This window comes from Saimiri boliviensis, chromosome 18 (assembly GCF_048565385.1).
Source record: "Saimiri boliviensis isolate mSaiBol1 chromosome 18, mSaiBol1.pri, whole genome shotgun sequence".
NCBI classification, from domain to species: Eukaryota; Metazoa; Chordata; class Mammalia; order Primates; family Cebidae; genus Saimiri; species Saimiri boliviensis.
Window position 1 is genome coordinate 7,778,417 of NC_133466.1, and position 144,179 is coordinate 7,922,595.

The following is a 144,179-nucleotide window of genomic DNA, read 5'->3' on the forward strand; positions in this document are numbered from 1 at the left end:
CCCTATGTTTCCATTCCAGCCCTACTTCAACACAGACACACGCACAGGCACATGCACACACACACAAACACAACCTTATTTCACCCATTTTTCCAAAAAGGCACTGTAAACAAGAAGAAGAACACTTATTTCTGTCACCATTCAGAGTATCATTCCCCAGCCCCCTGTGGACCACAGTTTGTCTGTGTATGTGATGTCGCCAAAAGCCTTTCTGGGCACATGTGGCTTGATCTGTCCTGTTGAGATCTGGCATTTCCCAACATGTATCCCATAAAGAACGTCAGAGACACTCCTGAGACACGCAGACACACTCCCGGCATCACACCTGGCCTTTGTTTCCTGCAAGGAACGCCAAGGTCATGCCTGCAGCCCAACCATCTGGTGAATCTGACAAGGTAAACTTGCTGGCACCCCAGGTGCCTGGAAATTGGGCCAGAGGAGTCCCACGTTTCCTCTTCCTGTCATGTCCCTAAGCCAAAGGAGCAGTGCCCCAGCCCAACAGAACTCAAGGAACCTGACATTTGCTGGTTCAAATCCCTCCTGTCAGAGAAGAGACAGAGGCCGGGAAGTTTAAGACATGCATTCCATATCCTAGACTTAACGAATCCAGAACAGATGACTGAGAACTAAGGCATCTGACTTCACTTTGCCTCTTTGTGTGTGTGTGTGTGTGTGCACGCGCGTGTGCAAGAAACTGTTCTGAGACTCACTAGGTATACAAAGACGTCTAAATTGTGACCTCTGCCCAAAGAGCTTACAACAGTCTGAAAAAAATAACTCAGAACAAAAGATGCAAAGGCCAAGTCAATAATTGAAGAGATAACTCAGGATGTGTTCAATTGTGCAAATTAAATTATATGCATGTCAGCTAGTCTTGTTCAGTGGAACTGATTCATGTCTCTTCAGGCTAAGGTGCTCAGGAACATTTATACAGAGACAATTACATTTCAACTGGACTTTGAAGGATGAGCAGCTTTTGACCAGGAGCAGAGGGAAAGGGAAGGAAATCCAGAGAGGTAAATCGCAAGGTAGGGCCAAAACAAACAAATAACCCAGTTTGTTGATTTAGAGATATAAGGGTGTTAAGGAAGAGTACTCACTACAGAGAAGAATATCTTGGGTTGAGATTCTATGGCTGAGAGTTCAGTCTGTCATTCTTAAGCAAGAGACAACCCCGCAGTGCCTCAGCTTCCTCACTGTGCATGCAGGGAGTAGTTCCAGTCCATGCAGTGGCAGAGAGGATTCAGTGAAGTTGCTTATACACCATCCAGAAGGCAATAGGAGCCTCTCTGTCCTTTGAAGTCCCTCATTTCGTGCTCTGGGGGAAGTTCAGAGACCACATCAAGATTTCTGCAAATATCCAGTGGCTTATACGATTACTTTCCAGTCTTAAAACCACTCTCGCTAATGTCTTCTTCTCTCTTGTGTCTCTCCTTTCCTGAGTTCTCTTGACTCACATTGACCCAGCTTTGAGTGCAATATGCAGGATGCCGCAGGGATCAAGGATGGGAGAAGATGGAGTGTGAACACTGGAGGCAAGCAGAACGATTTGGAAGTTATTGCACTGACTGAGTGTACCAGTTTCCTAGGGTTGCCTTAACAAATCCCCACTAACAGGGTGGCTTGAAACAGGAGAAAGTCAGTCCCTCGTAGTTCTGGAGGGGCCGTCTATATAAAAGCATCTACTCAGACCCTCAATCAATTAGATAGATGATGCCTCTCCCCACTGGTGATGGGAGATCTTCTGATTTAAATACAAATCTTTTTAACCATTACAACTTCTAAATTCTCACCTTTCTTCCATCCTAGCCCATCTCTTCTAACCTCACCTTGTCCTCCCTTACCTCCCTTCCTTCTTCTCTTTCCTGCACACATTTTGTGGAAAGCCTATGTGTTGAGGGTAGACACAAGCCAAAATTGTTTGTCTGTTCATGGAACATAGATACTACGGCAGCAGCTACTGCAGAAACTATTAAGCACTTGCCAAGTAATACACAGGATTTTTGCCACTTATAAACACAATGAAGCTCAAAATCTACCATCATCATTCTCTCCTTCCTGTTACTCAAAGTCACATCAAGAGGATCAATTGATTTTGTCCTCAGAACATCTTGCCATGTCTCCCAACTTTCCTGTATAACTGATGGCCATTACTCCAGACTTTTATTAGATTATCTTCAGTGTCGTGGGTTGAAATGCATTCTCCAAAAGATATGTTCAAGCTCTAAACCTGAGAATGCGACCTTATTTGGAAACAGGGTCTTTCTAGATGTCATCAAGTAAAGGTGAGGGCTTCCTGGAGTAGGGTGAGCCCTAATGCAATGACTGGTATCTTCAAAAGAAGAGGAAGATTTAGACACAGAGACATAGAGGGAAGGTCATGTGATGACTGAAGCAGAGTTGGAGTGTCTACAAGTCAAGAAATGTCAGCAATCCACAGCAACCACTAGGAGCTAGGCGGGAGGCACAGAGCAGACTCTCCCTCACACCCCACAGAGGGAACCAAGCCTGCAGATACTGCTTCCCCTAAGCTGAGAAATAGAAGTAATAAAGTCACGGTGAGTTATTTATTTTTCATTGCCTCTGATGAAATTGCACTGCGACTATACTTAGAGATTTCAGATTTTAATTGTGACTAATTACATGCAGACTCATAAAATAGCAAAACCACCCCCGAGGCCAAATTAGAGGACAGTGGAGCTGCGTTTCACAAGGCAAATGTGCTGATCGAATTCATGCTCTGTGTCTGCGGCCGCGTCTGCTTGTTACCTGGCAAAGACAGGTGTGTGGGGGCAGGGGGGGACTACCGGAGAGTGAGTGGGCTTCTATTCTAGCTTCTGAGGCATTCCAAAACAGAGGTCAGGTTGCTAATTTTTTTCCTGTGAAAAATACAAACTGCAGCAATGAGATCAGAATGGTCTATGCTGTGTTCTCACCCAGAGGGCGTCAACGTGCAGACCAACAACGCCCACCCACTGAGGGAGCTGCCCATCAGGAGCTGGTGTGGAGGTGACTGGGACTACCTATTTCACCATCATTCAGGAGTTCTGGAGGTCTAGAATCGCCATTCTCCCTAGCATGGAGTTGCCACGTGTGTGTGTGTGTGTGTGTGTGTGTGTACACAAACACAATACATATGTAGATTATTTTGTATATATGTGTGTTTGATATTGTATACATATACATATTTTTAAATGTTCTGTATATTATGATGTTTTGTCATCTTAAAGACCTTTCTGGCTGGACAGAGACTGGCCCCTCCTGGAGCTACTCAATTCTTAGAACTTCTGGCTGAGCCCGAGTCCTCCCCTACCTGACCCCCAGGAGCCGGTATTTCTCTGCCATAACCTTCCCAGAGCTGGGTTCTAAACAGTTAGGGACTACCCTTAGAGCTTAGAGCCCACCAGGATGATTCAAACTAGCCCACCCTAAGCTGCTCACCTGACTTCCCCCAAGGAAACTCCAGTACAGGCTTTGGCTGAATGCTTTCCAGAGCCCCTGCCTCCTGCCTCTTGATCACTCTGGTGTTTTTTCCCATGTGGTCCTGCGTGGCGTGGCGTGTCTCCTCTTTGTAGGACCTGTGAGTATAATACACTGTTTTCCTGAGCCTCTCCTGTATCCCCTCTGTGGCTACACGTGACTGTGACTGATCATCTCATAAATAGAATACAAAACAGCCAGGTTCATTATTATTCAGCAAATGAAATAAGCATCTTTTGAATGCTTCTATACAAAAATTCTGCAGATAAGTGCAGAAAATCACATATGGATGAAATCTCTCAAGAAGCTCAAAGTCTTGTAAGAAAATAAAACAAGCACATGAATGACAAGGTCGAAAGTGGTGAGTGCCACAGACCAGCACAAAGTAAGGGCAGTCGAAGGAGTGCCTCTCACCCTCGTCTCTTCTGAGCCATGAACTAATCGCTTGAGACATAATAGTGAGTTTGGAAGGAAGCACACTTCCTACATAGCATGTAGGAAAACAGTATCATCCCTAAAGAAGTCACTGTGATAGTGGATTTCCAAACGACTTGTAATTATTTTAAGGCTTTGTTCACTGATGGGTCCATTCAATTGTAACAGAACCTGGTACATAGTGGTCCTCAGAAAATATTGGTTGGGATGAATTAAGTTGTTCTTTAAAATGTTCCATAGGAAAGAAGTGTGTCATCTTTAAGTGTAATAAGCACTTATAAAATCCAGTAGGTACTCCCTCCCACACACAAAGTTTAAGACCTTTAGCAGTGTTAACTGAATTTGATATTTTACAAATGCCCTTATCCCTGGAAGAATGAATGATACGGATGCTTTGCAGCCTCTAACTTGATAAAGACCATCACAGTGGATCTGTAACCATGTATAAGAATGTTCCATGTCAAAAGATAAATCAGAGCAAAATGGAAAACAGAAAATAACAAGTGCTATTGAGGATGTGGAAAAACTGGAACTTTTGTGTACTGCTATTGGGAATATAAAATGGTGCAGCCACCACAGAAAAGAATATGGAGGTTCCACAAAAATTAAACATATAATTACTGTATAATCCAGGATCCCATTTTTTGCACATATAGCCCAAAGAACTCAAGCAAAGGTTGAACAAATACTTGTACACCTATATTCACAGCAGTATTATTCACAACAGCCAAAAGGTAGAAGCAACTCAAGTTTTCATCAACAGATAAATAGAAAAACAATATGTGGTCTGTTCACACAATAGAATATTATTCAGCCTTAGGAAGGAAGGGAATTCCAAAACATGCTATTAATACAACATGGATGAACCTTCAAGACATTATGGCAAGTGGAATAAGCCAGTCACAAAAGGACAAATAGCACATGATTCTACCTATATGAGGTGCTTAGAGTAGCCAAATTTTTAGAAGCAAAGGAGAATGGTGGATGCCAGGGGCTTACAGGAAAAGAGAATGGGGCACTCTTGTGTAATGGGTGCAGAGTTCCAATTCTGGAAGATAAGTTCTGGAGGTGGATGGTAGGGATAGTTCCACAACAATGCAGATGTACTTAATGCCATTAGATTGTACACTTAAAAATGGTTAAATTGATACACTTTGTTATGTATATTTTACTATAATTTTTTTTGAAAGGGAGTCTTACTCTGTCACCCAAGCTGGAGTATGATGGCGTGGTCTTGGCTCACTGCAACCTCCAACTCCTGGGTTCAAGTGATTCTCTCATCTCAGCCTCCTGAGTAGCTGGGACTACAGTTGTGTGTCACCACGTCCGGCTAATTTTTTGTATTGTTAGCAGAGTTGAGGTTTCACTGTTGGCCAGGCTGGTCTCAAACTTCTGACCTCATGATTATAATTTTTTTAAACTAAAATTTTTAAGTTCCAGGTACACAAGAAGTGTGATATTCCAATGTGTATTAACAATGGAAGTAAAATAATCCGTAACTTGGTACACGTTTCCCTTTTCCCATGCAGTAAAATGGAAGATAAAAGCAGAACTAAGGTTCATACTTGGAAATATAAGTAACCCTAGATTTTGAGGATTAAAAACAGTAGATACAAGTAGCAAATCCTGGGGGGCTCTGAGACAAAAATCTCTAAATCTTATATTAAATGAAAAACTTCAATTTAAACAAAGGCAAAAGGAAACCCGAGTTGATGCAGAGATGTTAACAGCTCGTGTTCAGTTTACTGAAAGTGCTGAGCTGGAAGTCATTGCTCTGACCAGCACCTACTAGGAACCAGAAACAACCTGGGGTTACAATGGTTTTCAAAATGTACATATGTATGTTTATTAGCTTGGCGGGGGGAACACATATGTGAATATTTGTATTTAATAGTTCCTAACCTTCTGTATAATGTTTCCTTTAAGAAATTGAGACTAGCACCGATTTTGCCCTGACTTTTAGGGTCAATAAGCTTTATTAAGGGCAATTTAGTGTCACAGGAAGAGAAGATTGACAACCCTGATCAATGAGGAATACAGAAGACACGAAGGTAAATACATGTGATGGAGACCTATACCAAAAATGCTGTATCAGCCGGAGTGCTGTCAGGAAACAGATGGTACACTCAAACGAGGCAACCGCACTGAGGTTAATGAAGGGCTATTTACACAGGTGTGGGTGGGGCGATGGGGACCAACAAGAGACACTGAAACACCCATGGGCAGCAGCCGCTGGAGAGCCATTACCTCCTCTAGGACTGATGGAACTGTAAGGAGAGAGGTCACCAGACCCCTCAGAGAGCTAGAGGAAAGGACTGTGGGGCAGTGAGCTTCACACAGGAATGTAGCCCCTGCCGACCTGCCCTCGGTACCCCAGCCATTCTGTCCTGCTACCTCCTTCCCTCTGTGCCTCCACGAGCCAATGGGAAGCCAAAGGGTAATGGAGCCCAGTTAGGGCTGTTCAGAGAGGTCAGCGTTCTGGGGTTCAGAACATGGTGGGGAGGGAGGCAGGGGATCTGGAGAGTCAGACACAGAATGCTCAAAAACATCTTTATCTGTGGTTTTCATCTAGTGCTCTTAAACCAGACTCACTAACCTACTACGTTTTAAAATACAGCTTGCCAAAGTCTGTATTATTATTATTTAACTTCGATGTGTATCCATGATGGTCAATTTTGTGTGTCAACTTGACTGAGCCACAGGAAGTTCCTAGCCCATTGAGTGTTATTTCTGGGTGTGTCTCTGAAGGTGTTTCTGGAAGAGATCAGGATTTGAGTTGGTGGACTGACTAAAGCAGATGGCTCTCCCCAGTGTGGCTGGGCCTCATCCAATCCATCCAGGGTCTGAATAGAAGAAAAATGGTCAGGAAGGGAGGATTTTTTCTCTTTGCCTGATTGAGCTGGATTATTGATCTTTCGTCTGTGCTTCTGGTTCTCGGACCTTTAGACCTGAGCTGAAATCTATACCATTGGCTCTCCAGCTCTCAGACCTTTGATCTTCACCAGCTTTCCTGGGTCTCCAGCTTGCAGAGAACAGATCATAGGGCTTCTCAACCTCCACAATCACATGAACCAGTATCTGATAAGAAATTGGTTCCAGTTTTCTAGAGAACCCTGATTAATATACTATCTGTGCACTCAGGGGAAACAAAGTCATTAAATGTGGAAAAAATAAGACTATTGAGTCACTCAAAAGCATCATAGTATAGTTGCCCATCATATGTCATAAGTAACAAAGTATTCTAAATTACCTAAAAATAAGAATTCTACAAATAAAATGACTGGTTACCTGGGCTTACACAAAATATTTCATGGAAATTTTATTACCATGTTCTTTTTTTTTTTTTTAATTTAACCATCATTATGTTGTGCATTCATCATCTGGAGTTTTCAGTTGTTCAGAATTCCCTGTTGGCAGCCAAATTCCTGTCTGGGAAAATGTATGAGCCAGCCTTCATCTTCCACGATGACTTTCCAAGAAAGCCTTACAATTAAGAGAATGTGAGTTACTCATTACCAATAACTGTACATGAAGCAATATTCTGAGGATTTGTTAACTGTTGACAGGAAATCATCTACTCATAAGAGGTGCTTAACAAATGCCATCTTGAGTGAATGAAGACTCTTTCTCACAGTAACAAAAATGGGTCTAGGTTCCTTCATTTTTGTTCAGCAAGATGGAGCTAAGGAAACAGAGAAAATAAGTCATTAACCAAATCATTGTAACCAACTTTTCTATTCCCATTCTCCATAAGTCACCCTTCAGTTTAAGGGAACACTAACAATTTCCCCTCCAGATACAGAGAGATTGCCTCCTCTGAAGACAGCTGCCTTGCACAAGGCCACACCTCCTTCCAGGTTGCCCCATCTCCAATGAGTCACTAATTTGCACTCCATAAAAGTCAACCCTCTTGCCCCAGTTCATCGTAGCTCTGACAGATCGTCCCATCTTCAGCCTTCCTTGAGGTTTGGCTGGGGTTGCTGCTGACCCAATGATACAGGAGTTAAGATGAAAGTACTTAGGCAGACAGTGAGGGTACAGAAGTCCTCAGTAAGGTTTTCCTTTTAATGAAAAGCAGCTCCCAAATCATTTTCTTTTCTAACGAAGAGCGGCCTGTAAAATCGAGCTGCAGACATAGACAAGCAACCTGGAAGCCTGCACAGGCACATGACGGCAGTTATGCCAATAAAAATACCTACCTGGGATTAGGCATGTTCAGAATGGTGGCTCCATCTTCTCTTTTTGTCAGTCACGTGTATAGTAAGGAATGGACAAGATGGGCCTGGCCAAGTGGAAAGCCTATTTGCATAACAAGATGAAGGTGGGGTGACCAGCCTTCCCTGAGCGATATGTAAACTCACCCCTAGTGGAAGCAATCTGTGGGCCCTAACTAAATCAGATACTGCCTCCTCAAGCTGGCCCATAAAACCTGCTGCGATCAGCTATGGGCCAGCCTTTCCCTTAAGGATGCCGATTTCTCACGAGAGAGCTGCTCTCCTCTCTTCTCTCTTCTGTCTGTTAAACTTTCTGCTCCTTAACTTACCCGTATGTATCCATGCCGTTAATCTTCTCAACGTGAGATGATGAGCCCAGGCTTTTTACCCCAGACGGTGATGCTGCTTCGCCAGCACTGCGGTCTACTTCCTTCCTGATCGTGCCTCAGCTGCTCCTCTCCTCAGGTGTTGATCCCAAGAACAACCCATAAGAAATGTCCTGCATGCCCATCTTCATCTCACAGTCAGCTTCCCAGGGAATCCAGCAATTACCAAGGATTCAACTTAATTTTTTTTATTGCTTTATGATTGTGTGTTTTTTAAAATATTGAAATGTAACATATATTCAAAAGTGTGGATAAAGTCTCCATGATGATTAGTTTCCTGCACCATCGTGGGGGGCCAGGCTTTAGTGCCTTTTTTGTTTGTTTGGTTGTTTGGTTGGTTTTTGGTGACATGGAGTTAATGTGGTGGCACAATGTCCGTTCCCTGTAACCTCCACCTTCCGGATTCAAGTGATTCTCCTGCCTCAACCTCCCAAGTATGTGAGATTACAGGCATCCACCACCATGACAGGCTAATTTTTGTATTTGCAGTAGAGACAGGGTTTCACCATGTTGGCCAGGCTGGTCTTGAACTCCTGACCTCAGGTGATCCACCTGCCTCAACCTCCCAAAGTACTGGGATTATAGGTGTGAGCCACTGCACCCAGCCTTTAGTGCCCATTTATTTAATCAACCACTAATCTAGGTACTGCTATAAAGGTATTTTGTAGATGTGATTAACAGCTACAATCAACTGACTTTACATAAAGATTACTCTTCATACTGTAAGTCAGCCTCATACAATCAGTTGAAAGCCTTAAGAGCAAGAACTGAATTTTCCTAGAGCAGAAAAAATTCTTCCTAAAGACAGCAACATCATTTCCTGCCTGAGTTCCAGCCTGCCAGCTTCTCCTACGGATTTTGGACTTGCCAGCCCCACAATCATGTAAGCCAATATGCTAAAATAAACTTCTTAATATATTTGTTAATGTATACATCTTTTTGATTCTGTTTTTCTGAAGAAATCTGACTTACAGTCTCTTAACATGATTGTACATTTGTCCATTTTTATTTTATGTATTTTGAGGCTATATTATTAGGTGTAAACAAATCTCAGTTTGCTTCATATTAAACCTGAAACTTTTATTATTCTGAAATAAATCACCCTTAGCTTTCATTTTGTAACTTTCGCTTTGCATAGTAGTTTTACCATCCCTTACTTTCAACCTGTCAATATCTTTATATTTAAACTGTGTCTCTTGTAACCAGCTTGTTTAGCTTTGCTTGATATTTTTACCTTCTCTGATGAGCTTTGTATTTCAGTTTGAATACTTAGTCTGTTTATATTTACTGTAATTTGGGTTTAACTACCATCTTACTTTTTGTTTCCTATTTTCTCTGTCTGTTCTATGACTTTTTATGTCCTTCCTAAAGGTTTTTGAATTTATTTAATATTTTATAATTACATTTCTTCTTCTATTAGCTTGTTATTTATGTTTTTTAAAAACTGGTGTTTTCTGTAATAGATACAACATGCATTCTTGACTTAATAAAGTGCTATTGATGCGTGTTTTGAAAGCACTACTGTAATTATTTATACAAGTATTATTTATCTAGATTTGCCACATACGTTCTTATGATTGCTCTTTGTTACTTCCTGAATTTCCATGCTTTGCTCTACTATATGTTATTTCTTATGATCAATGCATAACATTTATTGCCAATGGCTCTAAAGGCAAACTGGCAGTGCAATTCCAATTTTATAGATGAGGAAACCAAAGCTCAGGGAAATATAGTGAGAAAGAGTATAGCTTGATAGCTAAAAGCATAAACTCTGGAATCCAATAGATTATTCCGCTTACTTATCTTATCATTTTGAGAAAGTTATTTTCTGCCGTAAGCTTCTCATTCTTTATCTATAAAATATCAAATAACAATAGCAACACTTAACCTCATTCTGGCTGTGAGAGTAAATTAAGAAACGTTGAATGTTTCATGAGACATCTGGCACATTGAAAGAATGATCCACATGTTCACGTTGGTTATGATGATGTCCAGCACTGCTGTAATACGCATGTCATCCACTGTTGCTGCCCAGCCTACTATGTCCCTCTAAGGGAAACGCTGCCATCTAAAGCTTGTTGAAGGAGGGAGAATTAAGCAATCATTGAGAAAGAGCTGGCACCACTTTGACAAGGCATGAGATCTGACCCAAGGGCAGCCAGAATATCAGGCAGCCTGTGTCCTTCAAAGTGGCTTGGCTTCTACAACAAATCTCTGCTCATAAGGGATTATGGTGACTATCTAAGACCATCACCTCTCTCCCATTAGGATCTGAACAGGGAGGGACTGGAAAAATGGGCTGGTTGGTAGCTGTGGGAGAAATATTAGGACATATAAAGAAAAAGAGAACACTGCCCTGAGAGCAGTAGCCAGGGCACACCTGACACTGTATTCTTGCAGCAAATCCTGACTAGTGGGTAAACCTGCAAAATCAAAAGGGCTTGGCCAGCACATCTGCCCAGAGTTGTACAGCTGTTAAGTGGTAGAGACCAATACTTATTCTCAATAGTTCAGACCATGAAGACATGGTTTTTCTGCTCTGTCATTCAGCCTTCCCATCATTATCTAGGATGTCTAGATAATTATCTAGACAATTATGTAGACTGAAATATGGGACTGAGTTATGCATAATGTGTGTTTATGTTGCCTAAACTTTGTAAATGGCATGAAACAAAAGCTAAATGGACTATTAGGAAGTCAGGTTTTTGTTGTTGCTCTTTAGGAAAAACATTCGAATGGAAAGCATGACAGGATTAACATATCAATTTTAATTTTTTGAGATAAGTCACTAATATCCTTATTGAAATATGGATTCATCGAGACTGAATTTAATTGAACTGCTTTGCATATAATTACACAGTCCTGGAAACTGTGGGGGAACATGTGCCCAGTCAATCTCTGCTTTCTATAAATAAGAAACCAGTAACATTTAATTCAGAGAAAGTAAATGTTGGCTCATAAAAGAAGCAGAATATTCCTCCTCTGTAAAATAGGGATAATAATAGTGACTGTTACCATTCATTGGACCATCTCACTCCTATTCCCATTTGGAACTCAGGCCTCCCTGAATCCAAAAGCAACGTCCTGGAGATAGAGAAACTTCTCTGGATTGGAATTTTGGGAAATGTTATAAATTATTTAATGCCTCAATGCACAATGGAAATAGAACTATGGTATCTTAAGTCTCATTCCAAGGCGAAATCATCCTAGAGGTTGTTTACACAGTAATCCAATGGGTAGTATAATTCCATTTCTAATCCTCTTCCAATACAAGCCTAGAAACATAGACTCCATGTTTAGCAGCAATGGCTAATACTGGGAAAAAACTGAAAGCTGACTTTTTAAATAGAAAAGGTTTTCTTTCATGTTGTCGCATCCATTTCCTGTTCTGTCTATTTTGTATTGCCTTTATACTTGTAAACCCCTTTTCTCCCTCTGAGATACACAAATATTCTGCTGCATATTCTAAGATTTTTTTGGTGGCTTATTTTTGGCATTTAAATCTTTAACCCACCTGGTATTTCTTTCAGGGTAATGTGTCAGAATACATGTCTAGGTTTACCTCATTATATTAATGTATTTATTCTTTTCCTAGAGTTTCTATTTCACTTCATTGTTCCAAAAATCTATTCTTGTGCCAAAACCACATATTTCATCTATATTAATGTTATGTTTCTATATATAACAGGGCAAATCTCACTAGCTAATCTTTTCTATTTTGCATTTAAATTTTTTTTTCTCAGCTCTGCTTATGAATTCATTCTTCTAGATGAATCTTACCTTTACTTGAACACATTTAATAATAAATCCCACTGGAGGTTTAAGTGCAATTGTGTTAACCCTATAAATGAATTTGGAAAGAACTGATGTTTTTCCAATGTCATTACTGCTACTACTACCATTACTACTACAAGTACTACTATTACCATTACTACTACAATTACTATTACTACCATTACTACTACAATTACTACTACTACCATTACTGTAGTCTAGCTCCCTGTAGCCTCCCAAGTAGACAGACTACAGGCACATGCCACCATGCCCGCCTAATTTTTCTATTTCTTCTATTTTTGCATTTTTCTGTTTTTTGTAAAAATGAGATCTAGCAATGATGGCCCGGCTAGTCTCAAACTCCTGGCCTCAAACAATCCTTCTGCCTCAGGTTCCCAAAATTCTGAGATTACCAGCATGAGCACTGTGCCCAGCTTATACATTTTTTTAACGTAGCTATAAGTCTTTTGTTTTTATTTTTTACTAGCCTTTATATTGTTGCAAAATTCTGTGTAAAGCTATTTAGGCACTTAATAGTTCGTGTTGCCATTATGAATGGAAAATTGTCTTCATTAAATATTGTAAATAGTTTTATCCTGGTTTTTAGAACAACCATCAAATTTTATATATTCATTTTGTGTTTAGCCACTTAATTTTTAAATAAGGGGAGTAATTTTCTGGGCAGAGAACCATCATATTGTGTAAGTGTTAACCAATAAAAAGTTAGATTTGTTCTTTCTCCTAATGTTGCATATCTTATCATGGTTGCTAGCATTATCCCTTATATATTTCCTTAACCTTGCCACACTCATTATAAATTGTCCCTTCGTTATAGTCTCCATTAAAAATCTCTGTGGGGTTCATGACTGATTCAGAGTGTCTATTTGTTTTTAATTCAAAATATATCCTGTAAAATGCTGAGAAGATAAAATAGAAGAATATGATGATATTCAGTGACCTTGAATTTGGCAATGACTTCTTAGATTCAAAAGCACAATCCATAAAAAATTTGACAAGTTGGACTTTGTTAAAATTTCAAACTTCTGTTCTTCAAAAGATGCTGTTCAGAGAATGAAAAAAATAAGCCATAGGCTGGGAGGATTTTGTGGAACACATGTCAGATAAAGGCTGGCATTTAAGATATATAAAGAACTCTTAAAATTCAACAATGAGAACAAACAGCACAATTTTAAAAAGGCAAAAGATCTTAACAGATACCTTACCAAAGAAGATATATAGATGGAAAAGAGGCATATGGAAAGATGCTCAACATCATTAGAGGCTTTCAAATTAAAACCAGATATTACTCCGCATCCATTAGAATGATCAAAATCCCAAACATCAACACCACCAAATGCCGATGAGAATGTAGTGCAACAGATCCACTTACTCTTCGCTAGTGGGGATGCAGAATGGTATGGCCACTTGGAAAGTGATTTTGGCAGTTTCTTACAAAATTAGACATTCTCCAACTCAGTAGCAACACTCCCTTGTATTTACCCATATGCATTTGTAACTTTTATCCAGACAAAAGCCTGCACATGAATGTTTACAGCAGCTTTACTCTTAACTACCCAAATTTCGAAGCAACCCAGATGCCTTTCAGTAGGTGAATGGACAAATAAACTCTGGTGCGTCCACATCCATACAGTGGAATACTATTTAGCAATAAAAAGAAATGAATTATCAAGCCACAAAAAGACATGGAGGAGACCTTAAACACATGTCGTTAAGTGAAGGAAGGCAATCTGAAAAGGCTACATATTGTATGATTCTTACTCCGTGACAGTTTGGAAAAGGGAAAACTATGGAGACAGTAAAAAGATGAGTGGTTCCTGGGGACTGGAGGCAGGGAGCAATGAATAGGTAGATCCAAGGGAATTTCAGGACAGTGACACTATTATTATATAAGATACTTTAATGGTGAGTACGCATTGCTATACATTTGTCAAAACCCCTAGAATGTACAATACCAAGACTGAAACTCAAAGTAAACTATTGATTTTAGTTAATAATAGTGTATCAATAGTGGCTCATCAATTATAACAAATGTGCCACATCAATGCAAACTATTGATAACACAGGAAACTGTGGTAGGGAGAAGTAGTATATGGAAACTCTGTATTTTCTACTCGATATATCTGTAAACCTAAAACTACTCTAAAATAGAAGTCTTACTGATATTAAATGTATCTTAATTATTAATGCATTTTCAGCATGGGTAGAAATAATTGTGTTTTCCCTTTAAATTGTAACTATATCAATTAAACTGACAGATTTCCTAGTGTGAAGTGAGTCCTGATACCTAGAATAATTCTACTTTAACATGGTATGGTCTAATTTTTATTTAGCATTGAAATTGATCTGCTAGAATTTCCTTTAGAATTTGTGCACCTATATCCATAAGTAAGAATGTAGCACGTGCTATTGTTTTTAGTTGCATGGCTGCAGTGCTTTCTCAAGTATTGGTAACAAGTTAATCTAATATCAAGAACAAATTGAGATTCAAACATAACCAATTATCATGCATATGCACTCTATTATATATAGCATAAAGTAATTTTATATGATACAACTGAACTTGTAAAGTCTTATCTTAGAGTAAATTTTTAAATTTCTGAATAATCCTTTCAGTAATATGCACAGTAATAGGCCTATTCAGATATTCTGCTTCAAGTAAAATTTTATAATTTATACTTGGCCAGAAATTATGCTTTCCATTAAAACTCTCAAATTTATTTATGAAAGGCATATTTTTACACTTTTCTTTATTTCTGTAATTTCCTTTGAATCTGTAGTCATGTCATTTTATCACTCTCACATTTGTGCTTTTTAATTGGAATCAAATTTATTTAATTAAAATAATAAACATTGAAAGTAAATGCATGTCTTTTGTTGGGTTTTATTATTAAAATAACCACCTTTCAGATTTATTAATCTGTCAATTTATCTATTTTCTCTTCTTCCGATGATTAAATTTCAGCATTTAATTTTAGTAACCCAATCTCCTATGAATCTTAGGTTTTGTTATTTTCTAAATTTCTTATTGTGAATAAGTAGTTCGAAATTTTAAATATTTATTATTTAATAATGCCATTTAGGAGTATGAATTTGCTTCAGAAAAAAATTTTGACTTCATCTGCTAAGTTTTAGCAGTTTATAATGTACCTTAGTATGATCTTTTATCTTATACACTACTTGGGATTTGCTGATCTACTTAGGGTTTCTTGAATTTTTGAATTGATATATTAATGTTTCATCCATTTTGGCAAATTCTTGGCCATTATGTCTTCAATTGTTGCTTTTGCCCGATTGCCTCTCTCCCACCTTGCTATCTTCCCCTCTTAGTTCTATTACACATATGTAGTTTTACTAAGACTCATTCATCTCTGGTCCTTCCCTGTTTCTCAAGGAATACCCTTCAAGGTTTTGGACTGAGAGACTAGTGGGTCACTTTCCCTCAAACATGGAAGACTATGGCAAACCTACCTCTTAGATTTGAGCTTTGATCTTTAGCTCCCATATCTTGCAGCTTTAAAATGTGGCAAAATTCTTGAAGGACCAAATGGCAGGCCCTCTCTCTCTAGGGAAACACAGTCTCTCAAGCACTTGGAGATTAAAGTAGATTTTCCTCTGTTTTTTAGGAACCCTTAGCCTAACTCTTGAGTCCTCCATGTTCTTCTCCAGCACACAGAAAATTTCTTGGGGAAAAGACTAATTAAGTCTGTGCTTCTCAAGATGTATAATCTTTTGTGCCAGTACTTGCTCTGTGTGACCAACAAAAATGTCTCTGGTTTCTCTCACTGGTGTGGGCCAAATCTGATCATGAGGGCTTACTAAGCATTAGCAAAATTCCTACTACCCTAGAAGTCTCCTCCTGTGAAATTCCAATTCATCTAATTATTGTTTCTACAACTCTATGGTGCCTCGAAACAAGATTTTTGTCATTTGTCTGGCTTTTTGTCCAGTAATTGTGTTGGGAACGTTGGGTGACTGCGACATCCACATTCCACTTGGAAGTTGAAATCATAGCACAAGTTTGTTTTGTAACAGCTCTGTTAAGGAATAATTCATATGTGACACAGTCCACCCATTTAAAGTATATGATTCAATGACTTTCAGTATATTCACAGAGTTGTGCAATCATTTCAACAATCAATTTTAGAACATTTTCATCATACTACAAATAAACCTGGCATCCCTTAAAACATAATCCTCAATCACTCCAGCCCCTCTAGCCCAAGGCAACCACTAATCTACTTCATTTTATATAAAGTCCTTTATTTTGGAAATCTAATATAATCAAAATCATACAATACGGGGTCTTTTGTGACTAGCTTCTTTCACTTAGCATCCTGTCTTCAAGTTCTGTCTCAGTTGCAGCACATGTCAATGCTTCATTTCTTTTTATCATGGAAGCATGTTCCACTATAGGAATATATCACATTTTTTAATTCACTCATCAGTTCATGGACATATGAGTCATTGCCACTTTTTGGCTATTATGAACAATGTTACTATGAACATTTGTATCCAAGGTTTCATGTGGACGTATGTTTTCATTTCTCTTGGGTATACCTGGGAGTGGAATTGCCAGCCTGTTTTCCAAAGTGGCTGCACCATTGTAAATTCATAGCAGCAGTGTATGAGGATTCCAGTTTCTCCATCCATATCTTTGCCAACACCTGTTTTTATCCATCTTTTTTGTTATAGGCATTGTCACAAGTGTGGAGTGGTATCTCATAGTGATTTCATTTTAATTTTGCAAATGGCTAATGATGTCAAGCATCTTTTAATGTACTTACTGACCATTTGTATATCTTCTTTTTTTATTTTTATTTTTTTAATTGCATTTTAGGTTTTGGGGTACATGTGAAGAACATGCAAGATTGTTGCATAGGTACACACATGGCAGTGTGGTTTGCTGCCTTCCGTCCCCTCACCTGTATCTGTCATTTCTTCTTAAAAGAATGGTCTATACAAATCCTTTCCTAATTTTTAAAAATGAATTATTTATCCTTCTGTTATTGAGTTGTAATAACTCTTTATATGTGCTAGGTACAAGTCCCTTATAACAGTGGTCTCCAACATTTTTGACACCAGGGACCAGTTTCATGAAAGAGAATTTTCACAAAATTGGAACTGGGGGTAAGAAGCAGGGGGTGGGGAGATGGTTTGGGGATAAAAATGTTGCACCTCAGATTATCAAGCATTAGAGTCTCATAAAGAGTGTGCAACCTAGATTCTTCATGATACAGTTTGGCTATGTCCCCGCCCAAAATCTCATCTTGAATTATAATCCCCATAATCCCTGTAATCCCCATGTGTCAAGGGCAGGACTCAATGAAGGTAATTGGATCATGGGGGAGGTTTCCCCATGCTGTCCTTGTGATGGTGAGTGAGTTCTCACAAGACCTGATAGCTTTATAAGTGTCTAGCATTTCCAGAGCTTGCACTCGCTCCATCCTGCCGCCCTGTGAAGAAGGTGCCTGCTTCTCCTTTGCCTTCCGCCATGATTGTAAGTTTCCTGAGGCCTCCCAGGCATGCCGAACTGTGAGTCAATTAACCTCTTTATAAATTATCCAGTCTCAGGTATTTCCTCATAGCAGTGTAAGAATGGACCAATATACCTTGCATGCACAGTTCATAATGAAGTTTCACAATGGGGATTCACATAAGAATCGAATGCCCCTACTGATCTGACAGGAGGCAGAACCCCAGCAGTAATGCTTACTTCCCCCAACTCACCTCCAGCTGTGTAGACTGCTTCCTAACAGGCCACAGATGGCTACAGTCTGTGGTCCTGGGCTTGAAGACCCCTGCTTTATAAGATGCATAAAAATGTTCTTGTTCTCCCATTCTGTGGATTTTCCTTTTCCTTTTTTTTTTTTTTTGAGACGGAGTTTCACTCTGGGTTGGATGGTCTCGATCTCTTGACCTCATGATCCACCTGCCTCGGCCTCCCAAAGTGCTGGGATTAAAGGCGTGAGCCACCGCACCCGGCACTTCCTTTTCCTTTCTTTATAGCATTTTTTTGAAACACAAAAATTTTTAATTTTGATGATGTCTAATTTATGTACTTTTTTTTTTCTTTTGCTGCTTATGCTTTCAATGTCTTATCTAGGAAACCATTGTCCAGGCTAAGATCATGAAGATTTATACTTCTTTTCTTCTCAGAGTTTTAGCGTTTTAACTTCTCCATTCTAATGTTTGTATGTGAAATAGGACTTCAACTCATTCTTTCTTGTGTGGTTATCCAGTTCTTCCAGCTCCACTTGCCAAAAGGCCTTTTCTTTCCCATTGAATTGTCTTGGTACAGAAATTTTGACATACAGTTTCACGTGGTCATTACTTTCTAAATGGCTCATAGTAGTAACTTTCATTTGCTTTTTCTTTTTAGCTAATATTTTCAAAGTTTTCTTTTTATTCTCAAATTACTGGATTTTTGAAATGTTTTATTCTCGTTAGTTTTTATTTTTATTATGTAAGGATGATAGATTATGTCATGTACACATAAAATTTTTTAAAATCCTGTGGACTGTGTAAGATGTAGCTTTTGTTAAGGTTTTCCCAAACCTTGGAAAGGTATCTTGTTTAATATACACTAGTTAAATCTAATTAATTACATTATTAACATCCTTTACCATCTTAGGTATATTTTTGGTCTTCTTGATTTATTTTATTTATTATTATTATTTTTTGACGTTGGAGGAAGAGTTTATTGAGCAAAAGAAGAAAGCTCTCCACCATGGACACATTCCCAAAAGAGGGTTTTCTTATTTTTGTTTCTTGATTTATAAATACTGAGAGTAAAGCATTAAAAATTCTTTCTTATCCCTTGTATTTTAAAATACTTGTATTTATTTTAAAGTTAACCTTTAATGAATTAAATTTCATGACAATCTTACAGTCACTGTGATTTTCTAAAACGTGTCCATATAAAATGATAATCTTTGCATTATCCAATGCTTTTTTATTTAGAATTTTACACTGTTACTTTCTTTTGGTTTGTGTTATTTTATCACATGCCTAAATTTTTAATTGTCTTGGTTATTTTATTTATTGTATTAGTTTTTCTTTTAATAAGAAAGGTTAAATATTTTATTTAAATGTTAACTAAGTTTACTTTTATAACTGATAATTGTCATATTTTATTATAAATAGCAATAATAAAAATTATTTGAGCTTTGATTGTGAGCCAGACACTGACAAATACTTTTTGAACATTATCGTTAATCTTCAAAATTAACCTATGGTTAGGTTTATTATAACCCACATTTTACAGATGAGAAAAAAATAGACTTTAGGTAGTTGGCATTTCATATCTTTATTTTCCTGCTTGTGTGGTTTTTTCTTCTTGTTTTCTCTTTTTGTACGTTGACTATTTTTAATGTCTTTGTACCTCTAATAACTAGAAAGGTGTATATTTTGTTTTTAATTATCTGATAAGTTTCTTCAAATCTTAAAACATGCATTTGAACCAATATTTATCTAATTACTATTGCCAACATAAGACAGTTTCTATTGATGCTTCTTTATATAAAATTAGGAAGCTGGCTGCTTTTTAATCCTTGGGCTTCTCTAATTTTTAACTTTGGTTGCAATAATCTAACATTTTAAAAGTGCATAAATATGTTTGCGGTTTGCAGCTGTGTGTTCGTGAGAGAGAAGGAAAGACTAGAAACTCCTTTCTTTTTCAGGAGCATTTTCAAAGTATTTACCCTATGGTTTCAAGAGTATTTCCAATAATTGCAACTTTTTAAAATGTACCTGAATGTTCTTAAGTTTTTTACTTTGCTTTGATGCAATACATATTCAATTTTGGGTTTCTTTTTCTTTTTTCCTTTAAAAATAGCATGGAAGTGAACCAATTCCCAAAGCCTTGACTATTTACTTTTACCTTTATGGATGAGTGAAAATTTGTTTAGTCTAGATTCCTGGTTACAACCTTTCTTTTTTAAATCTTTGTAAATGTTACTTTTGTTTATATCTGATGTTCATTGCTATGGAAAAGTCTGAGACAAATATTATTTTTATTAAATTGTAGGTAGATTGACTTTTCTGCTAAAATACTTGAAGAGTGAGCTTTTGTCCTGAGATTTATAAATTTTACCAAAGCGAGTCCAGGTACTGATCTATGGTTTGAGTCGATTGAAAATAGATGAAGTATTTTAATTCACTGATTCAAATTCTTCAGGTGAAAACGTGTTCTTTTCTTTTAGCCTTGATTATTTATCCTGTTCTATTTGTTATATTAAAACATACAGACACACATAGAGAGACAGAGAAAATAGAATTTATTAGTTCTTTCTTTTATTTTTATTATCTCTGTGTTTTGAGTATTTTCGTCCCCTCAAAGTTTTGTTTTATCTGACTACGATGTGGTTTCAGTTTTACATTTATATTTTAGATATTTTAGAATTTCCTCTTAAGTATAATTTGAAGTATGGGGCCACATTTTTCTTTTACAAATGAAATTAGTTTTTCAACATCATTTATAAGAAAGTTCATAATATCCCCAATAAATAATGAAAGTTCATAATTTCTCCAGTAATTTATGAAAGCTCATAATTTCCCCAAATTTATAAATTCCCAAGTGGAAGTTTGTATATAACGAAGGATGCATGCACCCTTTATCAAACACAAATTTTTTATATACTTGGATATACTTTCTATTCTGTTTCATTGGTCTGTCTATTCATGGAACATTTCCAGAATGGTTTAAATGCAGCAGCTCAGTGCTATATTTTAATACTTGATAGGGTTAGGGCTGCCCCCTCACCCACATTATCTTCCTTTTCAGGGTTGTCTTAGCTATTATTCCATCTTAAAGTGCTAGGATTACAGGTGTAAGCCACCGCACCTGGCTGCAACATTTATTTTAAGAATGTTATCTTTTTCTGTTGCCCTCTCAAGCAGGGTTTACTTTTTCACTGCCTTCTACTGTGTGGAGGTGGCCACAATGCTTTCTGACGTGTAACACTTCTTTCTATGAATTCTGGCTTTTGCTATCTTTTCCAATTTACCATCAAGCCTCCACATTGCCCGCTTCTTTCCTAGAAGACTTACACTTCTGGTTCTATGAAACATCCAGCCTCTTTTTTTTCAATTCCACAGTAGCCAGTGGATACCCAAGGCCTCAGCCTGCTCTCTGTATCTCCCATCTCAGGACACTCCTATTCTCTTGAGGGGGTGCTTTCTCTTTTCCTCCCTGCTACATCCCCAAATGCGGTTGCACCTCTTCCATCCTTGTCCGTCTCTCTCTTCAGTTTGGAGTCTGAAACTGGCTCTGCTAGTTTGAGAAGTTCTTCCCATTAAACTTAAAGTCTATCTTATTCTTTGTCTTCTAGTTCTGTTGTGTATGAGGGTTGGGGTGATATTTCTTAATATCCTCACTGATCAGTTTGCTTTCAAAGGATATATGGAGAGATACAGATTCAGGTAGCTACTGTCGAAGATGTGGAGTGCTACCTGCCGCTTTTCAATTTGAAGAGCATGCTGTAATTGTTTGTTTTTGTTTATGTTGATAGCAAAGTTAAGTGAGTACTATATCAACACTAAGCAAGAAAAAAACCAATAAGCCTCAAATAATTTGGTCAACTAGCTTAGAAATTAGGTATTAATCTAATGCATTTTTTTCCTTTGTAGTTTAAGTTCTCATTGCAAAGCCCATCCTGAAAGAATCAAGAGCGGTTCCTTCCCCTTGTCCCCGCTTCCACCCCAAAACTGTTTAACTAATTGATATTTTGCTTGGCATTACCATTGAAATTTCACCAAGAAGTTTCATACATAGTTTATTAGAGAATATGAACATATTTATGAGATAAATAACTCATTTGGACAACCTTCATTCAAATTAGTGTGGTACATCAAATGATCAGCAGTCAATAATTCTGGCTATGAGGTTGACAAAGAAACCAAGTGATAGATGTATGTATACACAATAAGATAAAATATGCAGAAAACTCTTTTCCTTGCATATTTGAAATCAAGAAATTTTCCTTCAATGTACAGCATCGAAAAGTTTCCTTTTTTGTCAGCCTATGCAGGAGAGAAATTGCTTTTGAAAATTCGAAGATAGAGAAATCTTATTTTCAAAACAGTTCAGTGGAATTCAGTCAGCTTTTGATATATTATTGCCTCTGATGTTTCTAGATACCTATTTATTAAAGCAAATGTATAGAGAAAGAAAGATTATTTTTACTTTGTTCAATCAAATGTGAGCTTAAGGGAGTAAAATAGGGTTACCTCAAAGAAGTTTCTACAAATATAAAGGATTTTACAAGTGGGTGGATCATTTTTTCCTGAGAAATTAATTACTATTTTTAGTCATATAATCATTATTTTCTTTGAACACTACCTTTTTCAGCATTCTTTTTTGACAAGTAAAAAAAGAATTTGATTTTGAATCATCATTAAGATATTATTATTTGAATCACATTTAATATTTTAAACAAATGAACTAAACATTCTAGTTTTAAAAATTAATAAACTCAAAGAGTCTGGGATCTGCTACAGTAAGATTCCTCTTGCCCCTCCCTAGTTCTTTTAATTACTCACGTCACATTGTAAATTCACCTTTTTCTCTTATTCCTTGTGCGTATAGATGTGTAATTTCTTGGTGTTCAAATTGTATTTGCATATTCTTGTATGTACACAGAGCTCAGGTACTAAGACTTTTCCCTCATGGCTCCCTGCTCATGCCTGGAGCTCACTTTTTCTTACTGGGGCTATCTCTTCTCATACTTGGCCCCAATCAAAATGGGAACTTCTGCCTTGTTTCCTCTTTGGTCTATTTGCTGCGAGCCTTCCTCTCTTCCACATTCCTTTTGCTATCAGCGTGCTGCCTCCCTGATGGGGTTGGAGTTTGGCTGTGGTTAGAACAAACAGCCTGCCTGAAATCATGTTCAACATCAATAATGTCTCCATACCTTGTAACTTTTCCCAAGTTTTTCTAATGCAAGATCCATTATCTTTCTGAAAAAGAGAATGTTCCAATTTCAATCTCATCTAACACCATTTAGTGTGACACTCGGTTCTCTAACGTTTAGTGCAACATGATGTCTCTAAATATACTCACAACTGCCCATTTCCATGTGTATCTTAAGGATTGTAACCGGAAATGCCTCCTTTATTATAATTCAGCACTTTCTTGAGTTAATATAATTTACCACTCTAGATGAGAAAGTGATCCTTTATCTTCACAAATTGGGGGTATATTCCCGCCCTGAGTGCCCCACAGGGATATGTGGTCATTCACTATTTCGGGAGAAATAAAGACATTTCTATGTTCTATATTTCAAACTACTTCAGCCTCAGCCTTATTTATAGGTCAATTTGCTGAACTCCTTAAATCACTCAGGCTAGCCATTTTGGTTTATATTGTTTTGAGATCCATGAAAATGAAAAAATAGATTGTCAAGTTTTGTCCAAGATTTCTTTTCAGAAAGACTCCATCCAATTAATACAAAATTTATACTTTGCTTAATAGCTGAATTGTCAAGCATCTGTATTTTATGACATAATTAAGACCAATTCATGGATTTACAAGAAAATCATATTCAGTTCAACAAGAGAATGGATTTTCTAACACCCAAAGCCCTGGAACATAAGGTAAGTGGATTTGGGATTAATGAGTGTCCCACTGGAGGTGGGTGTGGGTGAAAGTGGGTTCAACAGAGGTCAGCTGGTCCTTGGTGATTCAGTGGATTCCAGTGCAGCACGAGGAACTTTAAACAAGGCAGGCTCCCAGGTACCTTCCTTCTCTGACAGCTAAGACTCCAAGCACAGGACAAAAGCTTCATAACGTTTCAGACAAACCAAATAAAAATAGTACTTTTCAAAGGTATCCTCGGATGACTCACATTGAAGGATTTAGATTTAGTCTTAAATATTTTCCTACTGTGCACTTGGTTTTATCATTGCACTTGGGTTTATTATTCCTTGCTTTGCCTCATTATTCTTTCAGTCTGTCTCATCAAAGCCTTTCTCATCATTTGAAGCAATGAGCAAGAAGAACATAAATGTCTTCCCCATTTCTTTTCCTAGCATGATCTCAGGTGGAATGGAAGGGTGGTGGAGGTGATAGCAGACATATCAGATACATTCTGTTGTGATATGCTTACAAAATGCCTTGATGACAAGGTGGAAGGGAAATAAATAAGTGTTGCCTACTTGTTTTTCCCCATCTTCAGCACTGCTATATTTTTCTCTCTTTTTTGGGACATTTCTCACCTTTATAAGTGCCTAGAGGAGTTTAGTGATAACATAAAGGACCAGTTTCTACCCTCTTTAGGGAGCCAAGATACTAAGGAGAAAAGTATATATACAAGTTTATAGAAATCTTATGTTCCAAAGGGTAGAATAAAATAAAAATAAAAGTAATTTAGAGTAGGAGCAAAAGGCATTGATAAAAGTGGAGACCGCCCCCGGCCTCCGGCCCCACAATCTGTCAAGAGCTAACTGTGTGGCTTTGAAGCAGATTCTCTGGGACTTAATTTCTTCATTTGTTAAAAAAAAAAAAAAGCCCTGAGAATCTTCCAGTTTCAACACGCAATAGTTTTGTGATTTTATGAGTTGCCATGATTTCGTGGACAGCAGATCAATTACTAGTCAGAAGTGGGAAATATCAGGAGGTTGTTTTAATCTCTGGAGGCCTGGATCCCTCCTAAGACACCCCTGATGGCCACAGTCAGACTGAGCCTTCTGCTGGAATTATTGCTGTCCCTCTGCGGCATGTTATGCCTCTGCTTTTTATGCCTCAGAGCTATTTCAGCACTCCTCTGCTGGCTTTCCTCCTCCATAGAGAATGGGCAGATAAAGAAGTCAATACATCAGCGTTTCCTTCCTCTTCACTAATTAGACAAATATAGTTTTACTAATAACAGCAAATAAATTATTGCTCATTTATAGATTTTTCTTATTCTGGCTTAGAACCTGGTGAAGGCTCTCAGGTGAAGGAAATGACTTGGGACTTCTGGTTCCTGTTCTGACATGTAAATACTTTGGAAATCATCATTTCCTTCTTACAACAACAACAAAAAAAGCTGAACTTTTTCTTGGATAATCAATGATGTTTCTTGGAACCACGAGAGAACTGTGGCTTTAGGGCAAACTGCCCCCTGCAAAACTGGGGAAATATAGCCAAGATCCGCTTACCTGAAGCAGAAGCCACAGGAGGCATAAACTCATAGGAACACTCAATGGTAATTTTGATCAGCCAGGAGTGTAGACTAACATGAGAGTCAGAAACTCCCAGGGGTCCCTAGTCCTCAAGGACACCCATACCCTCGTTGGCTTTACTGCCAGGAAATTCACAGTTTCTCAAGATAAAGATGTGAGAGATCCCTTAAGGCTCTGGCAAGTGGGGAGAGCAATCTTTGTGAAATGTGTCTGCAACAAAGGCCTATGATCCAAGAGAAAAGACTTTGCCAGAGCCATATCCAGTGGAAAGCACCCTCCCTGCAAACTTTCTGTCTACTTTCATAGGGGGGCAAAAAATCCCCACAGTCAACAAGGACCATAGCTTCAAGGAAATATGTTGGGAAGGCCACAGACAGGAAAGGGAATAGGAGGCAGCAGGGAGGGAGGGTTCCACCTGAGAAAACCTGTGCAGTTTATAGCCCCAAGTCACAGCCTCATTAAAAGACTGAGATTTATTAATACAATTATAGAATGCTCCTCCTCCCCTGCACCTTACCATCACATCAACAGGAATACAGTATAAACAGCAGAGCACAGCTGAAGGAGCTGACACAGACTCTCTCTAAGGAGTACTTAGGGAAGCCCAAAGACGAGAGGTGAGACAAAGACAAAGACACTAGAGAAATCTGAAACTTCTGGCTATATTTACATTTGTAACATACAACTATAGCAAACGCTAAACACAAACGAACTTCTGGCCAGACGACCATTAATTCTTACACTAAATGCCTATTTACTTCAGTTCCTGTTACTTGATAGATCTTATCTAGCTTTCAACAAAAAATTATATGGCATGTCAAATGACAAAAAAAAAAATACTCTGAAGAGACAAAACAAGTTTAAGAACTAGACTCAGATAAGAGATACATGTTGAAATGATTATGGAACTTAAAGTAACTGTGATTAATTATTAATGGAAAAAGTAGACATGAAAGAACAGGTGGATAATGAAGTAGAGGATGAAAACTCTAGAAAAGTATCAAAAGGAAACACTAGAAATCAAAAACACTAACAGAAATGAAGAATTCCTCTGATAGACTCATTAGTAGATTAGACACAGCCAAAGAAAGAATCACTGAGTTTGAAGATAGGTCAATGAAAACTTTCCAAACTGAAATACAAAAAGAAAAGAGTGATAAAAGCAGAACAGAACAATTAAGAACTGTGGGACAGTTTCAAAAGATGCAATATATGTGTGATTAGAACACTAGTAGGAGAAGAAAGATAGAATGGAGCAGAAGAAATAGGTAAAGAAACAATGACTGAGAACTTTCCAAAAGTAATGAAAAACACCAAGCCACAGAGTACACCAAACTAGGTAAGTAACAAACAAAATACACATGTAGCCATGTCATATTCAAACTTCAGAAAGCCAAAAACAAAGAGAAAATCCTGAAAGAAAAAACTTAGATATAGACAGAAAGGAAGCAACTTCACTGTTTTCTTATCATCCGAGAGATTTTAGACTTTGTGTTAAACATTGTTGGTTTTCTCACTTTACACAATGGATGGGATAATGTAAAATACTTCATTATAGATACTATGTTTTCTTTATATAAGTGAAGATCAAACAAGGTCACATGTATATGAGGAAGCACTTTTTAATTGCCTCAGCTCTAAATATGAAGAGTTACAATGATTAATGAATTGCATTCTTGTCACCCCTCCAAGCACCTGGAAATAAGCTTTCTCAACAAGCAGAATCTTGAGATGTAGTTTAAATCACAAGGCATTACCTAATGGATATAAAATTGGATAGTGTTTTTGGCTTAGATGGGAACAGATCCGATGTTTCCAAGGTAAAGGTTAATGCAGAAGGTGAGAAGAGAGTGAGATGCAAGCTCATGAAATAAATAGCATAGGAGCAACCCAGTTGAGTTGGGTTGGAATCAGGCAGGCAATGCAGGTCTATAAAGCAAAAAAAAAAAAAAAACTCTCAGAATTCCCACACAGGTATCTGAAGCCAAGAATTATGAATTTTTAATTTTTTTGAACTTACTAGGGCAAAAATATACCAGCAGCAAAAAGATCAGAAAAATAGACTTTAGTAAGAGAGAAACTGAAATAAAGAAATGACATTTGCACTGAGTATTAAAGTTTACAAAACACTTTTACATGTATTGTTATTATTTGGGTTTCATAACCAAGGGTGCTTAGACTCTGATAAGTTATTTTACCACATTGCTTGATATCAATTATGGTTGAATAATTATTCTCCCTGCTTCTATCTTTTCAACTCTGAACCAAATGGCTCATGAAGATACGTTTCTATAAGAACAGGAGGTAGTGGTGACAAGTAGAGAAAATTTTCATATAGACATTTTAAATGTCAACATGGTGCCAAAATAAATTATTTATATAGCAGTTTATAAAACACTTTTGTGCAATGAACTCAGGTAGGCAGTAGTGGCTGTGCTCATTCTTGTTTAAAGTAAAAGTCAGGAAGCAAATCTGTGAAGTGCCATGCCCACCATCACACCCACAGCTATGCCAGAGCTGGGATTCAGAGAATTTGAGAGTTCTGACTCCCAACTTACCTTAGTCAGGTTAGGCTGACATAACCAAGGGTCATAGAGATGGTGGCTTATAAACAACAGGCATTGTAGTGTTTCTCATGGTCCTGGAAGTCCAAGATCAGGGATCCAGCAGGGCTGGGCTCTGCTGAGGACTTCCTTCCAAGTTTGCCTTCTAGTTGTGTCCTCACAGCAGGGAAACAGAGTGAGAGAGCTCTCAGGGTTTCCTTTTATAAAGGCACTAATCTCATTTATGAAGGCCCCCTCTCATGACCTAATCGTTTCTGAAGGCTCCAATCCTAATCCCACCACATTGGTGTTAACCTTCCAAAATATGAATTTTAAGGGAACACATTCAGTCAAATGCACAACCCAGTGCTGGTTTTCATTCGCTTTCCTTACTGTTATCTTTTTCCTTGGTCAGAAGCACACTCCTCATCTGACCTTCACAAGAAAAAAGTGATGCTTTACTTTGAATGGTTCTAACATTTTAACTTCATGAGCTCATTTTTAATCAAATCTATTTCTTTAATAACTCATTTAAGAAAGGAATTCTTTTTAATTTTCCCTCCTAGCATGTGCCTAAACCTGCCTTTGGGAAAAAAAAAAAATTTGTTAAGGAATCTTTGGCGGACAATTTGCTTAAATGACCCCTTGCTATTTTAGATACCTGGATCAGAGGGTTCTTCATTACCCTTCATCTCTGAAATCTGAATGCAAAGAATCCATTCCCATCAACAATTCTTTATATGTGGCTCCATCAGTTCTATGATGAGCTCTACGGTTCAAAACCCTGTTCTTGCAATATGACTGCATTTTACTTCAAATGGGAATCTCAGCTATAATTGACATGCCAAACTTTTTCACATCACCTACAATGGCGACAGGCATTTTCTTTAAACTTGTAGAATATGTTGGCTCTTTTCTGTTCTGAAACACATCTTAATGCTACCATCACTCTGCACACAGGGCTTCCTTCTGGGTTAGATTTAGCACAGTGATGTTGAGACATAATCGTGCAGCCACATGGTGGCTAATTCAACATCGTTTAAGCCGCACTGAAAAGTTAGATGTTTCTGACTGACTGCATTGCTGCGTAGTACTGCTGGGTTGCATCCCACATTCCTCCTCTGAGTGATTGGCCATTCATCTGTGTTGTCTCAGGCCCATCCTACCCAGCTCTGAATTAGGAGGAAGGCATTGGTGTGTACTGATAGCATGCCTTAGTGTCTGAGGCTTGTTAACTTTACATGCTCACTTATTAATAAGACAATTAGTGAACGTAGCATCAACAGGCATTTTGAATGTCACAGATAATATCCATGGAGATGGACAGAACTAGAAAAAGCTTAAATGGCATTAAATGATGTTGCCATATTTCATCTCTTAAATGATAACTAAATACTTGCAGAGCATTTTGGAGTTTACAAGTTCTCTATGTTATTTCCTTTGATTGATATGAAGTAGATGCGGGGAAAGATTAGAGAGGGGGCAGCCAGATGAAGCTGACAAAAGTAACACTGAGTGCTCAGCCTTAGGGGAAGGGGCATCAAGTCTTTCCAGACCTTCGTCTTCTCTCCGTTGCTCACTGGGTTACTCTCACTTCAGTTTAACACCCTGCAGATCCTCGTTTAAGAATAGTGCTTTTTGGTGATGTTCTATATTCCATTTTCCAACCTCTTGGGTTGTGTTCATTATTAGTCTCTTATGGGTGAAGGACATATTTGAGAAACTGATGAAAGCTATCAGCCCATTCCCTAGGAAATGTACACATGCACCTTCCATTTTACATAAAATTTCAGGAAATTCAAGACCTCCAGAAGCTCAGTCATCACTCCCAGAGGTAAGAGAGGTAAGACCCTCGGGCGGAGTCAGACCCCAGACCCTAAGCTGTATCCCTCTCCATGATCTGTCTTCTGAGCTCCAGACCCCACTTTCAACCAAAATGTATAATATCTTTCCCCTGCCAAGGTAACCTCCCTCTTCTTTTCTGATGGCTTCCTTTCATCTCTATCCCCATACCCGCTACCTTTGTTCAAGTATGTATATCTCCCTTGAGCCGTCCCTTAATCTCTGAGCCTGTCTCCACCTTAAAGTCTCGTTCCAATCCACCCTTTCTCTTTCCATCCACCGGAGTCTCTTCAAAGCATGAACTAGATCAGGGTAGTCCTCTGCTTAAAACTTTTCAGAGGCCCTGTAACCCAGGAGCTAGATGCCAAGCTCTTCTGCACGGCATATCAGAAGCTTCTCAGGGAGACAGCGAGCCCTTCCAGCCTTAAAAGCCTTTCTTAAGTCCCTTCCTTTCCACCTGTGCAAGTGGCCTGGGCCCCCCCCCACCCCCGCCTTGTGAAAAAACTCTCCACTGCTCGGATGCATTGAGCTCTTTCAGCTACAAGAGCATTGTTGGGAATGTCCTGTCGTCTGTCAGCCTCACATCCCATTTCTCTGCTTATTGAACTCCTATCTAGCCTTCAAGATGCAGCTCCAAAGCTACCTCTTTGGTGGAACCTTATCGACTCCTTCAGGCAGAGATAGCAGCTCTCTACTCTGCGTTCCTGTGGAACCTATATACATGTGGATCGGGGCCCTGGGTACAATCCGATTTGCACATTCAGACCAAGTCTGCATTTGATTAGAATCTGAGGTTTTTGAGAGCTGGACCTGGCATCCCTTTGATTTTTATTCTCCTACTTTCTACCCTACTCAAAGAAAATTTTGCAACACCTGGAATGTAGTAGGAACTCTGTATGCAAGGATGCCTGGTGCTGTTGAAATGCTCCCAGAAAGCTGGCTATGGAGAAACAGATTTCAGTCACTTCATTTCACTTCAGTTTCTTATTTTGGTCCATTTTTTCATTTCACAGCCTCCCACTACCTCTAAACCAGAGCTAGAAATGAAGTTTTAAAAAAGAAACGTTAAGTCAAGAGTTAATTATACTCAGTCCTTTAGAAAGCTCTAGACTTAATATACCAAACATCTACATTTAGAACCTGTTTCAACACATGTGGAAATGCTATAAAGAGAAACAAAGTCACACAGAGCTGTAGAGTCAATGAACCTGGTTCCCTGCTGTCGGTTATCCAAACAAGACTGGCTGACCTGTTTGGTTGCTGGATAATTACCTTCCCCATCCCTTTACCTATATCGAATATGCCTAGTGTTTAAAATACAATCCTAGGAACATTTCAGTCTAAAGGGAGGGATGTTGTTTGAATACCTATGAGTAAATACGATGCACATGAAACATTAAAACATAATTAGTTTCCATAGCATTTTATTCTTTTAGGAGATCAACCTCATGAGCCTTCTGTACCTGAGAGAGGACTACAAATACTGTTTTATTCCATGACCAATCAGCCGAGTGTAGAAAGAAATATATTACCTCTTCTTCAGGTAAATCATATTTCCTCTTCTGAAGGATGGTTCAGTTTTCCTTTCTTTAGGGGGAGATCCTGAGGAAAGATAACCAATCTTGTCAACCTCCATCTAAGTTTACTTTGTTTTCAATGAGTGGAGGATCACCCAAAAAGAAAAAAAGTGGATGCTTAACATGGATTATTTAACAACTGTATTCACTCAGTCTTCATTCACTGTAAGACTGGCCACCAGGCTTTGAATCAACCATTCATATAAAGTTAGATTTTAAAACATTCTGTTTTCAAAAGAATAACCTTTTTAAGAAGGTGGATTATCACACCAGTGTTTTCACCCTGACATTTTCAATCCCTAACTACCACGTCTTTTATTAACTTAATATATGGCATTTGTTTGGGGTTTTTTGAGAAGCAAGTATGTGGGAAGAGAATAGCAGGCAAAAATAAATCAATCAATAGATGAGGAGGAGATATGATAGCAGCTAACATATGAAATTAACCCTCAGATTCTGATATGGTAGTCTCACCTGCTGCGTGTAATATATAACTCTTAATACAGACCAACAGAGATGTTATTTAAAGACTTCCCTAGCTTCCCACAAAAATCTAAATATGGACGGTGCACTTTCTACCTTGTTTTGAACACTTAAGACAGCAAAATAGATAATAAGACTCAAATAAGTGAGAGTTAGAAGGCTCCTGTGCTCGTGCGTGCACACACACACACACACACACACACACGCTCAGCTATTCTATTCCAGCTATAAAGAATGATAAAAATAAGCAATCGATCCTTTGGGCACACTGAGTTTAGGTCCCTCCACTCTGAAAACTGCCTTGATTTTTCACAACACATTTAGCAGGCAATCATCCATCCCCGAGTCTAATAACATAGGGTGTATTTTATAATTAGTCATAAAAGATTTCTTTTTGCCAAGCCCCAAAATTAAGTTTGAGCCTCAACAGTATAAAGACTCTTAGCAGGCAGAAACGGCCTTTTCTTGGTAGTTCACAGTGTGCGTTTTCTGTTGCCTTGACAACCATCTGGCTGGGGCTTCCTTGCTCGGAGAACGAGGACGCCTTTGCCTGATACAACCCTTTGAAAATGATAGTGAACAAAATGATACCGGCAACAACAAGCCTGAAACACACACGTCAGAATTCTGCCTGAATTACATTTGCAAGAAGGATAGAATGGAAGGAGGGACAGAAGACAGAAGGGGCAGAAAAGGGTCGTAATACTGACCAATTTTAACTTTTAAAAAGTTGGCGCTAAGTTCAGCAGTTAGCCGTGCACAAAGAAGGGCTGGCTGTGAAGCATATGAGATACCCAAAACTTGTAAGACTCACGTTGGCCTCTGATAGTTTTGTCAACATACAATCAGTATAGATGCTCTGATGTTCCCTGCGGTAAAGACCAGGAAAGCACAAGAGAATGTGAAAAATCCCTCTTCTGTTGGGTCACAAACATCTCTGGCTCAACTCATCATTCCTGTTTAGGTTTTTCCCCCTACTTTTGTCCTTAGGGCTGTGAGTCTTTGGCATTTGGGGTTGAGACAACCTTACCTTGCTGCCGTTTGCCATCCCATGACTGTTTCTGATAGACAGGGATGATCGCAATTTCACTTTCCAATTTAAAGTGCAGACAGTGGAATTTTGCTTTGAGGAGTTTCTGACAGCATTTGGAATCATGGAGAGGCTTTGGGGTTTCCTGACGTCTTACTTATAAATTACTTGTTTTTAGTAGCAAGTGCAAATTCTAGCTTTCAACGTTTGCCAACTTTCCTTGAATTTTAATGTAAAGTACATAATGCCAACTTCACATACGCACTTAACAGTTAACAAAATCATTTTCCCCTCATAATCCTTTTATAAGCTACACACAAAAAAACCCTATGGATATTGCATTTTAGGTTTGGTGCTACATGTGAAGAACATGCAAGATTGTTGCATAGGTACACACATGGCAGTGTGGTTTGCTGCCTTCCTTCCCCTCACCTGTATCTGTCATTTCTCCCCATGCTATCTCTTCCCAACTCCCAACCCCCCTCCCTCCCGCATTTCCCCCCAACGGACCCCAGTGTGTGATGTTCCCCTCCCTGTGTCCATGTGTTCTCATTGTTCAGCACCCGCCTATGAGTGAGAACATGCGGTGTTTGATTTTCTGCTCTTGTGTCAGTTTACTGAGAATGATGGTTTCCAGGTTCATCCATGTCCCTACAAAGGACGCGAACTCATCATTTTTGATGGCTGTGTAATATTCCACGGTGTATATGTACCACATTTTCCCTATCCAGTCTATCATCGATGGGCATTTGGGTTGGTTCCAGGCCTTTGCTATTGTAAACAGTGCTGCAATGAACATTCGTGTGCATGTGTCCTTATAGTAGAATGATTTATAATCCTTTGGATATATACCCAGTAATGCAATAAAAAATAAATAAATAAATAAAATAAAATAAATTTAAAAAAATAAAAAGTAAAAATATGAAAAAAATTTCCATGCAAACTGTAACCAATAGAGAACTAAAGCAGCTCTATGTTCTAAGTTCTAACTGACTGGAGCTTCAGATAAAGGTCATGGCTATAAATATCCATAATGACAGAGACCATGTTTTATTAAACTTTAATCCTCATACTTAGTTTGGATCTCAGGGTATAATAGATATTTAATAAATATTGATTGAGTGAATAAATTTTAAAAAAATCCTATGGATATTGCCATCCTCATTTTAGGGGTAACTGAAGTGTGGCTGGCAGCTAGACAGTCTTGGGAACACCTGTTTGACTAACTTTAAAAGGCTTCTTTCTGGGCATGAGGCTCTGACCCACAGAGTTGGACCCCATGGGTTATGTGTACCACAAGATGTGATGCTCAGTTTTATAGGTCAACTTGGCTAGTCCACAGTACCCAGAAATTTGATCAAACACCAGGCCAGATGTTGCTGTGAAGATTTTTTTTTTAATGGACTTTAAGCAAAGCAGGTTACCCTTGCCACAGTTTGGATATTTGTCCCCTACAAACCTCATTTGAAATTTGATTCATAGTCTTTAAGGGGAGGCCTAATGGGAGGTGTCTGAGCTGGGGAGGGGTGGGTCCTTCACGAACAGATTGATGCCATTCTTGAAGAGGACCAAGCTAAACTTTGTCTTTTCCCCCCTTATCATGTGAAATTTGGAAAGGTTAAATGAAAATCAAGAATTGTGGGATCAGAGCTATAGTAACAGCAGAAAGTCTACAAACGTCTATGTCCTGGGAATATACTGGTTCTCCCTTCCCTATATCTGACATGTTTAAAGTTTCCTTCATTTACTAGAATCTCCCAGTATCTTTGCTCTCAAAATTAAAAGCACATAGTCTCTCTCTTTTTTCTTTTTTTATTTAAAATTAGCCAGAATTGCTTTTTATTCTTTGCAATCAAGATAAGCTTTGCTTTTACAGCGCATATACAGAATACCTCTATGTTTTGTTCGGCTGGATTCTCCCTCTGGTTGGTGTGCTCCTTAGAGAAAGAGGTCATCTTTCTGGTCTCCACATCTTCAGCCCCCTGCAGCCCCTGACACATAAGACGTCTTAAGTAGATGTTTGCTAAGCAAAAGCATTCATTTTTTATTGCTACCTTAAGAACTTGCCACAAATTTTGCTCTCAAAAGAGCGCCCATCTATTATCTCACAGTTTTGTAGGTCAGAAGTCCACACAAAGTGGGGTTAAGCTTATTCTCTGCTCTGGGTCTCACAGGCTGAAATCAGGGTGTCACGGGAGTGCTGTGTTCCTTTCTGGAGATTTGTGGAATCAATCTGCTTCCAGACTCGTTCCAGGTGCTGGCAGAGTGAAGTTCCATGTGGTCGTAAAGCTGAGGTCCCATTCCCTTGGTACCCATGCTTGCTTCCTTGTGGGTACCATTCTCAGCTTCTAGAGGCCACTCACATTCCTCGGTGGCCCCTTCCTCCATCTTCATCTTCAAAACCAGCAGTGGTAGACAAAGTTCTTCTCATGTTTCCAGTCTCGCCAGCCTCCCCTTCTGCTGCATCTCTCTGGCTTCTTCTGCTTTTAAGGGCTCATGTGATTACACTGGGCCTACCCAGTAACCCAGGATAATCACCGTATTTTCAGGTCAGCTGAGTAGCCTCCTTAATTCAAGTTGCAAAGTTCCTTCACAGCAATACCAGGATTAGTGCTTGATTCCATAACCGGGGGATGACATCTTAGAAAGACAGCTTTAGAATCCCGTCCACCACAGTGAAAGCATGAAGGTCAGCTCCAGATATGTCCAAGCCAGGCAGGAACTGGATGCAGCAGCAGCACCCTGCCTTTCTCTCCTCCCGAGCCCTTGGCTTCCAGCTACCCTGCTCTGTGTGGCTCCCAGGGAGGGGAAGATTAACTTCCAGCAGGACTCTGGCCCTAGTCTTTGGATTTTAGAGAATACAAGGGTTTTTACTGCCAAGAGTAAATTCATTCTATCAATAGTTTTCTCCAGCAAACAGTATATTAAAAATATAATACATCATGTCCAGGTGGAGTTTATTCCAAGAACTACCAGACTGATTTAATGTTCAAAAAGCAGCCAATGCAATTAACATACTAACAGACGGAAAAGGAAATGTGTGTGTGTTTGTGTTTTTGTGTGTGTGTGTGTGTGTGTGTGTGTGTGTGTGTTCTATTCAATAGGTACAGAAAAAGCATTTGACAAAAGTCAAGATCTATAAATGAAAAAATCTTGTTATCACCTAGGAACCTACCTTTAACCAATAAAGGATATTGAAAGAATTAATTATGATAATACTTAATAGTGAAAAACTTCCTGTCTTTCCCCCTGAGATCTTCAACAAGTCAAGAAGGTTCTCTTACTCTCTGTCTCCAGCATCATTCTGGATTCCTAGTCTGTGCAATATGGCAGGGACAAAAAGCATACAAACTAGAAAAGAAGACATAAAACTGTCTCTAGTTATAGATATTATTCTCTACATAGAAAAATCCAAGAAAGAATCTAGGGAAAAAAAGAAAGCTCCTAGATTTAGCAAGAAAGTTCATACAAGTCACAGGATACAAGATCAACATACAAGTATTAATTTATATACACTAGAAATGAACCACTGGAAATCAAATTTGAAACATAATTTACAGTGATACCCAAAGTGAAATACTTAGATGTAAATCTTTTTTTAATGTACAGAATCTGCATGCTGACAACTATAAAAATTCTGATAAATTAAACAATGTCTAACTAAATGGAGAGATATACCATGGTCAAAATTAGAACACTTCATATTATTAAGATGTCAATCTTCCTTAATTTGATCTATTGGTTCAATGCAGTTCCAATCAAAATCCAAGAGAGCTTTTTTGGTAGCTACTGAAAAACTCATTCTAAATATATACGGAAAAGCACACAATCTAGAATAGCCAAAACAATTTTGAAGAAGAAGAGCAAAGTTGGAAGACCCATAGCACCCAATTTCAAGATTTATTATGACTCCACAATAATTAAGATAACATAATACTTTTAAAAGACCAGACATACATATCAATGAAACAGAAACGAGAATACAGAAATAGATCCACATAAGAATAACCAATTAATTTTGGACAAAGTTACAAAATTAATTCAATGTAGAGAGAATAGTCTTTTCAACAAATGGTGCTGGAATTATGAAAAAAATATATTCATAGGAATATTTTATTCACATCTAAAAAAAGAATATTGAACTATGCCTCATATTTTACACAAAAAAGTAACTCAAACTTGATAATAGACTTATTTAAATTATAGAACTATAAAACTTATAGAAGAGAACATAGAAGCAAATTGTAATGACCTTTGGTTAGGCAAAAAGTATTTCAATATAATACCAAAGCACAATTTATAAAAGAAAAAATAATGGCTGGGTACAGTGGCTTACACCTGTAATCCTAGCACTGTGGGAGGCTGAGGAGGATGGATCACTTGAGGTCAGGAGTTCGAGACCAGCCTAGCCAACATGGTGAAACCCCGTCTCTACTAAAAGTACAAAAACTACCAAGGCTTGGTGGCAGACTCTTGTAATCCCAGCTCCTCGGGAGGCTGAGGTAAGAGAATCTCTTGAACCGAGGAGGCAGAGGCTGCAGTAAGCCGAGATTGTGCCATTGCACTCCAGCCTGGGCAACAGAGCAAGATTCTGTCTAAAAAAAAAAAAAAAAAAAAAAGAAAGAAAGAAAAGAAAGAAAAAAAATAGTAAGTTGGATTTTATAAAAGTTAAAAATGTTTGCTCTGAAAAGGACACACTTAAAAAATTAAAAAGACAATCCACAAACTGGGAGAAAATATTTGCAAATCACTTTTCTAACAAAGGACATGTGTCTGGAATACTTAAAGAACTCTCAAAAGTCAAGAATAAGAAAATGAACAACCCAATATTTTTTAAATAGGCAAGAAATCTAAACAGACATGTCAATAAAGGTGGTGTATAAGCATATGAAAAATGATTAATATCATCAGTCATTTGGGAAATGTAAATAACACCACAAGGTGATACCACTGCCTGCCAATTAGAATGGCTAAACCCAATAAATCTTGACAATACCATATGCTAGCAAGGATGCAGACCAAATAGAACTCTGATATGTTGCTATTTGCTCAAAGCAAGAATGGCCAACCACTTTGATAATCGGTTATGCATTTTCTTATAGTGTTCAATGTGCACCTACCATATGACTCAGCAATCCAAATCCTAGTTGCTTACCCAAGAAAAAGAAAATATATGTTCACCTAAAGACCTGTATGTGGATCTATATAGAATCATTCTTCAGAGTGGCCAAAAGCTGGACACAACCCATGTGACCATCAAACAAAAATGGATAAACTATGGTACACTCCTATCATGGAATACTACTCAGGAATAAATAAAAACAAATTGTTAATTTAACCAACAACATGGATTAATCTTAAATTCATTTCAATATATGAAATAAGTTCATCCCAAAGGCTACATATTGTATGATTCTATTTATATGACATTCTCGAAGAGGGTAAGCTTACAGCTTCCATCTCTATAAGATGGAAAGCAGATCAGTGGTTGCCATGAGTTGAGTGATGGTGGGGAGAACTGACCACAAGAAGGTATCATGAGGAAATTAGGGGAGTGGAATGGAATTGTGCTCTAAGAAACTGTGGCAGTAAATAGAAGACTATCAATTCGTCAAAATGCATAAAACTGTACGTCACAAAGAGTGACATACAAATTTGACATACAGAATTACAATTTTGCTATACGTAAGTTAAATTTTAAAAATCAACCAGCATGTTGGCTGGATGGAAGTGGGGGTCCTTGAGAAGAAACACAGACAATAAGAGAGGAACTCCATTGTATCCAAAATTAATCAATCACCCAGGCTCACTAAGGAGGGTGGGGGACAAAAGAGCTGCCTTAGTAACTTTGGAAACCCTGTTTTGACTCGATACTGAAAGGGTAAAAACAACAAGAACTATACTCCATGCTGTACTTTATTTGGTAAATTTGTTTGTCTCTGGGTCATGAGTCAGCAAAACAAGAAATGTATGATAGAGGCTATGAGTCAGGGTCTCACAGTCAGGGAAAGACATTACAAATAAGGAAGAAGGCTAGAGTACATCGTGTGGTGCTGAATTTGAGTCAGAAGTATCAATTCAAATGTGTATTTATTTAAAACATATACACAGTAAGTATTTGCAGAAATAAACGTAGATGTGTGTGTTCATATGGGTTGGTACACCTTACATGCATTTCCTAGTTCTGTCTGCTGAAAGGACCTAGAAGCAATGACATTCCAGTAGCAATGAGCACATCTATTGCCCAGCTCTCCAGATCTTGGCTCTAAATTTGATTCTGCAATAAAAGAAAACAGGGCTTATGGAGTAATGGTTGATTCCAAGACTGGGGCAAAGAATACATAAGATGAATGTAGAGGATTTGTGGTGCCAGAAAGTAAAGAAGTGTTCAAACAAAAGGAATGTAGGTGTGCAACAAGAGCACAAGCCAGCCTGTAAGAGCTCCCAGAGGGCAAAGCTGAAACAATGTGATCAGGAATATAAATTGTTACAGTATTGCATTATTGCATTCTTATCCAAGGAATTCAATAAATAATGCTGAGTCCATACTAATGTAAATAAATAAACGAATAAATAAATAGATGGGAGAGAAGGAAAACACTTCCTTCTAGAGAAATTGTGATTAATAAATCTGGAGAGAATGCAGAAAATATAACCAGTAATAAAAATTTCTCCAGTCAAAATCTACATATGGATTCCAAAATTGGTGGGCAAAATTTAAAAAAAAAAAAACAGTCATTTTTATAGCCTCAAAGGACCCCCTTTAACATAAATGTCTTTTAATCACAAAAATAAAAATAGTAACTTTCCAGCGGAGAATTTTGACAAACTGCCTTAGCCTAGTAATTGAAGTTAACACCATCAATAGTCAAACAGATAGACATCATGTACTGTCTGTCCTGATGCCCTGAGAAGGCCCTCTGTTATTCAACCCCAAAATGTACAAGCTCAATCTCATTGTGAGAAACATCAGACACACCTAAATTGAATGATGTTCTATGAAATAACCAACCAACGCTCTTCAAAAGTGTGAAGGTCATGAAAGACAAGGAAACACCAAGGAGCTGTCACAGATCCAACCCAGGATATCACCCTGTATTTAATTGTCACGTCTCCTTGGAAGAAACCAATAAATACCTGGGGAGAAGGAATAACGCTCCCTTCTAGAGAAATAGCAGTTAATAAATGTAGAAAGAATGCAGAAAACAGCCAGGTGCCATGGCTCACACCTGTAATCACAGCACTTTGAGAGGCTGAGGCATGTGAATGACCTGAGGTCAGGAGTTCAGGAATACCCTGGTTCATATGGTGAAAACCCATCTCTATCAAAAATACAGAATTAGCCAGGCATGGTGGTGCGAGCCTATAGTCCCAGCTATGCAGAAGACTGAGGCAAGAGAATCACTGGACCCCAGGAGGCAGAGGTTGCAGTGAGCTGAGATTGCACCATTGTACCCCAGCCTGAGCAAAAAGAGAGGAACTCTGTCTCAAAAAAAAAAAAAGTGCAGAAAAACAACCAGTAATAAAAACATGGATGAAACCAAGCAGATGTGGCAATTAAATACAGGGTGATATCCTGGATTGGCTCTGAATTAGAAAAAAGACCTTCGTGGGAACACTGGAGAAATCTGCATAAAGTCTGCAGTTTCGTTAGTAGGATTGTACCAATGTTAATTTCTTAGTTGTGATCTTGATTCTATGGTTTTGTTAGATGCTAACGTTAGTATATGCTGAATCAGGGGGATACGGAACTCTGTACTAACTTTGCAACTTTACTGCAAGTCTAAAAGTATCTTAAGAGCTTTCGTTGTTGTTGTTAAAGGAAATGGGTTAATTTTCACTGTAAATGTTCTAATACGTGAAAGCTATTGATCTCTGGGTGAGATGTCTTCTCTCCACAGAAGCCACTTTGATTGTCTCCTGCCAGCCTGATACTGATTAACGTAACAGGCAAATGCGTTCTTCCCTTTTTGAGGTTCTGTTCTTCACCAGCTCAATGGCCACACCATTCGTGTCCATCACCACACGAGCAAACACACTGAACTTGCTGCCAGTCCCTGCTTCCTATTTGTAGCCCTTATGTTTCACACAATGGAACTGTTGATCCAATGGAACTTGCTACTGTGCCTTATGAAATCAGACAGTTTGTGCAGGAGTCATTTAATTAAAACTTTCAGACAGAGTACAATTGTCTGTTGGGAAGGGGTGCCTGAAGGAGGTTCAAGGCCTAATCTTAGAGGGGTCAACACAAAACCCAGTGGCTTTTGTGGTTGCTGAGTGTTAGGTGCTTACGGCCTTGGCCCTGACAAACTCAGTCTCCTTCCCCAGTCAGGTTGGGCAGGCATCAGTGGGAACAGACTGCTTGGCTGGTAGCGGGTGTCTGCAGGGAGGTGGGGAAGGAGGGCAGCGAAACTATTCCCTGAGCCTAGACCACGGCTCGGCAACTTCTCCTGAGCTCGTGCAGCCCAAGGCATTTTGCGTTAAGAGGAACTCGCAGGGATTTCCTCAAAGTCTTAGAAACTGCCCAAGTTGGGGGATGTAGGGGTGTCTGTGTGTGTGTGCTGGGGGTGGAGTGAGGGTCATTGCTGACACTGTAGGAATGTTGACTAGAAGGAAAAGAGCAGGAACAAGCCATATTGATCTTCTGAGTCCTTTTGCTCTACTCCAAAAATAGAAATAGGAAATGACTCTGAGGTTGGGCAACAGATTTCAGATTTCCCAGGATCTGTGATCCGAGTCAAGGAGCAGTGCCAGCATGGAGGGAGGTTTGGAGGAAGGGCTTCGTTTCTTCTCAAGACATGCTGCTGGGTCAGAACCTGCTCAACACCTCCTCCTTTGTTGATTCAGTTTGTCCTCATCTCTCACTGGGTTTGCCAAAGTCTAAACATGACAGGGTGGATTCTTGAACAGAGCAGAGTCACTTGAACATTAGAAGATGAGTTATAAGTTAGAAGACAGAAAGGTTCAAGGCCTATTCTTAAAGGGCCTATCTATCAGTAGTAAAGTTTACAAATCTGGGATGAAGGAGCCAGTGTTTGATTTTTTCATTAGCATCCGGCTCAGAATTTGCAGCAAACAATCAATGAGCTGAATATTTGGTGAGGGAACCCCTTTCTCATTTGAGCACATTCAGAGACACACAATCCAACTCTTTCCCTTCCTGTCCCGAAAGCAGGTGCCCTGGAGGCATGTGTACATCGGCATATTCTTCCAAGTGTAGGTACCTGCATCTATACTCATACATGAAGTTCTGCTTGTTTTCATTTGGGACACGTGGGAAGTGCTCCCTCCCATTGCAGGCCATGGAAGCATCGCTAAAATCTACTGTGTCCACTGCGCAGGTGTTAGCAATACATTCAGTCTAGCAGCACAGCCAGAAAAAGCAGCGTGAACTGGAGTTAAAGGTGAACAGCTGACACTTTGAGAGATGCTGCTTGAGCTAGTGGAAAATCTTATAAGAGTAACCAAAATAGTCCGTAGACTTCTCCAGATGAAGGAAGCTCAAGAGAGTAAATTGGTCTATTGTAATACAGTGTATTATTCTTGCTGTTAAAGGATGATTAGAAACATGCAAATAAAGTTATAGATTTCTCTTCGTTTTTCATTTCACCCTGGACGATGTCCTCCCAGCACACAGGACAAAAGATAGAGGGAGACAGCATCCTGACTGATGATGGCACCAAGCAGGGAAGCCTTTGTCACGTTCAGGTCTAAGACTTCCTGAGATATGACTGAGTCTTCATTCTCTGCAAAACAAAAGGCTGGTGGCGGGCGGAGGGGGGGGTTGTTAAACCAAATGTATTTTCTGAACTCAAGGCACATAGTCCTCAAAGCAGTATTCCAGCATGAACATCTACCTCCCGAAAATAGGCAACAGCCCACCATAGTGAAAGTGCTGTGTTTCTACTGTGACTTCCACTTTCTGATTGTGAGTCAGGAACCCATGATATAAACAAACCAACAGCAGCAGCGTGTGTTGTGGGGAGGAAGGTGACATCAGAGGACAAGAACGAAAGGAAAATAAAAATCAATTTTTTTAATGTTAAAAACTTAAAACAGTAACATTTGAGTCTAATACATGGTTATGTGACATAGACCGTTATATCTGATACAGTCTGTGACAGTCAGATGAACAGTTTCTCTCTCTCTCATACACATGCACAATCACACAAATACACACACTGTCACATGCACACACTCCACTTGCAGGTGTGCACATTCTGCAGTTGCTGAGTAAGGAACATGACGTTTATTCTTGTCGCTCTGTTAAGACTGCACATCATGCTGCAGGCTGATGTGTGAAAAAGAGGCTGCCCCAGCCAGGGACATCCACAGAGAGGAGACAGCCCCCTGTCTTTGGAGCAGCTTTGAGAACAGCACAAGGGCCAAGTGTGCATGAACAGATTCAGCTCCCCAAAACCTGACTGCATAAGGACATGCAACGTGCTATTGTGGTTTCTGCTAATGCAGAGACCCCACTCCCACTAATCAGAGAAGGTGACAGTCTGGCACGCGGTAGAGGACAGGCATGTAAACCCGTGTGTGCACTGCTTGGAAACACAGTGTCAGGGACAAAGGGCCATATAATAAAAGTCTCAAGTAGGAAAGGACTCATTCCAACTGCAGTTGGGAAAGGAAGCCTCAGAGAGGGTGGCTTGGTGGAGGAGGCAGGATTTGAGTTCAATTATGACAAGTGAATCAAATTTCTACAGGTGAGGAGGAGGGGAAGAGCATTCCAAGAGAAAAAGCAGAGCACAATCAGATGTCCCTGGTTGATTTCATGTGAATGGCACACGGAGCTGAGGATACGGTGAGAAATGCAGCTCACAGGATGTGAGTTTGTTGGGAAAACGGTTTTCTTCCACCCTCCAAAGGCCTGGCCCTTATCATTCCATATTTAATATGCTGCCAGAAGTCTCTGATTTTTAAAATCCCCATCGTTTTGTTAATAATGATAGTGGCTCAGCAAACTGGTTCTCTGCTGCATTCAGAAGCTCTAAGACCTGGACTGCAGGCTGCAATCCCCTCTGAGAGCGGCTGCAACTCAGTTGTGTAGAGTCATGCTGCCGAGGACAGAAATATGAAAGTCAGTCAATGTGACCCACGTGTCTAAAACTGTGGCAAACTGTACTGATCACAGGAGCAATTTCCTCCAACTGTTGGAATTAAATATTCTCAGTGTAATTCTGTTTAAATCCAGATGCAAATCTTTTAGTGTCTATAGATATTAAATAAGAACCTGCGGGCTCTGACTTAAGTTTCCTGCTGTTGTCACGCTCATATTCTCAGTAGATAAGAGCTAAATGTTACTGGGTGCCGAGTAAATATGAGAAGCTCAGACACATTGCTTTTATCAGTGTTTGGATGGCTTATTCGGTTTAAAGGCTAAACCAAAATAGTATCACATTTAGAGGACCTGACTGTCCTTAAAATGAAATTATTATACTGAAGAAGGAAAATATCAGCCTATGCTTCTGCCCAGTGGGACGAGAGGAAGAGGTCTAGAATGCAGCTCTTGGGTAGCCAACAACATGAAATTTCTTAGAACAGGAAAAAGAAAAGTCCAGCTACATTATTGAGTTATTTCCTTTATTTGAGATCAGAAAAGTCACTAGGCTTGAGCCGAGGATATTTTTACCTATTTTCTTTTTCCATTAAAGTTGGGGTTCTTTTGCAAGTCCAAGCGAATTACAGACACAAAACCGATCAACCTTGACTCCCTGGGAATATTTTCCATTAGAGTGGAGGTATTATGTCTCTTGATATTGAACTCTTAGGGACTTCTGCCTTGCCATACCTCTCCCTTGTCTCTGAAGATCCAGACCTTTCTTTTTTCTTCCTTCCTATTTGACTTTCTTGTGTCTTGATGATACTAGTTTCTTGTTCTCAACTTGTTTTTTATCCCCACTACTTTGAGATAAATATATGCCACTGAAATTATTTATGGAGCCATAAGAAAAACATAGACTACTAATCTGAAACTATGATAGAGTTTGAACACTTGGTTTGAAAAACAAAAAAACTTTGAAAATTGTAAAGACCGAAATTATGGGACTGTGGTTCATGGTGAAGAGTCAGTGAAAGACAGATCAGTTTAGAGGGTGCCCGCTGTCTGATGGGGTATCTGCCTGGTCCCTAGGTTCTTGCAACCACGACATCCACTGCCACTCCCTAATCCAGGCTTTCCTTTCTTCCAACAGGTCTATCATGAAGGGCAGTACAATGAAGTTGTTTGGAAATATTGTTCTGCATTGTGATTTTAATGCTGGCTTGTAAGTCCATGCGTTTGTCAATACTCATAGATCTATACACAAAAAAAGAATGGATTTTACAGTATGCACATTTAAAGATATATAATATATGATTACTTACAGTCAGCTGGAGTCAGCCCTCTTACAATCCTCACCTTTCCATTTCCTAGAGTTCTACCTCTCACGGGGTGTTATCTGCGGAACAGTTTTTAACCTAGTGAGGACCTGCCCTGGGGCCTGCTCACATTCCTCCAACCTGCCTTGTATTTTTCATGCCTCACACCTCTCTCCTGACCCCCTCTTCCCCCACACTATGGCAGGTACCCCCAGTCCTACCCGCTACTCCTTCCCTTCCATGTTTTCCATCTTATGAGTCTCAACTTCTCCATGAAGCTTCCTCAGGTCTCTGCTGTCCATACATTTCTGGGTCATTTGGATATACAGAACTTACTATCAAGGTACGTTTTGGACATTTGTTCTCCTGCATGGTCTGATGCAATATTTCGATTCTTATTTACTTATATTCTTACCATCTCACACCTTGGGAATTAAGCTTCATCTCCCCAGTTAAATAAACTATAATTGCCTTACAAATTGATCCAGCTCTAAGTACACTGTAAGGATAATACTCATGTTGGAGAGCCAGAATGCCTACTGGTGGATAGCTCAGAGTTGGACATCCCTGGATTCAAACTTCATCTATGCCCTTTCTCCTAAATTATTATCTCTAGGCCTTGTTCTCTTTATTTGTCAAATGGGGATAATAGCAGCATAAGATTGTCATGACATTAAATGTAGTAATACAGGTAAAATACCAACAAAGTGAACAGCACACAGCAAGAAATACATTTTTGGCTGCATATGTATTCTGCAAAGGGTTAATTGAACACTTGCTGGGGGCTTGGGACATGGCAGAGAATAGGACAGGACAGACAGAATCCTATTTTTGTAAAGTTTACCTTCTGCTGGGGAAGAAGCTGGAAAAATAAGTGATTATTATTCTTATTGCACTCTCTGTTTTAGGAACCAGGTGTCCCCCAGTCTGCTGGTCTCCTCGCATCAAGCCATCCATATTATCCAAATACAGACAGTCCCCAACTTGTGATATTTTGACATAATGGCTTTTTTATTTTACTGTGGGTTTATTCCGGTATTAAATGTATTTTTGACTTATGGAATTTTTTACTTACAATGGGCCTACAGAGGTGTAGTTCCATCACAAGTCAATACCTGCTCTCACATATTGTGGAAAACTCAGAGCTCTTCCACATCCTTCTGAGGATCATTCAGGTATCTAAGAGTCATTCAGTCATCTCTCCCCCAGTCTCTGCTCCCATAAGTTCTCTACCCCACTGAGACTAGGACTCATCTCCACATCACTGCTTCCCAGGAAGAGGCACAGCCTCCTTGTCTGCCTTTGCTCACTGTCACTATGTGCTGGGGGAAGAAAAGTGTAGACTAAAACAAAGTACAGAACAAAAGCCACCTTCACATGGAAGGGCAGGTGGGCAGGTTAAAGATGGCCACCAAGCCTCTGACTTTCTTCCCATGGAGGGATGGGCCTCTGCCCCCTCGCCTTGAGTGTGGGTGGCCCAGGACTGCTTTGACCAATAGAATACGGTGGGAGTGATGCTATGCCAGGTTCCACCGGGGCTGGCAGCTTCCGCTTCCTGCCTCTTGGAGCACTTGCCTGTGGAGCCTGAGCTTTCCTCTGAGGCATTTGACTGATTTATAGAAAAGGCCCAACACCCACAAAGAGGGAGAGAGGCTAATCCAGGCGCAGCCTACCAGCAAGTGAGTAAAGCCTCTTTGTGCCCCAAGCCAAGCCGAGGAGCCAGTTGAATACCAGCAAGTAACCCCATAACCCCACAGTGCCACATGGAGCAGAAGAACTGCCTGGCCACAGAATGTGAGCAGCATAAACAGGTGTTATTTTAAATTAGTGGATTTGAGGTGCTTTGTTACCCAACATAACTAGGGCAACAGGTAGCATTTATGGTTCTCGTTTTCCTTGTATAGATTCAGCTTCCAGTTCTCTTCATTGCTGAGCCTCCAAATTCCCTGGCCCACCAGTAAAAGCAGAAAATCAAACCTCTGTTTCAGCCCTGTTACAGGCTAGTTAAGTACCTGCCTACCTTTGCATATATATACAGCTCCATCGCTCGATGTCCCAAACCGATGCTGTCAACCTTGATACTACACTTCTAAAAGTTATAGTAGCTGAGTGTGATGGCTCACTCCTTCTCAGCACTTTGGGAGACCAAGGTGGGTGGATCACTTGAGCCCAGGAGTTCAAGCGAGACGAGCCTGGGCAACATAGTGAAACCTCGTCTCTACCAAAAATACAAAAGTTAGATGGCCGTGGTGGTACACACCTGTAGTCCCAGCTAAACAGGAGGCTGAGGAGGGAGGACTGCTTGAGCCCAGGAGGTTGAGGCTGCAGTAAGCCCTGATCACACCACTGCACCCTAGCCTGGGTGAGAGTGAGACCCTGTTTCAAAAAAAAACATTTTTTTTCATAGTTTTTTTTTTTTTTTTAAATTTGTCCTATATCAAACTCTCTAAGAGGAATTCCCTCTCCCTACCCCCATCAAGACATAACCCAAAAGGCGGCTTGAGTGGATATTTCTCCAAGACACCCAAACAGGAATAAGCATACCGTCTAAGCAAATCTGTCCCAGGACAGAAGGTCCTGACTGTAAGTTGTCCAGCTTCTTGGCGTGTTGAACAAAGAATTGAACAAAACGTACACAGCAACAAAAGAACGAAGCAATGAAAGACAAGCAGCAGAGAGCAGAGTAACAAAAGCACAGATTTATTGAGGCAAAAGTACACTCCACAGGGTGTGAACGGGCCCGAGAAAGCAGCTCAAGAGACCCCCAAACAGGGTTTTTATTAAGCTACAAGAATTTGGTAACACCCCTAGGCGTCCTTCGGAGGCCTCCAATTGGTTACACCCTGTGAAGGATTGGCCCACGACCAATCAGAGACTGAAGTGGAGGCTCCCGTCTTGTTATCACGGGGGTGGGGGTGTGGCCTGCACGGCCTAATCTTCCCCAGAACTGGCAGCACCTGCTGCTCTTATGCTTATGCCTTAACCCTTGGTCAGCCTAACTCCTTATTCTGCCCTGAAACCAATGTGCTTGCTATATGCACACCCAGCTTCCAGACAATTCCCCCAGTACGGCCTCCACACAACCAGGTAGCTGCTCATACACCCTTTCTAAAGAGTGATTGGGACTGCCAGCTTGCCCCTACCAAATATAACTTGGAAAGAACAATCGGATATTCCTATGAATGCATGTAGAACAAATACCAGAAGCCCTGCTTTTAATTCTTCAGATTATATTATTCAGGTCATTATGATTTGATTAACTGTGCATCCCCTGAAGAACCTGCAATATATGTTAGTCATCTGTCCAAACAGAGTGACAACAGGTGTGCACACAGGTATGCAAACAACTATCTAATGGTCAGAAGCCACGGCCGAATGAAGGGAGGACGATTTATTCCATTCCTTTTAGTCTCGGTGGGACAGCTCTCTAGCTACCCGTTTTATGAATAAAGCAATATTTGGACCTGTGCACCCTGAAGACATGATCCATAGAGAAGGGCTGGAGTTTTCTTCTCCCAAAAGTTGTCAGGGGTACCAGGCAGGGTGCCACCTCAGTTGAGCACAGAAAAAGAGAATGTGTAGGAATGTATGACATGCTGTAAGAGTGACTGCAAACGGACCACGGCCAGGTCAAACAGAGGGGCCAAGAGGTCAGTAGAAGTCTCCAAGCAAAACACCATTGCCGGGATCCCACGTGCCCTCAGGCCCCGCTTGTCCAGGTTCACCTTGTGTGATCCACTCCGTGTTTCATCCTCGTCGTGAAGGAAGGACTCTGTTAAGTACCTACCAGTTGATTTGAAAGCTTTTGACCTCAAGTCGGCTCCTATTTAAAATGTCACATCCAAGGGCCCATAAAATCTTTGAAAATTTCGTAAATCTTCATTTCTGTCTTTGTACTGGCTCAGTACCTAGACTACAATCCAACAGAAGGAAAAACACAGTGGGGCAACTGGCAGAAACCATCTAGTCAAATAAATGCACTTTATTTTAAGCTAACTCAATTGCAAATGAAGTGAAACAAGAGGTGAAACATGTATCTTATCTTAAAAAAAAAACTGTAAATATCTTATTTTGGCTTCCTATTGCTACGTGGAAATACATCCAACAAACCACACTCCTAGTGCAGATAAAAGGAGTAAATACGTTCACTCACTAACCTCCTTCCTTTGGCCATTAAGGCAAAAACAAAGGTAAAAGCACCATGTTTATAATCTTTAACTATATGACAGGATATTATTTTGCAGAAATTACCTGAGAATATTGTGCACACACGCAAAATGAAATGGAAAGTTGAGACACAGTCCCCATAATCCAAGTGAACAGGATAATTTTTTTCCCAGACATCTGCAAATTCTTAAGTCATTATGTAAATGTGGATGTCTAAACTTGTGGGCCTTTGTAAATCTGGAGTCATTGTGCCTGCAGCTGCAAGCAGCTGAGAGTGCCCGAGGCAAAAAGCACCATGCTTCAGACTGCGGGCTTTGGAGACAGGCTAGAGCAAATTGCAGTCCGCCACTCCATAGCTGTGAGCAAATTCTGACCACGTGGGCCTGTTTCCTTATCTTTAATATCTGTTTCTCTGCATTAGAGCAGTAACGCAGGGTTGCACCTGACACTGAGTAAACACACAATGGGTATTAGCTATTTCCACTAAAAAATCACAGGGTTCGGGTGGGTGGGATATTGATTGCCTCATTTCACAAATGGCCTTGCTGAAGACCAGAAAGAATCGGGACCCTAAGAATAGGTGGTGTCCTTCTGAGGAGAACACGGTCACGCTCACCTGCCTCGGGCAGCTCCTGCAGAGAGGCCACCACTCTAGGCCCATTAGTCACTGCAGAAAGGTGCACGGCAGGCATATATATAACATTCTATACGCCAATTAATATATAGCATGACTATTGCAGGGCCATCCTTTTGGCTCAAACTCTATGCAGAGGTGCAAGCGTTCCTCCAAAAGCCAGCCCCTCACGACTCAGCTCAGAAGGGGCATGGATGTCTTCCACTGTCTGCGCCAAGTGCTCTGTGTTCCAAACCCACCAGGAGAGACTTTTGAAAGGACAGCCACCAACAGGAATGTCAATGAAAATCCATTGCTTTACTGTCTCACAACTGCCATGCATGGTGGGGTGTGTGTGTGTGTGTGTGTGTGTGTGTGTGTATGTGTGTGTGTGTGTGTGTGTGTGTGCAGGCTTGTGAGACCACATTCTTCCTTCAGGATGAAGGTTGTGATCAGGCCACTGTGTGATTGTATATTTAGACATAACTTATATGCACATATTGTTGTATTAATTTTTATACACTACAACATACAGTTTTAAAAGACTGCAATAAAAGTTACTAGCATAAAAAAATTATTTTCTTTCTCCTTGTGGACTCCTGAAGACCACACAAGATATGAATCATTTCAGATGGTCCAGTTAGCCCGTTCCAGGAATACTTCTAGAATCTAAGCCATCTCCATTAACACTGTCATATCAGCTCAATAATGAGTATCTCTGCTTACAAGTTCACTTGGGAAGACAAGCGATTTGACTCAAAAAGACCCCATTACCGTTCCTGGAACACCACCTTCAAGAGCTGAGACCCCTGAAGTGGAGCTGCTGGTCAACCTCGCAGGTGTAGCCCAACAGAAGAGCCAGAAGGAGTGCAAGGCCTGGGGGAGAAGAGGCAAGCACGGGGGTTATGGTTGTCAGCAAAATGTTAATGTCCTTTCCCAAAGGCATCGTTTTGCTCAGCATTCTAGACTTTCTTCTTATAAACGTCATAAACATATTTAGTGCAATCATAAAAATGCCATTTGGATCAAAGTGATACAGTGTCGTCTCCTGCTCCACATCCAAAGTTTGGATTATTACTGCCAAGTCGTCATTACGGCAGTACTGACGTGAGAAGGCCAAGCTGGTGTGCTGCCAGGACTTTTTATTCTTTTCCACCCTCCTTCCGCTGGAAAATCTACAGATCCCCCTCCCCTGTTTCCCTTCCTGCTACAGTGAACGCCGTGAGCAGATTCCTCTGCGTGTGTCCTGGGTCCCATCTCCTACGTGCTCCTCAAATATTCTCTCCTCAAGTCTTTCTCTCTCTCTCTCCTCTCTGGCCTTTGATTCTGCTCTCTCCCGTTCTCTGTCTCTCATTCCTCCTCTCTTCCTTCTCTCTCTCTCTGTCTCACTCTTTCTTCTCTCTCTCCTGTTCTTTCTGTCTCTCTGTCTCTCTCTCTCTTTCTTTGTAAGTCCACTTATCCACCCCTACCAGATCAGTATACAAATTTGATTCATCTTTTTAAAAAATTTAGGTAAAATACACATACATTATTTACCATCTTTCCCTTTTTCTTTTCTTTTCTTTTTTCTTTTTTTCTTTTTTTTTTTTTTTTTTCTTTGAGACAGAGTCTCACTCTGTCACCCAGGCCAGAGTATAGTGGCATGATTTCAGCTCACTGCAAACTCTGCTTCTGGGGTTCAAGGATTCTCCCGCCTCAGACTCCTGAGTACCTGGGACTACAGGTGTTCACCCACTACGTGCGGCTAATTTTTTGTATTTTCAGCACAGATGCGGTTTCACCATATTGGCCAGGCTGATCTCAAGCTCCTGACCTCATGATTCGCCCCCCTTGGCCTCCAAAGTGCTGGCATTACAGGTGTGAGCCACCGCGCCCAGCCCATCTTTACCATTTCTAAGTGTACAGTTTAAAGACAGTTAATTCTTCTTTCCCACCTTACCCCACTGTCCTCCTCCCATTCCCAGGCTCCGGTAACCACCAATCTGTTCTCCGTCTTCATGAGATCCACTTTTCAGCTCCTCCAGGTAAGAATATGTGGTAAGTGTCTTTCTGTGCCTGGCTTACCTCACATAACATAATGGCCCCCAGTTCCATCCATGTGGCTGCAAATGACAGGGTTTTATTTTGTAATGGCCGAATCATGTTACATGGTGTGTAGATGCCATATTTTCTTTATCCATTCATCCACTGGTGGACACTTAGGTTGATTCCATATTTTGGCTATTGTGAATAGTGCTGAGATAAACATGGGAGTGCAGACATCTATTCAATATAATGATTTCCTTTCTTATAGATACATAACCAGTACTGGAATCGCTGGGTCATAAGAAAGTTCTATTTTCTACTCTTTAAGGAACCTCCATATTGTCTTCATGGCGGTTATACTAATGAACATTCCCACCAGCCGTGTATGAGAATTCCCCTTTCCGCATTCTCACCAGCATCTGTTACTGCTTTTTTTATTTTTTGAACCGTGCATTTTTCTTTTCTTTTTTTTTTTATTTTTTTATTTTTTTTATTTTTATTTTTTTTTTTTTTTGAGACGGAGTTTCGCTCTTATTACCCAGGCTGGAGTGCAATGGCGCGATCTCGGCTCACCGCAACCTCCGCCTCCTGGGTTCAGGCAATTCTCCTGCCTCAGCCTCCTGAGTAGCTGGGATTACAGGCACGTGCCACCACGCCCAGCTAATTTTTTGTATTTTTAGTAGAGACGGGGTTTCACCATGTTGACCAGGATGGTCCTGATCTCTCGACCTCGTGATCCACTCGCCTCGGCCTCCCAAAGTGCTGGGATTACAGGCTTGAGCCACCACGTCCGGCCTTTAATTTTTATTTTTATTTATTTATTTTTTTATTGCATTTTAGGTTTTGGGGTACATGTGAAGAACAAGCAAGATTGTTGCATAGGTACACACATGGCAGTGTGGTTTTCTGCCTTCCTTCCCCTCACCTGTATCTGTCATTTCTCCCCATGCTGTCTCTCCCCACCTTCCCACCCCCCGTCCCTCCCCCATTTCCCCCCAACGGACCCCAGTGTGCAGTGCTCCCCTCCCTGTGTCCATGTGGTCTCATTGTTCAACACCCACCTATGAGATAGGGAAAATGTGGTACATATTTTCTTTTTTTTTCTTTTAGTTTTTATTTTTAGTTCTGGGGTACATGTACAGGGTGTGCAGTTTTGTTGTGTAGGTAAACGTGTGCCACAGTGGTATGCTGCACCTATCAACCCATCACTAGGTATTAAACCCAGCAAGCATTAACACTTTTTCCCTACTGCTGTTGCCTGTCTTTTTGATGCAAACCATTTCAGCGTGGGTGAGCTGATACTGCATTATGAGTTTCATTTATCTGATGACTAGCAAGGTTGAGCGTTTAAAAAATATAACTGTAGGCCATTTGTACCTTTTCTTTTGAGAAATATCTGTTGGAATTTTTTTGTCCATTTAAAAAAATCAAATTATTTGGTTTTTGCTATTTGAGTTCCTTATAAATTTGAGTTATTATCCCCTTATCAGATAGTTTGCAAAGATTTTCTCTCTGCCTGTGGTTTGTCTGTTCATTTTGCTGTTTTCTGTGTGGTGCAGACGCTTTTTAGCTTGATGTAATTCCACCTGTCTATTTCTGCTTTGTTGCCTGTGCTTTTGAGAACTTACACAAGGAATATTTGCGCAGAGCAATGTCGCAGGGTGGTTCCCCAACATTTTCTCCTAGTAGTTTCCTAGTTTCAGGTCTAAGATTCATGTCTGTAATCTACTTTGATTTGATTTCTGTGTCTGATGAGAGACAGGGACTAGTTTCATTCTTCTGCATCCAGCTTTCCCAGCACCACCTATGGAAGAGACTGTCTCTTCCCCATTGAACTTTCTTGGAGCCATTGTTGAAGATGAGTTGGTTGCAAAGGGTAGATTTAGACCTGGGCTCTCTATTCTACTCCACTGGTCCATGTGTCTGTTTTCACACCAGCACAATACTGTGTTGGTTACTACAGCTTCATAATAAACTCGAAAATACGACACCCCAACTTTGTTCTTTGATCTATCTTTAAAGGCCGTCTCTTCACTCCTCACCCATTCGAGATCCATTCTCCACTTCCGTTTCTAGTGAACGAGTTGTCTGAATTTATTCGCCTCACCCCTGTTTCCTCATCCGAGTCCCGTCTGGCTTCCATCCTTGCCACCCAACTACTGTGGACTTAGCAAGGACCAGATCCACTCAACACTGACAAATCCAGTGGTATCTCCCCGTCATTTTCCCAGCTGCCCAGTTCCTCCTCTGCAACCTACGCCTGGGTCCTGGCCCATCTGATGCTGTGCTCTCCTGTTAAAATAACTGGTGTCCCCGGTGACCGTGATAACCCATTAAGAAGCTGGTTTGATTGACTGATGTCAGCTGTTTTAAAAGAAAGTCCATGCCTACAGCCAAAACAAAATACAATAAAAGTGTGACTTCGATTTGAATGTTCTAGGGAATAGTAAGTTTGGACTTCAAGCGTTTGGTCAATTTGATCATCCAGAAGGTATCACTGATTTCCAGGAGACACTGAACAGTTGAGATTTTACCACAGCTAAATTCTGTATTTGGGTGCCTAGATATTTATTTTAAGCAAACCCTTCCTCAGAAATCATATACCAAGATTAGTAAATGTCATAGCCACTCAAGTTGTAGAAGGAATTCTGAAATACTATTGCAGTAGGAGTGGTAGCCTAAATAATTCAGACCAAACTCTTACATAGTCAAAAGTGACCCAAATTCTTTTTAAAGCAGAGGTAGACATTTGAACATAGCATAGATAACTGACCAGGAAACCTTATAAAACTGTTACCTATAAAAACATCACACATACCCACTAGCACCCTATGGCTCCAGGTAGAGAACCGATAAATTCCAGTCCATGAGGCCCTAATCAAAAATTGAAGAAAATGGAAGACTCCACTGAGAACCTCCTGTCAAAAATCAGACCTCATTTAAACCTACAAGGATTGGATTTCAAATCCCCAGATGCACCCCACCCATTTCCCACCCTCACGGCTTCTTTCGTCGGCTGGCATTTGCCGTGCGATTTCATCTTCAAGCAAAGCTCCTTGTCTGACAGGTTGGATATTTTAGACACCATTATTTCCTAGGTGGTGTAAGATACTAAAAGTGATCTCAGCAGAGAATTACATTTTATCGACCTTACTTTCCTGGGCTCAGAAGTGCCTTTAGGACAATGTACTCAAAAACAGGTCCCAAATCTTGTTCCCAAACACAGTTCCCCACATGCCATAAGCCCACCTGGCTGGGCTCCTGGGTCCTTTGTTCCTGGCTCTTTCTTTAGGACTTGCTGTTCCTCCATGTGTCAAGAAGCAGGACAACAGTTTATTAAAGGGACAGATACACTCCCTTTCTAGATAAATGGCAGCTCAGAGTCAGATCCCTGGCCTGGGATTTAGACAGCCTGGCCTCTGGGCAGGGGAGAAGTCAAGAGAGGATCAGAAGGTAGCATTCAGGAACAAGGCAGACAGCCCAACCAAGTGGCGGTGTGGTGGCGAGGCCGTGAGGTGGAGCAGGGCACAGCAAAGCCAGGAAGCGATGGTGAGATGAGGGACTGGGATGCAGGATGGAGAGGGAGATGCTTCCTGAGGTGTCCAAGCATCACTGTGGGGGTGTGATAGGTTACATCCGATTCCCCAAAAATTTATTTGTTAAAATCCCCATGCCCAGAAAATAACCTTATTTTAAAACAGGGTCGCTGCGTTTGTAACTTAGGTAAGATGAGGTTCTGCCGGAATAGGATGGGCCCTTAATCCAGTGTGACTGGTGTCCTTACGAACATGGGACACTTGGGCACAGACGAACACGCAGGGAGGAGGCCATGTGATGACAAGAAAGAGATTGGAGTGATGTCACTATAAGCCAAGAAACCCCCAGAAGCTGGAGGAGAGCCTGGAGCAGATCCCCCCTCACAGCCTCAAAAGAAACCAACCTGCCAGCCCCTTTATCTAGGACTTCCAGCCTCCCGAGCTGTGGGACAATAAATCTCAGTTATTTCAACTACCTGATTTGAGGCACTTTGTAAAATAGCCTTAAGAAACTGATGTTTATGGATATCTTATTGCAGTTTCACTGTGACATGGTTTGGCTCTATGTTCCCACCAAAATCTCATGTTGAATTGTAATCCCCATGTGTCAGGGAGGGACCTGGTGGGGAGTGATTGGATCATGGGGGTAGTTACCCCCATGCTTTTCTCATGATAGTGAATGAGTTCTCATGAGATCTGATGGTTTAAAAGTGTGTAACAGCTGCCCCCTTGCTCTCTCTCCTGCCACCATGTAAGACATGCCTTGCTTCCCCTTCGCCTTTTGCCATGAATGTAAGTTTCCTGAGGCCTCCCTGGCCATGCAGACTGTAAATCAATTAAATCTCATTTCTTTATAAATTACCCAGTCTCAGGTAGTTCTTTATAGCAGTGTGAAAACAGACTAATACACCCTGCCACAAACCCTTTGGTACGATCAAAGGATAATTTTATTTTATTCATTATGCTTTCTGGAACAACACCAGAAAACATTACTTATCTAAGGCCCAAAAGGAATCTTAGTGTAGTCAAGGGTTTTAATATTTGCAGTCTTTTTGTACAAATTAAAATTGTGGTCACTTAATACCCAATAGTTTAATGAGCATGGAAATATATTTGTGTGCCTATTTAACTTACAGATTTTCAAAAGAAGAACACTTTGCAGCTAGAAACTGATATTATCCTGTTTTTATCTTTGAAATCTGCTTTAAAATCACATTGTAACTGCTCTTCATTTTACAAGTTTTTCCAGCAGCTTTTAGGCCAAATCCGATAAAATTTTGACCTGAACTGACCCAACTATCTGTATAGATTGGAGCCTGGTGGTGCTGAGCCTTCTGCTGTTTGATAGATTAATGGTGTGTTTCAGGATGATACAGAAGGCAAGATAATCACTGGGCTGTGAGTGTGAAGAAATGTAGGTGAACTAAATTAAAGTACATTCCCCCCCACTGAAAGCTTTTACCCTGACAAGGTGCATCATTTGTTAAAACTTCCACCTTGTAGAGTACTTGGTTTGTATTTAAAATAACAGCACTGGAGAGTCATGATGGCTTATTCCTGTAATCCCAGCACTTTGAGGGGGCTGAAGCAGTCAGACTGCTTGAGCTTAAGAGTTTGAGACCAGTCTGAGCAAGATGGCGAAACGCCATCTCCACAAAAAATATAAAAATTTGTCGAGCATCGTGGCAAGTGCCTGTAGTCCCAGCTACTCGGGAGGCTCAGGTGATAGGATTGCTTGAGTGTAAGAGCTTGAGACCAGAGTGGGCAACACAGCTAGGCCTTGTATCTACCCCAGAAAAAAGTAGCTGGGTGCAGTGGCATGCACTTGTAGTCCTAGGGGTGCTGCAATGGGAGGATGGTTTGAGCCCTGGAGGTGGAGGCTGCAGTGAGCCATGATCACCCCACCACACTCCCCCATCCAAAAATGTAAAACAAAAGAAAAACAAAACCAAATAATAGCACCAAAGCAAGGCGCAAGTGTGTGGACATTTCCAACACATAGTTTGAAGCTGGCAATAATCATATTCTTTGGATGATCTGGTTTAGCAGTGAAACATTTAGGAACAAAACATCATTTTCTCAGAGATGTGAATTATATGAGGATCCAAAGGCTAAGCATGTAAACAGGTATTTGGTAGGTGCAATCACAACCTCCAATGTTACAGCAAAGAGCCCAAGCCTGGGAGTGAGGTACATGCAGACGCATGCTCCTAATTCCTCTTCGTGCTGTTAGATCAGTGACACTTTCCAGTTTTCCCTTAGTCAGAGTTTATATTATTGCTGTTGGTATCAAACCAGCTTCATGTGTCCTCTGCTTATTTATAAGCTTTCTGACGACAGTTCAGAGAGCAAACCGCCTCTGCAGTGACAGCATAATTATAGCCATTTGTAGATTTGGGGGTATCATATTTGTCTAACACATAACGGAGGAATAATGAGGAATTTAAAAGACTGGAAACTGATTTTAAAGAAAATGTAGAGCCACAAAGATTCATATCTGCAAACTGATCTAGTGTGTGCCTCCTAATGCTGGGTGTGAGGGTTTCTGAAAGTCCTCTGCTATCTCAACCCTGCAAAAGAATGCAAAACAGCCATTAAATCCAACCATGCAAAAAATAATATGTTGTCCTCCAAACATCTCATGAAGTCTAAACCTGTGCTCAGCAGTTTCTCCCTCAAAAAAAAAAAAAAAATCTTTGGAATATCTCTATTTCCATTTATAAAGTCACCCAGGCTTAGAACCTTAGAGTCATTCATTAAACTTTCACAAATCTCTCGGTATCAAGCTACGCGGTGGAGTGCTCCCAGCCTGGTGGGAGGTCAGAAACCAATCCTCCTACCTGTGCCACAAATCATGGCAACCGAATGCAGAAAAGCCCATGGGCCCACAGTCGGAGATGCTCCGAAGCAGCCTGACAGGTGGCGGGACCTCCCTGCTACTCTGTCTGCACATCCAGCCACTTTCCAAAGAGGATTGCACTTGACCTCTCTGAATGACTAGGGGATGTACATGCGTCTCTTTCCTCATGAGAAAGAAGCTCCAGGAGTGTGTTTTTTTAATCACTCTCCTCACAGGTTAAAGAGTGAGTTTCAGTAGGGTACATTCAGCAAAAGGCAATCAAAGAGGACTTGTGTCTCCATGGAAATATAGGCACTAGAAAAACAAAACTATTTTCTGTCCTGTCCAGGCTTGGCAATTACTAGGTGCTCGATAAAGTTTGTTGAGTGAATGAGTGTAAAAATTAAAGGAAGACATTTTCTCCCTTTCCTCCAATGGCCAGGTGTGCCAGCAACCAGGGTAAGTGAATCTGTTGGGGAGACACAAGCCTGGGGTGGGCTGTGCCTAGGGGCAGACAGTTAGGGAGGGGAGAGTGGAGGAGAAGGAAGCACTCAGCCCATCTGATTGCTCACCTAAGTCGTGTCCTCCACGCCAGCACTTATCAGGCATAAACTGCCATTTTCATCCCTTCTCTCTCCATTCAAATGCCTCAGAAATGACATCAGAGGGGTATTGCTTAAACTCCCCCTTAAACCCCTACATTTGGTGTGTCTAGAGGAAATTAGCTGTAGACCTTTAAGTACGTGAGCTGGGAACCCCAATATATAAACAAGAATTGGTGAGATTGGAAAGGTTGCTGGTGGAGTCTGGTCAAATGGCTACTGGGAACTGCTACAAACAGGCACCAGTGGCACCACCACAAACCCAGCACGCTGAACTCACAGCCAGCAGATGGTGCTTGGAGAACAGAGCTGGTTTTAATAAGGAAAACTCTTAGCGAAACTGCTTCCATCTGGCTTGCAGCATCAGCCTGCTGCTGTTGGAGCCCTTGCAGCTCAACCCTGGACTCCAGGAGAGCAGCCTGCCTGGGCACTGGCTGCTGTCTTGGCATTTGCGATGAAAAAATATTTGCCCCTTTCTGGATCACCTCAGTGGGGCCTCTAGGCAAGGCCCTTAAGTAAGATTCCGTGAGCTCTGTGTGGTTCAGGAGGCAATGGGGAGTTCAGATTCTGTTTTGAATTGGCAGGATCAGGCCGAGAGAGCAGCAGCTGTCCCACACTCCCAGCTTCACTGTACCAAACTCCAGTAGGTGTATTCAGGCATTGAGAGGAATTTGAAGGATGAATCTCTTCTTATTATGTGCCTTGTCCAGAGGCTTTCAGTGTCACAATCATTCCCCTCCCACCACCGCCCTCCTCAACACCTCCAGTGCTGTCACTCCCATTACCTCCATCACCAGTAGCACCACCACCACCACCATCATCATCACCACCAACACCATCACTACCACATCACTATCACCACCACCACCACCAACACCAACACCAACACCAACATTGCCAACACCATCACTATCACCACCACCATCACTACCAATACCCACACTGCCAACACCATCACCACCATCACCATAATCACCACCACCATCATCACAACCATCACTATAATCACCACGATCACTATCATCAGCACTATCACTACCATTGCCACCACCACCATTACCACCACCATCACCATCATCACTATCACCAACACATCACCATCATGACCACCAACACCACCGTCACCATCACTATCACAATTACAACCACCATCACCATCATTATCATCATCACTATCACTACCATCACCACCAGCACCGTCACCGTCACCACCACCATCACCACCACCACCACCATCACCATTACAACCACCAGCATTACCACCATCACTATCATCATCACTATCACTACCAACACCACCATCACCACCATCACCATTACCACCACTATCATCACTATCACCATATCACCACCACCGTCATCACCACCACCAGCACCCTCACCACCACCAACACCACCACCACCACCATCACCATCACCACCACTACCATCATTACCATCACCCCATCACTATAATCTCCACTATCACTACCATTACCACCACCATAACCATCAATACAACCACCACTATCATCATCACCACTATCACCACTACCATCACCACCACTACCATCACCACCACCACCACCACTGTCACCACCACCATCACTATCATCACCGCTATCACCACCATCACTACCACCAACCACCACCAATCAACACCATTACTACCATCATCACCATCACTATTACCTTTATCATCACAGTTCTCACCACTACCTCCATCACAACTTTTACCTCCTGCTCCATTTCCACCATCATGGTTACTGTCACCTCCATGAGAATCTTCCTGTCACCACCATATTCCCATCATACCATCTCTACCACCATCACCTCACTACTGCTATGATCCCACATCACTCCACCATTATCCCCATCACCACCACCATGTAATCTAAAGTTGACTTTGTAATTTTTACCTGAATGAACTTTAATACTGAATTTAGATTTTATAGTTCCAGACTAGTTTTAATTGTACGACTGTGGTAGATTTGAATCATCAACAAATAAAGAAGAAAAAGACCATGTATTAGTTTTATAGTCAATATATAGACAAGGATATCAGATCATTTCAGTAAATCTTCAATGAAAATTAAATGAAGAAATTGCAGCACTTTTTTAATGTCAGTTTTTAGTGGAGTGGCAAAAAACAGCTTAACTCAGTGTTTGTAAACTGAAAGGTTAGAAGTACACTGATAAGTCTTCTGTCTGGATTACTTTAAGATGTCATATTTGCTAAAAGAATCAAGGAGGAGCTAGAAGGCTATGAAAATGTACTTCACTTTACTAGAATAAAAGGAACTGTAGAAGAGTTGTTTATTTTTATAATTTGTTTTGAGGCAGAGTCTTGCCCTGTTGCCCCTGGAGTGCAGTGGCAGGATCATGGGTCATTCACTGCAGCGTCTGTCTCCTGGGTTCAAGCAATCCTCCCACCTCAGCCTCCTGAGTAGCTGGGACTACAGGCATGTACCACCATGCCCAGCCAATTTTTAAATTTTTTTGTAGAGACAGAGTCTCTCTATGCTGCCCAGCCTGGTCTTGAACTCCTGCCTCAAGTGATCTTCCTTCCTCACCTTACGAGCATGAGCCAAGTAGGCCTGCAGCTGGCCTATTTGTTTTTGAAGGCACCCAGGCTAATTAAACTGAGGGAAGGAGAGTAATTTCAGTGGGAGGAAAGCTGACCTTTCATAGGGGAGGCAGGGCATGCAGGGAGGGAGATGAGATTGGGCAGAGGTGAAGGGGAGGAAGAGCTGCAGATGGATGCAGAGAGAAACGTGGAGCTGTGGATGCAGCACTTCAGGATATCATCCCCCAGTTGGTGCAATATCTAAGCTTGTCTATCATGTTCTACGTAAGGCTGATGCTGCTAGCTTGTGGAGCAAGGCATGGAAGAGAAGAGCAAGGCATTCAATACAGAAAGGAAATGATCTCAGAAGCAGGTGCAACTGTCAGAATTGCCACTGCACTGTCTGGAAGTAGCAGGGGCAGGAGAGGGAGTGATCCATGGAGACAGCCCCTACTATCATCACACAAATCAGTAACAAACAATGAGGCAGAGTAAAAGTGGGGGCTCATTTTTAGATCCCCTAGGAAGGGGTTGTCCACCCTCCTGCACATTGGAGTCGCCAGGAAAACTCTAAAACTACCAGAGCCTGGCAGATCAGCACCACCTGAATTCATCAGGGTTCTCCACCCTGAAACAAAACCAACAGGAAGTAGATAGAGATGAGACAGAGGAGATGAAGATAGAGAAAAATGGAGATGCAGATAGGGATAGCAATGAAGACAGAGATAGAGATACATATAGAAAGAGATAGGGATAGAGATAGAAGAAAGAGAGAAATAGAGACAGAGATAGGTGGACACAGGAATAGAGACAGAGAGAGATAGGGATAGTGACAGAGCTAGAGGTAGAGAAAGATAGGGATAGATACAGAGATAGACATAGGGATAGAGACAGAGATAGGGATAGAGAGAGCTAGAGATAGAGAGGCAAGGATAGAGAGAGAGCTGGAGATAGAGAGGTAGAGACGCAGATACAGATAGAAATAGAGAGAGAGATAAACATAGAGGTAAAGATAGAGAAAGATAGGGATGGAGGTAGACGGAGATAGGGATAGAGATAGAGAGATGGAATAGAAAGAGACAGAACTGGAAATAGGACAAGAGAAATAGAGATAAAGATACAGATAAAGGTACATAGGGATAAAAGATAGAGACAGAGGTAGACAGAGATAGAAGTAGAGACAGAGATGTTTCTATAAATATATAGATATTTATATAATATATAAATATTTAAATTAATTATAAATATAAATATATTTAAATAATTTAAATTACTATATTTAAATTAATTATTAAAATTATAAATATATAAATATATATTTATATATTATTAAACATATTATATTAAATATATATTCTTAAATATAATATTAAATATATATTTAAATACTAAATATTTATATATTCTATAAATATATATAGAAACATATATAGAGAATATAGAGAATATATATATATTTAAATATAAATATATAAATGTTTATAGGTTATAAAGACAACCTATCTTTATCTCTGTCTCTATCACTACCTCCGTATCTGTCTTTGTCTACAAAGACAGATACGGAGGTAGTGATAGAGACAGAGATAAAGATAGGTTTAGAGAGAAAGATAGAGATATAGAGATAGAGACTGGGATAGGAAGGAGACAAACAGAAATAGAGACAGAGATAGAGACAGAGATAGGGATAGAGCTAGAGATAAAGGGACTGAGATGGTGATAGAGACAGGGACAGACGGATTTATTTATTTTAAGGAATTGGCTCTCAGGACTGTGGAGGCTGACAAGTTTGAAATCCACAGGATGGGCTGACAGGCTGGAGGTTCAGGGCAGAGTCAGTGCTGTGGCTCAAGCTGCAGCTTGTCTGAGGCATAATTCCTTCTCATTTGGGGGAATCCCAGCCGTTTCTCATAAACCCTTCAACTGATTGCATAAGATCCACCCACATTGTGGAAGGTAATATGCTTTACTCAACGTTCACTGACGAAATGTGAATTTCACCTAAAAGTTCTTTCATAGCAACATCTAGATTGGCTTTTGGCCAAAAATCTGGGTACCCTGGCCTAGCCAAGTTGACACATATAATTAATCATCACACCCCCGCCCCCAAGACTGGGACTCAATTGGTTGGGTGCAGTACGGACGTCAGGATTCTTAAAGTCCCCCAAGGGGTTCCAAGCTGCAGCCAAAGGTGAGGAGTCGTGCTCCAGGAGCAGACTCTTGAAGCAACAGCAGCAGCTTTGGTTTTGAAACGTTCTAAGGATGGTTCTTCACTGAACACTAACATGAGGACTGGAGGGAAAATATCCTCTGGAACTAGACTGCCCAGGCCTTTGCGATTTCATAACAAGAGGCAATGGAAAAAATTCGCCATGTAGCAGCACTGCACACATGCCCATAAGATTCAGTGGAAGCTGTGACACTATAGAGGGCCAACTCTCAAAGCAGCCTGCGGGGACTCCACACACTGGACTAGAGGGGAAATGACACCCAAAGTGCAAAGGAAAGTATGCCACCTCTGTATATTTCTACACTTTGAAAGAAGACAGCAATGTCTCAAATATGCCTCGACGAATACCTCCTCTGAGGAAGGAAACAGTACGTACATGTACGTATTGTTTATTATTTAAGTAGGGCCATCATTGGTCTGGGGAAGGGAGAGTTCTTGCAATGGAATTAACTGCGCCAGTCACAGGGGTCCAGCACCAAAGGTATCCTGCAGAGAGAAAAACAAGGATGATTTCTTCTCTGTACCACAACCTACACTTAGATCCCACGGAGTTTCCATGGTGTAACACGGGCTGAGATTCTGCCAAGTGTGGGTGTCCTGAGAATCATGTTTGGATTGGGTAGTTCCTCTAGATGCTGAGGTTTGCTGGTGATGGAAGGTCAGTGCTGTGAGAATCTTGGCAGTGCAAAGATCGCTTTCTGCTCTTTCAAGTGGGAAATGAGAGATTGGCCTAACCTAATGCAACCTCTAAAGTCCTGAAGGCATGAAGCCTATCACGATGAATGGTAACCCAGTTCGCATCTGATTGTTGAAGAGATCCAGAGAACAGAGAAACAGACCCAGAGAACAGAGATCCAATAAACAAAGAAAGAAATGGAGAAAGGCCTTAATTTCATTGAATGTTAATTTAAAACTGGGAATTATGGACTTTGGATTTGGCTTCACAAGAGCAAGTGTATTTAATTTTAGGCTTTACTTAAGACACAAAATTATTTGAACTTTAACTTCCGAGCACATTTAGTAGTTGCCTCCCTTAATTCCTTCCTGAGAATTTGTGCTGGTCCTTAGAGCAGTGCAAGCTACTCCAGCTCTCATCCTTCAGGCACAAGGAAGGATCGGACTTGTGTGCCCTCTTGAACTCAGGTGGTGCAATCTAACTTTCTTTGGCCTATGAAATGTGAGCAGTAGGGACATGGTCCCTTCCAGGAAAAGCTGTAGGCACAAGTATGTGCCTAGCTAAGCTCAGATCCTCTCTGGCACAAAGCCAACAGCGTTCTGCATGTCTGCTGTGCTCTCAGCTGGGCACCAGAGTGAGGACCAGGGAGGCACAGGGCAGAGCCCAGGCTGGTCTGAGAAGTCCATGGAAGCAAATCTTCCTAGTGTTAAGCCACGAGATCTGGGGATTGTTTGCTGCTGTTTAAGAGTCCTGAGGTCCAGAATACAGCCGACAAACTTAGTCTAACCTAGTAAAAGAGAATTTAATAAAAGAAGGGATTTATTTCAACTTTGGCTTGTTGACATTTTATTCCCAGATCATATGAATGTTGACGTTTAACCACACTGCAGAATCTCAGATAAGCTGCATTAGGCAATATTGTTGGAAAAAGAATACAAAGAAACAAAGAAAAAAATCAATTTCCAACTTTGACTTCAGTGCGGCTCAAACTTAATTTGAATATTTTACTATTCTGACCCAACTGACAGCTTCTGAGAACGAAATACATACTCCCTGGCAGCAGTCCCTGTAAGACACTCAAGACACAGTGGCTGGTATAGGGGAGTGGGCAGCTGAGGGCAGGGGTAGCTCTTGCCAAGCGAGCAGCCACCAGAGCAAGATGGTGCCTCCCTGGCCAGCCAGGGGCTTAACAGTTCAATCTAAAAGTTAAGCATTCAGAGAACAAAAAAAGCAGGGCCTCTTCTTCCCCGTGTCTCGTCTTTGCATGTAGAGGGAATGCCACTTGGGCCACTCTCTTGGTGTTCCAGTCTCACTAGCCCCTCACCATGGAGGACTGAGGTCTCAGTCTGTGGGAGACTATTTTGGCTCATGGCCCATGATTGGTGAGGCTGATATGCTGGAAAACTGTAAGCAACTGCGATTTGATTTTTTTTTCTACCCTTTCCACTCAGGACCAGTGAGAGGCAGCCATTTTGGGCAATATGTCTGATTTGGAAATACCAACTTTACTCTCGTGGGCTCCCTCAAAAACCAGGTGGGAGAATAGACAGGCAGAGAAGTGCAAGCCCATTAGCACGAAGGCATCGACCACTTCCAGCCATCTCCTTCTGATCAGCAGTAAAGCTGATGTTTTGTTCTCCATCTGCCTGATTCTTGTGTCTACTCCTCAGTTGGTTTACAATATCAGTGGGAAAGGATGAGTTTTATTTACAGACCCTTAAAAATCCCACCAGATTGTCCCCTGCTGAGTGGTCACGTGAGCGCATCTGGAAAAAACAACAGTCATGATGGCAGCGTGGCAGTCGAAAGGTTTGTCTTGTGCTCAGGCCTTGCGGTCATGCAAGTTTCTTGGGGATCCTGCTGGGACCCCGGCTGCTCACTAAGGCTGAGTAGGTCCCCAGAGGACGGGGACTCTGCCAGACTCACAGAGAACTGCTGGGTTTTTGGGAAGGGCGTGCGTGTCTTTGGGGCATGGAAGTTGGGATTATAGTGGAGACGCAGAGGATCAGAAAACCTCTCTGCCTCAGCAGAAGAGTGGCAGCTGAGACAGAGGCAAGAAACTCCCAGCCGCCGTGCACTGGAGCAGGGAGAGTTTGAAGAGCGTGAAACCCAGAAATGCTGTGGTATCCGTTTGTATCTGGAGGATAACCCTCTTCTCAAGGAATGCCTGTCATCAATTTTCTACACTATTAAAGATATAAAGTCCTTGGCATTGCTACTTAAATTTTTAATGTAAAAAGATTACGAAATCTTAGAGTTTCTAGCATCTATTCTCAACTTCCCACTCTCACTGCTGGCATCCAGATCAGGCCTTTATTACCATTCCTCCAGTTCATTTGAACCAAGCATGGATGCAGAGAGAGAAGCAAGGGGAAGATGAGCCCGCCCTGCCTATTTCTCCCTCTGTGGCCACTTTGTCTGGAAGAAGAGTGAGGTTCTGGGTGGGCTAGGAGAGGGACAGAGGTGGCCCTCGGCTACAGTTCACCCTGCATCCCAGCCTCCTCTGTGAGTCCCCAAGCTGAGCGACTCCAGCTCCATGGCCTGGGGGAGGGCAAATGTGACGGAGAAGAATCCAGGAGGCAAGGAGAAACTCTTCCCTCTTGGAGTGTGGGAGGCTGTCTCACAAGGTCAGGGATCAAAGAGAAAAAGAATGAGCTGAACCGGCCTCTGCAGGTGCTGGAGATAACAGGGACTAGGGCATGCCATTCCCTCTGGAAAGCAAGTCTTACAATTTAAGCTGATGGAACTGATCAGGGGGAAGCACTGCCTTCTGTAACTAGAGAGATACTTGCAGGAGGTGACCATTAACTCACCCTCACAAGCATCATTTCGAGGAAATGATTGGACCTTTATGCAGCTATTGGAGTGACTCTGATTTTCAGCAGCCCCAAGAAAGCACTGTGAACATGAGATTGGCAGAGCAGCAGTGAAAAGGCTAACACTCCATCATGTCATATGCTATAGCTGTGTGTGTGCGTGCGTGTGTGTGTGTGCGTGCGTGTGTGTGTGTGTGTGTGTGTGAGAGAGAGAGAGAGAGAGAGAGAGAGTTTGGACATTTATGCACTATTTACATCTGTGCCTGTGTATTCACGTGTTGAATGCATGTGTGTACAGTGTGTGTGTGTGTGTTGGCGGGGAGGGGGTGGGTGTAGTGAAAGATCCTAGACAGGGGCAATAGAATACCACCCCCTCCTTCCTCTGAAAATGTGTTTCTGTCTTGGTTGGAGTAGAACGCGGTCGGATTGTGCACTTCGGGGTCGGGGTTGTGACCCGACAGTTTCTGTTGATCACGCTGGGAAGAAGGAAGCACATCTATAGCCCTCATTGTCAATGAGATCTCAAGGGGGCTCTGACTTGGGGTCCCCAAGGCTGTCTGCACTGGTCCTACAGGATGTTCCTGCATGGAGAGGCATGGATCTCAGGGTGGGGCCTGTTTTTCTAGGGGAGAAGCAATTCTTTATACACTGATGAAGATGTCACAGTGGGGGTGAGAACGGGATGGAGGTGCAGACATAAGTCTGGGAGGGGCCTGGAACGTGGGCCTCCCTGAGAGCCAGCTGTGAAGGCTTCAGTGTTCCTGTTCGCTCTTCCAGGCTTAGGGGAGCTTCCTGTTTCATTAAAGTTTTAAATAGTGTCTTTTACTGAGTGATAATATCTTCAAAGTCACAAATCATTAATCTGATAAATTAACTTACAGAGCAGACTCACCCATGAAAGAAGAAAGGAGAGAGGCCTCTTATCCATCTCACCCAATTCCTCCCGTTCCCCTCCCCCCCCCCCCCGCCAAGGAGATGACTTAAAGGTCCCATTTCCAGGCCAATAAGGTTGAGGGGGAAATGTATCTGTCAGTATGTTAGCAGTGAAAGGGACCCAGTAGGACGTATATAGAAACGTATTTCAAGGAACTGGCTTACATGATTGTGAAGTCAGGCTGGGCAAGTCTGAAATCTGTAGGGCAGGTGGGAAGGTCAGAAACTCTCCAGCAGGAGGTGACTCCATGGTCCCCAGGCAGACATTTCTTCCTCGGGGAAGCCTCAGTTTTGCTTTTAAGGCCTTTCCACTGATTAGGTCAGGCCCACCCACATTATCAAGGGTAAACTTATTTATGTAAAGTCAACTGATTATATATATTATGTTATACATACATCACTACCTCTATAAAATGTCATCCTAACACCTAAACTAGTGTTTCAGTGAGTAACTGGATACTATATCCTGGCCAGGTGGCATAAAAACTAACTAGTAACAGTAGGACTTGAAAGAGGCTAGTAGAGAGCAGCTAGTGGACCTTAGGATCTTTGGCATTAAGATATGATGAGTCACCATCCAATTGCCTGCTATGCAAAAGAAAGGAGGAGGTTGAAGAAAAGATCAGAAAGGATAAGACCGTAATCAGCAAAGAGAGATAAAGGACATTTTCAATGAGGGTGTTATGCATTCTCCCCATTCATATGCAGGATGGATGGATTAATACAGCATAAATGTCAGCCTGAAAGGTGTCTGGACTGAATGCCAACATCAGCCAGAACAAATAGCCCAGACTAAGACCAAGGGACATGGAAGGACCCTCCCATTCCCAGGGAGACCACATGGGACTGACGCCATGGTCAATTTCAACTGGGGAAAAGCAGGCTAGAAAGTTGCCCTTTACCAATGGCCAGAAGTATAACTGGCCTCAAAAGTCAGGGATCATTTCAAGCAAAATGATTTAATGCATTTCAAGCAGGCAATTGACAGAGGTGCACAGAGCAGGCTTAAATTTGGTTTTTACTTGATCAAAACTCAATTTACTGTCACCAAAGGCAGGCTATGAAACAGGCAATGTCATCAATAGCTTCCAAAAATTGGCAGTACTCAAAGTCTTGGCATTAGATTTACTTTTTCAAACAGCAGAAGTAATGCATAATTGTTGGAGCAACTACAGCAATGCAAAGATTTTTTTTTTTTTTTTTTTTTTTTTTTTTTTGGAGACGGAGTCTCATTCTATGGCCAAGCTGGAGTGCATAGCGAGATCTCGGCTCACTGCAATCTCCATCTCCTGGGTTCCAGTGATCCTCCTGCCTCAGCCTCCTGAGTAGCTGGGATTACAGGTGCATGCCACCACACCCAACTAATTTTTGTATTTTTAGTAGAGGTGGGGTTTCTCCATGTTGGCTAAGATGGTCTCAATCTCCTGACCTTGTGATCCGCCCGCCTCAGCCTCCCAAAGTGTTAGGATTACAGGTGTGAGCCTCCGGGCCCAGCTGGAAGATTATATTTTTAAAGCAAATCTTCTTCCCTAGACTGCTCTCCAACTTCACCATCCTGGGGGCCTAATGTTAATAGGCCATTCTTCAGCCACAATTTTCCTTTTCCTATAAATTATTTTTAAGTATTTATACACGTTTTCAGGATTTTTGTCTTACCCAAACTGGTTTTCAATTAATATATCAAAAACCTCTTAATTGTAAGTGAATAAAGATCTATGTTTTACCTCCTTGCTTCCCTATGCATCTGTATACACATACCTAATTCTACGTGGAGGTGGTCATGTATATATGTGCTTAGTATTTTCAGCGTACACTTGACATTTTTGCTTGCCTTTCCCACCCCATCATATCTCCCCAAGTGTTCTTCTCCATGTTCATTTAATCACATACAAACACATACCCAGTCGTTCTATGGTCTTTGGCTTTAAATGCAATGCTACTGTACACACACAGCACAGTGTCTCATACGGCACTGACACATGGAGTTGCTGCCCTTTCCAGTTTCTTAATAGTTAGTAACTGCATAAGATTTCCCACTGTGCTTAAACCCATAGCTTATTCTGCTGTTTCTTGCATATTGGGCATTCACTTGATTTTCATGTCTTGAAGCAAAGCTACATTAACTATCTGTGTACCTCTATCCCTACATAGTGAGCTTTTGTCTCTGGGATAGTTTCCCAATACTGGGCTTGGTGATTCAAGAGCACATGGTTTTTAATTTTAATAGATCTCACTAGATCATGATCCAAAAAGGATGGACCAACTCATATTTTCATTAGTGATGTCAAGAGTACCCACTTCACATTCTCAACCAGGTAGAAGCTCTTTCTATTGTTGGTCAATCTAAAGTTGTGTCTCATTACTTTAACTGGTAGTGAATTTGAGTATTTTTCTCCTGATATTTGATGCTTCTTTGAATTGGATTTTCTGTAAACTTATTCATATTATTTACCCAATTTTCTGTTTCATTATTTATCTTTTCTTATTAATCTAAGGCTTTTTTGAACCTATAGTTTTCCAAATCCATAGTTCCTTATAATTCTGATTACAATGGAAATCATTATAAAGTTTTAATTTTTGTATCAAATATATGTTAAATATACATATGTGTATTCATACATTTGTATATATATAAAATAAATACATATACACATATACATGTATACATATATACAGTCTGGATATTTCAACTCACTTAAAATCTCCTCAATTCCTAGATTCTATTTATAGTCTCCTTGTTTTTTTCTAATGTTTTTATTTCTACAATATTTACATTTTAATTTTTAAAGCATCAGTTCAATTGTCATTGCCAAGTTTAAAAGTTACTACAAAACACAGAGGATTAAAATGGTGGCCATCTTACTTTTCCTGTGATTTTGTAGTTCAGGAACCAGGAAAGACTCAGCTAGGCAGTTCTGGCTTGTAGTCTTTTGTATGGAAATAGTCAGATAGTAGTAGGCTTGAAGGTTCAACTGCGCTGGATGCTGGAGGTAGCTCTTCCATATGGCTGCAGCTAGCTCAGCTGGGCTGTTAGCCAGAACACCCACATGTAACTCCTTTAGCAAGTCAGTCTCAGCGTGGCCTTTGCTTACCCACCCCATTAAGCCACCTCATAAGTTACACAGCATTATTTCAGAAGTTTAGGTCTCCAGAAGTACCCTGTGGCATTCAGACAATCTCCCTGGAACACACCATTATTTATGCCATGGAGAGAAGGGCAGAGAATAGTCGTCCAGTCCTCTTCTACCTCACCTAAATCAGCAATAATACTATTGATGATTATTCTTCACCTGTTGAAGAAATAACTACTATTTTCCACCTAACATATTGCCATGTGACAGAAACAATGGACAGCTATGGCATCAGTCCTTATGTCCACATGATGTTGGCATAGTGACACGGTGAACAGGGATGGATTAGCAGGAACACTGCCAGAAGTGTCCTTGTTTAACAACGAGCTCTCTCTTCGGAGAAATTATCTCAGTGTGTTTGCTTAGCAGTCAGGCAACCACTTGTTAAAAACGCCCATATTTCTAAGAGGCATTAGAAACTGGCAGAAACATTCTGCCGCCGTCACTTGTGAATTCATGCCAGCTGTGATGAATACGAATGAGAAGGAGCTCTAAATGGATCTGTGCAGACACATGGCAGCACTCCCGACATTTGACAAGCTGATTTCCAAGAAGCCCGTCAGGGCACGGGTCGGCAGTGGGGCAGCTAGTGGTGCCACTGGGGACCACAATCTCAGCATTAGTATTCTCTGCACAGAGGACGCCAGCTTCAGTGTCTGACTTCAGTGTCTAAAACCATATTTTTGCATCTCATAATATCATTTAGGTAAAATTAATTCTGATTGATGGGCCCAATTCTTGCTTTTAGTTCTGGACTTGCTCACTCGGTCTATAATAGGATTGAAATATACATAATGGCATGGGGAGAGTTAAGGACAGGCTGGCTCGGTTTCAGTCATCACTGTTCTATAATTTGTTCTCGGACATTAGGGCCATAAATAATGTTGGAAATCCTCTGAGAGGGACAGATAGTGATATTATGGACACGGATACTATGTATATATTTAAAATACATTTGACCTAATAAAAATTTAAAACTTGGTGGGGTGCGGTGGCTCACGCCGTAATTCCAGCACTTTAGGAAGCTGACGTAGGCGGATCTTGAGGTCAGGAGATTGAGACCATCCTGGCCAACATGGTGAAACCCTGCCTCTACTAAAATACAGAAAGTTAGCCAGGCTTGGTAGTGCACAGCTGTAGTCCCAGCTACTCAGGAAGGTGAGGCAGGGGAATTGCTTGAACCTGGGAGGCGGAGGTTGCAGTGAGCTGAGATCCCGCCACTGCACTCCAGTCTGGTGACAGAACAAGAAATGGTAGGTTCTGAACCTAGTGGCATTTATTTTCAGTATGAAGAGTTTGTTTCTGCAAAAACCTGGTTTGTTCATGAATAAACTCATCCTAGCAGCTCTCTAACCTCTTCCACAAGAAGTTAGATTTTCCTCCTGAAATCTGCAGAGCCTCCATCATTCCAGTGTGCTCCCTGGAAGAGCTTTTAATTCCACAGAGAGGCAAAGTAGAAGAATACTAAGAAATGGTGAATACAGTGCCAGGTAAGCAGCTGCATGCTCAGTTCATATCTAGAAGGGAAATATATGATATACCTTTCCTCTGTAACAACAGAACAATGACAACAAAGTGTGACTAGAAGGTCAATTCATGTCTATGTTTTTAGTACACACAGAAAAAGGAGAGGACACTTTTAAATGATAAACACAAGCAGTGTGTAAATGATATAATAACCCAATTTTAAAATAAAGCAACTAAAGTCGGCACCAGAACCTCTTTGATAATAGAGTAATGACATTTCCAGAATCCTTTGTATTTCATTGTGAATTCACTCTAACTCTTAGACCAATCACATGGGTATAGGACAGATGTTATCCACAATTGTAAATGGAGAATCTTGATTTTCAGATACACGAAATAAATTTTCCAAGGTCATAGAGTTAGTAAACTCTTGTGCAGGAACAATGAGCCCTGATGTTTTTCTTTAGATAAGGGTCCAAGATAACCCAGAAGGAGTCATTTCTTCCTCTCTCTTCCCTTACTATGGTTTTGTCCGTCACATTCCACTAATACCAAATCATACTAGAGAAGGCAAACCCAGCCACCAGAAAGAGGAAAGATGCTGGTTGGGGAGGGTGGTAGGTAGCATCCTGTCTCAGCTGAGGACACAACAACTGGGAGAGACGAGTATAAAGATATTTAGGGTTGTCAGAAATCAGAGGAGTTGGTAGTTAAGATTATAAATGAAGACCACAGGCCAGGATACACAACACAATGAGGGGCTAATGAAGGCAGCCATTGATAACCCAGGGTTGGCAATTATTATTAGGTCAGCACGTTGAAATGCCATAGGATGAGCCTTATGTCTAATTGGGAAAAGTGTGGATTTTGTGGTGATTGTCACTATTGGTTCTTGACAGGGTTTGGCTGTGTCCTCACCCAAATCTCTCCTTGAATTGTAATAATCCCCACATGTCAATGGTGGGGCCAGGTGGAAATAACTGAATCATGGGGGTGGTTTCCCCATCATGTTCTTGGGGTAGTGAATAAGTCTCACAAGATCCGATGGTTATATAAATGGGAGTTTCCCTGCACACGCTCTCTTGCATACCACCATGTAAAAAGTTTCTTTGCTCTTCCTTCATCTTCCACCATGATTGTGAGCCCTCCCCAGCCATGTGGCACTGTGAGTCCATTAAACCTCTTTCCTTTACAAATTACCCAGTCTTGGATATGTCTTTATTTGCGGCATGAGAACAGACTAATATAGTGCCAGCATATTCCTAATGCATTAAAGGTAGAAACATGTTTGACTCATGGGGTCATAGATGGTTCCACTGACCTCATCATTCATCTTGAGAACATGCCGAGACATTGCACACCCAGCTCTAGGAAGCACTCTTCCAGAAGCTTAAGTAGGAAAATGCCCTTTTGAAGACACTCGGGAAAGTCACCTTCAACACTCAGGTGCAGGGGCGACTCCCTGTCTTCTCAAAAGGAGTTGTGCTGAGCCTTGGAGGCAGCCAAACCTTATCACAGGGAAACAGGGCTAACGGGGACTTTCATGTTGGAATATCTGAGAAAGAGAAGCCGTCCAAGCCTGGGTATATGGACCCCATGAGGAGGCATGATGTCAGTGCTCAGGACCCAGAAGGCTAAGGCACATTTTAGGCCACACAGACACATTTTAAGAGGTCATGTACAGAGGTGATAGCAAAGGCTGTGACCCTGAAAGCTGAGAGAAAGTGGAAATATCCATGAGTGAGCTTGGCATTGAATAAGTGGGATCCTCCACCCTTGCTTCAAAGATCTAGGAGTCCTATGATGTGGGTGGCATCTTCCCTGACCCTTGCTAAGAGGGTATTATTCTCTTTTGCATGTCCTGATTCTTCCTCTCAGTACAGCCTGACTGTCACCCACCAGCCTCCAACAATGCTCTCTTTTGCCTGGGGCTGCCTTTCATGGATCAGAGCTTCCACTCAGCAAGGATTTTTGGTTTGTTGTTTTCCATTTCCCTGAAAAGAAGGATGTTTTTAATACTTCTTCCTTGTCCTTATTAGGCAGAACCATCCCAAATCTTTGAGCACTTATTCCCACCTATGTTGTGCAGAATTGATCTTAAAACAGAGCATAATCAACATGTAAACATGTATTGTATGAGAAGGGAGAGGAAGAAATGACTCCTTCTGGGTTATCTCACACCCTTATCTAAAGAAAAACATCAGGGTTCAGGGTTCCTGCACAAGAGTTTACTAATTACTCCATTATCTTGGGAAACTTATTTCATGTATCTGAAAATCAATAGACTTTGTCTTCTTCCTTTTCTGATAATCCCCCACTAAGGGTGTGCTTGGTAATGCTATTGACTAGCCTACTTGATTATCCAGGAAATCTCTTAAAGGGCACCAATATTAACTGGAAATTTTTTTCTATTCCATTTTAAGACAAAGGAGAAAATCACAAAACAAGATGATATTTTGTATATTGGTTAAATATGGGTTTTATTTGTATTTGATCAATATTTGTATATTGGTTAAATATGGGCTTATGTCATCAGTGTCTTAGCTGTGATCTCCAGAGTATGATATGCACACACAAAATTATCTACTGAGGTAGACAAAGGAAATATTTTATTTTCATACTAAAAAATGAGAAGAACAATACTTTACTACCATTTAATACATATGCATTGAGATGGTGGCAGAGGATTGTCAAGCACACCAAATACCCATGGGCTCCTTTATATTTCCCAGGCTCCTTTGCAGCTATGATCAAGTCATGTGACCAGGATCTGGCCAACGAGATTGATCTCCTGGGCCTGATCACAGCCTTCCCCTCACACTGCACTGACCCTAGAAACAAACAGACCATGCAGAGAAGCTGTCTTGTCCATGCTGTCTATCTTACAGTGAGAAATAAACTTGAATTATGTTTAGACACTGGTATTTGGGGGTAACGTATAACCACAGCATAGCCTAACCTCCCATGACTAATGTAGCTTGTATTCTAAGTAAATATCAGACGCTCATGTGTCACCTGCAGTGAGCAAGGTGTCCTGAGGGAGACGGGCTATACATTGGCAATGAGGGATCCACATCAAGTCTTCCTGTCATTTATTTGATTTCCATAGAATACAACAAACTGACTTATGCATACCCAGTGAAGTGAATTTAGAAACTACATTATTTCATTTAAGCTGGGCCAGCTCTCACACAATGAGCAGCTGTTTTAAAAGGCAATCTTCCAAAAAACAAACCCTGTGGAATGAAGAAAATAACCAAAAAATACAATAGCAAGAGAATGAACCAGGGCAAAATAACAACTAATACATCTAACCACATGACAAGATAAAAGCAATGTCAGCCTGATTCAAACTGAGATGGAAACCATTGAAAACATTCAGTATTATTAAGAAACCTATCTGAAACATAGTCTTTCATTTAATATGTATTTAGTAAGTGCCTTCTACAGGCCAGGCATAATCTAGGTAACCAGGGAGAAAACAGCAGACAGAGCAAAGTCCTACTCTCTGATGGAGTTCATCAGCACATATGTAAAATGTTGGGTAGTGAGAGGTGCTAGGGGAAAATAAAGCAAGGTAGCTAGCGGTAGGAGTGTCTGGGAAGCTGAGGGAGGCTTCTCTGGTAAGGAAATACTTGAGCAGACGCTAAAGGAAAAGGGTCTTGTGCATACCAAAGAGAGAACATTCCAAGCAGAAGAAAGTGCAATTGCAAAGACAGGGAAGGAGGGTTGAGGGGAGCAAGGCTCCAGGGGGCAGGGTGCTATGTAAAGGCAATGGGGGAGGCCAGTGTGGATGGAAAGGAGTGAGTGAGAAGGAAAGTGGGAGGTGACATGGTCCAAGCACTGGGGGGCTGATGAAGGTCAAGGTCATGGAGGGGCCTGTAAGGACTCAGGCCATTCCTGTGAATGGGAGGAAGAGGCACTAGAAACTCTTCACAGGGATGTGACAGGATGTGACCTGCTTTTTCCAGCTTAGAATTAACAAAAGGAGTGAGGGTGGAAGCAGGGATACCATGTAGTCATTGAGTGTGCAAAATGGATTGTCCTTTAATAGTGAAAGTCATTCTGGGTGTGTAATTGAGCCTTGAGCTAGTAAATATTGATATCATCACAATTACCAAGACATTTAAAATTAGAACCTAAAAACAACTACCTATTTATTTATTTACTGCTTAAATTTAAAGGTACTGTATACCTAACTTAGTATTTCAAAAATTCCACTAAGCTTAATACTTGTTTAGAAGTTATGTTGAAGTCTCTTAATCAGTAGCAAAACCCTCATTAGGGAAGCACTTATTCATCCTCCTGAAGAATAAATGGCTAAATGAATACACAGGAACCAATATATGTTGATGAATTAAAATGCTTTTCATTGTCAACAAATCAGGAAGAGATTCCATTAAAATCCTAAAGATAAAAGTATGGGATAAATTACACAATGGAGAACGTTAGATTATTAGTTGGATGAGAGTACGGATATTTCTCTTTTTTTATTGCATTTTAGGTTTTGGGGTACATGTGAAGAACATGCAAGATTGTTGCATAGGTATACACGGATATTTCTAATACCTCAGCTGATATATTTGCTGGGTCCTGCTCCAGCAAGGAGATATATAATAAACCACATTTTTTATAAGCCACCAAGTGGAAGATTTATTGGAGAAGACATCCTATTTATAGGAGTAATTTTTTAAGTAAAACAATGTTTGATGGAAAAGCAGTGTAGGAGAACCGCTAAAAGCAGTGTAGCAGAACCTGCTTGACTATAATTTTACAAACAAAATCTAGGTGGGTGTTACAGATACAGCTGCACACATGAAATCCAAGCACTGCACCCTTTGAAAGCAAGCTATTGCTGCAATGATTAGCTGGATTTATGAAACTACCAAAAAACATGTGTGTTAGTCATTGATTACTGTATAGTAAATTTCTACAAACGTTTTGGCTTAAATCAACACACAGTTACTATCTCACAGTTTCTGGAGGTCAGGAGTCCAGGAATGGCTCAGCTGGGTCTTATGTGTCAGGGTCTCTCTCAAGATGGCAACCAAGGTAAGAGCCAGGGCTGGGGCCTCATCTGAGGCCCAACTGGGGAAGGATCTGTTTCCAAGCTTCTGTGGCTGTTGGCAGGATTCAGTTCTTCACTGGCAATTAGACTGAGGGCCTCCTCTCCTGCTGGCTTCAGGCTAGAGGACACCTTCAGTTCCTGGCAACATGGGACTTTCCATATGGCAGCATAATTCATTAATGTCAGCAAGGGAAAGAGTCAGTAAAGAGAGTTCCCTGGCAGGATGCAAGTTACAATCCTCTGTAATATAATCATAGAGGGGCGTCTCCTTACCTGTGCCACGTTCTATTGAGAAAAGGAAAGTCACAGGTCCCACTCAGACTCAAAGAGAGGAAATTATGCAGGCCTGTGACTCCCAGGAGGTAGGAGCCCTAGGGGCCACCTTGGAGCCTGTCTGCCACAACCTGTAAAATGTAGTAAAACCAGTGCAATATTTCGTGATGAGTCAGGAATGACCAGGAAAAGTTTTTCCTAGATGAAGTCTTCCACGGTAGGGTTTCAATGGCTATTTTATGACAAAATACTTAAAAGAGTTGACAAAATGATTTTTTAAAAAATCAAGTATGTTTTCTTAATGAAATGGCAAGTGTTACTTACCTCTCAGATATTTTGAAAAGAAGAGTCAATTTACTCTTTCAAAATAAAGGTGCTTTAACAACACCTTTAACAACAATTGATGCTTTAACAACAATTATAAAATGATTTGTCTTATGCTGTTTCCGCTGCTATAACAGAAAACAATAGGTCGGACGTCTTAAACAGCAGACATTTATTTCTCATAGTTCTGGAATTTGGAAAGTCCAAGATCAAGGCACTGGCAGGCCCCGTGTTGGGACAGACATCCTTCTAGTTTGCCAATGACCATCGCTCACTGTGTCCGTACATAGCCAAGAGAACGAACATCTCTCATCTGTCTCTTCTTCTAAGAGCACTAATCCCATTCATGAAGGCTCCACCTTCATAAAATAATTATCTCCCAAAGCCTCCACATCCTAACATCATCAAATTGGGAGTTAGAATTTCAACCCAGGAACTGAGGGGTTGGGGGGTGTGGCACGGTGGGCATTAACATTCAGTTCATAAAATGACTGCTGATGGAGAAAACACTTTTAAATGGATGTCTGCCAATGCTTCTATCTGTTGTTCGATGTGATATAAATGTGTCACCTATAAGAACTCTTTAGGAAAAATAAAATTGAAAAGAAATCTAAAAATCTTTTATTTTTTATTTTTATTTATTATTATTATTATTATTATTATTATTATTATTTTTGAGATGGAGTCTGGCTTCCTCACCTAGGCTGGAGTACAGTAGTGAGATATCAGCTCACTGCAACCTCCACTTCCTGGGTTCAAGTAATTCTCCTGGCTCAGCCTCTCAAGTAGCTGGGATTACAGATGTGCACCAACACTCTGGCTAATTGTTGTATTTTTAGTAGAGACCAGGTTTCACCAAGTTGGCCAGGCTGGTCTTGAACTCCTGACCTCAGGTGAACTGCTCGCCTCAGTCTCCTAAAGTGCTGGCATTACAGGTGTGAGCCACCATGTCCAGCTCTAAAAACCTTTTAAATGAGTAAGTTTAGTGAGTTTTGAATCCACCTGTTCAATTTAAACATATTTAATTTTTAATTTAGCTTTCAGGTATGAGTTTTTGAGGGGGTGAGTGCCTTATTTCTCTCTCACACACACACACACATTTTCTCTTTCTCTCTCTCTCTTTTTATCTCTGTCTCTCTTCTCTTTTTCCCTGAAGAGAGACCCATATCAAGACACACACACACACACACACACACACACACACACACACACATACACACACAGAGTAAATCATAGTTGAAGGTCCAATTTGACTGGTATGCCCACAGTTTGTTCTTTGAGTTGGAGCATCAGAGGTGAGGGCAGGGGCAGGTTGTGTGAAGCCATGCTGAAATCCCTATAGAGGTGACCCAACGTCAGACCTAAGTGTCGGGCTCACTGGGATGCTGAATAAATAGTGTCCGTTTAGCCCCTGGGAAGCCCAAGTATCTCGGATCAGGAAGTACATTTCCTTTTGGGGTTTCAATGATCTTAATTTCAATTGCACTGAACTTTTAAACTATGAACAATGTTAAATTAGTTCTAGTTCATGCTATGTTATGATTTGTCCTCTTTATAATAAAAAAGTGAATTGGCTAAGGATCTATGTGTAACTAGATTAATTGGGAAAGCAAAACCATTAATGTGAGTCTCCACGTGCATTTTCTCATGCTTGGAGAACAATCAGAACTCTTAATTAAGTGCAGAACAAAGCTCTCTTATCAACCACAAGATGAGAATGTCAGTCCTGAGCCTACCTGTCTTCCAGTCTGTTCCCCAGGTACCATAGTAATCCATGACATAAAGTAAGCACCATTCATTACCTTGTCTACTGCTTCTTAAAATGTGTTTATGCCTTTAGCATTTGTATGTCCTTGAGTTAATGAGTGTTGTACATTTTGTGGGAAGTAGTGCTATGAGGAGAAAAGCAAAAAAATCCAAACTTTGCTCTTCCCAGAACACTGGGTTCAGTTAACGACATCGTAGCTGTTCTTAAGCTGTGTTCTGTCGTGGATGCCTCTGTGTGTGTGTGTGTGTGTGTGTGTGTGTGTGTGTGTGTGTGTGTTCGTGTGTGTGCATGTATGTGTGCATGCCTCGTTCCACAGTAACACAGTGCCAAATAACTTTGTATTGTCTGTCTATTTCTCATCCCTGGAGATTCACTAAATAAATCAACATATCAAATGTTCTTTGAAGTTTTACAGCTAGGAACCTACTCACTTTTGTTTAACCTAGTAGTTCCAGACATGTCTGACCATGAATCATCTTTCCTTACTAGAACAATATCTTAGTTTGGATTCCCTGATATTCATGCCAGTACAAGGAGTTTATTTGGGAAATGACTGGAGAAAATGCCAATGAGGGTGTGAGAACGTGAGCTGGGGAAAGAAAGGCAGCCAGGAAAGGGTGTGTTATCAAGAGACTCACAACCCCGGCTCTAGCTCGGTACTTAAGAGTCCAGGTAGAGCATCTGCTTCTGCTCAGTCACTGACTCAGGAATATCCAACCTACAGCACTCACAGACAGAGCATTGCAGAGCAAGAGAAAGCAGAGAGACACAGATATTTGCAGTTGGAAGCCAGACTACTATAATGGTAAGACCGACGGGTTAGCAGGGCACCAGCATCTCATATGGCATGTCTTGTAGCTTTCAGAACACTCAGGTTGTGCAGAATACAGTCTGGGAAATGCATCTATCTTGTTTTGTTTTGTTTTTTTTTAAGGGAAACAACAGTGATATTCTGAATAGACGTGGCCCTAGGAAATGAAATGGGAGCCCCTGAAGGAGTGATATTAGTGAAATTCTGCAGAAGGAAAGCAACGCACATTGACTGGGCAGCAGATTGAAAACCGGAACTCAGTTCCAGCACTCACAATGGTTTTGATTAAGCTGGGGAAAAAGACAAGAAGGTTGATGGAAGTTTCTGAAACTAGGGGTGGGAGGAATAGCTCCTGGTTTTTCTGTGAAGCATGATTCAAATGGAAGGTGTTCTTATGCGCACAGAGCAATTGGAAGAAAAGTAACCTACACCAAAAGACAGAAGCAACAGTATATCTAGATTGCGAATGTACTTCAGAGAACTGAATGGAAGATAGAACAAGCCCCCACCAATAGCCCAGAATTAGAGAGACCTCTGGAGGACACCAGAATGACATCTCATCAAGCCTGTGCTGATAGGCCTGAGAAGCTCACAAGAGCTTCTCTCCATGAAGGTGTGAGATGAAATGAAAGAAATGATGGTCACTTAGCCAACATGCGAGTTTCCATCTAAGAAGGCTTCTGAGAGGCTTCTCCTATGGAAAAGTTGAAGAAATGTCTTTTGGAGAGTAATACTAATAGTAACCACGTGGCTTTAGTTTAAGATAGGATTAGACACACACGAGATTTTCCAGGGGAAAGAACAGGAGAGATGGAAACAGGGAGACTCTTCAATTGATGTTACAAGTTTGACATCTGGGAAGAAGAGCAGGAAGGATGAAGGAGTGTATTAGGAAGAGTCTTGGACTGCAGTGCAGTTCCGAAAATGTTGGAGAAGGCCAGTGGGGAGTCCTCAAGTCAAAGTCACCTATTAGAAGAATCTGCACCTCTCTGGAATGGGTGTGCATTGCCAGCCTGCCACACTCTGCTACTGGCCGGGAGCTGCCTGCAGAATGCCTGGCCTCAGTATGAGCCCAGCAGTCAGCTACAATCTAAGCAGCAGCAGATCTGAGCATTTTCATGGCCATCACCTCCTTATACATTGCTTTCTTTGTGCTAGGCTCAGGAGTCCTCACGTCAGCCCCATAACATGAACATTTTATAAGTGATTCTGTAGCAGATAATACTAATAGACACATTTCTAGTAGTCAAACTGTACAGTTTATTTCATTTCTATTCTATCTTTGTTTTTAATCCATTGCCTAATCATGGAGTCATTTTTTAGGTTGTTACTATTTTATTTGGTTTTACTTACCTTTAAAAATGCTTGTTTTTTATTTTATTTTTTGAAAGGAAAAAGTAAACAATTTTTATTCCCAAATCATCTATATAGAAAATCCTATAGAATCTATACTACAGTTATTAGAACCATTAAATGAGGTTGGCAATGTTGCAGATACAGGATCCATATAAATAACCATTTGTATTTCTATATACTAGCAATAGAGAATTGGAGACTAAAATTTAAAATGACTTCAGAAATGTGAAATACTTAGGTACAAATCTGACAAAATTACAAAATATTGCTAAGATAAAATTTAAAAACCTAAATACACTGTGTTTATTGGCTGAAAAACTAAATGTTATTTAGATGTTAGTTATCTGTCAAAGTAGGTTTCCTATAGCCAGCATATCTATTTATTCACTCTGCCAGTATCTGTGTGCTAATTTTGGTGTTTAGCTCATTTAATGTGATTATCATTTTGGTTAGATCTAAATCTATCGTCTTGCTATTTCTTTTTCCATTTTCCCCAGCTGTTGTTTGTTCTGTTTCCTCTTTGTCTTCTTTTAGATTACATATTTCTTATGATTCCAAAAAAAATGCTTATTTTTAAAAATTAGCATGTCTAATAGAACTTTCTGAAATGATGAGAGAGTTCCATGTCTGTGTTGTTCAATATAGCAGACACTGGCTACGTGTGGCTGCCAACCGTTCGAAATGTAGCTAATAAAACTAAAAAACTGAGTAATTAATTTAATTGTTTGTTTGTTTGTTTTTGAATTGGAGTCTCATTCTGTCACCCATGCTGGAGTACAGTACCACGATCTCGGCTCACTGCAACCTCCGCCTACCAGGTTCAACCCATTCTCATGTGTCAGCCTCTTGAGTAGCTGGGATTACAGGTGTGTGCCACTACACCTGGCTAATTTTTGTATTTTTAATAGAGATGGAGTTTCACCATGTGGGCCAGGCTGGTCTCAAACTCCTGACCTAAAGTGATCCTCCTTTTTTTTTTTTTTTTTTTTTTTAAGATGGAGTCTCATTCTGTCACCCAGGCTGGAGTGCAGTGGTGTGATCTCAGCTCACTGCAACCTCCATCTCTTGGTTTCCAGCAATTCTCTTGCCTCAGCCTCCCAAATAGTTGGGACTACAGACATGCACCATGACACCCAGCTAATATTTTTGTATATTTAGTAGAGACAGGGTTTCATGATGTTGGCCAGGCTAGTCTCAAACTCCTGACCTCAAGTGGTCCTCCTGCTTCAGTCTCTTAAAGTGCTGGGATTACAGACATGAGCCACAGTGCCCAGCCTATTTAATTTCTATTTAATCTGAATTTAATTTTAAGTGGTGTCATGTGGCTACTGGTCACTGTACTGGGCAGTGAAACTTTTAGATTAACCTAGAAAACATCCAGAGTCAGTAGTTCCCACCCCAGGAACCTCAGAAGGTATCTTTCATTAAAGTGGAGAGCATGCTCTGGTGTGGGTTCAGACCCACTGCCTCACAATTTCAGAATCAGACTTGCCAGTACCTCAAGAGAAAATCCACCTATTAGGCATAAATCAAGATAATCTGGCTTGGAAAACCGAAATAAACTGCAGAGACAATTTAATTTACAATAGAAGTAACTGCCAAGCAGTAAGCCAAGTTCCTTGAGTCAACAAAATCAGCACAGTCCCTCCTACAGCCAAGCTAACTAAGAATTCCATTGATTAATGTAAAAGTTACACAAATTTACATGAAGAAATTACATTGCACGGCCCAATTTTAAAAATGGGCAAAGGACTTGAATAGACATTTCTCCAAAGGAGATCTGCAAAGGGCCAAAAAGCACATGAAAATGTGTTTAGTATCACTAGTCATTAGGAAAATGCAAATCAGATCAAAACCACAATGATATACCACTCCACAGCCATTAGAATGGCTATCATAAAAAAAAATGAAAAATAACAAATCCTGGCAAGGATGTGGAGCAAGTGGCGCCTTCGTACATTGCCACTGGGCTGATACAATGGTGCAGCCAGTGTGGAAGGCAGTTTGACAGCTCCTGAAAAACTTAAACAGAGAATTGCCATAGGATCCAGCAATTCCACTTCTGAGTATCCACACAAACAAATTCAAAACGGGGTCTCAACCAGATACATGCACACCAAACCCGATAGCAGAATTGTTCACAATTGCTAAAAGGTGGAAACAACCCTTAATGTCTATAAGCAGATTAATAGATGAGTGAAATGTAGTATGCGCACACACTGGAATATTATTCAGCCTAACAAGGAAGGAAATTCTGTTACACGCTACGACATAGGCGAACCTTAAGACATTATCCTGAGTGTGGCCAGAGTCAAAGGGGCACATATTGTATGATTCAACTTAGATGACATATCTGGAATGGACAAAGACACAAAAACAGAATAGAATAGTGGTTATCAAGGGCAGAGAGGAGAGGGAAATGGGTGATATTCCTTAATGTGTACAGGATTTCTGCTTAGGATAAGAAAAGGTTCTAGTAATAGTGATAGTGATAGCAAAACATTGTGAATGTACACAATGTCCCAGAATTGAATCCTAAAGAAATGGTTAAAACAATTACATGTTATTTGACCACAATAAAAAATATTTTTAAAATATATCACAAACACACTAAAATGCAAAATGCATATTCCAAAGCATTTCTTCCTTTAGTTAAAAGATCTACCTAAAAATGTACCTTCGAATCAGAAAGTTGCAAGATGACTATGGAATTGGAAATGAGGAAGGAAGGTAGTTGCAGGAATTAAAGTCTTGGTAGAAATGATCCTACCAGAGGTTCACTGGCTCTTAACCCTGTTATTCCTCTTCTCAAAAGCCATGGTCCTGTCGATGGCACCAGGCAACTGGAATTTAACGTGGCTGATCCCCTAGCCACAGAGCTCAGATGGACAGTGCCAGGTCCCTCCACTGACTTCCCTCTTCTTTACTTACAGTGACGACTGGCCCCACCTCTTCAGATTGATGCATCCTTTAAAGATGCTCACACTTTCAGTAAAGCTGCCCTTAGCATCCTGTACACCTGCAAACCATTCTGTCTCTTTTTTTTTTTTCTTTTTCTTTTTCTTTTTTTTTTTTTTTTTTTTTTTTTTTTGAGATGGAGTCTTGCTCTGTCACCCAGGCTGGAGTGCAATGGCACAATCTAAGCTCACTGCAACCTCAGCCTCCCAAGTTCAAGCTATTCTCCTGCCTTAGCCTCCCGAGTAGCTGGGACTACAGGCACATGCCACCATGACCACACGCCCAGCTAATTTTTTGTATTTTTAGTAGAGACAGGGTTTTACCATGTTAGTCAGGATGGTCTCAATCTCCTGACCTCGTGACCCACCCACCTCGACCTCCCAAAGTGCTGGGATTCCAGGCGTGAGCCACAGTGTCCAGCCCCATTTTGTCTCTTTAAAGTACTTTGCTTATGTCTGCTGTGATCTGTTTATTGCTTACTTTATCAATTATAAATTCTTGTTTGGGGGAGAGGGGTGATTGTGCAGATTCTCTTAACAGCAGAAACCACAACTGCCCTTGACCTTACTACGTTCCCCAGAGCAATTTGCAACTGCCTGTGCAGGAGAAAAAGGAAGACATTAACTAAAATCATTTGAAGAGCTTTAGATGCCACATAATTGACTAAGTGCCATACAAAAGATTAGGAAGGAATTATTGCCGTTAATAAATAAAGATAAAACAGCGGGGACAGACTTAATTTGCTCAGTTCCACTCCATATATCTTTCAAATCACCCATACCTTGTTTTCTAAGAAATTTATGATGCTAATGGCTCAAGCATGATCCTGCCACTGGGCAAATAATATTGCATAGAGCTTGGGGAAGGGAGAGCTTGCATAGGGAAATGTTCTGGTTTTTGAAGAAATATATGTTCCTCCACTGACTTCCCTTTTCATTAATTACAATGATGACTGGCTCCACCTCTCCAGACTGATGAATTCTTTAAACATGCTCATGTTTAAATCGAGAGCAGGTACTCAAGAGTAATTACTCTCGATTTGATTTTTGCACTTGTATGCAAACCATACCACAATCCTTTTATGCAAACTATATTACAACCCTTCTTGAGTACCTGCTAAGAGCAGTTTCCATGTGAAGTGCTTGGAGATGATTAAAACAGATGCTGGAGAGGATTTGAAGAAATAGGAACGCTTTTACACTGTTGGTGGGAGTGTAAATTTGTTCAACCATTGTGGAAGAACGTGTGGCCATTCCTCAAGGACCTAGAACCAGAAATATCATTTGACCCAGCAATCCCATCACTGGGTATATATGCAAAGGATTATAAATCATTCTATTATAAAGACACATGCACACGTATGTTTATTGCAGCACTATTTACCATAGCAAAGACTTGGAACCAATCCAAATGCCTATCAACGATAGACTGGATAAAGAAAATGTGGCACATATACAAATGGAATCCTATGCAGCCATAAAAAGGATGAGTTCATGTCCTTTGCAGGGAAATGGATGAAGCTGGAAACCATCATTCTCAGCAAACTGACACAAGAACAGAAAGCCAAACACTGCATGTTCTCACTCACAAGTGGGTGTTGAACAATGAACACATGGACACAGGGAGAGGAACATCACACACTGGGGCCTTTTGGGGGATAGGGAGATAGGAGAGAGATAGCAGGGGATGGGGGTATTGGATAGGGACAGCATTAGGAGAAATACCTAATGTAGATGGCGGGGGGATGGATGCAGCAAGCCGCCATGGCACCTGTATACCTATGTAACAAACCTGCACATTCTGCACATGTACCCCAGAACTTAAAGTATAATCAAAAACAAAACAAAGAACACGAAATAAACAAACAAACAAAAACACCTCCCTGCCGATGGAACACTTAAGGTGACGTGAAGGGGACACCTAGGGACCCAGGGAAGCTGCTCTGGTTCAAATCTAGAGCGGGCACTCAAGAAGGGTTGTGGTAGCTTGCAAGACAGGTTGCAGTATAGTTTGCACAGAAGTGCAGAAATCAAATCTAGTGTAGTTTCCAGGGCTATAAGTTTGTTTAAACCAGCAGAGCAGGCAAAGTGTGGCACAATTTACAGCAAAAGGACTTACATAATCATGCATGTTACCTCATGAAATATACTTCATACATATTGCCATTTTTATTTAAAAGTTACCTCCTCATGCTTGTACAGCCAATAGCACCAGAACATGAACGTTTAGGTGAGCTTTACATGGTGAGGTATAGGTTTTAGGCTTCTTCTGTATGATATTGAATATGTTGCATTAGGTGAAAAGGGGTGGAAAATTAACAAACTTACTTTCTCAACCAACTTTATATTAGTTTAAAGACTTGAGTGAGGTATTGAGACTTTTAAAAGTATAATGGAAAGATTCTTTTTATCTTGAATTCAAGTTGGTGTGACTATTGCAAATAATTGGTGGTATACAAACATCACAGAAGACAGAAGTGTTGATGTTTTTCCATTTCACACTTTTTCAAGTCTTTAGCCTTAGTTTATTAACAGTCTTATGCTGTGAGAAAGCCACCAGTGACCAATGATGTGACTCTGTAAGTAACCACTGATGTTGAAACCAAGCTTTTTAGAAAACTTAAATCTGAATTTAAGTAGGAAGATGAAGTTGGTGACCTCTGTTAGGAGTTTTTGATGACATAAGACAGTATTGCAATTGAGATTACAACCATGGACCCCAGAACGCCTGTATCCTACCCTTCTAGTCACCCCTCCTCCAGGGGCTTCCCAGAGAAGCTATTCGCCCGTGAACAACAGCAGATGAAAGTTGGATTATCATATTCAGGGTTACTCAAACTCTTCCTGGTGTGTTAGAGTAAGGGATGTCTTGGAGACTTGTGGGATTACAGATCTACAAGTCCATGCATTTGGTTAAACATGGCCTGGCCCAGGACACAAAGTCGATGCCAGGACCCTGTCCACTTTTGGCCTTCTACATCAGCTTCTTTCCTCGGCACCGTGTCCTCTGTGGGAGCTCTGTAGAGCCAGCTGTACCTCCTTCGCACTCAGCAGCCATAAAGAGGGTGTTTCTTTCTCCATCGGTTCCTAGATGTCCTCAGATTACTCTGCCCTGGCCTGACTTGGGTCATATGCCTATTCCCAAACTGGCCACTGGACAGGGGCATGGAATAACTGATGAGCGAGGCCTTGCATGTGTGACCTTCCCCAGAAGTAGATCAAGCCACACGTTAGAGTCACATGGACCAGGCATGGCAGAAGGACAGTTTTCCAGAAGAAAAACAGTGTAGTGCCAGCAAAAGAGTGGGAATAGGGGAACAAAAAACAAACCAGCAGACAGCCATTATACCCTGAAATACAAATTTTGGGAATAGCAGTCTTTGGCCTGCTAGACAGAGACAGAGAATCAGAGACAGTGGAGGAGAGTAACTCTCAATACATAGCTGTTGAAGGTATGATGCTCTTTCTAGGCTCCCCTGCTCGGCTGCACCAATGCACTTTCTCACTATGCACAGTTCCCTGGGTCCCTAGGTGTTCCCTTCACGTCACCTGAAGCTCCCCATAGGCAGGGATGTGTTTTAATCATCTCCAAGCATTTCACATGGAAACCGCTCTTAGAAGGTACTCAAGAAGGGTTGTGGTATGAATTTTCAAGATGGAGAAGTATGCTCTACCTGAACTATTCGTTGCGACATTTGCTTTAGAACTTAGGAAGTTGATCCAGGAAACAGTTAGCAAATCTAGCTCTCTCTGAAAATAAAAACTAATAAATATCTTAGCATGGCATGACACTGTCCATTATTCTAGGCTTGTTTTCCTAATACAACTATAAAATCTAAACAAGTTCCTGGAAAAAAATGTTATCTGGTGAAGCAGATACCTTAAGTCAGCAGAAAGAATACGGGTTTGGACATCAGATGGCCTCAAATCCCAGTTTCCTCATTTACCAAACTTTGGAAAAATTAGTTAACTTGTCATCTTCTGTTTTCTCATCTATAAGGATTAGTGGACTGTATGTAATGTACCTGAACAGTCACTCAATAAATATTGGCCCTACTGGGCTTCTGTAGTCCAGTATACCTACTATGCCTACCTACTATGATCTACCTTCTCAGGCCACTAAGGGACCCAAGATGGCTCTGAGGACACCCTGGCTACTCAACAGTGAGATGTTACTGCTGCAGGAAGCAGCTGTGAGAAAAAGAAGAGTGGCCATCCGGCTAGGAAAGACTGGTTTCCTGGTTCCTCCTTCTCTGTATGCTCCCTGTTCCATTATTTTCTGTTTCTTGGTGAAATCAGAAGACTACACAGGTAGACTGACTTCCAGTTTCCCAACTTGGAGGACAGACTGGTATATAGAATAACATAATTCTGGAGAGAAGGAGATTAGATGACTTAAGGATCTTTCAATCCAAGGAGCACCCTAATTCATCAGTTTATAAATGGCCTCGACATCTCTGTTACCTTCCCTTCATTTATTGTACTGAACGGCCCCCTGCCATCCTACTTTAGAAAATTCTGTCTTGTTTCCAGGGAAGATTTCTCTCCTTTCTATCAGTTTTCCAATTGTCTTTAAAAGTAGGGCAGATATCATCTTAATGTAAACCAGACAATTTAATAGCGAAGAGGAACCTGACAACCATGAGTCAATTCCACGAGAAAAAACATCAGTAAAACCAATTAAATGGCGTACTAAATTGGCTGGACATTTTATCTCATGAAACAAAACTTATTGTACCATTTAGTAATGATTCATATGTCAGTGTGAATCTCCACCCTCTATGATCACTTCCCGGCTATATCATTCCTCCCTGCTCCCCAACACACACTCATCTAAGCTATTAATTCAGTCTTATCATCATGGCTTTTTCTTCTCTCCAACACACTCATCTCAGCTATTAATTCAGTCTTATCATCATGGCTATTTTTTCTTCCTATTACCATTACATGATTTCACTTTCTTACTTTCTCATGCCTAATTTTCTTTCTTTTTCCAATTAGTTTTGTGCTTCTTTTGTATGAGTCATATTTCTGAGTATAATTAACAGGAAACTAGGCTTTGCTTGCTGAAATTCCAGGGGTGCCCAGAGCAGGTAGGTAAGTATTCTTTACGCTTTCGTGGGTAGAAGAACTGCCCTGGGTGTTTGGGTGTTGGGTGGAGGGGCACACTGAAAATAGAAATAGGAAGCCAGTCCGAGTCCCAAAACCTCAAAAGTAGGGAAGTTGACAATGCAGCCTTCAGTCTGTGGCCAAGGACCCAAGAGCCCCTGGAAAACTACTGGTGTAAGTCCAAGAGTCCAAAAGCTGAAGAACTTGGAGTCTGATTCAGGGCAGGAAGCATCTAGCACAGGAGAAAGTTGAAGACCGGAAGACTCAGCCAGTCTAGTCCTTCCTTGCACCTCAGCCTCAGATGACCTATTATGGGACTTCACCTTATGATCATGTAAGTTAACACTCCTTGATAAACTCCCTTTCATATATGCATCTATCCTATTAGTCCTGTCCCTCTAGAGAACCCTAACACAGTGTCTTTACTCCTTTTTTCTTTGTAAGTCTAAACAAAGATCTGTCAATTTTGCTTACCTTTAAAAAAAAAAACTTTTAATCTCTTTAAAAAAAAAAAGAAAAGAAAAGAAAATAGAAATAGGAGATTCATAAACCTAATTGCCCTAAGACAGATCCGCATCTTTGATTACAGGAGTGTAATCAAGGCAGAGGTGTGGGTGGATTTGCATGCAGATGAATATCTTTCCAGAAGAGAGTGACCCTCAGCTGGTATCTCTTCCCATAGCTACTGGACTTGGCTGGCTGAAGGACTAGTCAGAATGGGTAAAAGTTGTGGCTCTAATTCCAGTGATTTTCTTCATAAGCAAATTAAGGTACAATTAGGGAGGTCAGGTTATACATAGGGAGGTTGTTTCATTCTTTTAGGCAGCACCCAAGTTTGCTACAGAGCCCAAAAAGTGGATGCAGGATACACTCATGTGTTTTCTCAGAGCTGCCAGGCTAGCTGCCCAACTTTCACAAACCTGGCCAGAAAGACCTCCATGACCTTGTTATCAGAGGTGAGGTCACTGCAGAGTTCAGCAAGTGGTGAACAGGTAGGTTCCTCTCCTCACAAAGAGGGCAGGCAACCCTATCTGCCACCTGACCCATGGCTGGTGGCACAGTGTGATCCCAAATAGGATATATACCAAGAATGTCTGATGATCCTCTGTAGAGCAGACCCCTTCAGAGCTTGTACCTGCGAGGCTCCACACTTTTTCATTATTGTCTCCTCTCCTGCAGGTACGGAATATGCATAAAATGATAGGTCCAGAATGAAGTGCCAGGAAGACCTAAATCTTAGATTGTGTCAGTTCACACATTAAAATGGCAACCATATTTGGCCAGTGTATGCAAAATTTTCTATATTATCCATTAATGGGAACTGCTACAATTGTGGGCTGCCTCTGGAGACACCCAGTGATGAAATCTAATCACCCAGCAGCAGAAAAGCAGGATGCATAAGAATTTTCTTCCATGGGGCATGTGTGAGATGAATTGTAGCCCCCACCACACACATAGACTTTTCTTGCAGAAGTCGCTACGGCTCATGAAGAACGTTTTGGGTAAAACAATCTGCTTTCCAAGAAATGAGATTGCAGATCTGGGTCCAAAGTTTGACCTAAAATATGGTTCATGTGGGAGGAAGGCTGATCCCTTCTCAGGGGGACAGACATGTCTTCTGCCCAATGGGATGTTAGGAGGTTAAAGAAGTTTACCTGTACGGAGATGCAGCATTCTATTTCTCCATAGCTGAACTCAGCAACTCATGAGCTTTTGTTTCTTCTGGTACTGGGTGGGGGGAAATGTACTCTTGACTCTCACAGGCAACTTAGTGACTTCCAGGTTAAAACCTCTGGGAAAACGCTCAGATAATTCAAAGCTTGGGTATGTAATCAACAGTTGCATATGAGCAGATTCATTTTGATAGAGGAAAGAACTGTGTTCTAAGATATCTGCTACACCTTTAAGCAAAGTCCTTACCCACCTGCACACACTCCACCAGGGAAGGAAGTACTAAGCATTGGTGCTGGGGTGGGGGATTTGAGGGCCTTCTCTGCAGAAGCTCACACTCAGGGAAGAGGAGTACAAGGAGGTGATGGTCTGGACTTGGAAAGGAAGTGTTGTTTTCTTTCACTTACTGCAAAAAAATTACTAAATGCAAAGACCGACAAGGAGTGGTGGCTCACTCCTATAATCCCAGCACTTTGGGAGGCTGAGTCAGACGGTCAGGAGTTCAAGACCAGCCTGGCCAACATGGCGAAACCCCATCTCTACTAAAAATATAAAAATTAGCTGGGCATAGTGGCAAGCACCTGTCGTCCCAGCTACTCAGGAGGCTGAAGCAGGAGAATCACTTAAATCCGGGAGGCAGAGGTTGCAGTGAGCAAAGATAGCACCACTGTACTCCAGCCTGGGCAACAAGAGCAAGATTCCATCTCAAAAAAAAAAAAAAATTCCAAGACTGGCATCTTCTAAACTAGGGCAGATTAAAGACAAAAGTGAACCAAACTTCTTTAAACAAGGGATGAATGTATACATTCTGGAAGAAAAAGATAAGGTGAATCAACTCTGTTTAGGCCATCATCCAGAGCCTCCTGGAGCAAATGTGTTGGTTTTGAGACTTGCTAGGGATTCTGGGGCTGAAGGTACTGAGGAGGGCAATGGACAGCCTCCCAGGTGACCCTGGCCTTTTGGGTGCCTGTTCTCCATGTTTCTTTCCTACAGTCTTAAAGGAAAGCACTGATGTAGGACTTCATTCCTTCATTGCCCCCAGCCCTGCTGAGGAAGCCATGGCACCTTACGACAAGGAGAATAGACTTGGAGTCATAAAATCACATGGCATGGTCAGGAAATGGTAACATCTTAAGTGTTACTACAGTCTTCAGTTTATAGTGAAAAGCAGAATAAAATGACAGGTGAGTCTTGAAAGAAAGCAAGTTCAAACCACAGACAGCGACACTAGAGAGCCTTCTGGGAAACATGCCAAGAGCCCCCTGAAGGACTTCCCTCAGGAAAGTGGTGGGGTCACGCTGAAGCTTCTGTGAAAGAGGGCTTCTATTAGAGACTTAACAATGAGAACGAAAAATGAATAATGTCAATGAAACATGTTTAGTGGATAATACAAAGGGCTTACATTTCTAATGAGACAGGGGGCAGGATGGAAATGGGGAGTCAGGGTGGTCCCACATCTCTTGGGTGCATATAGGGAGATGGTGATGCTGTAATGTAAAATGGGGGCATGGAAGGCAGTGTCAGTTGAGAGGGGTAGAGATGGAACAGGGGAGACAGAGATCAATGTGGGAGAAGAGGAAGCTTGAGAAAGGAGGACTGTGCCCCAAGCTCCCTTTGTCCATAATGTGTGCATGGAAGGTGGTAAAGGCAGGGATGGGATCATCTGGTACGCAAGATTTTGATTCCTTGTTACTGTTCTGCTCCTTCCTCCTGAAGGGAGAAGATGTGGAAACATGGAACTGATGTTGTTATATTTTAATGTAACATTGTGCTGTAAAGGCAGGTCTCTCCCTTTTCCTTCTCATCAGTGCAATCGATCTTCTGGCTCCCTTTCGTCCTGTTCAGGTACCACAGTCTGTGCTTGCTTTCTGTCTCTCCTTGCAGCCAGCCACGTGGGGAATATGGCTCTGAGCTCACACACACCAGAGTGCCAAGGATGAATGCAGTTGGCAGATGGGGGCTGTATGTACATCCTGTGGCTGCTGTAACAAATGACCACAAACTCGGTGCCTTCAGGAAATTGCAGTTCATTCTCCCACAGTTCTGGAGGCTGGAAATCTGAAATTAGAATCACTGGGCTGTAATCAGGTTGTCAACAGGAAACCCTTTGGTGGTTTCCAGCATCCTTGATTTGTGGGGATGCTATCATCCAATCTCCTGCCTTCAAGGCTAGTGTCTTCCAATCTCTCCGTGCTCTCCCTTCAAGTCACCTTCTCCTCTAAGTGTTATCAAATCTCCCTGTGCCTCCTGTTACAAAGAGTACATGTGATTGCATTTAGGACTAGGACCCACCTGGTAATCCAGGAGACTCTGACCATCTCAAGATTCTTAATTACATCTTTAAAGACCATTTTTTTTTTTTTTTTTTTTTTTTTGTCCCACAAGGGAACATTCACAGATTTCAGGGATGAGGATATGGCTATCTTCAGGGAGGCATTGTTCAGCATCCCACAGAAGCCCTGAGCACTGGGAAAATCTGTGTTCTTAGAAGCCTTGCATTTGGGTAGGCTTTGGGCACTTGCCTAGCCATTGGTAGAATACTTAGGTATCTCTTGAAAAGAGAGAATCTGTGTGGTTACACTGCATTGACCAGAATCCTAGCAAGAAGAAGTCGTCTTAGGCTTAGAATCCTTTCTCTCTAATTATGATGCCTGTAGACTTCTGTTAGAGGATCTAGAACTCATCAGTGATGACCAAAGACCAAAGAGTGAGCATTTTTCTTAGGGGATGTGTCTCATGACACTAGGGAAAAGCCAAGGACCAAAATACACTTGTGCTGGAAGCAGCATCACAGCCGGTCATCTTCAACCCCTGGCCTCTACCTTGGCAGCCTCCTAACAAACAGTCCCCTCTGAGTGGTTGAAGAAGGGTAGATGTGCCTCAGGTCTTCTTCTCTGAACTGCAGAGGGTCCTGTCTATTAGAAGTGATCACTGGCTGTGAATGAAATTCATCTTAACCACTTTTAGGTCATAAGATTTGTGTACACATCTAATAAAGACTATTTTTAGCATTTGTTTTCAAGCTACAAATGAGTTCAAACTTTTATTCAACTGACCTAGAAATAAATTTTTCTGGAACAGAGTTCTTCTGTATTTTGAGGGCTGCATTTATTCCAAAAACAAACTTGCCTTAGTTAGGGTATAAAAGAATCCTGACTACATTTACTATAAAGAACACAGTACAGTAATCGAAGAGACAAGTCAAACTTAAATTATCAGGCTTTTTTTTAAGTTGTGTGAAAGCCAGGCGACAGACGAAGACTGCTAGTTACAAAGTCTTTGCTGGAGGCATTCATGCCACCAACTCTTTTTAAACTTGTTTGTGAAGCCTGTTTATCTCACTGACTTTCTGACTTCCGTCATACACATCTGAGTGTCTCTGTTTGGAATCCACTTGTAACATCTCATATCCTCAGACATTTTCATCAAAGGTCACTGTTTTTGTCGTTTTGTTTTGTTTCCATTTGTCTTCTTTCTTTTTTTATTTTTTTTATTTTTTATTTTTGAGACAGAGTCTTGCTCTGTCGCCCAGGCTGGAGTGCAGTAGCACGATCTCGGCTCACTGCAACCTTCACCTCCCAGATTCAAGTGATTCTCCTGCCTCAGCCTTCTGAGTAGCTGGGACTACAAGCATGTGCCACCACACCTGGCTAATTTTTTGTATTTTTAGTAGAGGTGGGGGTTCACTGTGTTAACCAGAATGGTCTCCATCTCTTGACCTCGTGATCCACCTGCCTCGGTCTCCCAAAGTGCTGGGATTGCAGGCATGAGCCACCACGCCCAGCCTGTCTTCTTTTTTTGTATAGTAAAACATACATAACATAATTTACTGTCTTAATAATTTCTAAGTGTACAATTCAGTCATGTTAAGTATATTCACATGGTTGTGAGAACTTCTCATCTTGCAAGACTAAAACTCTGTAACCATTGAACAACTCCTTACTTCCTCTCACCCCCACAGCCCCCGGCATCCATCATTCTACTTTCTGTTTTTATGAACTTGACTACCTTAGATACCTCATATAAGTGAACTTACATAGTATTTGTCTTTTTGTGACTGGCTTATTTCACATTCACCTTAGAATGTCCTCAAGGTTTATTGGTGTTGTAGGATGTAAGAAATTTCCTCCTTCTTAATGCTAAGCAATATTTCATTGCACAGGTTACCACATCTTTATCTGTGCATCCATCAATGGACACTTGTGTTTCTTTCACCTCTTGCCTACTGTGAATATTGCTGCTGTGAACATAGGCATGCAAATATCTCTCTGAGATCCTGCTCTCAATTATTTTCATTATATATCCAGAAGTGGAATTGCTAGGTTATATGGTAATTTTATTTTTAATTTTTAGGAGAAACTTCATGCTGTTTTCCATAGCAGCTGCACCATTTAACATTTCCACCAACATTGCACAAGCATTACAATTTCTCTACATCCATACCAACACTCGCTATTGTATATGTGTGTATGTGTGTGTGTGTGTGTGTGTGTGTGTGTGTGTGTGTATGTTATGTGTGTGTTCATAGCCATCCTAATGGTTATGAGGCAATATCTCATTGTGGTTTGGATTTGCATTTCCCTAGTGATTAGTGATGTTGAGCATTTTTTCCTATGTTTATTGCCATTTTTATATCATCTTTGGAGAAATGACTATTCCAGCCCTTTGCCCATTTTTAATTGGGTTACTTGGGTTTTGCTACTGTTGAGTTGCAGACATTCCTTATATATTCTGGATTTTAACACCTTGTCAGATACGTGATTTGCCTTTCACTTTGTGCACTTTGATGCACAGAAGTTTTAAATTCTGATGGAGTATAATTTGTCTATTTTTATTTTTGTTGCCTGTGCTTTTGGTCTTAGGCCAGTACTTTTTATACTTTGTGCGCACACAACTCATGCATGGACATTGCCAAATGTGTATTCTGATTGAGCAGATTTTAGGTGGGGTCTGAGATTCAGCACTTCTAACGGATTCCTGCAAGATAATGATGCCACTGGACCACATGGAACACCCTTTACTAACCAGGTTCCAGAAAAACAGAGACAAGGGCCACCAATACAATTAGCCGTAAGTTATTAAGTATTTTCCATTTTCCAGAGGCTCTGATAATTAAGCCCTTAATATAATATAAAATTTAATTTTCACAACTCTATAAAGTCAATATTTTATTTAGCCAAGACTTTTAGACTTTCAATCATTGAAAACACAACCAAAACTAATGCCGATGAAAAAGGAATGTTAAAAAAAATCACAGGAAAGTCTAAGGGTGAGTGGGTGTCTCCTGAACTGTTATGGGCCCCTTCCTCTCTCCCCACTCTTCTTATGCGCCACTCTTTATCGTTTATTTTCTCCTGTTACAGGTGAGATCTCTCCTATGCAATGGAGATCATGGCTGTCCATAGTGTTTTTAGTTCATGAGCCTAAGAAAGAGTCAGAGTCTCACTCAACATCTGTAAATAAGAGCCCAGAGAAGAATTCTGATTGAATTCTAACTTGAATCACATTCATAACCTTGAGGCTGACTCTGAGACTAAAAGGATGGGTCACTATCACTGGCCAGACCTGAGTTTCATGGCCCCCTTCATGACCAGAGAGGTGGGACTTGTGGCATTGGCAGTGCCTCTCCCAAGCACCAGATGGTGTGTGGCTGCTTCTCAAGGAAAGGAATGCTAAGCAGACAAAAACAACAGAAGCTAACAACTGTGTCATTGTCCCTACTGTATTGCTATGGACTCAATATTCGTGTTCCCCCTGAATTCATGTGTTGAAGCCCTCACCCCCAGTGTGATGATATTTGGGTGGTAAGACCTTTGGGAGGCTGATAATGTTAGATGAGGTCATAAGAGGTCTCTAGATTGGGATTAGCATCCTTATAAGAAGGGGAAGAGAGATCAGAGCTCCCTCTCTCATCACCATATGTGAGGATACAGTGGAAAGGTAGCCGTCTGCAAGCTAGGAGGAGAGCCTTCACCAGTAGCTGAGTCAGCCAGCACCACTATTTTGCACATCCACCCTCCAGAACCGTGAGAAAATAAATTTCTGTTGTCTAAGCCACCAAGTATATGGTATTCTGTTATAGCAGTCTGAGCTTATTAGGACATTTATCAATTAGAAAATTGAGGTTAACAGAGTTTCAGTAACCCGCCCTAGTTACAACTGTAGTAAGAGGAAGAGACAAGTTTCCCCAAACCATGTGACAAGTGCTGTTCAGATGCATACCATAGGGCCTTGAAAACCTGACTCCTTGCTTAGTTACTTTGTGCTCACAATGGCAGAGTGAGCCAGTAACTGTTGGGAGATTTTGATGTCAACTCTGTTGGAAGAATATTCTTGCCTGCAATGAAAGGAATCTCACAACTGCACCACATATTTTATTGAATAAGCTTTTCTTGAAATCCTGTAATTGGTGATTAAGAATAGAAAATGTCTCTCCTAACACAGGATTTTTCTATTGAGAAAAACCTAGTATTGGACCTAGCCAAGTCAGAGCAAGAAGGATGTGTAACAGAACAGAGAAATAGCAGGTATGAGCAAGGAGCAGGCTCTGAGCTGGACTTCTGGGTCTCCAGGCTCCTGACCCAAGAATAGAGCAAAAAGGTAAGGTAGAGGGGTAAGAGAGGCAGAATGCGAGGTTTTTTACAATGCTGAGATGGTAAGTTTGAAGCTGCTCCTAAAACATGGAATAAATATGAGATTATCATTTTTGGACTCACCAGCTCTTTCCCTGCTATCTCCATCTCATTCCTCAGATGTTCAAATGTCCCTTCTTCTTGTAGTTCTCCTTGACCACCAAACTGAACCAGCCCCATCCCCATTTCAGCCTCTCCATACCCCCGTGTGTGTCTTAATTAGTTACCAGCTCCGTCACTCAACTGGAAACTCTGCGAGCTCCCCATTATATCTAATACCTCAAATGCCTGGCCTATAGCAGATGCTCAATTAATAAATCTTGAACTATTATCTGTTTTAAAAGAAATGTTCTATGATATTTTCATCAGTGAGCTAAACACCTAAAAATAGTATATAACATGATACCCTTTTAACTAATTTTGTGGAAATATAAACCAAATTATTTATATTCGTTATTAGTGGGTGGTGGTATTGAGGCAGGTTTTTTTGATATTTTAATGTTTTCTAATTTTTTTCTTCAGTGAAAACTTTACCCCACAACTTCTAGCATAATAAAAATAAAAAGGGGGAAAGCTGTTGTGTACCAAGTTACTGTGTTTAAAACTAATCAGATTTTCTGGACATTAATTCAATGCAGAGTTTCCAGCATTCTTATTCTTTAATGCTATCCATTATATTCACAGAAATGTCCACCTCATTTGAACATTTGGCAATGGCCAAGGATCCTGCACACTAAGGCTTGTATTTGCATCTGCCATTTGCATTTGTGTGTGTCATTTTCTAAAATGTTACTATAATTTCAACAAAGTTTGAATTGGTCTTTGAATCACTTTACCAAATGAAAGAGTAAGACAAATGTCTCCCAGTTTTGTACTTCCTAATAAGGTAGCTTCTGACTGTGACATGTCATTAAAAAGAGATCATTGTCTTCGGAAATGCCTGCCCACCTCAAACCGGAATTAAGCTTATAAGACAAAACAAATGAGGGAGTTAAAAATGAATGTGGAAATAAGTCCAGAAAAATATGGAACTAAAGTCATTGGAGGGAGGGTGTATTGGTCTGTTTTCACATGCTGATAAAAACATATCCAATACTTGGTAATTTACAAAGAAAGGCTTAGTAGACTTACAGTTCCACATGGCTGTTGAGCCCTCACAATTATGATGGAAGGCAAAGAGGAGCAAGCAACATCCTACACAGATGGCAAGACTTGGGGCTTGCACCCGCTGAAGTCACAGCCTAAGCTCTACGTTGGCCTTTTTCAGCCATAGCTGGAGTGGCTGGGATGCAGGACACCAAATCACTAGGCTGCACACAGCATGGGGACCCTGAGCCCAGCCCACAAAACCATTTTTTCCTCAGAGGCCTCCAGGCCTGTGATGAGAAGGGCTGCCTCTGACATGGCCTAGAGACATTTCCCCCATGGTCTTGGGGATGAACACTTGGCTCCTCACTACACAAGTTTCTGCAGCCGGCTTGGATTTCTTCTCAGAAAATGAAATTTTTTTCTATTGCATTGTCAGGCTGTAAATTTTCTGAATTTTTATGCTCTGCTTCCCTTATAAAACTGAATGCATTTAACAGCACCTAAGTCACCTCTTGGATGCTCTGCTGCTTAGAAATTTCTTCCACCAGATGCCCTAAATCATCTTTCTCAAGTTCAAAGTTCTGCAGATCTCTAGGGCAGGGCAAAATACCACCAATCTCTTTACTAAAACATAACAAGAGTCACCTTTACTCCAGTTCCCTACAAGTTCCTCATCTCCATCTGAGACCACCCCAGCCTGGATTTCATTGTCCATATTATTATCAGCATTTTTGTCAAAGCCGTTCAATAAGACTTTAGAAAGTTCTAAACTTTCCCACAATTTCTTGTGTTTTTCTGAGCCCTCTAATCTGTTCCAACCTCTGCCTGTTACTCAGTTCTAAAGTCATTTCCACATTTTGGGGTATCTTTTCAGCAATCTCCCACTCACTCTACTGGTAGCAATTTACTGTATTAGTCTGTTTTCAAGCTGCTGATAAAGACATACATTAGACTGGGCAATTTACAAAAAAAAGAGGTTTATCAGACTTACAGTTCCACATGGCTAGGGAGGTCTCACAATCACGGCAGAAGGCAAGGAGGAGCAAGTCACATCTTACATAAATGGCAGCAGGCAAAAAAAAAGAGCTTGTTCAGAGAAACTCCTGTTTTTAAAACCACATGTCTTGTAAGACCCATTCACTATCACTAGAACAGCATGAGAAAGACTGCCCCATAATTCAATCATCTCCCACCAGGTGCCTCCCACAGCACGTGGAATTATGGGAGTTACAAGATGAGACTTGGGTGGGGACACAGAGCCAAACCGTATCAGAGGGACAGGGCATTTTTCATTCAAATTGGAAAATAAGGAGAGACATATACAAAATAGGGCACTCCCTTGCACCTCAATACTTCTATCCTAATCATACTGTGAGAGTCCCTATTCTATTTGCCATCATCAGAAAACCTTTCCCTGAGACAAACAGCAAAATAGCTGAGATACATTGTCCACTATGGGCAAGACACATTGAGAAATGTTTCATTTATTTGTAGAATTCTAGATTTAAAATTTAAAAAAAAAGGTAAAGAAGTTCGGATCTGCAGAGATTGACTAATAAGATAAGTTATGGTTTGGGGAGGGATAGGTTTGAACCAGGGCATGCATCAGAATCACCTGTGCAGCTTTTGGTGGTCAATGAAAACACCTATATATACTAGATATACTTCATAACTACTAAAATAGAATGCCTGAGGGTGAATCCAGGCACATCACCTTTGTGTGTGTGTGTGTTTGTGTGTGTGTGTGTGTGTTTTCTTAAAAAATGTGAAAGCTCCATTTGCCAGGTGTGGTGGCATGCACCTGTAGTCCCAGCTACTTTTGAGAGGCTGAGTTGAGAGGATCACTTGAGACAAGGAGTTTGAGGTTGCAGTGAGGTAGGATCACACCACCGCACTCCAGTCTAGGTGACAAAGTAAGACCCTATCTCTTAAAAAAAAGAAACAAAACAAAAACCACACATGGAAGAAAAGCTCTATTGATGATTCTGGAATATACCTAATTTACCTGATTAAAAATAATTCATCTTGAATGCTTTAAGAAATATATTTCCCATAGACATAATTACCACTCTCTTGAGCATATCCATTAGTGTCTCTGAGAACCCATGAGGAACATCAAAGTCGTTTCCCACTGGGAGGAGAATGCTGACTGTACTTGAAACTGGATAATAGCACATGAACTTCCATGTTGTCAATCTTCTCTAATCCCTTTGAGAAGCAATTGAAGGGTAAATTATGTAATAAGCAAGAAGCCAGTAATAAGTAATAAGCAAACAACTGTAGCAGGATATTAAAATGTTCCTCGAAGGTATAATAGTTATGCAGTTCCAAACTAAAATGCCAGAACAAGAAGCAAATCTCAACAGATTCAGCCCCCAAATGAAAAGCAGATACAATCCCCATGAGCTCCTCGTCACCACAGGTATTCAAAGGTGGGCCTGTGTGGAGACAGGAAGGGCTTTGAAGAGAATTTATTTGCCAAGAGAAAAGGGGCAAGAGATGGGGGGCAAGGCACAGGTCTGATTCCTCCTGAGTCTTCCAAGGTTCCAGAGACCAGCTGGCGGGCTTTCTTTCAGAGGATACTGGGGCAAGGTGGCTTTGCTGGGAGGAGCCTGCCACCCGGGGAAAGGTCACCTGCAGGAATCCTGCCACTTGCCCAGCAGGCATGGTGTAGAGCCTGCTGGTAGATGAGGATTCTGCTCCGCTTTAGCTTTCAGGACTTCCCCTTCTTCTTCCTGTGCCCCACTCCTGGACAAGCTGCAAAAAAGCCTGGGGCTTCCCATTTTTGGCCCTGGCAGGTGGCTCAAACCATGCAAGCATGTGCCCACTGGCTCACTGGGGGTACCTTTTAGCCTGCTCTATCCCTTAACCACCAGCTCAGTGCTCTTTTCTATTCTCTAAGCCATTTTAGATCTGTTGGAGGGGCCCACTCTGCCCTCCCCAGAGACCACAGTTACGTAAGTTGTGACGCTTTTCGTACCCTCTTAAATTGTGTATGGATTGGATTATGCTCACCTCTGTCTGCGCATTCAAATCGAACTTTGGGTGAGGGTCCATCTGCACTGCAGGGAACTACAACACTGTTTGATTGTGACATTGGGACAAATTGCCCTTGGCACAAGAAGTCACAGGGATTGAGGACTCCTGAGGTCTGCAAAAAGTCAGTGATGAGCTGTGGTAACAGACATCACCTCCATCGAGGGATTACACAGCAAGAGAATAATCTCTTAACAAAAGCAACTTTCCAGATAAATAAATCAGCTTTACACACTGCCCAGGCCGCTGGGGTGTGATGCCAGCCTTCAACAAGACCTGTTGAGAGAGATTCTCCCTCTCTTCTTATTACTTTTCTGTCCCCATGCTTCAGACAGCCCACACCAAATGATTCAGAAACATAAAAACGATGACTCATAGAGGAGACAATCAATCCCCCCAAACTCAATTCCCAAGAAGATATGCTTCAATCCCTTCTCTTTCTGAGAATCAGTATCTATCAATGGGACATGCGTATACACATTTGACATTGTATAGTAATTTATGATTTACAGAACACTTTCCCACATGCTGTCCGTAGATTTATAGCAAAATCAACATCTATCATAGCAGCATATATGTACATGTGACATTTCGCAGTGACTTATGGCTTATAAAACCCTTATGGCTTATAAAACACATTCCCATATGCTGTCTAACATTTATAGCCGCCAAATCACACAGTGGACTCATTTCAAAAATGTTAATCATTAGACCCTCTAGTCTTTTTTGTAGATGTCACTGCTGAAAAACTTCTCCCTTTTCTATATTTGCATGGAGAGTTTTAGGATGCCAGGGTAGCTTCACGAAGTAGTGAACCACGGTAAGTTTCATTTTACAGGATTCCCATTCTCATTCAGGGTGGCCCAGATTCTCATCAGCATCCTTTGCCCCAGTCCCAGCTTCAAAGCATGCATGAATATGAAACACTGGGCAAGAGCAGAGCCTTGGGGTTAAGAGGCAGGGCAAGGGAATCAGAAAAACTGGTCCAAATTTTTGCTCCAACCCTTTGCCATCTTGTATATACTTCCATTCTCTGCCTCCATTCCCCTATATAATAACGGGTTCATTAAAAGACCTGTATTCTGTGGGTATTAACTGAGATCATCCTACAGAGTCCTCTGCACACCGCTGGGGCATGGTTAGCACTTACTCATTGTCACTTATGTTTACTATTGCTGCTGGTGATATTTTGGGTGCCACTGGTACCTGTTTCCAGAGTATTTGTTGGTAACATTGAAGACAAGCACTGTAGCACACGAAGAAAGAACTCCCCCGTGTAGACACCGACTCATTTATTAATCATTTAACATAAAAACTAGTTTCTTTTGACTATATTTTCAAATTTTTATGCTTTCATATTTCTGTATTTTCATACTTCTCTAAACTATAAGCCTAGTAATATATTTTTCTAACCTTTTAAAAAGTTTTAAGTTATTTTGCTTTTATCATAAACGTATAACCTATTAATAAAACCCTTAAAAATGTTCTACAAATTAGTTTCTTATTAAGACAATAAAAATGGATTTTCAGCCAGTTATAGATGATTTGGTCCAAAATTTCTTTGTCTAAACACGAATGTGTGCATGAAGGAAGAGAGAGAGAACTCATTATTCCTCCCAGCCTGTTATTAATCTGGATATGGACATGCATTTCGGCATATGCATCCTGGTTGGAATGGTGACTTACAAGTCTGTGTTCACAAACTGGAAAGCAAAAGAGAAATTTCAGAAATCGTGGTGGATTTAATGAGCTTAAACTGGCATGCAAACTGTCTGACAAGGAATGTGATTTAGGAATTTCTTCCACCCAGATATTAAGGAATGGATAGAAAATGAGGAGGTGTACCTGTTCATGGTCCTCTTATGCAGGAAACAACTCCCAACCACATGAATATAGAAAAAGAATAAAACCCAAAGACAAAACCAGCATCATGCACAGAGGATGGCAGCGTCACAGCACACATTCACAGCACAGCTCGCATAACGAAGCAGGGACAGCTTATTCTGCAGCAAAGATGCTGACTATACTAATTCTAGAAAGCCTGAAAAAGCTCTGACCAGCTTCCATTAGGCACAGCATTTACCAGAAACAGCAGGGGAATTGTGATTCTCACATTGAATGAGACATGTTATCCCTTTATTTTGCCAGAAGTTCTGATTTCTCTTTTTGTTCAGTTCTGCACAGCTGATGTGGATAATAGTGTCTAGACTGAAGGACACATGAACAATTGTGTTAAATTACTTTTGAAGTCCGTTTCAGAATACAGACCTAACTGTTGACGTCTGTTTGTACATATGTTGCCATCATTTTTTTTTTTTGCAGCTGCTCCTCCCAAGCCTAGGAGTCCTAACAGCTCCTCACTGTTGCTAGCTCCAGAGTACTGCACTACCCGAAGAGTCTCCTTCCACTTATTGCAGCTCTGTGAATATCTTAACGTGTCCTCAGTTGCTCCATTTGAGCATGTCATGTTTTCACCAGGTCTGATACAGCCTCCCTTCTTCATTGTTTTAAAAAATGTAGAATAAAGAAAGAAGAACTGGCTGGGCATAGTGGCTCATGCCTATAATCCTAGCACTTTGGGAGGCTGAGGCAGGCAGATCATGAGGTCAGGAGTTCGAGACCAGCCTGGCCAATATGGTGAAACCCCATCTCTATTAAAAATACCAAACTTAGCCAGGCATGGTGGCATGCACCTGTAGTCCCAGCTACTCAGGAGGCTGAGACGGAAAAATCATTTGAACCTGGGAGGCAGAAGTTGTAGTGAGCCAAGATCATGCCACTGCACTCCAGCCTGGGTGACAGAGCAAGATTCCAAAAAAAGAGAGAGAGAGAAAGAGAAAGACAGAAAGAAGGAAGGAAGGAAGAAGAAAAGAAAGAGAAAGAGAGAAAGAGAAAGAAAGAAAGAAAGAGGAAGGAAGGAAGGAAGGAAGAAAGAAAGAAAGAAAAGAAAGAAAGAAAGAAGAGGAACTATAATTATAAGGCATTCCAGGACTCTGGTTGGGCACCTCAATATATGGATTACACAATAACCCCAGGAGGAGGGCCTACTGTATTGCTACTTAGTTATTCTGCTAAAACTACCACAGATAAAAGCACATCTTTGATAATAATGGTTGGTATTCTTTCACAAAGAAAATGAGTTCCAAAAATTTGAAACAAGTAATTTAAATTAGGTAATTATATTGTATTCAAGAATGAAAGATATAAGACCTAAGACCTTTAAAAACTACTCATCTGGAATATGGGTGAGGAGGGAGGTATTGCAGTGATGCAAAGGTAAACCTATGTCTGCAGCCCGTTTAGTGTAGATAATAGTAGCGGACCAAGCTTGGTTTCTCAAGATTCAACGAGAGCCCTGTGGTGACATAAGATGGTCACATTAAGGGAACTGAACCCGGGTGAGGGAGATCCAAGGGGAGCTCTCAATGCTCTTTTTGTAACTTTTTGGTAAATCTAGAACAATTGCAAATTTAAAGTTTATTTATTAAAAAAAAGAAAAAAACTAAGCCTAAGCAAATACAAAACTTTTTACATTAACAAATTTCATTCAAAATCATTTGATGTGTATTCACACATTGATACCTAAGAAAACAGAGTATTCTGAACAAAACTTAATTTTCAAAAGGGTCAATCTTATAAGCATGCTTCTAAGAAGCAGTCATCAAAGTTTTTTCCCCGTTTTATTTCTTCGCTACTCTTTAGGTTTTATACAACAAACTTGCATTAATCTTATTTTAAAAGGATATTTTATGATATCATAATATCATGTGTCTTATAGTATTTCATATATAGCATGTCAAGATATAGTGAATATATATTTCAATATAAAATATTTTGTATTTTAATCTGGTGTGATATTTTATAATTCATTTCAGTTTTAGTTTTTAGAAATAAGCTCCTTGTGGGTAAATGAGTGTTCACTGCTGGGCATAGTTCCAGCCCCACCTACCCTTTCATCCTATAACAAATCACCTATTGCCCAAATTTCCTTTTCAAGTATGGGGATCGCAACAGGTTCATTTCAGTGGCCACAGCTTGGGAAACAGACTTCTCCCAGTAACAAAGGGAATCAAGCCTCCCTTTTCTTCCCCAGACCTCTGTCTGCAGCATCTGTGATGCATCATGTGGATTTTGTCTGGGGTTTCTCCCTCCCTTTTCCAGCCACTGATTGTGTTGCTGGAAATGAAAAGCAGCCCCTCATTCTAGAAAAACGGGTGCCCCGTCAACAGGAGGTGCAAGGACATTTGTAATAAGGAAGAAACGCACTGCTTAGCTACAACAAAAGTGAACGGAAAGTAGAGAATAGGTAGAAAACCAGGCTTTCAGATCACAGCCAGCATTTTTGGAGTGTTGATAAACCGCCAGGAACTAACGACTCCAAGTGCTATACAAATGGTACTTCCTAGCAACTGGATAAAGTGAATACTGCTGTCACTGTCATCCTCCTTTCACAAATGAAGAAACTGAGGCATGGAGAGATTAAATGGCAGTGAAACAAGAAGCTGGAATTTGAACAGAGACATCCTCACTCTAAGACACGAGCTGCTAGCATCTGGGCTCTAATGATCATTTCCAATACCTGAGCATGGGATATCTACTCCAAGAGAAAAAAAAATCTAAATAAACATTTATTATTCGTTAAAAATATCACAAGGCCATCCTGTTTGCTTTTTCTGAAAGCAGAGTACATAGTTCCAAATGTAGCTTGAATATACTTAACGGTTTTAATGCACCTATTTGACAGTCTCATAATTTATTGAATTCACACATTTTTAAAAAATCCCCTCGGGCCATTTTGGACTACAGTTTTCTCACCATCGTCAACAGTGGTTTCTTCTCCTCCTGATTCCCCCTTCACATGGATTTGATAACAGCATTTGACCCTCATTATCATGTCTCATTTCCTAGGCGATCTGTCACGTGTATTGTTTATCATCTCATCATCAGAGAAAGACAATAGGTCTTCTTCGTATTAAATCTTGTGCAAGAAAGCAATTGGTTTATGACCTGTAACAAAATTGCTCAGCTCATTCTTGTGATCAGTCAAATGATGAACAAGTATTGTCTTCTCTGTGTATTAAAAGGGAATTGCTTTCTGCTTTCCTCAACTTTATCTCTCTTGGCATCTCCACATGAAATTGATTTCAGCAAAAGTGGTCTATTTCCTGAGTCCTGAAACGCAGGGTTTTCCTGCGGCTCCTGCCCTCATCTCTGTGTGCCATTATCCTCCTACATTCAGTCCTCCGCTAAGGGGTTATTCCAGCCAAGAGTCATATATTCGAATTCCTATGGCAACCACCAGTTTATGTTCCTGCAATATTTCTTCTGGTGCTGGCTGGAACACTTATCATGGTCTCATACTCATTTAATTTTTTCTGCGTTACTGTGCTGAAATCTACACTCAGATTGTAACTTTCTTGAGGCAAGGAAGTCTGTCTCCTTGCCCTTCCTGGATTACCTAGCATACTGCCTTCACCACATAGGAGGGCCATAAATTTGTTCATTTATGGATTCATGCCAGATTTCTGGCTTCTCTCTGCCTCAATGCAGGCTTCCCAGTGGAACAGTAAGGCAGCCATCCCCTTCCCACCCCACATCCAGCCCGCCTGCAAAGCCTTCCAGCTCTATTATTAAAACACCCAGAATCCAACCACTTCTCTCACTTCCACCGCTACCATCCTGCATTAATGCAACAGCCTCTTCAGTAAGATCCTGGCTCCCCTGGTTACAAACCCTGTAAAAGATTCTTTATAAAGCAGCCAGAGTGGTCTTTTTAAACAGCTTTATGAAAATATAATTGATTCACATGCCCTATAACTCACCCACTTAAAGTGTACAAGTCAGTTTTTTAGTGCATTTACAAAGTCATGCAACCACTACCACAATCAATATTATAATATCTTCATTACCCCAAAAAGAAACCCCACGCCCCTTAGTCCTCATTCCCTTATTCCCTACTTCCTCAAGGCCCTGGCTTTCACCAATCTGCTGTCTGTCTCACTGAAATGCCTGGACATTTCACATAAACAGTATCACACAGCACATGGCCTGCTGTGTCTGGCTTTCTTCACTTAGCATAATGTCCTCAAGATTCATTCACGTCATAGTACTTATCACTTCTTTACTACTTTTTATTACCAATTAATATTCCTTTGTATGGATATACCACATTTTATGTATACATGCATCAGCTAATGGAATTTTTGGTTGGTTGTACTTTTCAGTTATTATGAGAATGCTGCTATGAACATTTCTGTGTGGTTATGTTTCATTTCTCTTAGACATAGACGTAGAAGTGGGATTGCTGGGTCATATGGTAATTTTATGGTTAACCTTTTGAGAAACTTCTAGAATTTTTTCAAAATCAGCTGCACCACTTTACATTCTCACCAGCAATCCACAAGAGTCCCAAATTCCCCACATCCTTGTCAACATTTGGTACCGTCTGTCTTTGTGATTCTAGCCATCCTAATGGGTGTGAAGTGGCATCACATTGTGGTTTTGATTTGTATTTCTCTGACAACAAATAATGTTGAGCATCTTTTTATGCTCAACGCCACTAGCCATTAGTGAAATGTAATGTATATTGGCCACCTGTAAATCTTCTTTGACCATTGTCTATTCATATCCTTTGCCCTTTTTAGATTCTGGTGTACATGTGCAAATCATGCAAGATTGTTGCATAGGTACATTCATGGCAAGACGGTTTGCTGCCTCCATCCCCCCATCACCTATACCTGACATTTCTCCCCACACTCCCTCCCACTATCCCTCCCCTAGCCACCCCCAATGGATGCCAGTGTGTGATGCTCCCCTCCCTGTGTCCATGTGTTCTCATTGTTCAACACCCGCCTATGAGTGAGAACTTGCAGTGTTTGATTTTTCTGTTCTTGTGTCAGTTTGCTGAGAATGATGGTTTCCAGGCTCATCCATGTCCCTACAAAGGACAGGAACTCATCGTTTTTTATGGCTGCATAGTATTCCATGATGCATATGTGCCACATTTTCTTTGTTCACTCTATCATTGACGCTTTTGCCCTTTTTGAGTTGTGTGATTTATCTTTTTATTATCGACTTGTAAGAGTCCTTTATATATTCTATCTGTAAGTCCCTTGTCAAATGTAAGATTTGCACTTTTTTGCCCATTCTCTCTTAACGATCCTTTTAAACATATCTCATTGCTCCTCTGGCATTCCTTCTCAATAAAGAAGGCCGTTGTGAGAACTTTGATTTCTTGGGTTACTCTTTGATCTGCTTCCCTCCCCATCACTGATCTGACCTCCACTCCTACTACCCCCAGTTCACTCACTCCATCCCAACCATGGGGCCTCTTTGACAATCCTCCCACCTTGAGACCTTTGTGTCTGCTATTCCCTCTTCTTCCAGATGTCTGCACGGCTCCTTCACTTCCTCTAAGTCATTGCTCAGATAAAAGTTTCTCAGAGGAGCCTTCCATGCCCACCTCGTTTGCCTGGCAACCACCCCTCTGCCCTCGAGCTCCTCACCCCCATCTTTGCTTTGCTTTTCTCTGTAGTACCCAACACCAAACACATTATCTATCGTGATTATTTATCTGTGCATTTCTCTCTCCCCCACTAAGCTATGACTCCTTAAAGCTAGGGCTTTATGTTTCGTTCACTGTTTATATTCTCATCACCTACAATGGGCTCATAGGATTTGAAGTAATTATTGTGCTTCTGAAAACATGCAAGGAAATCAAAGTTCTAACAGTGAAAACATTTTAAATTCAATCAAAGAATGTATTTTAGAAAGTAAATTAGTAAGTTTTATGACACATAGCCTTAGAAAAAGAGGTTCTTCCAGACCTGTCCATTTTACAGTTTTTCATAGAATCTTGTTGCTTTAATTTCAACAGACTGCAACTGAGCCATCCAAAGGATACAATCATAGCAATCAAAAAGAGTGAGTGGAGGAAGAAGAAAATGGACATAGAAGAGAAAAAAAGAAATCTTGTTTTTTTCCTTATGCTATAGAAGAGAATGACGCTGTTATATTCTTGGCCTATCCAGAAAACCAATTATGAAAGTAAACATAAATGGTTTTCTGCCTCATGGTTTAGAAGCACCTCTGTGTGTTTGCTCACTGAATTGATGTGGTGTTTTGCCCTCCATGATATGGAAGCCAAAGCAATAAAGCAATTTTATCTTCTCAATTTACTCATGTTGCTTTTTGCCTTTATTAATAATGAGCCCAGCTACTGGGTTAGTTCTATAATTTTAGGGTAGATTGACAACTATAATTCTTTGTCAACTAGGACCCTAGCCACTTACCCCTGCAGTGTATAAATATCCAGCAACCTGTCCATAGGCCCTTCTCTCTTCTCATTATTCCTTGATCTATCTTGATTTTATTTGCCCAGATTTTCTATGACATAACATCATATCATTTCACGCATCTCTTCTCTTCTGCAAGCATTGGTAGAAATCCTTCAAGTCACTACTTCCACAGCTCTCACGTGGTCCTGATGTCATTATTTCTCCCTAGATCCCTGCAGCAACCTCCTAACTGGTCTCTCTCCGTGCTTCCCTGCTACCAGTAAGCAGGCAACACTTCCCCGCAAAGTAGCCTGAGTGACCCTTTTAAGGCCTAAGTCACAGGAGGAGCTTCACATCACCCCTCTGCACCCCTTTCATTCACAGCAAAAGTCATAACCCTCAGCCAGCTGCACCCACCTGCTCACATCCAGCTTCTCTGGCTTTGCTATCCCTGAACCATGGCAGGCACACATGCTCCCATTTCAGAGCTGCTGCACTCGATGGCCCTCCGTCTAGAACATTCTTCTTCCAGATGCCTGCCTGACTCTCTTCTGCAGGTCCTTTGGGTCATCATTCGAATTATACCTTTTCCAGTAAGGACTTCTGTGATTATCGTATTTAAAATAGTTGTATCTCCCCTAACCCCAGAACCTAGCTAACGTATTCCATGACCTACTTATGCTGCTTCCTCTTCCCCACTGTGCTGCGAGGTAAATGAGGGCACATCTTTTATCCATTCTCTTCACTACTACTTCTCAGTGCCTGACACATAGTAGACACTCAATATTTTGTTGAATAAATGAATTAAATGTGTGAATGCACACTGGCTGCCTACATGGGTAATAGCTATAATGGCGCCTGAATAGCTTTTCCAGCACCACGGAAGAAAAGAGGTTTTCATTTCCCCTGGGTATACACTAAGAGGTGGAATTGTGGGGTCAGGTGGTATACCTACATTTAACCTTTGGAGGAACTTCCAGGCTGTTTTCTAAAGCAGCTTCACCACAGTACATTCCCACTAGGAATCTATGAGGGTCCCAATTTATCTACATCTTGGTCAACATTTGTTCCCATCTGTGTTTTCTATTCTAGCCATCCTAGTGGGTGGGAAGTAGTATCTCACTGTGGTTTTGATTTGCATTTCCCTGTGGAAGACATCTGCTGGGTAGTCATCAAAGGGACATGGGGACACAATTGTAACAGCCTCAGGGATCCTGGGCTTACCTCCAACAGACCCTCAGCCAGAGGGAAGCATGAGACCAAGTTGAACATGGAGGGGCTGGAATGTAGCCACTGGTTTCTTTCCCTGGCATGATCAGAAAACACCAGTGAGAAATAAAGGAGACCCAATCCCAACTGGGATGCTAAGTCCCACCCCAGTTCTTTCAAGCTCCACCTCTGGCAGTTGAGTGGATTGAAAGCACAGGTTTATTTAAGGGTCTTCCAGGGAACAATTCCTGTTTGAATGGCAGGAATGACAAAAGTGTTACTGGAGGCCCCAATCTTACAAATAGTTTGAAAATCTCTAAGTCAGTCAAGTTTGTCAGTTGCATTTTGGCTTCACCAACCTTACTATCTTTTAGAGGTTACCTTCTACTAGAATTGAATGACTTATACCAGACTTCAAAATTAACACGACAAGGGAATGAAATGGAAACTGCTCAAGCTAATATTCCTATTGTGCACACAAGTTGAAGGGTGTCACAGGCTTTCCCTTCCCCTGCAGTTGCTGACTATTGAGAAGAACCACCAGGGATTATCTACAACCCTCTCCTTTAAAGAAAAGTTTGCCTTTGTGTTCCTGGTTGAAAGGCAGCACTTACATCCTTGTGTTCTGTCAATGCTAGACTTCAGGGAAGGACCCTCCAGCCAAGATGACAAATTGACTGTCCCAAAATAGTGTTCTCCAGCAGAGTTAGAAGAAGAGCAACCTGAATGGGTAGCTGCCACCATAACGGTCAGCAGCAACCCTCCACTCCCAGCCATCTCTTCCCAGCCTACCAGCCACCCTCTAAGATAGGCATCCCCAAACTATGGCCCACGGGCCGCATGCAGCCCCCTGAGGCCATTTATCCAGCCCCCTGCCGCACTTCAGGAAGGGGCACCTCTTTCATTGGTGGTCAGTGAGAGGAGCACAGTATGTGGCGGCCCTCCAACAGTCTGAGGGACAGTGAACTGGCCCCCTGTGTAAAAAGTTTGGGGACGCCTGCTCTAAGAGAAGACAGGAACTGAGAAAGGGGAGAGAACTGTTGGTATCCAACAAGCATGGTAGGTCTCACTTCTGCTTGTCCTGAAGGTCAGTACAAACTGCTAGGAGTCTGTGAGCCAGATTAGCATGAAAACAGTCCTGGATCCTCATAACTCCGTTTGCTTGATTTTTTTCTATATCTTACTAACCATTACACCCCACTGTGTAGTTATTTCACTGTGCCTGGGCAGGTGTGTTATCTTAATAATGAGCTTAAAAATTCTTCAGAGGCAGAAACCGCATCTTTTCATTCTCTATATTTTCCCAAAGAGTGCCCACCAAGCCCAGTGCCAACTCCCCAGTGGATGGCCAACTGACCCTTGATGAATCAAACTCACCAGTGTTGCCTTCCCAGGTTCATACACCCATGACACATGGTTAAAACGTGTGGGAATATATGCAGTGTTAAGGAAATGAACATATAAATGGAATGGAAAACTGAGGCAGTACCTGCTTTTTACTAAGATGGGGGTTCTCAACTGATTTCCAAGTGATTATTTTCCAGCTACCTCTAAGAATCTCTCTAGACAGCTTCACAAGGTAAGCCCACATCTTCCTGCCTTTAAATACGTGAATCTGAGATCCACAGAAGTCAAGTTATTGGCTTAAAGTCATAAGAACACTTGGTTGTGAAATTGACACAGATCTTTAGCCACCCCTCTCAGGTTTAGCCCTCTAAAACAAGCCACACGTGTTTTTAAAGATACTTTTATAACAACCCTTTTATCCCTTTCACAAGTCTAACTTGGTCTTCAAAAGCTGTCTCTGTTCTCTTTGCACTAATATCCCTTTGCCTTATGGTCTGCAGTCTGTTCAACAGACCCATGGAGTGAACTCAATAAATATGGCCAACACGTGAGAGCCACTGGGGATACAGTGGAGCAGAAGTCCCATGTGAATTCACAAATTACTCATGACAGGTGAGTACAGCATACCATGTGTCCATGACAATGAGTGGGTCTTCGGTGGGTCACACAGAGCAGCTGTCCTGGGATTTGCTTTCTCTTTCAATGTCCTTCCAATTTATCTCCTTCCCTGCTGGACATTCTTCCTCGTACTTCCTAGATTTTTTTTTTCCTGAGAAGTTAAAATTGCACTTGGGTGCTTGAATGGACCACCTGCCAGGTCTTGAGCATTTTTAATATTTTGGCTAGATGTAAGTACTGCTGAGAGCCTCTTTTAAACAGATATTCCCTCTTCATCTGAGCAAGAGGCTGCTGATGGTTTCCATGGAGCGGACTGTGCTAGCAGACTCCAGAGGCTGGCTGGCAACCATTTTGTTCACATGCAGTCCAATCCCTCGGCAGATGGTCTGGGGGTGCTTCATTTTGACCAACGCTGCCCCTGCACATTGATTCTGTGTCCCATGTCCAGATCAGGAAATGTATCCAGAGGAGAGGAAGTCATTCAGAAGGGAAATCATCTTCAGCCGTATTTGAAGAAGTGATTTTCCAAGTACAAGTTCATGTTAGGATGCTCACCTCATCACACAGAAAATCCAGCATCCCATTACTCAAGCAGATAAACTGCAGCCTGCTTATAAATCTCACTTCAGTTCACAAATTGTGCAAAAAATAATGATGTTTCCTGTTCCCACTACTTCTCTGGGGGATTTTATGGCAAGAGCAATTTTCAAATCACAGTTTCTCTTTTCCAGACCAGGTTAATGCAACATTGTTAACATAGAAAGGGGCTCACTGGTTTTACTTTGCATCCTGAAGACTGTCTCAACAAAGCACCAGCTGTTTTTCTGAATCTACCAAGTGTTCCCAAGTCAGCAGTTTGACAGCCTTGGAGGATGCTTGTGTCTAACTCAGAGCATCTTAGTAAGAATGCTTTCTTCAGCCTACAAACTGTAATTCTCTATTCCTCTCCTACCTGCTCAGCCTGCCAGTAAATAGCCTGTTGTATTAGCTTTAATCACAAGTTGTTCTTGATGATAGGTTTTCTCTGTAATACACTGAGCACAGCACCAACAATGACATTGAGTCTCAACATGGCTTCTCATGGGGTGGAATGTTTGAGACCAACATACTGATGGTCTCACTGCATCTGAATTTGGACTGCATGCTCAGTCAAGGCAAAGTTCATGACTTTTTGATAAAAGTTCAAAAGCACATCAGTAGAGGAAGGGTGGCTTTCTCAACAAATGCTGCTGGGGTAACTGGATATACGTAGGTAAAAAGAAATTAACCTTAACCAAAACTCACACCGTACACAAAAATTTGCTCAAAGTCGACCATAGATTTAAAGGTAAAATGTAAAACTATGAAACTTTTATAGGTTTACCAACTAAACATCTTCACGACCTGGGCTATGCAACAAGTTCTAGACATGATGTAAAAAACACAATGAATAAAATAATAAATCTATGAATTGGTCTTATTAAAATTTAAAATATTTGTTCTGTGAAAGGTCCTGGTAAAATAATAAAAAGACAAGCTGCAGTTTGGGAGAAAAATATCTGCAAACCACATTATCTGACAAGGGACCCATGTTAAGAATTATAGAAAGAAATACAAAAATTTAACAGTAAAAAACAACCAATCCAATTCAAAAATAGACAAAAAACATGAAAGGACATTTTACCAGAGAGACTATGCAGATGGCAAATAAGCACATTAAAAAGGTGTTCAATATCACTAGCAATCAGAGAAATGCAAATTAAAACGATGATATCACTACATATCTATCCAAACAGCTAAAATATGAAATGGTGACAACGCCAAATGCTAGCATTGCTGATGAGAATGTAAAATAGTGCAGCCACCCTGGAAAATTTGGCAGTTTCCTGGAAAACTAAATATACACTTACCATACAACCCAGCAATAGCATTCCTGGGCACTTATCCTAGAGAAATGAAGTTATGTCCACACAAAAACCCACACACGAATTTTCACTGAAATTGTATTTGCAATAGCCAAAAACTCAAAATCATCAAAATGTCCCTCAACAGGTAAATGGTTAGGCAAACTGTGATTAATACCATAGAATACTTCCCAGCAATTTAAGGGAGGGAAGTATTGACACGTGTAGTGTAACAGTTTGGGTAGCTCTCAAAGGCAGTATGCTGACTGGGAAAAGCCAATCTCAACAAGTCATATGCTGTATGATTTCATTTATATAACATTCTTGAAAGGAGAAAATTATAGAGATGAACATATAAGTGTTTGCCAAGGGACAGTGGAAAGAGTACTGGAGGATATGACTAGAAAGGGATAGTATAAGAGAGGTCTTGAAGTTGATGGGACAATTCTGTATTGGATGGAACTATATGCATACATTGCACCATTAAAAATGCTAATTTTGATATAGTGCTACAGGTAGGGAAAATGTAATCATCAGGGAAACCTGGTGAAGGATAAATAAGATCTCTCTGTACTGTCTTTGCAACTTCCTACAGATCTATAACTATATAAAAATAAAAATATTGAGAAAATAAATAAGCCAAACCTTAGCATTTAGTTGATCCAGAAGCATGAGGAACCTTTGAGAAAAGACAGGAACATGGGAGGAGTATGTTACCACAATTTTTGTGTGAGCTGTAGGCTCACAGCTATGAGGTCATTTTGGGCTTCTCTGACACTGCCAGAGTTCTCAGCACCTGGACAGCCTCCGAGCAGATGTAACCTGGCCAGGTGATGCCGCATCCTCAGCAGTGCTGTGTGAAGTGGTGTGTCGGCTGTGGAGCTGCATGAAACAAGTCTGCAAGAAGCACGACATTGGAGGCAAAACTTCCTGGAAAGCAGGGAAATGAAGAAAATTGAATTTGCCAGAATTCTCAAGAGGAGTAGCACACATAGCTGAAAGGAGTTCTTGGATAAGTTGCTGAGGGGGCAAGCAGGTAAATGTGATAGCCCAGATTCAGATAAACTAAATCCCACCAAGTGGGCTGAGTCCCCTCATCCTTGGAGTTTTTACTGATTTGGGAGTGCTGGGAACCAGGATAGAATCCCTTGAGACTACTGAGAAGGAGGGACTGAGGCTGTGGCAGGTGACCTTCCTTCCGCTCTGAGGCTCCCTAGAGACAGACCCGCTAATCAGAGATAACTGATATGGAAGGGCACTGAGATATGAGCCTGGCACCATCCGTCGAAGCCACTGCTGCTGCTGAGAGTGGGTGAAGAATCTCACAGGACCCAGCATGTCCCAGGCTGAGTCTCTCCATCGCTTGTGCGGCAGGAATGTGTTTGTGACAACGACCAAGGGAAGAAATTCAGGCAACCGAAACCCAGAGTCAGGCTTCCAGGTCAGGTTTATTCTCAAAGCAGGCCCTCACCACCTGTTAACCTTCCCTTAAATAGAATACTCATAAATTTCTTATTAGGATCCTTGTGCATACCACTGGTCCTACCCCAGAAATCCCCAAGGCCCTCTCATTTCATGATCCTTAGTTCAATCACATCTGCAAAGGGTGTCTTGCCACGTCAGGTAACATATTTGCAAGTTCCAGGGATTGGGACAGGAATATGTTTAGAGATTGTTATTTAGCCCACCACAGATACTTAAAAAACAAACTGTCCGTGATAATTTAATAAACACCTGGGTGAGGGAATAAATAAGTATTTGAAATGAGACAATTAAGTAGCATTTATGAGGATAGGTGGGTCTGACTAAAAACAGAAACATCTATGGTGGCAAATCTACAGGGCTATTTCTTCATTCATTCAAGAGCCAGAATTATTCTCTTTCTTTTGCCAATAAAGAACAAGGCATGTAAAAGGTAAGCACATGATACAAAATAAATTTCTAAAATTAATTGCTTTCCTACGTATCATTAACAACCAATTTAAAAACATAGTTGGGAAAGATTTTAGTCACCATCGCAACAAGGTAATCAATTTATGAGAAATCTATTAATACAAATTAATAAGAAATGTATGGAAGTCATATGAGAAAAAATTGTTAACTTTATGGAAGAATGTAAAAATAGGTCATTACATTGATTCTTTATGTTTCTGGATGGAAAGACTACATATGGCAAAGAGAGCAATTCTCTCAAGTTAATTAAACATTCAATGCAACGCAATTGTTAATATAGAACTTGAAATCCAATTCCCAAATTTGGAAAAATAACGAAGTTTTTTGAAAAATAATTTTAATGAAGGATGGTTCTAATATTTTATCAGATATTTGAGAATATTTATAAAGTCACAGGAATTTCACAAATAATGGTTCTGGCTAAAGAGTGAGCAGACAGAGTAATGGAACATAATAGACATCCTGAGACAGTCCTGAATATATACATGAGAATTCAGTCTCTTATGTAAGATGGCACAAAAATCATGAAAAAAAGAAAATCATTATGTGAAGTAGTCTAGAATAACTGATTAAATATTTAGAGAAAAGTATTAGAGCCCCAACTTCATACTATACTCCACAGCAAATTCCTGGTGGTTTAAAAAAAATGTCAATAATGAAAAAAGCCTGGAGAAAAATGTGTTTGATCTTAAGATGAAAAAGCAAACTTCTGAGCATAAAAAATAATGAAAGAAGTCACAAATGAAAAAGAAATTCATAAAAATTTGAAATATCCATCTTAAAAAAATGAACAAAATATTAAATAACAAAATGAGAAAAGATGTGTTTCAGAAATATTACCAATAAAATGTTAATACTCTGAATATATAAAATGGTTACAACCCAATGATAAATGGACATGAGTATATTATGTAAGATGGCATAAAAATCATGCAAAATCTTATATCTCAATCTGAGCGAGGCTGAACACTTTATGTGAATTAGTCATTTACATTTCCTCTTCTGTAAATCTGCTCACTGTTGGTGAAGTTGTGATGCCTGTTTATATAGAAGCTCTTCTCTCCCTGGGAGCCAACACAAATGCATTGAACCGCTAGAAATACTTCAGAAGATATTTTTATAATCGTGCATTTTGGGAAATGCATGACTTGATTACAAAGGAAAAACATTTTTCTACAATGTATGGCATATGACGAAGCCACCTACAGTTGGGGATGTCAAGATGGGCTCGATGGGCTCATATAAGTCAGCATGAATCTTAACAGAAAATGCCCCTTAAGTAATATGATTTTGAGGGCAACAGCATCAGATAAATTCACTGTTTTGATTATAGGTACCAAAAATCTGGAAATGCCAATTAATCTGGGGCAGGTCAGATCCCAGGCATTCTGGGAAAATGGTATTTTATCCTATGTACAAATTTTCAACCTAAGGAAGCTTCAAAATTAAATAGAAAAATTTAAACCTGAGAGCTGAAGCTCATTAATTTGTTCTCCCTGAAAGACATTGTTAGGAGATGTATCGAGTTGAGCAGTGATAGTCACAGTCATCAGATCAATTTTTGATTTATAATTTGTTTGCTGGGTTCAGTTCAGTTTTGAGTGCCTTAGGAGTAACACTAATCCCATCATTTCTGATAAATATAAAATAAAAAACTGGGTGGAAATGTCAAAATGCAGATGCATAAGATTATGACAGAGAAATAGAACCAATTAAAGCAGAAGTGAAAATAAAATGGCAGATTTCATTTGGATGATATTGTGGGCAGAATTTCCAAATGGGCCCCCCAAGGATTTCTTACCCTAATCTCTGGAACATGTACATATAATAAGATATAATCACATGTCCTATGAATTCAGAACTGTGCCATGTGATGTTACATGGCAGAGTTGAGCTTAAAATTGGAAGTGGGTGACCCAATGGGACTATTGCAATCCCACAAGCCCTTAAAAGCAGACAGCTTTCTCTAGCTGGCGATAGAGGTCAAAGAAACTGGAAGTATGAGATGGCCTCCATAATCATTGCTGTTTTGAAGATAGAGAAGCTACATGAACAGGGAACACAGGGGACCTATAGGAGCTAATGACAATCCATGCCTCAAAGCCATCAGGTGATAATCGACCTTGATGTTCTCATGACCGTGAGTGAGTTCTCAGGAGATCTGATGGTTTAAAACCATGGCCCTTCCCCCCATCACTCTCTCTCTCTCTCTCTCTTGCCACCATATAAGACTTGCCTTGCTTCCCATTCACCTTTCGCCATTATTTTAAGTTTCCTGAGGCCTCCCCAATCATGTGGAAAACTACTTGGGGCATTCTAGAGTAGCAAAACAGTATATGTATATCATACACTGGTTAAACCAATTCTTTAAGAACAGGATATGTGACCCTGCCCCCATGGCTCCCTCGTGGAGAATACTTTCTGGTATGAGCTGTAAGCAGGCACCAGCTGTCCGCATAGTTTATCTTAGTTCTGTGAGAAAACACAGAACACCTGTTTGTTAATGATAATCACCTGTTCAGAGAGAATAAATACGTGGGTCAGAATCTGTTCAAGTTCCTCGGCCCAGAATGCTGTCAGCCCGAGGCTCTCAGCTTGGGAGCCTGTTGGCCCCCAGATAGTCCCACTTTCCTGTTCTATCGGTGTTTGCTTCTCAATGCCCTCAGCACCACCTGGGTGGGGGTCTCTACCACCAAGCTGGTCTTGGTACACGACTTTAAATTAGCCTTTAAATTTAAGGCCAGTCTTTCTTTTGTGAAGGGCTAGACTACAGTGATTCTCTTTATGTTGTCTGACCAGGCTTTACTAGGGAAGCTGACCTTCACTGCACTGGTCAGCATTTCTAAATCAGCCATTCTTTGTTCACTCCTTGAATGCTACACCTGGAGAGCTGACTGATGGCTTGATATCTTTGTGGATCCTACACAGCTTAGAGCAATCACAGGTTCTTGGACAGCCTGCAGGTGCTCACTGCAGTGCCTCTCCTCCAAGATATTTTCAGTACCTGTGAATGTAACCTTGTCTCAAAAGAGGGTCTTTGCAGGTATGGTGTTAGAGGAGGTCATCTCAGATTAGGGTGGTCCTTGCTCCACTGACTAGTGTCTTTATTAGAAGGAAATTGAGACACATGCACATCCACAGGGAGGAGAATGTGATGTCAAGACAGAAGTAGAGACTGAAGTGACGCACTGACAAGCCGGGGAATGCCAAGAATTGAAGCACCTCCAAAAGAGGACCCACCCTGCTGACACCTTGATTTTGGACTTCTAACCTCCAGAGTTGTGAAAGAATAAATTTCCATTGTTTTGTACCCTCCAATTGTGGAGACTTATTATAGCAGCTCTGGGAAACTAATAGGCTAGGAGCCAATTTCACTCCAGTAGTAGGTACTTCCAATACAGGAATGCACCTTTCCACTGGTTATGAGCCAAGGAGTATCTATGCCTCCTTGCTAATAGATTCATATATTCAAACAGCTGGGCCCACTTGCAAAGGCTTACTACAAAACCACCAAAGGGAAAGTGCCCCCACACCCCCATCCCTTCCCCAACTGGAAGAAAACCTGCACCTAAAACTTCCAAGGCAGAGGGTTGTTGTCCTCTTTTGAGATAACTTTCAAGATTAGAGTTTCCCCAACCGCCCGTAGGAATTATTTCCCATTCTTCCCAGACGGTGCCTTGCAGGCTGTTTCTTTCTTAGAGCCATGACTCCATGCCCATACTCACAGGGTTTCCTCAGCAAGCAGAAGATAGAAGGAAGTCATTTCCCTTCAGCTTGACAAGCTCTAGCCTCCTGAACCCCATTGTCTGTCCCTTCTATCAAGGTGGTTAAAGTCTCTGGAACTTCTCCTTGTTTTCCAGACCCCTTTTTAAATTCATATATTTTACTTATATCCAGCATGATATGAAATGAGCGATCATAATTTAGAAATGACACTAAAAGGAAGAAAACTTGTTTTAGAGTTTTTCACAAAATCATTTTTAAAGTAGTAGCAAAAAGAAAAATCACTGCTCTTATTTCATAGGGAAAAAGAAAGCTGAAAAGTGGTAGAGTGTTAATGTGGGAATTAGGCCATTTTTATGAAGCTAAATTTGTATGGGAGATGAAAGATGCTGGGAGCTTCTTGGCAATGTCTTCTGTTCTCCAGCAAAGCCAGAATGAGATGACCTGCCTTATGACTCAGCGACATTCAAAACCTATTTCCAAGAATGTGCATCGAAGTTCCTTCTCCCCATTCTGGTCCCAGATGGACACAGGATTAAAACCTAAAACATTTGCTACTATCTGATGATATTTTTGTTGTATGTTTTTGACAGTTTGAATGGTATTATCACAATCATAATTAGATACGTATCTCCTTGCTTAATGTGAATGAAGTTGAATGAATTGGGATCAACAAATTTCATAGCAAGGAACATCATTTGTTTTGGATTGAATTCATGGAAGTGAAGGGAGGTTTCTTGTCATCTCATGAAAACTAGGACAGAGTTACTCTGATATTGTCAATTTCCGTTTCAGACTTCATGAAGTTTATTTAAACCAGGAGCTGGAAAACATTTTCTGTTAAGGGCCAGATAATAAATATTTTAGGATTTGCAGACAAGATGATCTCTGTAGGATCAACTCTGCCACTGCAGCAGGAAAGCAGCCATGGGAAATCCATAAACGGTAGGTGGGTAGGTAAAACTTCCGAAGGGCTGGACCAAGAATCCCCAGTGTAGGGATAAACTGACCACAGAGGCAAATGATTTGATGGAGAATAATGAGCTCATAAATACAAAGGAACTAATAAACACTCTGTAAGTGTTCATTTTTCCCTACTTTACCTGATAAGGTTATTAATTCACTCCAACACAGTAAGAGAAATATAGTTTTCTGCTGTATGCATACAAAGCTGAATATTTTAAAATATTAGTCCAGACCTATGTTCAGACCTAATATAATGGCCCAATGAAAAAATTCAAAAACAATCAATGGAAGTCATTGTTTATTTTTCTCGTATTTTTATCCTACCCAATTAATTCAGCAAATTCAGTTTTATTATCATCTTTGATAGCTGTATATGAAAGAGAGAACTGTGTAGATAAAATCCACAAATAAATGCTATGATAAAACTGAATTGTATATGTATGCATATATATAATTTTATTTATTTATTTATTTTATTTCTTTCTAGTTATTCCTCAAACTACATAAACAGCAATTTGTTAGGTGAAAGGATATCATCCAATGATTGGCGAACACAAGAAATCATCACCCTGTTGCCCAAGCAGGGTTTCCCAATATATAATGTAATAATAGATAATCCTGAACCAATAATAGATCATCCCAAGCCAATAGGGTGTTTGACATGTGATTAAGCAGTCTAGGAAATATTAAAATAAAGCATTTTTACTGATGAATTATAATTGCAACTGAAAGAAGTTAATTCTAGAGTTTTGGTAATTTATGACTTTTGTAGACAGCCAGAAACATTAAATAAAATTTAATTTGGAGGTGATCCAAAAATAAATCTAAGAAATCACATCTGTTCAACTGTTTTACCAGAAATGTTTTCAGTTTTGAGAGGAAAATCCTATCCTTTGGTATTAATTATCAACATCAATTAAAAATATTCTACAAGACAAAAATCACATTATAGAAATGTTAAAAGATGAGATACATGCTGATAAGCAGTGAGGCTCAATATAAAGTATTTTCTTGAACTTGACTATAGAGACACAGAAGTATTCAATATTAAGAAATTAGGGACATGGATGAACCTGGAAACCATCATTCTCAGCAAACTGACACAAGAGCAGAAAGCCAAACACCGCATATTCTCACTCATAGGCGGGTGTTGAACAATAAGAACACATGGACACAGGGAGGGGAGCACTACACACTGGGGTCAGTTGGGAGGAAATGGGGGAGGGACAGTGGGGGGATGGGGAGTTGGGGAGAGATCGCATGGGAAGAAACACCAAATACAGGTGAAGGGGAGGAAGGCAGCAAATCACACTGCCATGTGTGTACCTATGCAACAATCTTGCTTATTCTTCACATGTACCCCAAAACCTAAAATGCAATAAAAAAATTTTTTTCAAAAAAAAGAAGTTTTATTAGTTAAACCAGGACTCAGTCCTTCAAGAACTGCACTTTCTGGGGGGAAAAAAAGGCATCTACGGTCACTGTGGGAGGGAAACCAGAGGATCAGGCCCCAGCTCTTGGAGTCCTGGTCTTGGAACTGGCATCCATTACTTCCTCTTTCAGCACATAGGTGTCAGCCTAAAAAAAAAGACTGTAGAGATAATTATCTCCAAATATATGAGTTTACTTGGGAGTGAGAAATGAGGATTATAACCCAGAATGCATGGGATGGCAAATAGCCAGTGCATCCTGTGAGGGAAAGCAAAGAGAAGCTTTTATTAGCAAAAGAGAGAAGTCCACATAAACTGCCCAGAAACAGAGTCCATTGGTCCAGAAGCTCAAAGACACAGTTGCTGTCAGTTCATTGGTGAAGATGCCATCACTGGCATGATGAAGAAGTCAGCTAAAGGCAGTGGGAAGAGGAGGGTGGATGCCCTACCCAGAAGTTCAAATACCCAACTCCTTCTGTGAATTTCATTTAGGAGACTTGGCTTAACAATAGCAGTGAGGACTGAAAGACAAAACCTAGAGGTCTTGGGAGATGACAGACACAATAGGAGGCATCCATGAATACATTTTATGCTCAGCAGCCAGAATGGAATTTTATTTTCAACAAATGGGAGATGTTAATTTTGTTCTCTTCTAATCTATCCAGGGGTGTGTGTGTATGTGTGTGTGTGTGTGTGTGTGTATGTGTGTGTGTGTGAGAGAGAGAGAGAGAGAGAGAGACATTTCTGTGAGTGTGTAAGAGTCTGAATGTGACAATGTAGAAGTGGGTGTGAGTGTGTACAAGCGTAAGAGTGCATGTGAGTATAGTGGTCCCCCTTATTTGAGGGGCATATGTTCCAAACCCTCAGTGGATGTCTGAAACCCAGATAGTTCCAAGACCCATATATACTGTTTTTTCCTATGTGTATATACCTATGATAAGGTTTAATTTATAAATTAGGCACAATAAGAGATTAATAACAACTGATAATAAAATAGATCAATTGTTAAAATCATTATATAACAATTAAAATTAGAATGATAATAGAACCATTATTAAAATAGAACATGCCAGCATCTCTCCTCTTGTGCTTTGTGACCCTTGTTAAGTAAAACGAGTGTTGCTTGAACACAAGTGCTACAATACCACCAGAGTCAACCATGGCCCTGAGACAGCTACTGACTGACTAGGAAGATGGTGGCGCCTCCATTGTGGATCCACTGGTCAAAGGAGAATTCACATTCCAGTGAGATGGAGCAGGATGGGGCAAAATTTCATTGTGCTACTCAGAACAGCATGCAGTTTAAGACGTATGGATTGTTTATTTCTGGAATTTTCCATTTACTATTTTCAGACTGAAGTTGACTGGATAATTGAAACCACAGAAAGCAAAGCCTCGAATAAGGGGGAACTGCCGTATGTGTCACTGTGTGCGTGTGAAAGTATATGTGTGAAAGCACCAGTGCATGCACTTGAGAGCAGATGTCTGCGTGTGAGGTTGTGTGTTGAGGTCACATGTGCAGGAGTGGTTGTGAATGTATGTGCTTTTCCTAGGTTACCAGTGTCTTTGTCTCAATTCTTTGGGGAGGATGTGAAACTATTTCTATTCTTCACTGTCTCTATAGTCAAGTTCAGGAAAAAGCATACACCTAGAGCTATCTGATTTCCAGGAGTCCTGATCTGGACTCCTGGGTGAGCCTCCCCAGACAGCAGTGAGGATGTTCTCTCACTATGAGTCTTAGTCTGCTCCTGCTGCCGCAACAAAGTACCACACACTGGGTGGCCTGAAAAATAGACATTATTTCTCACAGTTCTAGTGGCTGGGAAGTACAAGGTCCAGGTGTCGATCAATTTGGTTCCTAATGAGGGCTCACTTTGTGGCTTGCAGAGAGCCACCTTCTTGCTGTTTCCTCACAAGACCTCTTCCCAGTGTGTGCACATGGAAAGAGAATGAGATCTGGCATGCTTTTTTACTTATGGAAAAAAAAAAAGAAGAAGACGAAGAGGAGATTAGGACAAAGATAGGTATGCACAGAACAAAAGATCCCGCAAGGACACCAAGAGAAAGCGGCCATCTACAAGCCAAGAGCAGAGAGGCCTCAGGAAAAATCAATTCTGATCACATCTTGATCTCAGAGTCCCAACCTCCAGCCTGAAAAAATACACATTTGTCCTTGAAGCTACCCAGTCTCTTGTATTTTGTTATGGCAGCCCTAGCAAACTAACAAACTAATAAAGATGCCACAGGGCTTCCCACAGAGAAGGGACTGAGAGTAAATTGTTGCAAAATAGGCTTTGTCACAAAGAAGGCTTTGGATCAGTCATAACTTTATTGAGCATGTATTCTTCCCTATGCCTTCTCTAGAAATGATTCTGTTGAATGAGTAAGAAGATGATTGATTGATAGACAGATACATACATACATACATAGACAGATACATAGACAAATAGTTGGCAAAGGAAACGCTCACTATGTTTTCACGTAGCAGCCATTGCAATAGTTCCAGGCAGACTGATAAGGGTGTTGCCCTTACAAACTACAAACAAATCTAAAAGAGGAAGAACTTACTACTTCCTCAAGCAGGTAGAGGGAATTTTATGAGGTAGAAAACTGTTAGTTGTGGCTTATTCCAGGATAGACTTTTACTGCCTTAGGCAACCTGGGGGGCAGCCTCAGACAAGTCACTCACCTCACAAACAATTATAAGACAAGTGACTGCCTCAGCTCCTGCTTCAGGGGCTGTGCCCTAGAGCAGAGGAAACACTGCATTTATAGAAAATGCTAATTATAGGGAGAAATGAGAGATATGCTGTTTAAACACACAAAATGAGTGGTAATGACTTGTGCAAATATTTGCTAGCAAATATTCATCTAGAAGGTATGAAGCCATTGGCCAAGTTAATTTAGGTTATGTTTTATAGCGCCATATACCTGGAAATGATTCTCAGAAATTGTGATCTGATACAGACAATTTGGAAAGTCATGAAGCTGGAATGGATCCAACAGTCAGTGTATAATTACAATGAGTCTTTTATTACATGGAGATAATATTTGTGACATCTGTGAGCCAAGTAGGAAGGCCAGACTCTCCCATCTGCCTGCCTTACAGGCAAGGTAATGAAGACTTGAGCACCAGAGGAAAATCTGATCAGGAGAGACAGTATCCCTTACAAAGTGATACTTTGTAAGTGATGCACAAGGTCCCAAAGCAGCAGCCCAATTCAGTTTGTTTTAATAATGGGAACACTTTTTATACACACTTAAGCACACCAAATACACTAACTGTCCTTATTCGTATCTTATTAAAGCAATTTAAAATAGTAATTTTCCATTCTTTATGTTGAGAGAATAAATTAGGACTTCAATGCATATGTATTGGTTATCTATAACTAAATAAGTTACTACAAAATCCATGGCTCTAAACAACATATATTTATTAGTTCATAGTTTCTGTGAACTAATAAATGTTCTATGAACTAATAAATAATAATCCTGAGGGTCAGGATTTCAGTCATTGCTTAGCTGAGTTCCCTGCTTAGTGTCTTATTGGCTGAAATCAAGGTGTTGGCTGGGCTGTGTTCTTATCTGGAGACTTCACTGGGAAGAATCCAACAAGCCAAGTTGTTAGCAAATTTTATCTTCTTGCAATTGTGACTAAGCTCCCCAATTTCTTGCTGAATGTCAGCCAGGGGCCACTCTCAGCTCCCAGTGCCCCCACTACCACCCAGTTCCCTACCATGTGGCCTTCCCCATAGACTCCCTCACAACATGACATCCTATCTTCAGAGCCAGCAAGGGGAGCTGCCCTCTCTTTCAGGGACAGCTGAGCCCCTCTTTGAAAGGTTTTCATTGATTAGGTCAAGTCCTTCCTTCCAATATCATAATCAATGATTTGAGACCCTGATTGTATATGCAAAATGCCTTGACCTTTGCCATATTCCATCGGCTAGAAAGAAGTCGTAGGTCCTCCTGTCACTCACAAAGAGAGGATCATCTAAGGGCATAGAGACCAGAAGGTAGGTCAGTGGGGTTCATCTTAGGGTCTTCCACTGCAGAGTAGTTCAGTGTTTTGTTTTTAAACTTGGCGTTACATACTAGTATTTGTACTGAATTCTCATATACATTGAGTATAATGTGAAAGGAAATTAAATTGTTGGACCCCAAATTCATTAAGCCTGAAAGAAAAGTCAAGCTGGGAACAAGATCACACAAAACTGCCTCCCTTTTTTTGGCTCCTAAATAAGATGGCTACAAGATGAAAAACTATACACCTCCCCCATATTTTTGCCCACAAGGAAATTCCTAGTGAGCTGCAAGATCTTTACTCTAAGGTGTTTCTGTTAAAATTTCACACTGCGACGTAAATGGATAGCTTATTTTTACAGGTACAGTCATCCTTCTGCCTACCAGACACAAATGCCTAAATGATTATTCCCTTGACCCATTTTGTCTGTTACCTTATGTAAAATGCTGATTCCCTGCATTTTTTCTCTGCTCCATTTGTCTATATCATCTTACGTTAAAAAAAAAATGCAGATTCGCTAAGCCAGGCAGAGGCATGCATGACAGAAACCTCTAGTGAGTCCCCACTCCCAAGAGCAACCACTGTTCTGATTTCTACTAGCATAAGTCAACGTTGCCTGTTCTTTCGTGTCACATCAATCAAATTATACTGCGTATATTCCTTGTGACTAGCTTCTTTATAGTCAACACAATGTTCTATGGATTCTTTTACGCTGTTAACCTGTATCAGTGGCAAACACTTCTGTGTATACCACAATTTTCCCTTTATTAATTAAATTTTTATTAATTTCCTTTTCAATGATCATATGGATTATTTTCAGTTTTTGACTGGCATGAATAACCTCCTATAAATATTCTTGTGCAAGACATTTTGGGCACAAATATTTTCATTTGTCTTGGGACATACCTCTGAATAGAATACGTAGGTCATTTAGAAGGTGTATAGAACAAGTTCAGTGGTTTATGTCTATAATCCCAGCACTTTGTGAGGTCATGGCAGGAGGATTGCTAGGGCCGAGGAGTTCAAGACCAGCCTGGGCAACATGACAAAACCCCATCTCTACAAAAATTAGCCAGGCATGATGGTTCATTCTTGTAGTCTCAGCTACTGGGGAGGCTGAGATGGGAGGATCCCCTGAGCCTAGGAAGGTCGAGACTGCAGTGACCCACGACTGTGCCACTGCACTCCAGCCTGAGTGACAGAGTGAAACTCTGTCTCAAAAAAAAGAAGGAGGAGGTGTACAGTTAACTTTATGAAAAGCTGTCAAGCAGTTCCCAAAGTGGTTGTGTCATTTCACGCTACCATCAGCTGTGTATGAGAGTTACAGTTGCTCTACATCCTCACAAACGTTTGATGTTATCAATCTTTTTAATTTTAGCTAATGCTAGTGGGTGTAAAATTGCATCTTGTGTTTTTAATTTGCATTTTCCTAGTGACTAATGTTGTTGAGCATCTTTTCATGTTCTTATTGGCTATTCCTGTATCTTCTTTTGTGGAGTTTCTGTTAAGAATTTTGCTCAATATTTTAATTGGATTGTGGGTTTTTCCATATTGATTTGTAGGAGTTCTTTATGTGCTCTGGATACAAAGCCTTTGTCAAGCATATGTGTTGCTAATACTTTTCAGAGTCTGCTGTTTGCCTTTGCATTTCCTTAATAGTATTTATCAGTAAGTAGCAGTTTTTAATTTTGCTACTGTGGTCGTATGTTTTGCTTTAACCTTAAGCTGTCACTCATTCTTGAAATAAATTAAGAGGGTCTTCTGTTCTCATCTAGTAGTGTTCTTCCCTTAACCAATCCTGCAAATTGATTCCTTCAAATCAACTGTGGCCTATAATATATGACCTGGGTGTTTTAATTTCACCCAGGCTAGGCTTTTTCACATTCGTTTCACATTGATGTGTGTTAAGAACACAGCAATGTAATGACAGCTTAGCCTAGGATGGCACAATGAGCTCTCTCATTGCACAAAGCCCCCCATGATCTCACCATGAACAGTCTTTCCAGCCTAATTTTATAACCTTTCTTCTTTCAACCATTAGGTTACAAGCCCCAGCTTTATGGTTTCTCTTCTTTTCTCACCTTCACATGTCTGGTTTCTTCTTGATCTTCTGATGTCACTTACATTTTCTGACCAATTTAGAGTAGTCATCATAGTTCTTCTCTATTACATTTCTCTGCTTCAGTCTCTACAGATGCCACTATCAATATTTTACTTACTGCTTCATTGATGAGCTGTTTTTCCATCTCCTTTTGTTCTCCAACTCTAAGCTCCATGATAACAGGGTCCACATTTGTATTATTTCTTTGCTGTATTCCAGCACCTATAATAATGTGCTTAACCTATGAGTTGAATGAATAAATAAATGGGATGGTAGAATCCCCTCCCACCCCAAAAAATCGACTAGTTTGCTTTGTTTGCATTCACTTTTTATTGTGTCATAGAATTTGAAGTAACTTTGAAGTTTATCTGGTCCAATTTCTGTCATTCAGCTAAAACTTAAGGAGTCTGGTGGCTGGGCATGGTGGCACATACCTATAGTACTGCACTTTGGTAAGCTGAGGTGGGAGGATTATTTGATGCTAGTTCAAGACCCGCCTGGGCAACATAGTGAGACCCTGACTCTACAGGAAAAAAAAGAGTCTAGTGATTTGTCAAAGGTCAATCTGCTTATTTAGTGGCTGAGACAGGATGATTTAACCTAAGATTCAACTCCTAGCTAATTTTTTTTCTATTTTAATGCTAAAACCAATATCCAATATGAAATCACCGCATGGACATCTCAAAACAGTACAGGGGAATTTATCTTAAACAGGCTTGCTTTATCTTAAAAAGGCGAGGAACCCACCTTTGATCATCCATCTGCGTGAGGTTCCCTGAAAGGGGAACAATAAATATTAACTACCTGCAGGTGGTGTATGCCCCAGGCTTTCAGCATTTTGCCTGCACTGAATAAAAGCAAGCAGCTCCAGCTTCTCAAGGCTGCACTTTGGCTGCGAGAGCCAGGCAGACCTCTAACTGCTCCTACACTGCACACCTGTGTCTGAGTAGTCCTTTCATCTGTCGCTCGGCCAGGGTCTGTGGGAGAGACCCGGCAAACCTGTGCACTTGGATCATGTTGTCCAGGCCCTCCCAGTCTCCAAGGAGTTTGTATTAGTCTGTTCTCATGCTGCTTTATTAGGAGCATGAGAACAGAAGAATGCTAATAAAGCATCATGAGAACATACCTGATAATAAAGCCATACCTGAGACTGGGCACTGTATACAGAAAAGAGGTTTAATAAAGTCACAGTTCCACATGGCTAGGGAGGCCTCACAACCATGGTGGAAGATGAAGCAGGAGCAAAAGGATGTCTTACGTGGTGGCAGGCAAGAGGGCATGTATAGAGGAACTCCCCTTTATAAAATCATCAGACCTCATGAGACTTATTCACCATCATGAGAACAGCATGGAAAGACCCAGCCCCCATGATTCAATGATCTCCCATAGTATCCCTTCCATCACACATGGGAATTATGGGAGCTAAAATTCAAGGTGAGATTTGGGTAGGGACACAGCCAAACAATATTAGAGTTTATGATCATTGGCCAAGATGGTCTAGGAGAGAAGATGTACTTCTCATCCCAACAGCTGCAGGCTTGAATGGCACAAAAAAAGGAAAAGAAAGAGGGATTCTCTCTTTCTCTGCCTAACTGCTTGAGCTAGGACATACGTCTCCTGCCCTCAGACCCAGACCAGGACTTGCACCACTGATCTTTCTAGTTCTCGGCCTCCTATGCTGGGAATCACAGCATCAGCTCTCTGATTCTTAGTCCTTTGGGCTTAGATTGGTGCTTACATAACTGGCTTTTCTGGGCAGGATGGTGCTGTCCAGGCCCTTCCAGTCTCCAAGGAGTTTATGTTCATTGGTGAGGGATGTTTTGGGAGAGAAGGTGTACTTGCCATCCCAACTTTACTGCAAAACCCTCATGCTATGATGTGGCTCCAGGGAGAGCAAATGCTTACACACAGCACCAGCTAGGCCAGAAATAACTTAATTCCCCACTCCAAATCCAGTGCTTTTCCCCATGACACTAAACTGTCTCCTACGTAAAAACATGAACCACTGCATACTGATCGTTTAACAGCAGCTGTGGGTAGTAAATGTCTTGACGTCAAGGAGTATCTGTGACATGAGGCTTCTCAGCAGAGATGAGGATGAGGATCTCAGGCTACCGTTTCAGGGTGGCTCCCCCCTCACCTGCTAGGGCCTGCTCTGCACCTACCTGAGCCTAGTAACAGAAGGAGCACCTCTCTTCATGGCCAGCATTTGAAGGATTCCCATGGTCTCCCAGAAGGCACAAAGATAGGCTCTTAACTAAATCAAACTTGCCTTAGGTAAGTCTACCTGGGCTGTAAAGGTTAGTTACATGTCAATTTGAGTGGTTCATGAGATGCCCAGATATCTGGCTAAACATTATTTCTAGGTGTGTCTGTGAGGGTGTCTCTGGAAGAAATTAGCATTTGAATCCATGAGCTGAGGGAAACAGATGGCCCTCCTCAATGTGGATCAGCATTATCCCATCTGCTGCAGGCCTGGTAGCACGAAAAAGTGGAGGAAAGGGGGATTCTCTCTCTCTCTCTCTCTCTCTCTCTCTCTCTCTCTCACTCATTCTTTCTTTCTCCGCCTAACTGCTTGAGCCAGGACATAAGTCCCCTGCCCTCAGACCCAGACTAGGCTTTGCACGATTGACCTTTCTAGTTTTCAGGCCTGAATGGTGGAAATCACAACATTGGCTTTTTGGTTCTCAAGCCTTTGGGTTTGGATTGAAACTTACATCACTGGCTTTCCTGGACCTCTGAACCGCAGAGGGCAGATCACAAAATGTCTCAGCCTCTGCAATCATGTCAGCCAATGGCTCCACGTAACTATCTTTCTCACCTTCTCTCTATGTATGTGTGTATGTGTGTGTATACACATATGTGTACACATGTCTCTTTATATGTGTCTGTGTATATATCTTATTCGTTCTTTTTCTCTGGAGAACCCGGACTAATATGTGGATCGGTGGTGATTTCTGACATGGAAGTAGCCATCCTGATGTGGCTTATTTTGCTCTGTGAACAGGAAGAGGGCCTTCTCCTGTCATGGGCTGAGCACACACTCATGGGGGCTGTCTTCAGACCAAGGTCACCCTTATGAACACTGATTGGTGTGAAGAAGAGGTGAGGACAGGTGTGACGGAAGCAACATCTTTGTTCCCACCTCATACCTACCTGCCTTCTCTTCTGGTTTGGAAGGGTGATGTGCCAGATCCTGACAGGAAGGGGAAAGCAGCCCACCCCAGCTGCTCTACCAAGTGCTCCACAGAGGGTGAGGAGGTTTCCAAACCAAAAAGGTTTACCTACCCATAGTTTTTGGTTAAATCACATGACTGCCAAAATTTAAATTTTTGGACTTAGAAAAATGGCAGTTCTATGTCGTTCAATCTAATAATGGCTGATATTTATTGAGCACTGTGCTAAAAGCTTGCTTATATTATCACATTTAATCCTCAAAACAACCATAAGTGTTAATACCAGGCATTGTTATCTTTCTTAATAAGCGACTGAAGCACGGAGAGCTTGGATAACTTACCCCAAATAAATCATGCAGCCAACAGCAGGCTGACTCAGGCACCCACATGAGCTGCCATCTCTCAAGAGGGACACTGGAAAGGCCATTGGACAAAATCAGAATGACAAATAGGAATGCTCACTTTCACCATACACAGGTGTGAGAGTCTACACCGCCTGCTGCAAGCTGGACAGGTGAACAGAAGAGAAAATACCTACATGTGCCTTGTCAAAGGACAATGAGAATGACACTCTGGAGGGGAAAGGACAAGGACCCGCCATCCCCTGAGTGACAGGAACTTCAGATAGCCGCCACCATCTATGGTCTTGATCCTTACACAGTGAAGCACAGGACCTGACAATGACGATGGGCTCTGTGGCCTGTGGACCTGGGCACTACCATCCTGCTGCTTCCTGTGGGGAAGCCTGTGAAATGCCTGTCTGCAGACGGAGGCTGCTCAGGGAGGTGCTTTGGCATTGCAGAGCATAGAGTCTCCTCTCATTTCCCTCTGGCCACCCTCTGTGATGCCAGAATGTAGCCATTGTCTGCCACAAAGCAGCTATTAAATGGAGGAACATTCTCTGGTTTAAGAAAAGTGCACTGTGGCAGCCTCTAGAACATTCCTCTCAGGCTCCAACTACAGGGAACACCACCTACTAAGTTCTCCAGATGTGGTGCTTTGAAATCCATCACTGCTGCATTTGCAGGAGGCCTTGCTTCCCTAGGGCTCCTCCCAGCCAATAACTGAGTGTTTTAGGTGACTAAGGTAGACACAGGGGCCCCCAACACCCTGCAGACCCCTCCAGAGACTGCAGCAGGCAGTCCAAGAGGCTCTCAGCCTCCCCTTCTTCCCTCTTGACATGGAGTCAGATTTGCATCAAGGCTTAATGGCCCTCCCTGCCTTCCCTGGTTCCCTCTTCATCTTCCCTCATGTGGTAGTTTCTCCTAACAAAATGCATGCAAATTTAATCCCATCTTGACACATGCTTCCCGGAGGACCCTGACTAATACATAAGCTGACATGGCATGCCAGGAGATCCTTGGCCAAATTCCCTTTATGATTCTCAAGGTTTCTAATCTTTGCTACACAAATAGTGATGGTTTTCCTCTTTCTTTGGGGAAACTGCTATAATCAGCAAATTGTCACTGTTGTACTTAAGTGACCCTGAGATATAAGTCCTTTCCCTAGAAGATAATTTACATGCTCTGTTACATAAAAAGCATGTAGTGCTTCAATGATGCTTAAAGCAAAGGTGCTGAGGGTTTTCTTTAATGCTACAGAGCACCTTAGAGGACAGAGAAGGCTCTGCAATGGAACCCACTTGAAAGATGAAGTGGAACTATGAGATCGAGTTCAACACCTTAGCCCCAAGGAAGTCAAAACCAGAATCAGGACACTTCCCATTTGAAGCAACATCGACACATCGACTATTGGGGAAAACCATCTATATCCACCATCCAGACTGTAAGAAGGCCACTCATGTCCTATCACACCTGAAAAGAAAAGTACTCAAGAAGGGGACTGAAACTAATGTAGCCATATCTGCTTGAGATAGTACCATTTGGAGCAGAGGAGTAAGAGGCAGCAGGAAAGCATTCCCAAGGTTGCCAAGACTCTTGGTATCCTGGAAATTCTACCAGTGTTTTAAGCATATCAGACTTAAAAGTAATCAGGCATAGCCCAGGAGAAGCATGCCACCCCTAATTTTTGGCCAGCACCTAGTATACTAGTCTGAGGAACAGGTTCCCAGTCCAGCTCACACGGAAAGACTTTTCCAAACTCAGGTGTGATAGCAAAATCTGGATGGTTTAAAAGTTGCTTTTCCTTGAGAGTTCTGCCAGTTAGAGGGACACAGCAACCCCATGCCACCAGACCAAGGAAACACCCTGGGAGACAGGCATGGATCACTCTCAAATGGGAACTATGGCCAGTGCCCAAAGCTCTTGATCAGGCTGTCAACACGTGCAAAAGGAAACGAAGAATGCTCCTCGCAATCTCTGTGATGAGGTTTGGAGTAAAATTATTTGTTTCCAACACAAGCTCATGATTCAGATCATTCATAGTAATTCTGCCTGAAGCCCATGGCATTTGTGCCACTGGCCAGGGCATGGTCTCATTAATATTTATTTTTTTCTAGCTGAGGCAGTGATCACATAGTATTTGGGATTGTTTATAGGCAGGCTCTTGCCGATGTTCTGTTTCTAAAAGCTGAATTAACAACCAGAGGAAAATGGCATTTATTCCTATTTGGAAAGCAATGACAAGGGAGGTTAGAGTCTAATAACTTTTCTGAGGGTGTTAAATTGATGTTAATAATAAAAGCAAACCTGGACCACTGAAGTCTCACAGATATTAACTTTCATTATGAACATTAACAGTGGTAACTTTACATTGATTTTTCTAACATTCACACACACACACAGACACACACACACACACACACACACACACACACACCCTCCACAATATTTCAAGCAAAATGGAGAGAATATATTTACCTAAACTCAGTCCTGTTAACCTCTTGAATTCCAAAACCCAGCCAAGGCTCCATCTAGCCTCAAGTTTCTTCTTTTTCTTTCTTTTTTTTTTTTTTTTTTGAGACAGAGTTTTGCTCTTGTTACCCAGGCTGGAGTGCAATGGCGCGATCTCGGCTCACCGCAACTTCCGCCTCCTGGGTTCAGGCAATTCTCCTGCCTCAGCCTCCTGAGTAGCTGGGATTACAGGCACGCGCCACCACGCCCAGCTAATTTTTTGTATTTTTGGTAGAGGCGGGGTTTCACCATGTTGACCAGGACGGTCTCGATCTCTCGACCTCGTGATCCACCCGCCTTGGCCTCCCAAAGTGCTGGGATTACAGGCTTGAGCCACCGCGCCCGGCTGCCTCAAGTTTCTTAATCTCCTCCATAGCTACCCTTGGTTCCTTCAATCCTTCTTTTCCTAAAACAAGCCAAAGCATGTTCCTTTGTCATTAGGCAAAAAAAAAGCAAAGTAAGCATGCATCACACAGAGCGGCAGCCAGAAGTCTCCAACGCTGAGTGTCTGCTGCAGTCCACACCTCTATCACACAAAACCCACCACCCTCTAGTTCTGACTGAGTCTATTTGTATGAGTTCTAGCCCACCCAACAGGTGATGCCCTGAACCATCCTTGGGCCACCTTGCTTCTGGGGGTCCCAGGAAGACTCAGGGAGACCAGGTTCCCTAACGGATTGGTCACATGAACTGTGGCATTACTTATTTTCCTCCCATAGCACAAGATGGGCTTTTCTAACACCTTGGGTCTAAGAACGTAGAGCCATTCTGGGTATTGAAATCAGATGGATCTGGGTTCCAGCCCTGCCTCTGCTCTCTATTGGGTAACTCTGGGAACGTTGTTTAACTTCTTTAAGCCTCAGTTTCTCCACTTCTTAGGCAAAGATGTTACTACTACCTGTCTGGTAAGGTTACTGTGAAGAATAAATGGGAAGATGGATGTGAAGCGGTTAGCAGGATGACTAGAGCAGGACTGCTGGTTGTGCCAGCAGTCCAAATCCCGTGACCCGCCCCAGATTCTTGCCCGGTTCTTCCAGCCCTCTGTATTATCTTGTTCTCCATCTCAGGCTTGTCTGAAGTCTTCTCATTGTAGCAACAAAAACTAACTCATAAGTTTTTTGAGTACTAAATGTAAATGGAAAGAGGGTAGCAGAGTTGTCATACTTCCTTCCAGACCAGCTATTTAGACTTAAGTTCAAACCTGTCCTCCTTGTCCCACCCAGTCCCATATCCCCAGTACACTCAGGTGTCATCCATATTAAGGACAACAGGACTTGGTGAGAAGAGCCAGGAGCTGCAGGATGCCCTCCCAACTTCTGGCTAAAGCTGATTGGCTCCTGAGCAGATATTTAGTGTCTGGGAAGTCACCCTAGCACACGGGGTGCTAAACATTCCCATCCCAGCCATTCGGTAAAGTCCCAATGGATCAACTGCTGTGTGCACAGTAAATGTGTGAGGAAGAACGGGTCGGTTTTGGAGAAGACACTCAGAAAGTCAAAAATTATGAACACGACTCTAGAACACACTTCAAGTAAGGCAATAGAGAAAAAAAATACCAGCACTTTCAAGAAAATGATAGCTGCTATGCCTCAAACACATTCCCAGACATAAGCCTTTGAGGTTAACATGACTGTGTTGGAAAATCACTAGACGTGAAATGACATTTCTATGAAGACATTGAACATGGGCTTATATTCTGAGGAATAATTGGTTTCCTTGCACAGTGCTGTGAATAATGGGTGCTGCACTTGGTTTTATACTGCAACACCAAGCATTGTGGATGCCCAAGTTATCATTTGGAACTAAATGTCATATTCGGTCAACTCCAAAATTAGTTCTATAGCCACGGTAGTGACTGAGTAAACAGAAAGAGAAGAAGGACATTTAGGAGATTTTAAATTTCTATACTATAGTAAATTCCATCAAATTGGCCTCTTTCTCATCAATGTTTCAGAATAGCAAAAGAAGAATCATAGAAGAAAATAATAAAAATCAGTTCCCTTTTACGCACAAAATGAGTTACTGGAATTCAAAGGGTCATAAGGGTTTCTTTCATGTCTCCTTTCTTTCTGCATTCTGTCTTCCTATTTATGGTTTTTGTAAATAAGCATGTGGGATGTTTTCTCCAAATAAATCCACAGATTTATTTAAGTGCATCTTATGTCATACTTGTCATGAGGGGAAAAAAAAAAAAAAAAAAACAAGCAGCATGTGGGTGCGCTATTCCACTACATTGCAACACTCACAGAACATTCTGACATTAGACTTGCAAACATTTCCTACAGAACAACAAAATCTCCCCATTTTTGTTAGTATCAACTTATAATAGGCTCCATTTCTCATCCTATGGGACCAAGTGCTCCATAAATTTACCGGGAGTGGAAACTTTTCTGTGTGCCCAGAATTCTCCAGTGCAGCAAGAGACGTTGGAGAAAACTCCTTAGAGCTGACCTAGCCGGAACTGAGTGGAAGGAAGTGGCTTCAGCCTCCCACATCAGGGGTGTGGGCAACGCAGTGCCAAGTCCTGTGCGTCCCGACAAGGGCTGTGGAACGTGCCTGAATCCTCTCTGGCGGAGAGCAGCAGCCCCCATCCCTTTCTGCTAATGCTTCCTTCTGTTTTCAGCAATGTATTGATGTGGGGATCTCGAGTCACCAGCACAAAGTGAATTAGAAACATCCTTTTCCAACTCCTATCTTCCATATGAACCAAGTCTCATTGCTGTATTTGAACAAGAGCAGGTGTTTCTCGCAGCAAAGAAGAACTTTCAGGTTACAAACTAGTTTTCTTCTTACCTTCTTTTAGACTTTTGAATACACATTGACAGCAAGGAGGGAAGAGGTCAAAACATGAAAAAAGGACCAAAGAGAAGAGGGGATATTTGAGAAATCTACAAAGAAAATAAAGAGAAAAGAAGAGGCAAGAAGAGAAGCCGGTGAGAGGGGAAGCCTGTGAGGAGTCAGGACCCCAGGACCAGTTCAGCTGCAGTGGGCAGTGGGGGACCAGGACGGGGAGGGTTTGTTCCATTGGTCACTGCATGACAGAGTGCAGCATTCCTCTGTGTGTGTGTGTGTGTGTGCGTGTGTGTGTGTGTGTGTGCACGCACATGTGCCTATTAAATATGTATGTAGACATATATTTTCACAGCTAGAGCTCATTAAGCATTCAGAATAGGTCCAAGCAGTCTCGTTTTTATAAGCATCATCTCTTTTAATCCTCTCAACAATCCTATGAGAGAGACACTGTTAAAATCACCCAATTACGGAAGAGGAAACCCTAACAGCTTCAGTGACTTGCCTGAGGTTCCAAGGCTGCTAAGCAGTATTGATAGTCTAATTTTAACATAGGCCGTGTGTGTCCCTATATTTTAATTGTGTCGTGCATTTTAATAGCCACCCAAGGACATCCTCCCTACTCCTGAAAGCAGTAATTGGCCTGCGATCTTTTGTGGATCTTGCCCACCACCCTTATGACTTCTAAAAGCAAGTTCCCACCTCTATCCTTGGCTGGGCTCTGCCTTCCCTTCACTGGCTCCTAAATGATGGAATGAATTTAAAACATCTTGAAAATGCTCAGGGTATATAGCTCTGCTTTACCAAGCTGGTATCTTCACCTTCTACCTACACTGGCCCAGAGCCCTCGCATCCTCTCTCTGAGTGCTCTGACGCTCAAGAGCAGGTGGTGGCCCCAACTCCAGGGGCTCTGAGCAGTGGTGCTAAACGGCTCAAGAACTGCACACCAATGCCAGGTTTCCTGAAGTATCACGACCAGCTATGTCCTGCTGAAGGCAGGAGAGGAGGAAAATAAAGCCAGGAGGTGTGTTCAGCCAGCAGCGTGCTGATGTGCCAACAAGGCACCTGCAGACAACCCCCACCCCACCCCACCTGGGTGGCAAAGGCAGCCTGCTTTCAGGGGCTGGGAAAATCTGGCTGGAAGCATTCCGACAGCAGTCCCAGATCCCAAGCAGGCACCTACCGTAAGAAAGCTTAGCTCCCTGTACCTGAAGGAGGGCAATCTCCAACTCAGAACAGCTTTTCTTTTCTTTTTTTTAAATTGCATTTTAGGTTTAGGGGTACGCGTGAAGAACATGCAAGATTGTTGCATAGGTACACACGTGGCAGTGTGATTTGCTGCCTTCTTCCCCATCACCTCTATCTGGCATTTCTCCCCATGCTATCGCTCCCCAGCTCCCCACCACTCGCTGTCGCTCCCCTATTTCCCCCCAACGAACCCCAGTGTGTAGTGCTCCCCTCCCTGTGTCCATGTGTTCTCATTGTTCAACACCCGCCTATGAGTGAGAACATGCAGACCAGGTTTTCTTACTCAAAAACTGTAAGAAGCCCAGCTCCAGGCCCTAATCCCCTGTGTGATCTTTCAGGTCCGACCACAGTCAGTGACACGTCTTTGCCTTGCAGGCCTCTCCAGGGAAGCTGCCCTCTCCACAGCAGTCACTGCATTCCCAGGAGGAGGGAGCTGCAGTCAGGGACTCGGGCCCTGCCTGGCCAGCCCAACTCATGCACATATCTGCACTCCAGGGCCCTCTATCAAGACCTCCTTATCAGGGTCCTTGGCTAAAGAACATCCTTGTCTCCCTTCTCTCCCCAGCCTCTGTGTCCATAAAGAGGCAGCAGCCCTTAGCCTGGGACTCCTCTGTAGTCTCCTATCGGCCAGGTCCATGCCGACTTTCACCTGGCACCTCTACAGGGGAGAAACGGAACACTGCAGGGGTCAGCACCTCTTTTTCTGCCTCTTGCTCACACTGTCATGGTAAGAGGGCAGAGGCTTGATCGCTGCTATCGGTTTAGCTCATTGTCCTCTTGACCACCTTGATGCCTGGTAGCTCAGCAGATGCTTTAGGTAGGAAGTCTCCTGGTGTTCAGTGCTCATTCTGACCCTGGCACTGGCACTTGACTTTGGGGACATGACAATTCCAGCAATATAGGATCCCTTCCTTAGTCATCATAATTGGGCATTTTCATTTCATGTGATCAATTGTAAGCACTCAGATTTGGTGAGGCAATGACCTCTCATTTGATTATCACAATCTCACAAGGAGCTCAACTTCAAGAACAGCCAATTTTACCAATATTTCCTCATGTCACCAGCCCCAGTGGAGTCTCCATAGTCCAAACCACAGCACCAAACACAAAATCGGTATCCTCACATTTCCCTTCTCCCCCTAAACCACCTGTGAACATCTCTGGTCCCAGCTTATCTCCACAGCAACAGTAACACCATTTTCATCTGGGGTTTTTTATTTTTTTTTTCAATGGAGTCTCACTCTGTCATTCAGGCTGAAGTGCAATGTTGTAATCTTGGCTCACTGCAACCTCTACCTCCCAGGTTCAAGGGATTCTCCTGCCTCAGCCCCCCAAGTAGCTGGGACTACAGATACACACCACCATGCCTGGCTAATTTTTATATTTTTAATGGAGACATGGTTCTGCCGTGTTGGCCAGGCTGGTCTCAAACCCCTGACCTCAGGTGATCCACTTGCCTCGGGCTCCCAAAGTGCTGGGATTACAGGTATGAGCCACCATACCCAGCTTCATCTGGGGCTTTAATCAGAGACTGGGGTCTCTAAGCTACCACTCTTCATTCACTCATCACTACTTAGATTCTTTCCTCAATTTTTAAAACCTTTTTTGAACTTACAAAAAAATGGTTGCAAAAAATAATACAAAGTACTCCCATGTAAGCCTTACTCAGATATGTCAATATTTAATATTTGGACACATTTATCTTTCATATTCTCTCTCTCAAAGTCTGTTGGTAAATGACTGTGTATACACACACATGCACACATGTAATTTGTTTTCTCTGAAGCTTTTGAGAGTAAATTTCATACATCAATCCTTTTTACCTTTTATACTGCAAGGCATATTTCCTGAGAACAAGGATATTCTCTTTAAAAAGAAACCCACAGGTAACAATTCAAGAAATTTAACACTGATCAAATCTTTTGTCTAAATACAGACTGTATTCCAATTCATCAATTGCCAAAAATGCCCTCTGTAGAAGTTTTCCCTCCAGTATAAGACCCAGTTGAGGATCATGAATAGCATGTGTTTATTATGTCCCCAGGCTTTTAATCTGGAATATTTCTTCAGCCTCTCTGTAGTATGACACTGACATTTTTGGAGACTATAGGCCATTCATTTTCTAAAGAATTGCTCAAAGTACTCTCTAATGTGTCCTTGTGCTTGGATTCAGGTACACCTCCTGGCTGGAAATCTACATGGTGACAATTTGTGCTTCTCAGGGCATCACATCAGGGGCTACAATGTCCACAGCAGTTCAATGAAGATGTTCATTTTGGTCACTGGGGCAAAAAATTGTGTAGAACCTCCACTGTACACTGACAATTTTTCCCCTTGCTTTTACTTAGTAGCAAATAGGGAGACTTTATTTTATTTTATTTTATTTTTAGATGGAGTCTTGCTCTGTCACCCAGGCTGCAGTGCAGTGGTGCAATCTTGGCTCACTACAACCTCCGCTTCTGAGGATCAAGCAATTCTCCTGCCTTAGCCTCCTGAGCAGCTGGGATTACAGGCATGTGCCATCATGCTTGGCTAATTTTTGTTTTTTTTTTTAGAAGAGACAGGGTTTCACCATGTTGGTCAGGCTGGTCTCGAACTCCTGGTCTCATGATTCACCCGCTTTGGCCTCCCAAAGTGCTGGATACAGGCGTGAACCACCATGTCCAGCCAGGAGACATGTTCAGACCACGCAAATGTTCTTCCATAGATTTCGCATCCATTGATGATCTTTGTTCAAATAGTCTTTACTATGATAATCAAAATGCAAAACAGTTTTAAAGTTTTTTAAACAGTATCCTTTAATCAACAGTCTCAAGTAGAATACTTGAATTTCTTAACAACTAAAGAAACACATGAAATTATCCACACTTCTTGACTTCTTGACTTCCAGAAGAACCTCCTGGACCGCTGGGCCCCAAGTCTCATCTATTCATTGGGAGGGAATCCCCTGGAAGCCATGAGTTTCTCAAGGGGAACAGTCATGATACTATGCTCCCAGCCTTTGGAAAGTCTCCACCATAAGTGAGCAGATGTTGCTTAAAAAGGTGCCTTTGAGCTCCAGGTCCAAAGGCAAGACCATGTTTTCTTAATTTTGAGATCCAGTGATGTTGGGTGTTTCATTTTTTTTATTGATAGCATCATAGTTACATATATTTTGGGGCTACATGTCATAGTTTGTTACACATATACAATGTGTATGGTCCAAATGAGGGTAATTGGAATAGCCATCTCCTGAAACATTCATCATTTCTTTGTGTTGGGAACATTTCAGTTCTTCTCTTCACCTATTTTTAAATATGTAATAAATTATTGTTAACTATAATTTCCCCACTTTTCTATCAAATACTAGAACTTATTCCTTCTAGCTAGCTATATTTTTGTACTCATTCACCAACTTCTTCATCCTCCCACTTCCCTCTTTCCTCAAGTGGTACTTAATTTTTAAGAAGCATTTGTGAATGAATATTAGTCCACATGTCATTATATAGAGATGACCAATTATTTACATTTTCCCCAGATCATTTCAGTGGATGACACTTGCCCTTGTGTAATTAGTGATAACACACTCTTTCACTTTCAAAAGTGACCTCCACAGAAGAT

The 144,179-nt window shown here is 41.2% G+C and overlaps 1 long non-coding RNA gene across 1 annotated transcript; it reads left to right on the forward strand.

Annotated features, from left to right (window-relative positions):
• Nucleotides 1-8,354: 8,354 nt before the first annotated feature.
• LOC141581990 (uncharacterized) lies at nucleotides 8,355-66,756 on the forward strand. The gene is made up of 3 exons (XR_012514834.1): nucleotides 8,355-8,594; nucleotides 9,297-9,398; nucleotides 65,994-66,756. It is a non-coding gene; the product is annotated as an uncharacterized LOC141581990 (long non-coding RNA).
• The last annotated feature ends 77,423 nt before the right edge of the window (nucleotides 66,757-144,179 follow it).